The 144,179-nt window shown below is 44.2% G+C and overlaps 1 protein-coding gene across 1 annotated transcript; it reads right to left on the reverse strand.

The window, feature by feature from the left end:
* Positions 1-8,367: 8,367 nt before the first annotated feature.
* Positions 8,368-90,632, reverse strand: LOC309400852 (DDB1- and CUL4-associated factor 7-like). Its single transcript, XM_081969561.1, has 7 exons — positions 90,340-90,632; positions 51,429-51,587; positions 34,594-34,705; positions 32,084-32,202; positions 31,484-31,693; positions 24,639-24,756; positions 8,368-8,968 (listed from the first exon to the last, which is right to left on the reverse strand). Exons 1-7 carry the CDS (start codon positions 90,475-90,477, stop codon positions 8,796-8,798), a joined length of 1,029 nt encoding a protein of 342 aa, XP_081825687.1. The 5' UTR covers positions 90,478-90,632; the 3' UTR covers positions 8,368-8,795.
* Positions 90,633-144,179: the final 53,547 nt, after the last annotated feature.

Genomic DNA, 144,179 nt, shown 5'->3' on the forward strand with positions numbered 1-144,179 from the left:
CTATGCCGCAGTGTAACTCTAAGGCACCAGCGGGGTGGGACGGGGAGGAGAGGGGAGAGGAGGTGAGGGGCATGGGTAGCCAGAATTTCTACTACCTGTTCGCCTGAACTGGCCAGGACCGGCAGACTCCCACCACTGGATGTACCCCATTTCATTGCCCTTCATTGCACCATCCACCAAGTTTCAACCAAACTTAGCACACAGACAACCTACAAAGCTAGCTATGACCTCTGACAGCAACCAATCAGGATACTCTTCCTGTGCCCCAGGAAGTTCAAAGCCCAGAGAGGGCATAAAACTCAGGGACTCACAGCATCTCTTCCCTTTTCTGCTCAGGAACTCAAGCCATGTGATCCTGTTCAGGAACTCAAGCCATGTGATCCTGTCCACCATTAAACCATATTTTCAAACAGCCTCCATGTTTCCAGTGTCTTTTTCCCCACTTGGAACTGAACCCAGATGGACATTTCTTCCAACAATTTGGCACCCCAGAGATGGGACTCCAAGCTATCCTAACCAATGGACCTGGCCCAAGTAAGCTTCCCTTGCCGGCAGCAAACCCATTGAGTCTGTGGGTAAGTTTTCTTGGACCTTGGCCATTTGGAACTAGGTTTAAAAGAGGTTTTGAGTTTTGAGCTCAAAGGCTGCTTGGAAAGGTGAGTACCTCTAAATTTTAATTTTAAGGCATGGGAAAGTGTGGGAAATGTGTATGCTTGTGTGTATGTGTGTGTTTTCACCGTTGGACAGCAGCTGGATTTCATTTCTCTGTTTGGCCTCTAGCCACACCCCGGTCTGTTGCTAGCTCCTCTGAGCCTTGGCTGACAGAACAGGGAAAACTGGGGAGGGTGGCATCAGAGTGTGAGACCTTCTGCACATAAGAGGAAAAGCCAAGTGGGATGTGATTGTGATTGAAGGGTGGGAAGAACATTTTGCCGTTGTTCTTTATGCCCTGTGAAAGGGAAACCGAGAAGCAAAGCTTAGTTCTTGAGGTGCCAAAGGGGTAGTGGAGGTGCCATACTACTGCATAAGGCAGAGGTCCTCCCAGATCCAGAAGGGGCTGAAAACCATGGGCAGGAGGTGCCAGTACTACCCCCAGGCGGAGGTCCTCCTGGATCAAAGAGGATCTGAAAATCGTGGGCTGAAGTTCCCAAGAGAAGGGGTGCCAGTACTCTGTAGGGAACCGGAGTCAGACGCTTTTTTGTCTGAAAACCGTGGGCTGAAGGTTTTTTTTTTCCTTTTTGTTTGGGACTGACTGAGCCAAAGTGAGCCCCACATCTCAGAGGGAACATGGGAAGCTGCAGTTCAAAGGCAACAAGTAGGACCCCCTTAGGCGACTTGCTCGAGGCATTGGACGAGCCTGTCCTAGCCAGAATGGGGGGGGAAGCAAAGAGCAAGAAAGATATGCAAGAAATGGGCTTTGCTGAAGGATGACACAGGAAGACAGATTTGGCCAGAATGCGATACTTTTGACTTCCACTCTGAAAGCAAATTTGGCTAAATAAAGGTACTTAGAAGGGAAAATGTTGGGGGGTTTCTTTGTTTCTTTGTCTCTTTCTCTGTCTTCTATGGAACCACATGGTATGTTTGTTAAGATTTGTGCCTTCCCTAATTTAACTGAGATTTATGGTGGGAATGATCACTGTGTGTGTAAACCTCAAGAGTTGTTTTCCTCTCTTTGTCCTCCTTGTTTTTGTGTGTGTGTATGTCTAAGTCTTTGTGCGCCCTTGAGGTAATTGTAACTGTAAAATGTCTCCAATCCAAAAAAAGGCAAGAATGTTAAATTGTTCAAAGAAAGAAAAGAGTAAACTGGCAGAAATTGCCTTTGCTTCGTTTTGTTGGCCCCACAAAACTGAGTGAAGAAGAAAAAAAGGAGCCTTTGCCCTGTGTTTGTTTGGCCAACAAAAACAGAGTAAAGAGAAGTATTATTTTTTCCTTCCCAATTTGTACCTTAAAGTAACAACCCAAGGTTATGAGGGAATGTTTTAAGTTCATTTACAGAAAAAAATAACTCTTGCGCTTAGTGTATGTGTTTAAATGGTTTTACCTGTTCCTCTTTCCTGAAGCATGTGAATCCAGCTCCCTTTTCTCATCTGTGATATCCCCATATTGTTACCAGTTTATCTGTTTAGTAACTGCAATACTGATGTGTTGTTGTTTCTTTTCAAACTCTGTCTGCAAGTCATTTACCCACCCCCACTCTCTCTCTCCATTTTTTATTCCCCTACAATGCCTTTCCTCACCCAGAAAGGGTGTGTGTGACCTTGTTCTCATGTCTTTCAGCCCTGCACAGATGAGCAGAGCACATGGATCCAGATGCCTCCAGAGGAGACCTTCCATTCACTGAGCAAGGAATTGGGTTTGAATCCAGCCCTCCACTAGAAAGTCATCACAGCAGCCAGAGTGGAGCAGACCTTCCCAAGCCTGACTGACCAGCCTTACCACCCAGCAGACATGAAAGAAAGGACCCTGAGATGGACAAGTAAAGACTAAAAGACTCTTTTCAATCCTCAGAAGACAGCTGGAAAGACTGTGGGGGGAGAGTGGAAATTCATTGTAAGGCTTTCTTTCTTGCCTCATTTATATTGTAATCAGTTTAATGTACTCATGTAAGAATTGTATTTGGGAGTGATTGCCACAGCAAGTTCTGAACACCTTGGACTTTTATCTGGTGGTAGGGAAATTTGTCCAGCATGTTTGCATTGCCTCTATTTTAGAAGTAGCTATATACACATGTGCACGGAGACACCATTCAGAATTAGACTGAGGTTATCCCCTTCACTTACCTCCTCACAAAGCTGCTCCTTTTTGCTCTGTGGCACTAAACTCCAAGCAGTCACTCCCTGCTAATTCCATGGGGGAGGGCAATCCCCCTCAGGCAATTCCCTCACTTGAAGAGATAGCAGAAAAGAGATATCCAAAACCCAAGCCCTGACTGTGACTCACAAATGATGCTGCCCAGTAGCCCAGTAAAGCAGGATACGTTGCACTGGTGGTCTCATGAGAAGGAGTCCCAGGGCTCATTGTGTATAATTGTAAAAATACTAAGTAGTCTGGATTGCACATTGGCTAACCTCAATTTGACTCACAAATCCTGGACGCACTAAAGTAAGAGCTAAGTCAGGTTCAAGGACCATCCCTTGGAAATAGGCAGCCTGTAGTTATTTAAAGGCAAAAGCATGGCTGTGAAAAATTTTGGGACTTCTGCTTGCTTACAACCTGTCCAGTAGCTCACAGAAAGTGATATCTAACATTTAAAAATAATTGGCATGGGAAAATTGGATACTGTAAAATTCTTTCAAGAACCTTTGCACTGGCTGCTAGACCTTCATGGTTGAAAGCTTTTGGGAGCGACTGAAGGAATCATTTTCTATTGCCTCTATCAATGCCTTCCCCTTTCCATCAGAAAAATTAAAAGCACCTATCAATTTTCCCTGATCTGCTCAATTTTTAATATTTTGCCAATAGCAAGGGTGTTTCACCCACATATTCTGGCAAAAAGGGGGGATTGTTGGAAGTTAAAACCCACCCCTCTCCTAGAAAAATGAAATATTTTAGGATATACTAAAAAGACAGAATATTTCCTCTAAAAGAAAGGTAGAAACTCATAGAAGCAGAAACTCAGCCCCCACCTTTGCTAATGGGCCATTAAGCCCTGGGTCAGTCTATTCTACATAACAAAGATCTACCCCATTTCATTGCCCTTCATTGCATCATCCACCAAGTTTCAACCAAACTTAGCACACAACCTACAAAGCAGTGGTGGGTTACAGGTGGTTTGGCCCGGAACGGTGGTGGCTCATTTGGCCCACCCACTTGCCTGCGTTCCATGGCTGTTTAATAACGTGACTGGCCCATTTTTGGAGTATACGACACACCTTAGTTTGGGGGGAGGAAAATAAGGGAAAAAAATTCCGCCTCTGCCTACTGGCATACATGGTATTCATCTGACTAGCATCCTGTCAGTGTGTGAGAGAATTGAGGGCTGTTTGGAAACAAACAATATTTGCTGTGTGAGCAACAAGGAAGGAGACAGCAAGGAGCCAGGGTAAGCCACACTCTGTACTAAGCCAGGGTAAGCCACACTCTGTACAGTTCTGTACTAAAGCTGCATGCTGTGTTGATATCTGAAACTAAAACTGAAAGTGAAACTTCTCCTCTGCTGAACTACCACGTTGGAAAACCTGCTTTTGGTATTGTATATTTACTTAATGAGTTATATTATATATAAAGATAAGTTATTGAATCCTGCTGAATCAGTTACTTGTGTGTGCTTTCTGAATGTGATTGCTGCTGCAAACTCTGACATGTTCTTGCAGCAAATAGCGAACAGCCAGGTCAGCTTCAGCACATTATTGCAGCCTGATTCAGCGTGAGCAGCTGATTGGCAGGTGGATCAGCCTCCTGGAATACGCCCAATCAGCTGTTCCAGGCTGCAGGGATTGCCACAGACCATCGCCTCCTCCGTGCCTCGCATTTTTGGCTACATTCGGTGTATAAGACACACCCAAATTTTCACCCTCTTTTGAGGGGTGTGTGCGTCTTATATTCCGAAAAATACAGTAAATCTTCTGCCCATGGTCTATGTGCCATAGACAAGTACAGATACTGTATGTATACTGTATCCCTCAACTGTGTTATACTAACATATTAGACAAATAATAGCTTTGTCATAGTTGATCTTACAACAGTATATACATAATTGGTGGTTACAAGTGAAAAGATATTCTGATCATACTTCACTCAAGCTACTGTGGAAAAGGAGGAACCCAAGAAGCGTCGTGGTGGAATGGCAGGGGAAATAGCGAGCTCCGAGGAGTCTTGCGAAAACCCCAACTGGCGAACTGCCGGCAGGAGGCCCTTTGGGCCAGAACCATTGTGAAGACATGGAGAAGAGAGCGAGTTGTTTTTGTGACCGCGAGGAGCAAGGAAAGCTCCTCGGCAGGTGCGAAACAAAGCTCTCTAGACCAGCGGCAGGGGTGGCGGCCATCTTCAATGACCGCTCTGAAGTCGGGGCATCCAGATCAAGTTTAGAGCAGGCACAGTGATTGGACACAGTGTGGAGACCGGGAAGAAGGCTGGCTGACCCAAGGGTAAAGAAAATCTTTAATTTGGAACTACTTTTTTTTTTGACAATTTAAAGCAGCAGCTAAGTGGCGCTTGGAAAATGAAGAGAGGGGAAAGGAAGGGGGGGAAAAGGTGACTGCCCAAGAAGATTGTGGCTAAAATATTTGGATTAAACATTTTTTTTAAAAAGGAAAGGAAAGACACAAAGAAAATAGAAAGACCTATATTGAATGGATTTGGAATTTTTGACTCTTGAAAATAATGACAGTTTACCGATTTGACTGATTGGGAGATTGTAAATGCAATCTACTGGAGGGAAGAGAGTACAACATCTGGCAATAAATAACAGTGGAAAGTTTTAACCTTGAATACAGAGTACAGAAAAGATAAGTGGAAAAGCTCTAAGGAGTGTACAGCTTGTCTTGGTTGTTTTGACTTTGTTTTGGAATGACGGAGAAAGAAAATTAAATGCTTTGAAATAGACTGATTTACCCTGGGACTGGATACTATAGCTGGAAAATTTGGAAACAAGAAAGAGACTCAATTAAATGTGGTGAAACACAAAATATTAAAAAACTTGTTAAACTTGAACATGGAATGTGGGATGTTTGAAGAGAGACTGGAAATGTTGAAAAATGAACGTTCACCTCTAAAAGGTACTAAAGAAACAGAAAAAGCATTGAAATATATAGAATAGGAGGTTGGAGAAGAACTGATAAAGGGAAATACAAAAGAGAGACAAAAGACTAATAGGATGGAGAAAAAATCTGAAAATAAAAGTCAGGTAGGCAATCTTACTGAGATTTATAGAGATACAGAAGGAGCAGAGAGAGAAAAAGGAAAATACTATCTAAGGGAAGAACAACCTAAAAGTAAAGAGAGAAATACTAGGAAGCAAAAAAGAGGAATCCAAGGAAGGGTTACTCAAATAAATCAAAGAAGAATGATAGGGGAAAGCCAGAAGATATACAAAAGGAAAAAAAGAAGAAAAAAGGGAATCTAAGAGTAGGAGATAGAAGGAGAAAAAGAAAGCTGAAGAAAAATAGAACATCAAAGAGAGCAAGAGATGAGTTGAGAGAAAATGGTTAGGAGGAAAATAAAAAAGACAGATATTGGTAGAAAAGGAAATATGTGGATATTGTTGATGATATATAGCTAAATAAGATATTATTGTTAAGTGTGGATAACCAATTAAGTGAAATGCTTATTATATTAAAATGCATACAGAAACTAGAAATAACAAATGGAAAATGAAACAATAAAGTTGATATACTATTTATGAAAGGGCGAAAAAACCTTTGTTTATTTGTTAAGAAAAATTTAAATTTAAGATGGTAATTAGGAAAGAAAATGTGAGGCTGAAATTAGAAATGATGTAATGTAAAATTAATTAAGTATAAGAGAAAATGTAAAAAGGGGGGGAAACCCAGTCAACACTCTGTCTATAAAGAGGTTTTAAAGTTTGTAACCCCCCCAAAAAAAATTTAAAAAAAAAGCTACTGTGGAAAAATGCTCTCTGATATGAAACTGTGTCCTCTTATCTGAAATCTGAATAAGCTATTCTGTGAAGGAGGAATCAATCAAAAATACACTCATTTTAGTGTATCAGAGAAAAACTAACATACACATGATGCTTTTGAAGTGGGAATAAGAAGCAGCATATTAATATACAGTGTATATAAAAAGTCTGCACACCTGTTAAACTGCTAGATTTTTGAGATGTAAAAAAATCAGACCAAGATAAATCATTTCAGTTTTTCCCCACATTTAATACAACATACAAGCTGCACAATTTTAAAAAAAATCTGCAAAAGCATGTGGGAAAATGTGTTATGGTCCAATGAAACCAAGGTTGAACCTTTTGGCCATAATTCCCCAAAGTATGTTTGATGCAAAAACAACACTGTGCATCACCAAAAGTACACCATACCCACAGTGAAGAACGGTGGTGGCAGCATTATGCTTTGGGGCTTCAGCTGGAACTGGGGCTTTAGTTAAGGTGAAGGGAATTATGAACAGTCCCAAATATCAGTCAATTTTGGCACAAAACCTTCAGGCCTCTGTTAAAATGTTGAAGGTGAAAAGGAATTTCACCTTCCAACATGACAATGACCCAAAGCATACCTCCAAATCAACAAAAGAATGACTTCACCAGGCAAAGATCAAAATTTTGGAATGGCCCAGCCAGAGCGGGGACCTGAATCCAAGCGAAAAATCTGTGCAAAGGAGATGCACTCTCAATCTGACAGATTTTGAGTGATTTTGTAAGGAAGAGTGCACAATGATTCCCAAGGCAAGATGTGCCATGCTGATAGGCTCCTACCCCAAAAGACTGAAAGTTGTTATAAAGTCAAAAGGTGTAGTATTAGCAAATACTAACAAATGCTAAGATGTACTATTAACAAATACTAATACTAAGCTAATACTAACAAAGTATTAGCTTAAGGGTGTACACACTTATGCAACCACATTATTGTATGTTTTTTTAATCCCCATCCCCACCCCAAGGTTTTCTGATTGTTTTTCAATTGAATTGTACGGCTTATATATTGAAAGTGGAAAAAATTCTGAAGTAATATATCTTGGTCTGACTTTTTTTATATCTCAAACATCTGGCATTTTAACAGGGATGTTTAGACTTTTTGTATCCACTGTACCTACAGTAGAGATGCTTGAACATTTTAGAGTTCTGTACATTGAATGTATCTGATCATTTTCATGTTTTCAGAAAAAAAAGATCCCAAAATGTGTAATTCTCAATCTTTGTAGTATGTGTATCTCCTATGCTGCCTTATGGAAAGATTTTTGCCTTATGGAAAGATACATAATTGTATCACTCACTGCTGAGAAAAGTGATATAAAACTGCTATTGAAAGCTTAAAGCAAAATTTCTCAGAAAAATGATAATCTATTAGAAGAGTTTAAAAACCACAAGTTGCTGAAGTGTTTCCTCCATTTTAGTAAAGAACATAATGTTGTAAGGGAGGGCAATGCACACACATACAATTTAAAACTACATGTACCTTTGTAATCAGATTCTAGGTATGTACCCAAATTTCCACATTTTTATATATTTCTATTACTTTTGAAGTATCTTTAGTTGTAGAGGAGGGACAGCAACATAAATGATTATCTAATGTAGCACACCAAATTAAAGCTTCAATCGAAGGTATTGGTACAACTCCTGCAAAAGACAAGTCCTTGCTTATAAGCAAAGAACAATTTTAACAACATAACTTAGTTGCACAGAAACTCTTACAAACTCATAATTGGTGTCAAAGAAATTGCCTGGGAGCAGGGAGAGAGAGGAAAAGAAAATATTTAATAGAAGTTACTTTAATAGCTCTATAACTTTGAATAGATTTTAGGCCACTATAACAAATTGTTTCAGGTAGAACATTAACCGGCAGTCAGTGCCATTGTAATAAAAATGCTCAACACAAATGGCCATAATATATATACATAACATTAATTGAACAAGTTGATAAAATCTGAGAGGATCTGAAACATCAAGGATATCCCTGCATTTTTAAGTCATTGACATGGAGTGGGGGAGGGGAGGAGATAGAAAAGATGGGTAGAAGTTCATCATGTATACTCATTAACTCCAGCTGTCAGTCTTCCTAGAAGCTAATAAGAGCTAGTGAGACGGTTTCAATGCAGCTTTCTTTAACTTTAGAACATTGAAAGAGGAGCATCCTGCTTCATTATTTTTCATAATCTAGTTATTTTTAAACTCTCAGGATTTCCAGACAGTTGTTGTAACAGATGGCGATCCAGTCTGGCTGAGTTGATGCCCACTGTACATTGTTAATTTCTCCTTCTGCTGTGTAAGCCAAGATTGGATCCTCAATGGCACGAGGCATTTGCTGAATATCCCAAATGAGAGCTTGATGGTCATCCGCTGTCAAAGGTGAAATACAGATTTAGTTAAGTTTTCTTTGCAGATAATTTATTCACCCAGGTATCTCAAAATAGGTAAGAAAAGCCTTGAGAAATCTTTGGGGTTGTTACTATCAAATACCGTCAATCCTCTTTGAGTTCTATGGTTTTATGTATCAGGACCAGTGGTGAGTTCTGGATCCCATTGCAACCGTACTGCGTCCTTACCTTTTGCAACGCTTCCGCGAGCCTCCACGACGCTCCAGCTGCTTGGCAGAGCGTCACGCAGGCACCGTGTGCATGCGCAGAAGCGCCAAATAGCTCAAATACAGGTAAGGAGCTCGGGTGGGTGGGTGGGCTCCAGGCAGGCACCGGTACGCCCATACCGGGGCATACCACTTGCAATCCACCACTGATCAGGACATAGTAAAAATCATCTGGTCCTTAGCAGTTCTTAAAAGTAGGCAAATGCAACCTCAGATGAACAATAATACATGACATTTTACACCACGTCATCATTTATTTTACAAAAAGAAAGCCAAAATGGAGAAGCCTTAGAGAGGGTTGTAAAGCACTATGAAGCGGTATATATGTCTAAGTGTTAGTGCTAAGTGCTAATACTCTTGGGAGGGGGGGAGGTTGTCTGAAAGAACCCCAGGGCAATGTGCAAGTTGTACAACCAAAGAATGGTTAAAGCCAAAGAAAATGTTTTGGAATGGCCAAGTCAAAGTCCTGACCATGAGGAAGGACCTGAAGTGGGAAATTCATATGAGCAACTCCATCAACATCGCTGAGTTGAAGCTGTTCTGTAAGGAGAAAAGAGCTAAAATTCCTCAAAGCAGCTGTGCAGGACTGAACAACTGCTGACTAGCTCAGAACCCAAATTATTTGTAGGAAATGTAGGTTAGATAGTAAGATGCAAAGAGGATTATGGAACTGAAAACCAATGAATCAAAGTCTATGCTATGTTTGACAAGATTAAATAAAATAGATAATTACAAGTTATGTTTAAATGATGAAAAATGAGAGCAAATATATAAATGTAGATATCTTAGTATGCTATAGTAGTATGCTAGTATACAAAAGAAAGGAAAATAGAGAAATGTTAAGATATGCAAATGCTAATAGAAAAGTAATAAATAGTATGTGGTCTCTTGACTTTACTGACCGAATAAAACTGCTTGTATATAAAAGCATGTTTTAACCCCCACTGTTATATAGAAGTAAACCATGGCTATATCAGAAGAAACATAAGTGTAAGTGGCTGACGTCGCGGCAAGATCGGATGTGAGGAGCGGGTCTCTGCGCTCTTGCACCAAGTTCTCCTCATTGGAGGGCTCTGAAAGCAGCTAAAGCCACCCTGTAGGGGTGGTGAAGAAAAGAGTGTCGCCCTACAGGTTGTGGAGAGCAGGAACTCTTCCGTTCAACTCATGGCTTCTTCCCTCTCGTCCACAATGAGGAAGTGGGACAGCCGAGACAACAAAGAAATGTGCAGGAGCGGTGTAGTTGAACAGTGACTGGAGCTGGGTGAGAAGATTCCTTTTTTATTTAGACCCTAACTTTAAAAGAAAAAAAATCCAGGAAAAGAGACTCTTAGAAGTATTTCTTAAAGTGGCAAACAACCATAGAGAGAAAAATCCTAGACCTGAAAGAAAGGAACTAAGGAGAGAAAAGCTAAAGACCTTTTAAAACATAGAAAATTGTACTTTTAAACTGGGTAGGCATTGTTTTGGAAAGACATTATAAAATGCTGGAACTATCTACTTGAACAGCCGACTTTGTTTCCATAAATTGAACTAAAATTGGATTAATCAATTTATCAGACTTGAAACAATACTGAAACCTAAGCTGAGGGTGCCATCTATACTGGTGGATGGAAAATATACCATACCCCTACAAGCCTGGGAAAATTCCTGATAAGAAAAATAAACAACATTCATCTGGAGGACTGGTGATACTTACTGTTCTATAACTATCTATTTTATGATTACTGGAGGCTCTATTGTGAGAATAAGGAAGACACTTAAGTAAAGTAAAGTGACTTTTGATTTGTGGAAAGCTGCCTGGACTACTTAAATGGAACTGATTAATAATCCTGAGATGTAAAACACTATGATTATTGAACTTTCAGAGGAGCAACATTGGACTTGAATATATTGTTTTTGGACTATTGAGTAAGAGAGGGACTTACTAAAATAAGACAAGATGCTCCACCAGGGGGAAATCAGTGAGATTTCAAAAGAAATGGTTACCTTAAGAGATTTAAAAATGGAATCGAATAACCTGGAAGTTTCTTTTGAAAGGGAGATAGGGGTGTGGGTGGACACAGCTTAGGAGGATAGAGATGGGAGATGGGGAGAAATATTCAGAATGAATACCTCAAGGATGCCCAATTTAGGATAGTCCAACGGCTCGTGGACATTGATTTACAATATCTACGAGCCAGAGCCAATAAAACTTGCTCCCCCCTGACTCTCAACCAAGTTAATAACTATGGATTGAGGATGGCTTCCTATTTTTATACCCTAACCATTCCCAAGTATAGAAGAGCTTTTTCCCTAGCTCGCTTCAATGTCTTGCCCTCAGCACTTCTGGATGGTCGTTACAAGAGGCTCCCGATTAATAAGCGGCTGTGCCCTTGTGACAGAGCCGAGGTTGAGACAGCGGAGCATGTCCTTCTATTTTGCCCTATGTATAGCGCGGACAGATCTAGGTTACTGTCTCTTCCTGAAATCGTCCCTTCTGGTCCTGATGGCCGTGATTTGTTTGTGCATTGCCTTGGGGATTTCTCCTCGTACATCACCTCTCAGGTTTCCAGGTTTTTCTTGAGAGCTGTGACCATTAGAGGAGAGAGCTGTAACCTCCCTTAGTTGGGCTTTTGGTGACTGGCTGCTGTGTCTCTTTTGTACTGTTCGTGTTTTGGTCTGTGACTGTAAATAAAGTATTATTATACTTCATTCAGAATGAATGGTGAAGACACAGATGCTGATAAAGACAAAGATCCAAGAGAGGAGTATGGGAGGCAAGCTAAAAAACGAATAGGAATTGAAGTATTAAAATGGGCAAGAGATGATAGATAGAAAGGAATTATTATTTTTTCTTCTTTTCTAATATAAAGATGATCTGATTAAAAACTAGAATAGAGGTAGAAATAAGAATACACACCTTTATATAAAGCAATAGTTAGATGGAAAGATTGGAGACTGAAAGATGGTACTATTAGGTACGTTTAAATAATAGGATGATTGGTACCAGAATGGCATACTGAGACTTTGAATAACTAAATAACGAAGGACAATGTCTTAATATAAACATGTGTATTAACACTAGGATTAGTAATGGTGGCCTGACTAGAAGCTAGAATAGAGGTAGAAATAGGAAATAGGGGGAATATTAGCAGATATAATGTTTATATAATAGAATATAAGTAATAACTAGATGGAAAGATTAGAGGTTGAAAGATGGTATTACTATATGTGCTTAATAATATAATTGGCATTAAAAACGAACATTGAAATATTGAATAACTACTCTAAAACAAACATGTATATTAATACTAGGACTATTATTCCTATTTTTATCAGAATGAATTATACCCAGAGGCCACACTGTTCATGTATTGATATTGTTGTATATTTAAAAATAAAAATCCAGAAATCACACAGAAAAAAAAGAAGAAACATAAGTGTAAGTGGAATGTAGTAGAAGAGCTGTGGACTTCCGGTGGTGACGTTGAGGCAAGTGCGGGGAAGAAAGCAGGGCTCTGCTTTTCGAACCCCGATATACACGTTTGGAGGATCCCCCAGGGGGATACGCTGAGCTTGAAGGGTGAAGCGGAGAAGTAGGGATACCCCAGAACGAACGAGGCGAAAGGCGATCGCCCGTTACGACCGGGGATACCCTTTTTAACCCATTGTGTAAGCGTTCGCTGCTTGCTTCCCTTAATGGTGGACCTGAAGCCTCGGCAAACCACCAAATAGAAGAAGGGAGGAGATTTAAATCAACTTTTGCTACATTGTTGCAATGCCTGATACCAGTGAAAACAGCAGAGAGCTACAGGCTGGGAAAGACGTACCGCAGATTATAGAGGAGAACGGGCAAACAGGGAGACTCCAGAGATCCGGCGAGAGAATCCCACAACTAAAAAGGCCACTGGAAGAGGTGAGAGCGACAACTTTAAAATCCAAAACTAGCCCGAAGAAACGAGGGGAAAAAAATACGATCTGGCTGGGGTTCCTGTGGACTCGGGCAGCAGGAGAAAGGAGACAGAAGGAGACATTGAAAGATCGCGCTATACCGGGGAACAGCAGCGGACGGCCATTAATTATAGAGCAACAAAGTATCAAGGCGACATTGTAACAATCTAGAAGAGCCCGGATAATTGTGTAAAATTGAAAGAAAGGAACTGAAAAGAATTTAAAGAAGCTCTGAACTTAAAGAAACACAGAGGAAAAGTGTTGAATGAACTGTCTATATTAACAATACATAACTATATACAATTGTTATAATCTTTATAATCAAATATTTAAATTAATTAATATTTAAGACAAATAGCTCTATTTATATTTATATTTATTGCTACATTGTTATATCTATAAATAAGTAAGTGTGAAACCCTGTGGCAATTACTAGTTATATATACTTATATATTATGCCTATGCTACAAACGTTTAATCAAGTTAAAATTTAGTATTATTAAGGACAGAGTGAACAACCTAAGCACTTAAGTACTTAAGATATAGTATTGTGGATGTTAGTATGAACAAATATTGAGATCCCCCCTCCCTGTCCTCCCTCCTTGCCTATATAACCCCTTCTGCCAACACCTCTAGATATTATTGTATAATCTATATATATCATTATCATTATATGTATTATTTAAAACTTATATAGTATATTAAGATTACTGTGGATATATTAATACAAGAAAAAAAAGGGGGGGGAAGATTGAATGCCAATTTGGGACAATATATACAAGATACTTTTAGAACAAGATAAAACTATAAGAGAAATGGCAAATATAACATCAACAGCACTAAGAATCGGAAAAAAGACGAACATTAACCCTGCGATAAATCCAACAACAAGGGGATCGACTGCCTCCCCAACACCCAAAGGATCAACAGAAGAAATAAATGCAACAGAAAAAACAAACGCAGGGTCAAATACTGAAAATGTACAGACAGTGCTGCAAACCATCCAAGAAACCATGTTAAAACTCCAAGAAACAGTAACAAAAAACCACAATGAAATGAAAATAGATATGAATGAAATAAAAGCAGAGATGTGTGAAATGAAAAGCGAAGTCAAGAATGACATACAGAAATTAGATGATAAAATGGAAACCATACAACATTCTCTGGGAAAAAATGAACAATTAATAAAAGAAGTAGAAAAAAGAACAGAACAGACAGAAATGAAAATAAACCAGGTTGAACAACAAATGAAAGCATCAAATAAAAATCTAGAGGAATCGCTTATTCATATGGAGATGGACCGCGCAGCTTTCTACCTCCGCTTTCAAAATGTGACAGAGGCAAAAGATGAAGACCTAACTATGATAATGTCCGGCTTAATTGCAGAAACTCTAAATAGAGATAAGCAAGAGATCATAAATGAATTGGACGACATCTATAGAGTCACCACCAATTATGCTAGAAAACATCGACTACCCAGAGAAGTGCACATCAGGTTCGCAAGGAAAAAAGTAAGAGACATATTATATAAAATAACAAGAGACGAACCGATGATGTACAAGGGGAAGGAGATACTAATACTAAAACAAATTCCACGAAGAGTGAGGGAACAGAGAAGAGACTACCAATTCTTGGCGACGCAATAAATTAAGCGGGAGATACTATTCAGATGGTTAATACCAGAAGGGATGTTAGTAACATGGCAGGAGAAGAGAATCAAAATTGACAACCTTGAAAAAGCACAGGAATTATACGAGCAATTAATGTATCCGGAAGAGAAACAAAATACTGAAGAGGAGATAGAATATAGAAGAAAGGAAGAAAGACAACAAAAGGCAAGGGAGGGAAGACAGGGAGGACGTAGCAGGGAAGAGGAAGAACAACAGAAAGAAGAGGAAGTAAGACCAAAAACAAGAAGTCAAAAAAGAAACTAGAGGCAATAAAGATAAGGACAAGTAGAGAATTAGGAGAATGGAAGAAGAAATCCAACTACTATCTGTAAATATCAATGGTTTAAATTCGCCAACAAAAAGAAAACATATCTGGACAAAATTAACAAAACAAAAAGCAGACATAATATGTCTACAGGAAACACATATCAAACAACAAGATATAAAATACTTAGAATGTCTGAAATTGGGAAAATTATATACAGCATCGGCAGAAGAAAAAAGAAAAGGATTAGCAATCTATGTTAAAGAGAGGATAAAGAGAAGCTTAATTTATGCAGAGCCAAGGGGAAGAATATTAATATTAGAGATATGGATAAACCAAAAACCAATACTGCTGGTAGCAATTTATGCCCCAAACGAAGACCAGAAAAATTTCTATAAAAAATTACATGAAAAAATTAGAGAAGTAGGAGGGAAAAACATTTGTATAATAGGAGACTATAATGCCATAGTAGATAGCAAAAAAGACTATGTAAGTGACAAAAAAACTAAAAACAAAAAAAAGTATTACCAACAACGTGTTTGGAGATGATGGAAGAGTTAAATCTGATAGACATCTGGAGAAAAATGGAACCAAAAAAAAAAAAAACAATTTACCTTTTACTCCAACCCACACCAATCTTGGTCACGGATCGACATGGCATGGATGAATGGGGAAATTGGGGCAGAAGTACATAAAATTGAAATACTACCAAACACTTGGGCAGACCATAATCCCATTAAAATAATCTGGAAAGGGGGGAAAAAAACTAGACGAAGATGGACATTAAATCTGCAAATATTAAAAGAAAAAGAATTTATCCAAAAATGTAAGAATGAGTTGGAACTATTTCTTAAAGAAAATACAAAAGAACAGACATCAATACAAAACTTATGGGATACTATGAAAGCCTATACACGGGGAATCATTATAGCTTATTCAGCAAAAAGAAATAAAGAAAAATGGGCACAACAGAAAGTATTAGAGAAGGAAATTGAGAACCTAGAAAAAGAACTCCAAAACAAACCACAAAGTGACAAAATTAGAAAAGATTGGATGCTAGCGAAACACAAATTAAACATACTAGTTCAGGAAGAAATAGTAAAAGACTTTAACTTTAACTTTTATTTGATTTCTAAACCGCGCCCTCTCCCAGAAGGGACTCGGGGCGGTGTACAGTCATATTAAAAACACAATAAATATACATAAATATAAATATAGCAATAGATATAGGTGTGGCTGGAGGAGGTAACATATAATTTACTGTACAATAATAGTTAAAGTTCAAATTTAAAATTTAAAAAATTTAAAAATTTAAAAATGCATTAAAAAACTACCCCTAAAAAACTATCCTGGGATAAGATGTTTGCCAGGAGGTATACAATGGGACTATAAATGGGCCAGGCCAGCTAATTGGAACAGGTGGGTCTTGAGTTTCTGTCGGAAGGAGCGGAGGTCGGTAGTAGTTCTGATATCGGGGGGGAGGTCATTCCAGAGGGTTGGGCCCATCACAGCGAAGGCTCTACTCCTGGGCGCCACCCGTTGGCATTGCTTAGTGGACAGCACCCGGAGGAGTCCCTCCCTGTGGGAGCGAATTGGTCGCAGGGATGTATGAGGTAGGATGCGATCCCGCAGGTAACTAGGTCCTGTGCCATGGAGCGCTTTGAAGATGGTAATCAACACCTTGAAACGCACCCGAAAAACCACAGGCAGCCAGTGCAGCTCGCGCAGGAGAGGTGTTATGTGGGAGTACCTGGTACTCCCCATAATAGCCCGCGCGGCCGCATTCTGAACTAGCTGCAGTCTTCGGGTGCATCTCAAGGGGAGCCCCATGTAGAGAGCGTTGCAGTAGTCCAGACGAGACGTCACCAGCGCATGAGTGACTGTGCGTAGGGCGTCCCGGTCCAATAGGGGACGCAATTGGCGCACCAGGCGAACCTGGTGGAACGCCCCCCTCGCCACGGCTGCCACATGGTCATCCATCGACAGCCGGGCATCTAGGAGGGCGCGCAAATTGTGCGCCCCTTCCACAGGGGGCAGTTGCTCGCCCCCTATGGCCAGTGATGGAGTCCACTGGTTGAACCGAGGCGCCGGTAGGCACAGCCACTCTGTCTTGGAGGGGTTGAGCCTGAGTCTATTGTCCCCCATCCAGACCCGAACGGCTTCCAAACACCGAGACATCATTTCGACGGCCTCGTTGGGGTGGTTTGGGGTGGAAATGTACAGCTGTGTATCATCAGCGTACAGGTGGTATCCGACCCCAAAACCACGGATGATCTCACCCAGCGGCTTCACATATGTGTTGAACAGAAGGGGCGAGAGGACCGACCCCTGCGGCACCCCACAAGTGAGCGACCTCAGGGTCGACCTCTGCTCCCCTGCCAACACACATTGCGTCCGGTCGGAGAGGTAGGAGCCGAACCACCGTAAAACGGTGCCCCTTACTCCCATCCCCTCCAGCCGGCGCAATAGGATACCACGGTCGATGATATCAAAAGCCGCTGATAGGTCTAATAGGACCAGGATAGAGGAACAACCCCTATCTCTGGCCCTCCAGAGATCATCAACCAACGCGACCAAGGCCGTCTCCGTGCTGTGACCGGGTCTGAAACCGGACTGGCGCAGGTCTAGATAATCGGTTTCCTCCAGATGCCGTGGGAATTGCTGTGCCACCACACTCTCTACAACCTTCGCTAAGAAGGGAAGGTTGGAGACGGGACGATAATTAGCTAGCTCCGTCGGGTCCAGGGAAGGCTTCTTGAGTGAGGGCCTCACCACCGCCTCTTTCAAGGCGGCCGGTAAGGACCCCTCGCCCAGTGAAGCGTTCACTAGACCCAGGAGCCAGCCTCGTGTAACCTCCCAGGATGCCAGTACAAGCCAGGAGGGACACGGGTCCAATAAACATGTAGTGGCTCGCAGCCTCCCACGTAACCTGTCTAAATCCTCGGGGGCAACAGAGTCAAACTCCTCCCAGTGTGGTCCCTCAAGACTCGCTTCTGACGTCTCCCCTGGTCCACTGAAGGGGGCCCATCCACTCCGGATCTGAGCGATTTTGTCCTGCAGATATTCCCCAAACTCCTCTGCTCTGCCCTGCAAAGGGGCTTCCCGCGGCCTCTGTGATAAGAGGGAGCGGGTCACCCGAAACAGGGCAGCAGGGCGGTTATCAGCGGACGCAATAAGAGCGGCACAATGTCTACGTTTGGCAGCTCTTAGTGCCACAAGGTAGGTCCGTAAGTAGGCTCTTACCTGTGTTCAGTCAGATTTGGAGCGTGAGGACCTCCATCTGCTCTCTAGGCGTCTCTTGTGGCGTTTCATCACCCTTAGGTCCTCGGTAAACCAAGGAGCCAGGGTGGTTCGTTGCCGCAGGAGAGGCCGCAAAGGCGCAATGCGGTCCAAGGCCCCAGCAGCCGCCCTATTCCAGGCGGCCACTAGGTCCTCCGTCCGGGAGCGGGTCAGGGCTACAGGAAGTGGCCCAAGCTCCGTCTGGAACCTATCCGGTTCCATCAGGCGCCTGGGGCGGAACCATCTTGGACAATCTGATTCCGCCTCCCCGCGGCGGGGGGTAGCGCCAGGGAAGTCGAGCCGAAGAGATGAGTGATCTGACCATGACAGGGGAGTAACAACCAAATCCCCTATTCCCAGATCACTCGTCCACTGCCCAGATACAAAAACAAGGTCCAGCGTGTGCCCGCCCTCGTGTGTGGGGCCCTGAATTAATTGGGTCAGGTCCATGGCTGTCATGGAAGCCATGAACTCCCGAGCCACCTCGGACGCTTCCCCCGTCGACGGCAGGTTAAAGTCCCCCATAACCAAAAGTTTGGGGGTCTCAACCGCCGTCTCTGAGATCAGCTCGAGGAGCTCGGGCAGGGCTGCTGATGCATAGCGAGGAGCCAAGTATACAATCAGCAAGCCCCACTGCCTCCCTGGGCCCCATTTCACGCCAAGGGACTCACACCCGGATATCTGTGGCACAGTGAACTCCCTCGGTTCCAGACTCTCCCGTATAACTACCGCCACCCCACCACCCTTACCCAGGGCCCGCGGCTGATGAAATGCACGGAAGCCCGGTGGGCACATTTCCATGAGGGGTAAACCGCCCTCGTGGCCCAGCCAGTTCTCCGTTATCCCTGCAAGGTCCAGCTCCCCCTCCGAGATCAACTCATTGATGAGGGGGGCCTTGTTGACAACGGACCTTGCATTGCAAAGCATCAGCCTCAGGCCCTGGCTCTGTAGGTCCTGGCCACCTAGACTGCGGGGGTTGGTACAAGCGACCGGGCGTGTCCAACAGCCACGGTCTCCCAACCGACTACGAGATCTTCTTCCATCCTCGCACCCACCCCTCCCCGTTAACTTAAAATTAACGAAGCAAAATTTTTTTGAGCAAGCAAATAAACCAGGGAGGTGGCTATCTTATAGACTGAGAAAAGAAAGAGAAAAAAGATTAATATATCAACTCCAAGAGGAAACGGGTGAATTACAACACACAATGGAAGGAAAGAAAAAGATCGTACACAAATATTTTGAGAAGTTATATAAGGGGGAACAAATAGATGACAAACAAATACAAGAATATTTAAACAGAGAGGAATCCCCAGTAATACCGGAAGAGATGAAAGAAATGATAACAAAACAAATAACAAAAATTGAACTGAAACAGGCAATACAGAAACAGAAAAATAATAAAACAACAGGCCCAGATGGATTCCCAGCAGAATGGTACAAAATAATAGACGACCTGAATGAATCAATAGAACCCCTGATGCTGGAGATGTATAATGAGACATTGATGAAAGCAAAAATACCGAACTCATGGAGGGAAGCATACATCACGTTAATATCTAAAGAAGGTACAGATCAAAACCAAATTCAAAACTACAGGCCAATCTCGTTGTTGAATGCTGACTATAAAATATTTGCAACAATAATAGCGGAGAGACTAAAAAGATTACTAAATGACTACATACATCCAGATCAAAATGGGTTTCTCCCAACAAGACAAATTACAAATAATACCAGAATAATAGCTAATATCTTGGAGTATTATGAGGTGCATCCAGAGAAACAAGTGGCACTTGTATTCCTGGATGCACAGAAGGCATTCGATAATCTAAATTGGCAATATATGAAACAACAAATTAAGAATATGAATTTAGGAAACAAATTTGAAAGATTAATAGAAACAATATACTCCACCCAAAAGGCAAACATACTATTGAATGGGGAAAATACAGAGTTCTTTGAAATAACGAAAGGAGTGAGACAGGGCTGCCCACTATCACCTCTGCTTTTTATTTTGACGCTAGAAAGCCTTCTGATACGAATTAGAAAAAAACAGGAAATAAGAGGAACCAAAATTAAAAACGAAGAATACAAAATACAGGCCTTTGCAGATGACTTGGTATTTATTATAGAAGATCCATTAGAAAGAGGGAACAGGTTAATGCAAGAACTAGGAAAATATGGAGATATGGCAGGATTAAAAATTAATAGAGAAAAGACCAAAATAATAACCAAAAATCTGAAGGAAGAACAGAATAAAGAATTAGAAAATACAATAGGACTCCAGGTAGTAAAGAAAGTCAAATATCTAGGAATATGGCTAACTGCAAAGTGCTCAACCATAAAAGAAAATAATTACACAAAATTAGTGCAACAAATAAAAAAAGATTTAGAACTATGGGGGAAATTACAACTATCTTTATTAGGGAAAATAGCAACTATAAAAATGAATATACTACCAAGAGTCCTATATCTATTCCAAACTATCCCCACAAAATTAGAGAAAAAATTCTTTACCGAACTGAATAAAATCATACTAAAATTTATCTGGCAAGGGAAAAAAGCTAGGATAAAACTGAAAGCATTACAGGACGATAGAAGCAGAGGCGGTATGGGGCTACCTGACTGGGAACTCTATTATAATGCAGCAGCACTAAATTGGATCAAAGACTGGATAAATTTAAAAAACAGAAGAATATTAGCAATAGAAGGCCATGACCTGCAAACAGGATGGCACTTTTTTTTATGGGAAGAGAGTAAAAAGAAACAAAAATACTTCCATACACATTATATCAGAGAAGCATTAATACAGGTCTGGAACAAAATTAAAGCAAAACACTACATGAAAATACCGATATGGCTCTCCACCATGGAAGCTATGACACATCCCAATACGCTAGATCTATCAAAAATGGTTAGGTACAGTGAAATTTTAGATAACCAGGGGAATCTGAAAACAAATCAAGAACTAAAAGAGAATAATATAAATATAGATTGGTGGCCATATCTCCAATTACAATCAAGATACAAAAAAGATGTAAAAGAATATGGAATACATACAGAACTGCAACAAATAGATAAAATCCTAATAGGCCCAGAAAACAAATTTATAACGAAAATGTATAAATATTTGCTAGAAATAAATTTAGAAGAAGAAATAGTTAAAGGTTGTATGATAGCATGGGCCAAAAATTTTGGTTATAATATAGATCTAGCGGATTGGGAAAGAATTTGGAATATAAATTATAAATTAACGAGATCAGCAACATTGAAAGAAAATATATACAAAATGTTTTATCGTTGGCACCTACCACCAACAAGATTGGCAAAAATGTATCCAACCCTGAAACCAACCTGTTGAAAATGTAAAAAAGAACAAGGGACCTTCTATCATATGTGGTGGACCTGCCCGGAATCACAAAAATACTGGAAAAAAATTTGGAAGTGGGCGCAAGAAATCACGGGGGAACAAATAAAATATAAACCCGAAACCTTCCTACTGGGAATAATCAAAGGGAATTACACAAAAAAAATTAAATATCTACTAACACATATATTAACCACAGCTAGAATAGCTTTTGCCCAATGCTGGAAGCAAGATAATACACCGCCGGACGAATTAGTGATAAAAAAAACCTTGGATTGTGCAGAGATGGACAAATTAACTCTAAAATTAAAGGACAAAGAAGAATCGGAATACTACGAAATTTGGAATAATTGGTATGAATGGTTGGAAAATAAGAAAAATAATTAAGCCGAAAACAATATACATAAACATAGAACTGTATATAAAAGTAGATAAATATTTAAAATATCATAAAAATGTATAGATAAGATGACATAATGACTGTAATATATGGTAAAGAGAGAAAAACATGTATAGATAAGACGATGTAACAATGTACAAACTGTTGATATAACGATTGTAATATATGGTGAAAAGAGAAAAACAATAAAAATTATTTTTTAAAAAAAGAAGAGCTGTGGTAGCGCAGTGGTTAAAATGCAGTATTGCAGGCAGACTGCCAGCAGTTCAATCCTGACTGGCTCAAGGTTGACTCAGCCTTCCAAGGTCAGTAAAATGAGGAGTCAGATTCTTGGGGGCAATATGCTGACTCTGTAAACCACTTAGAGCAGAGATGTCAAACTCAAGGCCCATGGGCCAGATCTGGCCCAGGATGTGGTAAGATCTGGCCTGTGGGGCTGTCCTGGAAACAGCGAAGGACTGGCCCCAGCTTGGGGCTGATCTAAAACTTGGTGGTGGCCATCCAGGCCAGAACGTAGTCAGCCTTAGATCCGCGGGGCAGCCCTAGAGCCAGCAAGGGGCTACCCCCGCCCCACCCCCTGGGCACACGCACAGGACTCAGCAAGTGTGCGGCAACTGGCTTCCCTGGTGACCATCTTGCCTCGCATCCTGACTGCATTCTGAGCTTTCACTCAGGACGCCAGCCCCACGGACTTGCTGCCTCCTGTGCATGCGCTCAAGGGGCGGAGCTGAGGTGACAGGGGCAGCCTCTTGCTGGCTCCAGGGCAGCCACATGGGTCAGATCTAAGGCTAACCATGTTCAGGTCTAGATGGCCGCCACCAAGTTGTAGATTAGTGCCGCACCTGCACCAGCACCTCCATGCCCCACTCTCCGGCCTGGCCTTGCAGCCTGCGAAGCTTCCCTTTCACCAGGACCTTCGCCCCACGTGGGAAAGCCATGGCCACCAGGAGTATGCGAAAGGAAGGAAGATAGATTATGAGAGGGAGGGAGGGTCTGAGGGAAGTCCTGCCTTAGCACTTGACCGCCAACAGCCCTGCTGCCCTTTTGCCATCCCCTTGCTCCCCTCCTCTCCTGATGGTCTCCTATCCTATCGCTGAGTATGCTTTGGTTACAAAGTCGATGTCAACTCATAAAGCATTTCCATGTCTGTTATCGAGTTGCCATGGTGAGGAAAGGGGGGAGTGCATTCCATGCATACCTTCGGCTAGAGTCAGATCTCAGATTACCACAGCAGGCTTGTGAGGCTGCTATAGTACCTGTTGTATAATATGATTTATGACACAGACTGAGTGGAAGGGGGAAACAGGAGCAAAGTTCAGCTGTAACTTACGTGAGGTCAGTTCTGACTGCAATGGGGTATTGCCGAAATGGTTTTCCTAATAAATGAAACTTTTGAAACTTGGCTCGAGGCTCATGAATTAATTAGGGCATCTTTCAAAAACCTGACAGCCAGGTGTCCTCACAAGGAGAATGAGTGGACCTCCCTCTGACCCACACACTTTGCCCACATCATGAGCAACCTGGCCAAGGAGAGTGAGCACAGCAGCAGCAGCAGCCTCAAGGAGGAGGTAAGCACAGCCGGGCACCCCCTCGGGGAAGCAGGGCTGTGCTGCGCTGTGGGGGAGCTCGAAGGTTGGGCTGGGCGCTTGCCCTCCGCTGCCCAGGGCTCCAGGCAGCCCATGCTGCCATCCGAGGGTCCTCTGTGTGGCCTGAGAGGGACGATATGGCTCCTCTGGTGGACAAGGGTTTGGCACTCACCCTGGTCTCACCTTCCTCTGCTGGAGACAATGGATCCCCCAGCCCTGCCCAGGCCACCACAGGAACCCCCCAATATGAGTGACATTGAGCTGGCCACCCCCACCCCCACCCTGAGGTCAACCACAACCCTGATGCTGCTCTCAGTGAAACCGAGTTTGACACCCCTGACTTAGAGAGAGGGCTGTAAAGAACTGTGAAGCAGTATATAAGTCTAAGTGCTATTGCTATAAATAGGGTACTTAAAAAGTGTGTGTGTAAAACAAGGAGAGAGAAGATTAAGAATTAATGATTGCTGAATGAATGTGGGTTGACTACAAAAGAAGTAAATTAAGGTGATTTGGTGATATAGAGAGAATGAACAAGTGCCAAATTACAAAAAACAGTATCTAAAGGAAGAGTGAATAGGTCAAAATGAAGGTGAGAACTACAGAAAGCTGTAGTTGAATGGAGTTAATGATTCTCAAAAACAGAGTTGAGAGATTTAAGAAATGTACAACGGGGTATGTATGTGGAAGAAGCAACGATTTTTGCAAAAATAGAGAGGTATAATGTAATGAAATGGTGTTGGTGAAATTATGTTTAGATATCTTTCCTTTTTTTTCTTATCTCGTGTCTGATTTTGTTGGTGTATTTGTTAGCCTTCAAATTATATACAGAGCACTTAAGACTGCAAACTTACGTTCACATTTGGAAATGATAGTAAATCCCAATCAACTCTTAGATGCCCAAATAAGAGAGGGGGAATACAAATTATCTTTACCTGCTGTGCAGATATGGCAAGAAGAATGTGGTGCCCAAGCAATACCATTCACACATGCTCGGTGGTTATTCAGTCTGGCAACTGGTGTACAAGGAACTCTGACATCTAGAATCACCACCTTAGAGGGAAAAATAATTCTAAACGTTATTTCTAAATGTTAATTCTAAAGAAATTATCTTAGACTTTATTTTTATCCTTTCATTACCTAAGTCTCTTAAGTGCTCAGAGCATTCAACATGGCAATTCAGCTATCAAGTCAGCATATTTATTCCAAGTGACTGAAAAATACATTTGTCCCAATAATGAATATAAAAATATGACAATATCTCCTGACTACAGACACTTTTTGCAAAGAAGCCTACAGGTGAAACTCGAAAAATTAGAATATCGTGCAAAAGTTCATTTATTTCAGTAATGCAACTTAAAAGGTGAAACTAATATATGAGATAGACTCATTACATGCAAAGCAAGATAGTTCAAGCCGTGATTTGTCATAATTGTGATGATTATGGCTTACAGCTCATGAAAACCCCAAATATACAATCTCAGAAAATTAGACTATTGTGAAAAGGTGCAATATTCGAGGCTCAAAGTGTCCCACTCTAAGCAGCTAATTAAGCCATAACACCTGCAAAGGGTTCATGAGCCTTTAAATGGTCTCTCAGTCTGGTTCAGTAGGAATCACAATCATGGGAAAGACTGCTGACCTGACAGTTGTGCAGAAAACCATCATTGACACCCTCCATGAGGAGGGAAAGCCTCAAAAGGTAATTGCCAAAGAAGTTGGATGTTCCCAAAGTGCTATATCAAAGCACATTAATAGAAAGTTATGTGGAAGGGAAAAGTGTGGAAGAAAAAGGTGCACAAGCAGCAGGGATGACCGCAGCCTGGAGAGGATTGTCAGGAAAAGGCCATTCAAAAGTGTTGGGGACTTGCACAAGGAGTGGACTGAGGCTGGAGTCAGTGCATCAAGAGCCACCACACACAGACGGATCCTGGACATGGGCTTCAAATGTCGTATTCCTCGTCAAGCCGCTCCTGAACAACAAACAACGTCAGAAGCATCTTACCTGGGCTAAAGAAAAACAGACCTGGTCTGTTGCTCAGTGGTCCAAAGTCCACTTTTCTGATGAGAGCAACTTTTGCATCTCATTTGGAAACCAAGGACCCAGAGTATGGAGGAAGAATGGAGAGGCACACACTGCAAGATGCTTGAAGTCCAGTGTGAAGTTTCCACAGTCTCTGTTGATTTGGGGAGCCATGTCTTCTGCAGGTGTTTGTCCACTGTGCTTCATTAAGTCTAGGGTCAAGGCAGCAGTCTACCAGGAGATTTTGGAGCACTTCATGCTTCCTTCCGCAGATGAGCTTTATGGGGATGCTGACTTCATTTTGCAGCAGGACGTGGCACCAGCCCACACTGCCAAAAGCACCAAAACCTGGTTCAATGACTGTTGGGATTACTGTGCTTGATTGGCCAGCAAACTCACCTGACCTGAACCCCATAGAGAATCTATGGGGCATTGCCAAGAGAAAGATGAGAGACATGAGGCCGAACAATGCAGAAGAGATGAAGGCCACTATTGAAGCATCCTGGTCTTCCATAACACCTCAGCAGTGCCACAGGCTGATAGCTTCCATGCCACGCTGCATTGAGGCAGTAATTGCTACAAAAGGGGCCCAAACCAAGTGCTGAGTAAATATGCATGCTTATACTTTTCAGAGGTCCGATATTGTTCTATGTACAATCCTTGTTTTATTGATTGCATGTAATATTCGAATTTTCTGAGATTGTGGATTTGGGGTTTTCATGAGCTGTAAGCCATAATCATCACAATTATGACAAATCACGGCTTGAACTATCTTGCTTTGCATGTAATGAGTCTACCTCATATATTAGTTTCACCTTTTAAGTTGCATTACTGAAATAAATGAACTTTTGCACGATATTCTAATTTTTCGAGTTTCACCTGTAGATGACAAATCACAATATAAAATGCTATGGCTGCTTATTAGTACAATTTACATATTAGGCTAGCAGTATAATTTGTTTCTTTAAATTGAGAAATTAACATGAGTGATTTATTATTTATAAAAATTAATTCTGCTTGTAGAGATACTACAGCAAACAAAGGGAGGCTAGCTCTTCTCACCAGACGCATGCCCAAGATGGTGTCCTGTCGCGTTTGAGGAGAGCTTCGGGGAGATGATTGTCCTTCTTGGGGCTTGCAGGGGTACCCTAGTCCATCGTTGGTTCCAGGTCCAGCTATGAGAACTTCCTGGGACCTCGGGGGATACCCTTGAGCTTCGATGTCCTGCCTTATAGCCGGAACATCGTGAGTGAAATGGGGCGGTGAAAGGAGAATGGAGAGCGTCGGTCAGCTGCCGGCGTGGGTGTGGTCAGCAGCTGTGGCGGGACACCCGGCGGGATGCCCGGCCTGGGGTCTCTACAGCCGGCGTGGGTATGGTCAGCGGTGGCGGCGGGACGCCCGGTTTGGGGTCTCTACAGCTGCCGCTCCCCACACTGTGGTGTTATCCCAGTTGCTCCACCCCCTCCTCCTTGCTTGTGAACATGATAAATTAGATCAGCGGGGAGTGGCTGAGGCAGCTGGCATGGATACTAACGCCAGCGGAAGATGGCTTCGGGAGCTGGTGCGGGCTTGGCTGGAGTGGGGGGGTCCTTCATTGTGCCCCCCCTGGTATTACTGCCGTTGCCTGGGCCACCGTTCTGTGCCATTTAGCCATTTGGCCCCACCTCCTGTGATATTATGGACTGGGTCAACGGAGTGCGGCCCTGGCGATGGATGTGAGTGCAGCTGGCGTGGGAGGAGCTTAGCTGTTGGAGTCGGAGTTGGAGCAGCCGCCGCTGCCGCCGCTGTCCTCATTGCCGCCATCACTGGCCGCTTTACCACCTCGCAAGCTAGCATCTGCTGCGATTTTGGACAGCTGGCCGTTACCCTTACATATTGTCCCCAACACCGACAATTTTTATGATGGACATAAGCTTCCTGCTACCTCCTTGAACACTGCCGGCTGCCCCCCCGTGGACATGTCATCTCCTCATTCCATCTCCCCATGATGTCATCCCGTTTGGTTGATGCCACACTCTCCTCTATGCTATACTGCGACAGAACTTTATTCCCTCCGGGAACTCCCCCTTTCCCAGGGATGGCCTTCTGACCTATCAAGACCTTAATGACGGATCTTGGGATCCCGAGAGGTGGCATGCGAAGAAGAGACTTCTTAAGGGTTTTTTACAGGGGCTTTTAAACCAAATTGTAAGGGGGGGGAGGGGGGGTTGATTCGGATGGCTCAGACAGGCTTGGGGGGGGGGGGAGTCTGCCAGGGCACAAGCCAGCGCTAACTAATGGGCGTGGGTTGGGAGGGCTAGGAAGGGTTGGGATTCCGGGGGAGACATTAAGCCATTCCATTGGGGGGTTCACCATCTCTACTGTTTGTGGGAGAGGCAGATATGGTGGGATCCGAGGGCCAAATGATGTTCAGAGGATGCGGGTTTGCTGTTTAAGAGCGATCGCGCGTTCCGACCCTCATCGCCCTTCTTGCACCCCCGGGTGCCCGGGATTACAGGACCCTGGTCTCCGGCTGGTGTCGCTTAACGCCAGGTCTGTGGTACATAAGGCTCCCCTCATTTACGACCTCATACAAGAGGGTAGAGCGGACCTGGCGTGCATTACGGAGACCTGGTTGGGCCATGAGGGGGGGGTGCCCCTTAGCTAATTATGCCCACCAGGCTTCCGGGCGTTTCACCAGCCGAGAGCTCAGGGCAGGGGCGGGGGGGGGGGTAGCGGTGGTTATTAGGGAAAGTCTCAGACCTCATGAGGTCACTGTGCCTCAGATAGGCGGGTGTGAGTCCCTCTTTGTGAAGTGGGGCTTGGAGCTCAGGTGGGCCGTTTTGTTACATACCTGTCTCCCTGCTATGTTTCATCGGCCCTGCCGGAGCTGCTAGATATATTAGCTGGATTGGCGGTTGATTTCCTCAGGCTCATGGTCCTGGGGGATTTCAATCTGCCTTCCATTGGCGAGACATCCGAGTCAGCTCGGGAGTTCATGGCTTCCATGACAGCTATGCACCTAATTCAGTTAATTCAAGACCCCACCCATAATGGGGGACACACGCTCGACCTGATTTTTGTCTCTGGGCAGTGGATGAATGATCTAGATTTAGGGGATATTTCTATTCAACCCTTGTCATGGTCTGATCGTTTCCTCATCAGGCTTGACTTCCATACCGCTACCCCTCGCCACAGGGAGGCGGAACGGACTAGATGGTTCCGCCCCAGGCACCTGATGGACCCCGAAAGGTTCCTGATGGAGCTTGGGACTTTTCCTGAATCCCTTGCTCACAGCTCGACCGAAGCCCTAGTGGAAGCCTGGGATAGGGCTGCCGCTGGGGCTTTGGATCGTGTTGTGCCTTTGCGGCCTCTGACCCGGTGTCGATCCTGGATGGCTCCCTGGTTTACCGAGGAGATCCGGTGGATGAAACGCCGGAAAAGACGCCTAGAGAGTGGCTCGAGGGCCAGCCGGTCCGAATCTGATCGAACACTAGTAAGAATTCATATTAAATCCTACTTAGTGGCGATAGAAGCGGCAAAACGGCAATATTTTTCCGCTCCTATCGCATCCGCAGATAACCGCCCAGCCGCCCTGTTTACGGTGACCCGCTCCTTACTTAACCAAGGAACTGGGAAAGACCCCTTGCAGGGTAGGGCTGAAGAATTTGACCAGTATCTGCAGGATAAAATCGCTCAGATCCGGACAGGCTTGGACTCTGACTGGGTAGATTCGGGCGAGCCGACGGGGATGAATCTTGAGGAGACAATCTGGGATGGGTTTGACCCTGTGACCCCCGAAGGCATGGACAGGATTATGGGGAGACTCAGTGCTGTCACTTGTGTGCTGGACCCGTGTCCCTCTTGGTTAGTTTCGGCTTCCCGGGAGGTGACACGAGGCTGGCTCCAGGCGATTACCAACGCTTCATTGAGAGAGGGGTTCTTTCCCACCGCCTTGAAGGAGGCGGTGGTGAGGCCCCTCCTTAAGAAGCCTTCCCTGGATCCAGCCTCTTTAGCCAACTACCGTCCGGTCTACAACCTTCGCTTTGTAGCGAAGGCTGTCGAGAGTGTGGTAGCACGTCAGCTTCCCCAGTACCTGGATGAAGCTGTCTACCTGGATCCGTTTCAGTCGGGTTTCAGGCCCGGGTACAGCACGGAGACGGCATTGGTCGCGTTGGTCAATGATCTCTGGCGGGCCCGGGACAGGGGCTGCTCCTCTGTCCTGGTCCTATTAGACCTCTCGGCGGCTTTCGATACCATCGACCATGGTATCCTACTGCGACAACTCGGGGGGTTGGGAGTGGGGGGCACCGTTTTACGGTGGTTCTCCTCCTACCTATCGGATCGGTCGCAGTTTGTGTTGACTGGAGGGCAGAGATCGACCCCCAGGCGTGTCACTTGTGGGGTGCCCCAGGGGTCGGTTCTCTCACCCCTACTGTTCAACATATATATGAAACCGCTGGGCGAGATCATCCGTGGTTTTGGGGTACGGTATCATCAATATGCTGATGATACCCAACTTTTCATCTCTACCCCAAACCACCCAAACGATGCCCTCGACGTGATGTCCCGATGCCTGGAGGCTGTGCGGATCTGGATGGGGAGGAACAGGCTCAAGCTCAATCCCTCCAAGACTGAGTGGCTGTGGTTTCCGTCATCCCGATTTGTGCATCTTGTTCCATCTTTGAGGATAGGGGGAGAAATTTAAGCCCCCTTAGAGAAGGCTCGCAATTTGGTAGTCCTCCTGGATACGCGGCTTAGTTTAGAAGAACATCTGACGGCCGTCACCAGGGGGGCCTTTTACCAGGTTCGCCTGGTACGTCAGTTGCGCCCCTTCCTGGATCGGGATGCTCTGTGCACAGTCACTCATGCCCTCGTCCTTTCTCGCCTGGACTACTGCAACGCTCTCTACATGGGGCTGCCCTTGAAGAGCACCCGGAGGCTTCAGCTGGTCCAGAATGTGGCCGCGCGGGTTATCATGGGGGTACCTAGGTGCTCCCATGTTACACCCCTTTTAGGCGACCTGCACTGGTTACCGGTTGTCTTCCGGGTGTGATTCAAGGTACTAATTATGACCTTTAAAGCGCTCCATGGCTTAGGCCCAGGGTACCTGCGAGACCACCTACTGCCACCAATAGCCTCCCAACGTCCAGTACGATCCCAGAGTTGGCCTCCTTAGGGTGCCGTCGGCCAGACAGTGTCTGCTGGTGACCCCCAGGGGGAAAGCCTTCTCTGTGGGAGCGCCTTCCCTCTGGAATGAGCTGCCCCCGGAGCTTCGCATAATCCCTGACCTCCGGTCCTTCCGACGCGCCCTAAAAAGTTGGCTTTTCCAGCAAGCTGGCCTGGCCTGTTAATTTTATTTAATTTTTAAAATGTGAGTGTTATATAAATTGGATTTGTTTTTTGGACTGTTTCTAATTTCCTTTTAACTTTCGTACTATGTGTTTTTTAATGCTGTACGCCGCCCTGAGTCCTTGGGAGAAGGGCGGCATATAAATCTAATAAATCCAATCCAAATCCAATCCAAACCACCATAACGATTACTAACTGTCCATTTCATCATAGTATACTAGTATCTTTTAATTAGCGTGTACATCTACCTGATTATTTTACTTCATAGAACTGTGCAAGTAAAATAATTTTGATAATTTTAAGTAATCCATGTAGCAAAAACTGTAGTCCCACTGCTTTCAGTACATAGTTGGAAAGCAGATTATCAAGGTCACTATATACTCAGAAAAAAAGTGTACCAGGTATTCTCACAGAACAGTGTCTCACCTCCATACCATCCATTGCCATTGTTGCAAGGTAATTAGGATCTTGTTTATTCCAGCAAAGGCGGAGCAAAGGATGGTGCTGAGGGTCCTCATAGATAATAGTGCTATGTTCCAAGTGCCTTAAGTCAAACATCCTCACTGAGCCATCAGCACCAACAGAAGCAAACATGTCTCTCCCACCTCCGGCACGGCTGAATGCAATATCATAAACCTGTTCAGATACCAATAGCAAAAAAGTGGTAAAATATGATGCTTCCCATAGTGTCCTCACTGTAAATTTTTCATGCAAAGGCAGGAGTGAAGAAGGTATATCCAACAAATTACTTGCTTTAGCTTAAAAAAGGACAATGCTTACCACAAAATAGGGCTTTAGGCATAACACTCTCTCCTTGTGAGCAGAATGTTTCTTTTGCAAAATATTTTACTTTGTTCTATTGATTCCCCATTTTGAATGAATTACTAAAAGGAAAATAAATGCATTACTAATAGCAGCAATGCAACCCACCTTAGCTGCTACTTCACTATCGCCAATGTATAATTGGATTTAAAGAAAAACTTAACTGCACATAATTGCAGAAAAAGAAAAAAAGTAGACCATCACCTCTTTGTCATGGGCAATCAACTGAGTCTTGACATGGCCAGACACTAAATTCACTCTTCCCAACACCTGGCCAGTTTCCAAACCCCAGATAGTACAAGTTGTGTCAATGCTAGAAGTACCTGGCATAGTTTGAGAGGGAAGAAAAACATATTAAGATTGTTTTTTCTTAAAAGCAATACATATATGGATCATTACATAAAATTTCTTATTCTAGACCTCAAAGTAAACCTCCACCCCTTCTTGATTTATAGAAAGCAACCTAAATGTGTCTGTTAACTTTTTTTAACAGTATAGCAATCCTCAGATCCCTTATAGCAGTCAAAACATTTAAATCAAACTACCAGCTTTAAAACAAAAATTAAAACATGTTTTTCTACATTGTGATTAATTCTACTTAATGTCATGGGACTATGAATTTCCATATGATCAAAATACGTATATTTCACTTGACTATTTCATTAATAAAATAAAGAGTATTTGTTACAGAACTAATGTGTATTAATAAAATTAAATTTTAAACAACTATGCTCTATAACAGAATGAAAATAAGTATATACATTTAAGCATAGATATAATTTGCTATTACAAACTTTAATTTTAAAGCCTTAGTGAGAATTCAAATAAACATTAAAATGGGAGAAAAGGGTACAAGACCAAGAGGTTCCTACTTCCTTAGCTATTAAAATGAAGCCATGATGCGATTATAAAAACAGACCACCGAAATCACAAATTCTGCTGAATATTTGACAATTCAAAAAATAGTACTTAACCATTTTGATTGCCTAGCCAATTATTGTACCAACAAAGAATTGCCCCACAAAAAGAGTGGTCAGACTAGATTTTTTCAGTAGTTTCAGGTCTTTTTGTTGGACAACGAAGGGACATACCACCCATGGTCATATGACAAAAATTTAGGTGCTTCGCAGTGTGCCCACTCTTACAACTGCAGGAGCACAAGTCCCCTTCCCCCACATGCTGGGAGGCCTTGGCCAGCTATGCCCACTGACATGCGAAAACTGCTGTGGGCCAGGAGGCCTCAACTGGGTAGGACCACTGATGCAGAGGCCTTCCCTCCCCCCCCACCACTCCTGGAAATCTTGAGCCTTCTACTCACCCCACTGCACAGGTCCACTTACCTTCCCTTTCCATGCAGCTGCTGCTAAGCACCAGCCCTCACAATGTTCTGAGGCTTTTTCTACCTTTGGAGACATTGCAAGACGAGCACTAGGTTGTGAGGGAGTCTTTTAATGTTTCTGAGGCTCTTTCTAGCCTTCAGAATTTTCGCAATGGCTGGTGTTTGTCTCATGAGGTTTCTGAAGGTAGAAAGAGCCTCAGAACATTGTGAGATGAGTGCCAGAGCTCATGATGCGTGAGGTTCTTTCTACCTTCAGAAACATTGTGTTGGCGAGCTTTCTACAGTAGCTGTGCCTCACAACAGCTGGACATGCTTCTCAATAGCTATGCAGAAAGGGAAGGTAAATGAACTTGCCCAGTTGGGTGGGAGGAAGGCCCATGCATTGGTGGGCCCAGTGGCCTGAGGCCTCCCAGCCCATGGCAGGTTTCTTCAGGCCAATGTACACTGAGCCTCCCCCATCCTCTGATGTTCCTGTGTGCAGTCACATAATGACCCATGTAGTCATTTAACAACTGCAATGGTGGTGGTGGTGGGTTGCTGGTATTGCAGTCCTTGAGTGAGGCAGTCACATGGGTGCCTTGCTTAATGACCACAATGACTTACAAACCAAATTGAAGGCTCAATTGTGATTGTAATTCCATTTAGTCTCCTCTGGCCATGATTCCAGAAAATTATTGGTAGTATACAGGTAGTCCTCGACCTATGACCACAATTGAGCTCGAAATTTCTGTTGCTAACCAAGACAGTTAAGTGAGTTTTGCCCCATTTCACAACCATTCCTGCCATAGTTGTTAAGTGAATAACTGCAGTCATTAAGTTAGTAACATGGTTGTTAAGTGAATCTGGCTTCCACATTGACTTTGCTTGTCAGAAGGTCGTAAAAGGTGGATCACATGACCCTGGGACACTGCAACCATCATAAACACATGCCAGTTACCAAGCGTCTGAATTTTGATTATGTGACCATGAGGATGTTGCAATGGTTGTAAGTGTGATAAATTGTTATAAATCACTTTTTCCAATGTTGTTGTAACTTCAAATGTCACTAAATGAATGGTTGTATGCCTGTAATTTTTTGGAATTTTGAGAATAAATGAAAATAAGCCCAATCAGAAGAAAAACAAACTTCTCTAAATTCCCCCCTCACTTAAATCCATGATGTAGCTCCATCCATTTGCAGCTATCCACCTCCCCCCAATATGTTAACGCCACTGGCCACCAAAATATTGTCTACATCTTGAAGATAATACGAAGTCTGCCTTTGGCTAGTTTCTGAAGCTGATATCTGCCAACAAGCTACATTTATAAATAGAAGTCTTAGTTATTTTAATCATGTTATCATCATCATTCTGCTACATTAGTATTTGTCCCTTACCTAATAGATAAGGATCCACTTCATTCCAATCAAAGGAGGTCAGTGGAGCACAAAAATCTGAATTCTTATTGTTGTTCAGCAGACATTCTAGCCTGGTCTCTGTTTCACCCACCTGAACAAAAAATATCAATATATGCTTGTGATCAGATTGAGTCAGTTTACTTATTTAAAAGAGTATGGATTCCATAAAACATAGGGAAAAGGCAATTCTGTGTATTGTCCTGCAAGGTCTCATGCTTTTCTGTAATATTTCATTGCATCCAAATAACAAAATCAGAGACAATATATAGTTTCCCCATTATAATTATTCTTCATTATATTAGAAACATAATTCAAGATGGTTTTTTTTTAGTTAAGTTAGAGAGAATTCCTTCAAGCAGCAGGATTGTACTTCTACCTTGAACCCTTAACATTTGCTCTCATAGATTTTAAGAGGGCACTGAATAAAACCCAACTGCATGAATACATTTCTTCAGGTCATATAATTTTGGATTTAACTAGAGGTATCAGCAGGAGGTGATGAATGGGGGCAAATGACAAGAACAGTGTTTCTGCCAAACAAATTTCTGCCAAGTTCTGGTTCTGTACTACATATGACAAAAATCTTCTTTATTCATCATATGTCTGGGCTGTGGGCTAGGGTGGCAAGATAGAAGCTGTTCCTCGTCAGAGGTTGTCTGGAGCCTGTCATCTCCGCTGGCCCTCTGCAGCTGATCCACTCCTGCAGCTGGCTCTCAATCTGGTTGGCTCCCCCCCCCCCCCCCCCCAGGTGCCCCTGGAACTGCCTTGTCTTCAGCCCCTGGACTCTACACTCGTTTGGACCACTCGTTCTGGGTGTAATTCCAGAATTTTGTCATTTATAAAAGCCCTTCATAGCATATAATTGGGTCATTTGTAGGACCATTTCGCCCTGATTTTTCTATCTATGCCATGAGATCCAACCGGAGGCATGCAGTGTGTCCCATCAATTAAATAATGTCTTCTTGCAGGATCCAGAAAGCAGGTATTTACTGTGCAGCACCTCCTGTTTGGAACACCATACCCATTGGGATTAAATTGGTTCTAACCTTGCTGGCCCCTTCATGGATTACTGCCTTGTCATTGTTGTGGCCCGCCAGCCACCAGCAGAGCTGGCGGCAGACTCAGATGATGATGTGCTTGGGGAAGAACTTGGACCAGTTCTGGATCCTGGGGAAGCCTCTGATGGATGCTCAGCATCAGACACAGAGATAGAGCCAGGGCCATCCGGCATTTCCCAGCCACCAGAGAAGCAGCTGCCTTTGGAGTCAGAGATGAGTGAGAAGGAAGAACAGCTGGAGCCTGTTCCAGATGCACGCATGCGCAGAGCAGATAGGAGGTGAACAACGGAGGACAAAGAGTCAACTCGGGAAGCAAAACAAACGTGGATGCTAAATGGCCCCAACCTGGCTGGGGAATAAATAGGAGGAAAAGGGAGTGGTGGTCATAGCAGACAACAGTTCGCATTTCTGGAGATTTTGCTCATTGTGTTTTGTGCGACAAAGATTGCCTTGACAGAACTGAGGTTTGCTTATTTGAACTGACTTAATTTGCAGCCTTTCGGCTGGGAGCTCACAGCCTTGCAATTATTGTAACAGGCTGATAAGGCCTACTGCTTCAGTTAACTCCTTGCAGGACTCTTGCCTGAACTTTGTGGGTGAATGCAGTTAATTCACAAGGTGTAAATAAAGAGGGTTTTTTCTTTGCGAGGAGTCTGTTTCTTGCTTCTGTGAAGGGTGGGTCAGAACAGTCATGGCGAAGGGGCTTGTGTAGCTCAATGAAGCTATGAACTATGCCGTGTAGGGCCACCCAAGACGGACAGGTCATAGCAGAGAGCTCTGACAAAACGTGATCCACTGGAGAAGGAAATGGCAACCCACTCCAGTATCTTTGCCATGAAAACCCCATGGACAGTACCAAAAGGGAAAAAGATATGAAGCTGGAAGATGAGCCCCCTCAGGTCGGAAGGTGTCCAATATGCTACTGGGGAAGAGCAGAGGGCTGGTACTAGTAGCGCAAGAAAGAGTGAAGTGGCTGGGCCAAAGCCAAAAGGACACTCAGCTGTGGATGTATCTGGTGGTGAAAGGAAAGTCCGATGCTGTAAAGACCTATACTCCTTAGGAACCTGGAATGTAAGATCCATGAATCAAGGCAAGCTGGACATGGTCAAACAAGAGATGACAAGACTGAACATCGACATCTTAGGAATCAGCAAACTAAAATGGACAGGAATGGGTGAATTTAATTCAGGTGACCATCAGGTATACTTCTGTGGGCAAGAATCCCTCAGAAGAAATGGAGTAGCCTTCATAGTCAATAAAAGAATAGGAAAAGCAATACTGGGATACAATCCCCAAAATGACAGAATGATCTCAGTTCGAATCCAAGGCAAACCATTCAACATCACAGCAATCCAAGTCTACGCCCCAACCACTGGTGCTGAAGAGGATGAAATTGACCGGTTCTATAAAGCCCTACAGCACTTTATAGAATTAACACCAAAAAATGATGTCCTTATCATCATGGGGGATTAGAATGCTAAAGTAGGAAGCCAAAAGATAACCGGAATAACAGGCAAGTTTGGCCTTGGAGTACAAAATGAAGCATGGCACAGGCTGATAAAATTTTGTCAAGAAAATACGATGGTCATAGCAAACACTCTTTTCCAACAACCCAAGAGACAACTCTACACATGGATATCACCAGACGATCAACACAGAAATCAGATTGACTGTGCTCTTCAGCCAAAGATGGAGAAGCTCTATACAGTCAGTAAAAACAAGACCAGGAGCTGACTGTGGCTCAGATCATGAGCTTCTCATTGCAAAATTTAGGCTTAAATTGAAGAAAGTAGGGAAAAGCACTAGGCCACTCAGGTATGAACTAAACCATATCCCTGGTGAATATACAGTAGAGGTCACAAATAGATTTAAGGAATTAGATTTGATAGACAGAGTGCCTGAAGATCTATGGACGGAGGTTCGCAACATTGTACAAGAGCAACTAAAACCATCCCAAAGAAAAAGAAATGCAAGAAAGCAAAATGGCTGTCTGAGGAAGCTTTGCAAATAGCTGAGGAAAGAAGAGAAGCAAAAGGCAAGGGAGAAAGAGAAAATGCACCCAATTGAATGCAGAATTCCAGAGAATAGCTAGAAGAGATAAGAATGCTTTCTTAAATGAACAGTGCAAAGAAATAGAAGAAAACAATAGAATAGGGAGGACCAGAGATCTCTTCAAGAAAATTGGAGATATGAAGGGAACGTTTCATGCAAAGGTGGGTATGATAAAGGGCCAAAATGGCGGGGACCTAACAGAGGCATAAGAGATTAAGAAGAGGTGGCAAAATTACACAGAAGAACTATACAAGAATGAGCTTAACGTCCCTGATAACCAAGATGGGGTGGTCACTGACCTCGAGCCAGACATCCTAGAATGTGAAGTCCAATGGGCCTTAGAAAATCTGAGCAACAACAAAGCTAGTGGAGGTGACAGTATTCCAGCTGAGCTATTCAAAATCTTAAAAGACGATGCAGTAAAAGTGCTACACTCAATTTGCCAGAAAAATTGGAAAACTCAACAGTGGCCACAGGATTGGAAAAGGTCAGTTTACATTCCAATTCCAATTCCAAAGAAGGGCAATGCCAAAGAATGTTCAAACTACCGCACCATTGCAAACATTTCACATGCTAGTAAAGTTATGCTCAAAATCCTACAAGCTAGGCTCCAGCAGTATGTGGATCGAGAACTACCAGAAGTACAATGTCATGCCTTGGAGCAGCGGGGAGGAGACAAGGGAGTGGTTTCTGGATGCCAGGCAAGGATGGAGACGCTCTCAAATCTGTGTCGTACCTCGGCAGGCTGGATTGCTGCCAAGGTGGTATCTGGACCTCGGCAGGCTGGATTGCCGCCAATGTGTTATCTGGACCTCAGCAGGCTGGATTGCTGCCAAAGTGTTATCTGTACCTGGATTGCTGCCAAGGTTTAAACTGTATGTAAATAAAACATCTTGCAGAGACCTTGTTTCAGAGTGATTTGGTATACGAGAAGGGGGGAGTCAGAACAGATTGATTCCTGCCCCAAACGAAGCTCCATTAAGCTGCAATGGAGCAACTCCATGCTGAGAACGCTCAGTTGGCTCAACAACTGGCTTTGCTGGCTGGTCAAGTCTCTCAGCTTCAGCGACCTGCTAACCACCACCCCCAGCAACGGAGGAAATGCCCAGTGGCTACACCAGACAAGTTTGATGGCAATCAAAACAGGTTTGCAGCATTCTTGGGACAATGCCAGCTGTTTATCAGCTTGAGAGCGGAGGACTTTCCCAGCGACCGGACAAAGGTGGGATTTATTATCAGCTTGCTCTCAGGCACAGCAGCTTGTTGGGCTACTCCGTTGCTATCTCAGCCTAGGCCTTTGCTGGATGATTTCCAGGGCTTTTGTAACCATCTCAGGCTGATGTTTGAGGATCCCATTAAGGGGGAAACAGCCACCAGACTACTCAAGTCGCTGCAGCAGGGTCGTGGCTCCTTGCAGGATTATGTCAGCGAATTCCAGCTGCTTAGTCAGGACTCAGCTTGGAATGAGCCAGCCCTCATGGACACTTTTCAGGATGGGCTGTCTGATGCCTTGCAGGATGAGCTGGTGAGGGTGGCCTGTCCACCGACGTTTGACGCGTTGGTCCACTTGTGCCTCTGGATAGAGGCCTCGCCGCGCGTCCCAGGAGACCACTAGGGTGCCGGGCCCTCAGGAGACTGCAGTTACATGGGAGGAGCCCATGGAGTTGGGTGCCGCCAGACCCCGAGTGTCACGCACGGAAATGGACAGACGGCGTGCAGGGGGGTTGTGTTTCTACTGTGGGGATCCTGGACACCTGGCTGAGGTTTGCCCCCAAAAGAGTAGGGGGTCTGCACGGTCTGCGGCCTCCCCTCAGCGACGGACCACCGTGTCGGGAAACAGGCGGGGCCCGATCTGAGGGAAACTTTAGGTCAGACGCAGGCCGAAACAGAGGTGGACGGGCTGCCACGGCACATGATCTTAGCAGCACACATCCTCTTGTCGGGTAGTCCACAGGGAATTCCCGCCCATGTCTTGCTCGATTCCGGGGCTACCACGAACTTTATGGATACGGCATTTGCTACAGCGTGCAACGTCCCTCTGTGTCCGGTGGACCCACCGATGCGGGTCGAGACTATTGACGGCTGGTTGCTGCTGTCTGGGCCTATCAAGGCCGCCACGCAGCCGTTGCGCCTGATCCTCGGGGAGCACAAGGAGGCCATCCAATTTTACGTGGCTTCAGGCCTGCATTTCCCCGTGGTCATGGGCTTGGCTTGGCTGCGGGCGCACGACCCTCAGATCTACTGGTCGCAGAACCGGATCAGGTTCCCGTCCCTGCAATGCGTCGACCACACCTGGCAGGTCTGTGCGGCCCAGGTACCCAGCTCGCCAAAGGTGGCCGGGTTTAGCGGAGTTCGCGGATGTCTTCAGCGAACAGGAGGCGGATCAACTGCCGCTGCACCGGCCTTATGACTGTCCCATCGACCTGGTACCTGATGCGAAGCTCCCTACGGGTCATCTGTACTCCATGTCCGAGCCGGAGTTGGCCGCATTGCGGGACTTTCTTGACAAGAACCTCGCCCGGGGGTTTATCCGGCCTTTGTCCTCACCCTTGTCTGCCCCGCTTTTGTTTGTGAAAAAGAAGACCGGGGATCTGAGACTCTGTTGCGATTACCGGCGCCTGAATGCCATCACAGTACGTAACCGTTACCCGCTGCCCCTGATTCCTGAGTTGTTGGAGCGGCTCCGGGAGGCAACGGTGTTCACGAAATTGGACTTACGTGGCGCTTACAACCTGGTCTGCGTCAGGACGGGAGACAAATGGAAGACGGCCTTTGGCACCCGGTATGGACATTTCGAGTTCACGGTCATGCCGTTCGGGTTGACCAATGCGCCGGCAGTCTTCCAACATTTTGTGAATGATATCTTCTGGGACCTTTTGGATCAGTTTGTCGTCATTTACCTGGACGACATCTTGATCTACTCAACGTCCCGGAAGGATCATCAACATCACTTGCGTCTGGTCTTGCAGCGACTCCAAGAACATCGTTTGTTCGTAAAGCTGGAAAAGTGCCAGTTTTGGCAGACTACCATCGAGTTCCTGGGGCACCGTATCTCCCCTGAAGGAATTGCGATGGAGCCGGGCAAGGTGGAGGCATTGCATAGTTGGCAACCTCCTCGACGTATGAAGGATGTGCAGAGACTCCTCGGGTTTGCCAACTACTACCGGACCTTCATCCCCAGCTTTGCTTTCTTGACTGCGCCCCTCACTCGGCTCCTACAAAAGAAAGTGCCGTTTCACTGGGGGCCCACGAAACAGGCATTCATGGCCCTGAAGCGTGCTTTTACGAGGGAGCCGATCCTGAAGCACCCTGATCCCCATCGTCCCTTTGTAGTGGAGGCGGACGCGTCTGACATCGCGGTGGGGGCGGTGTTACTGCAGGCTCACGGCCCTGATGGTACCCTTTTTCCTTGCGCTTACTACTCTCGGAAACTCAATCCTTCCGAGCGCAATTACACCATCTGAGAGAAGGAGTTGTTGGCTATGAAGGTGGCGTTCGAGGCCTGGAGGCATCACCTGGAGGGGGCCAGGCATCAGGTCAAGGTCCCGACGGATCATCGGAATTTAGAATTTTTGACCACGGCAGGTAAGCTGAACCAACGCCAGATCCGGTGGTCTCTGTTCGTTGCCCGGTTCAATTTTAAAGTGACGTACATCCCTAGTGCGCTGAATCAAAGGGCGGATGCACTGTCTAGGAAACCGGAGTACTCTGACCCTGCAGACTCACTTCCACACCGGACTGTTCTACCCATCGAATCCTTCGCTGCAGTTCATGAACCCATGGACTTACGGTCTCTGATACGGGATGCGCAGTGGGATGGCAAGTGGGTGGAAAAACGGAGGGCAGAGGTAGGGCCGGCTTCCCCGTAGACCTTTGACGATGACCTTTTGAGGTATCGGGACTGGCTCTATGTGCCCGCAGGGCCCCTCCGTGGACTGGTTCTCTCCCAGTGTCATGACACTCCAACAGCGGGACATTTTGACCTTTCAAGACATTGCACCTTGTCTCCCGTACTTTCTGGTGGCCCCGTTTACGAGACGACGTGCAGAAGTACGTCACGTCATGCGTACAATGTCGACAGGCCAAGTCAGCGACGGGAGCTCCTCCAGGTTTATTGCAGCCCTTGCCGACCCCGGACAGACCCTGGGGAGCCGTGTCCATGGACTTCTTGACGGAACTGCCTCCGTCGTCAGGGTTTACCACGGTCCTCATGGTGGTGCACATGCTCACCAAGATGGCGCATTTCATCCCGTCAGAGATTGCCGACAGCCCGCGCCACCGCCCGCATGTTCATCCACCACGTGTTCCGGCTGCACGGCCAACCTGACCGGGTCATATCAGACCGTCGGGACACAATTCACGGCCCAGTTCTGGAAAGGGCTGATGGCCGCTCTAGATGTCCAGGTTTGTTTATCCTCGGCGCACCATCCCGAAACCGATGGGGGGAACGGAGGTGATTGGGATTCTGGAACAATACCTGCGCTGCTTCATGAACCAGCAGCAGAACAATTGGGCGGAGTACCTAGCCGTGGCGGAGTTCGCATTTAACAACTCACAGCATACCTCCACACGGACGCCCTTCATGGCGAACGTCGGGTACCACCCTCGCTTTTTCCTTCTCACCTCAATGGACTCTCCGGTCCCCGCAGCGCAGGACTTCCTCTCTGAGCTCCAGGCCATCCACCAAGTGGTGTGCTGCTATCTGAATCAGGCAAAGGAGGACTACAAAAGGGTAGCCGAGAAGTCTCAACGTGCAGTGCCGGAGTTGGCTGTGGGAAATCGCGTGTGGCTGTCCACGCGGCATCTTCCGTCCCACCAGCCGACTAAGAAGTTGGACCACCGGTATCTTGGGCCGTTCCCCGTGGAGGCCGTCATCAACCCGGTGGCCTATCGCCTAACCCTCCCACGCTCGATGCGAGTGCACCCGGTGTTCCATCGCTCGCTTCTGATCCCGGAGCTGTCGGCATGTCCTCTCCGCCAACCCTCTTCCCCCCAGCCGTCATCGCGTGATGTGGACACGCGGCCACCGCACGAAGTGACCCGGATCCATGACTCGAGATGGCTCAAGGGACGGTTCCAGTATTTGGTAGACTGGACAGACGAGCGGTCGGACGGGGGGACCTGGACCGATGCGACGGCTGTGCATGCCCCTGCTCTGGTGTGAGCCTATCATGCGCAATATCCCTCGAGGCCACATCCTGAGCGTCAGACCCGGGGGAAGGGCCCTGCGGTGAGGGATAGTGTTGTGGCCCAGCAGGAGCCGTTGGAGCTGCCACCAGACTCCGACAGCGAGGGTCCCTATGAGTCGGCTCTGGAGGATGTGGAGGACCCTGGACAGGGTTCTGACTCCGAGCAGGGATCAGAGAGGCTGGTTGGCCACCAGGAGGCGCCTGAGGCATGGAGCAGTGGTGAAAGCCAAAGGGAGTGTGCTCCTGATGTCATGCCTTGGAGCAGCGGGGAGGAGACAAGGGAGTGGTTTCTGGATGACAGGCAACAGAGAGCTGATAGACGGAGAGAACAGCTACGCATTTACAAGAGATGATTGGATTCAGGTGATCGTAATCAGGCTCCTCTCAAGGCTATTTAAGGAGGGACTTTCCGACAGTTGTTTTGCAGGAATCAACTGATCATTAGAGTTGGAGACGCTCTCAAATCTGTGTCGTACCTCGGCAGGCTGGATTGCTGCCAAGGTGGTATCTGGACGTCGGCATGCTGCATTGCTGCCAAGGTGTTATCTGTACCTCGGCAGGCTGGATTGCTGCCAAAGTGTTATCTGTACCTGGATTGCTGCCAAGGTTTAAACTGTATGTAAATAAAACATCTTGCAGAGACCTTGTTTCGGAGTGATTTGGTATACGAGAAGGGGGGAGTCAGAACAGTAAGCCATATATAAAAATATTTAATGTAGGACTATAGCTATAGTGAAACACACTGCTAGACTCTTGCCTTGGAAAACATTCTTTTATTTTATCTTCATGTAATTGCAAAACAGCAGTGAAACCAAACCCTAGCTAGGAAAGTTCAATTTCAGACAATGAAATACAAGTAATTTCAATTACACTATTACTGGTAAGTGGTTTTATTTGCATCAAAAAACTGAACTTCAACATATTTCTCTTATCCCTGTCAAATACTTGGCAGCTGATGCAACTGATAGTAATTTTTCCAAGTAAGATTCTTATAGAAACTTCCTGAACACAATTTATTGAGATGAAAGGGACAGGGTTACAAGTATTTCATTTATTTATTCTCTTTATGCTAACCATTCTCAAATACTCTGGGTGGTTAACAAAATTAGCATAAAATAAAAACCAATAAACAAACAAACCCACCTATATTACAAACAAATTTGTCAATGCCAAAATAATAAACCAAAGATATATAAAGTCATGGGCCCGCCAGATTCCAACTTTCACGCACAATGTGCCCTCTTCCTGTGTCAGATGGAACCACCAGGTCTTGAATGCTCTTCTGAAACCCAGGAGCGAAGGTGCAGGGAGGGAATTACAAAGTATGGAATAGCAATAAAAATGCCTGTTTCCAAGGTTTTGACAGATGATAATCTCACACAGACAAGACTTGGAGGAGGTTTGACCCTATTCAACCTGATTGCATGGACAGATGAATATGGAAAAAGGCGGTCCCTCAGATAACCTTATCAGAAGCCGCCATAGGACTTTAAAGATCCTTAAATCTCTTCTGGAAACCAACTGGCAATGTAGCTCCTGAAAAAGTAGAGTCACACAAGTATATTGGGATATATCCAACACTGCCCAGGCTGCCATATTTTCTACTGGATGTAGCTTCCAGATGTTTTCCAAGAGCCATATTATGATAACCAAGCATGAGGTGACTAAGGTATGAGAGACTATGAGGAAGGCCACCTGATCCAGGAATTGGTACAATTAGTGCCCAAAATATAACTGTACAAAAGCTCTGTCCATAGTGCTACCTGATTGAGTAGAAGCTGTGAATCCAGGATCCTCAAATGCAAACCATCTCTAAACAGGGAAGTACAATTTCATTCACAACCAAAGATGGTTATTTCGCTGGAATTGTTTGGTCCACAAAAATCAAAGCCACTCTGAGTCTGTTCCTCCCTATCCAAAGCTTGACAGTTTCAATGAACTAGACAGAGCAGCAGTTCCACTGCATCACCGGTTTAGCCCAAAGCCAAAATGTGTAGGTGAACATCATTAGCATACCCATGATACCAGACCCTGTGCAGACAGATCATCCACTGCAACTGGTTTCAGCAATGTCAAAAAGAAGTGGAGAGAATACAGGTAGTCGTCAACTTAGAACAATTGAGCTCAAAATTTCTGTTGCTAAGGCAGTTGTAGTGACTTTTGCCCCATTTTACAACCTTTTTTTGTCAGTTAAGCAAATCACTGCAGTTGGTAAATTAATCATGCAGTCATTCAGTGAATTTGACTCCCCCATTAACTTATTGGAAGCTGGCTGGGAAGATTACAAATGGTGATCACATGACCCTAGGACAGTGCAACTGTCATAAATATATGCCAGTTGCCAAGAGTCCGAAATTGTAATCATGTGACCATAGGGATGCTTCAATGGTTGTATGTGAGAAAAATAGTCATAAATCACTTTTTTTAGTGCTGTTGTAAGTTTGAGATAACAGCCATGGTAGCACAGTGGTTAGAATGCAGTACTGCAGGCTAACTCACTGCTCACTCCCGGAGTTCAATTCTGAACAGTTCAAGGTTGACTCAGCCTTCCATCCTTCCAAGGTTGATAAAATGAGGACCCAGATTGTTAGGGGCAATATGCTGACTCTGTAAACTGCTTAGAGAGGGCTGGAAAGCACTGTGAAGCGGTATATAAGTCTTATTGCTATTTGAACAGTCACTAAACTAATGGTTGTAAGTCAAGGTCTACCTGTAGAAAGACCTGAGGCACTCCACAAAGTCTAAATTATCCACAATAATTGGGTTGAGCAAATGCTTCTTGAATAGAAGGGGCTCCATATCCTTACAGAGATAATAGAATGTCAACCCCCAAAACAGCTAGCATCTGGCATGCCGTCTCAGGGTTGCCATGAGCTTCTAGTCTGCATTAAAGAGGTTCATGCCAAGAACTGTGTGACATGCTGCTTCTGGGGCTGAGAGCTCGGAAAATGACAGTAAGTCAGCGCTCATATACCTCATCTCCAGCTGCTGGCCTAAGGTGTTCCCTGCAACCCATGGGAGGCCAGGGGAACGCCGTCGTGATGGCTGAGGTGACAGTGAAGGAGGCCAATGCTGGAGTGGCAGTGGAACAGTCCCTGGTGACAGTTATTCCGGAGCAGCTGGATGTGCGCCCCAAGGAGCGTGACGCCCTTGCCAGCATACAGCTGACCCAGGAGCTGCCAGTTCCAGACACAGGGCAGGAGCTGGGTCCAGCAGGGGACTAGTGGCGGAGTTCATTGGCAGGTACTGGCTCTGGAGCCCTGCTACCGACTCAGAGGTTTTCAGGCAGCCATTTGATGCGGTGGCGAGAGAAGCACCTGTCGGACGGTAACAACGATGGGGAGTGGAGCTATTCCATCGCCCCCAGCAGCCACACAGTGGAGCAGTTTGGAGACACCAATTTTTGGGAAGTTGGGTCCTGGCAGCGTTGGGAGTCGGGGGGGGGGGGGAGGCGGTGGCAGCCAACCACCTGTGGGTCCACCCACTCGATTCCGCCTGGCCAGACCTAAGCTCCGGCTGGATGTTGGTTGTGGACAACCCCAGGAGCCCCAACTGGTGAGGGGAATGGCACCGGGGTCCTCCATGGCGAAGCACGTTGGACGACCGGGACAGAGCCAAGGGGAGGTGACGAGACTGGCGGACAGTGGACCCAAGTGGATGCACCCACAGTTGGCCAGCCAGCCCACCTCTGACCCCTAGGGGACCTGACCAGTGACCGACCAATCAGACCCTGCTTGGTCCAGCGTGGCCCATGGGCTTCTGGCAGCCCCATGCTCCGCTGTGGAAGCTACTGCTTTTGAGGACCACATTTGATGGGAACCCTGATCGAATGGCCCTCTTCCTATGCCCACTTTACCCATCTCAATGGGCCATGGTCATGGTGGTGACAGCAGCGTTGGAGGGGGGGGGCTGTTGAGTGGGTGGCGGATCTCCACAGCGAGCACTCCCGGGAGTTGGGAAATGGCGTCTTGTTCCTGGAGGCGCTGCAGGGCCGCTTCAAGGATGTGACCTGGGCTCAGCAGGTAGAAGGGGAGATCCTGGATTTGAAACAGAGAGGTAGGCTGGTTGTGGAATATATATGCGAGTTCCGCCAGATTTCTAGTAAGCTGTGGGTGTGGCCTAAATGGCTGCTGGTCTACCACTTCAAGGCAGGCCTGGACAGCATGTGGCGCCGGGCTTGCGCATACCGAGGCCTGCCTCCTAAAATCAGTGCTTGGTACCAGGCGGTTACCAAATTGGATGCTGAACTGCGGGCCTCCCCAAGAGGGAGGCGGCTCCTAAAGCAAGGAGGTTCCCTGACAGACCATTGAACATCACCCAAGTGCCCCCCCCCCCTTCGGTGAGGATCTCACCAGAGAGACCTGCTAGGCTGCCTAACCACTGTTTCTGTTGCGGTCAACCAGGCCACCATGCAGCCGAGTGCCCAGCTCCTACTCCTCAACTGAAGACTGGAGTCTCAGGGACTGAGAAGCCAAGGAGGTCACCCTGGAAGACCCCTGAGAAGTCCAGTGGGTGCTGCAGGAGGCAACGGTCCCGGCATCACCGACAGACGAAGGTGGAGTGACGGTGGAAGGGGAGCTACACCTGACCAGCTATGACAGCGAAGACAAAGGGGAAGGAGTCCCAATGGTGAGTCCACCTGCCCCTTCGTCATTCCGGTGATATGACCCAGGAGTTGGGTGGTCATGGTACATACAAAGCGCTGATATATTCCAGGTATACCCGATGCCTCATCAGCCTAGCTACCGCTACCGAGTTGGGGGTGAGGGCGAAGAGAATGTCCAGGCCCATGAGGTTTGAGCAGGTGGATGGCTCTTTGCTGGGAGGGGTACTGGCCACCTATGTAACAGAGCCGGTGAAGTTGGAAATGGCCCAACATTGGAAACTAATCCGATTCATTGTTGTCCTCGCATTAAGGAGGGGGATGAGTGGAAAACATTTTCAACTGTCCCCTGGGGAGTTATCAGTTTAGGGTGATGCCATTTGGCTTGCAAGGGGCTCCTGCGGTGTTTATGCAGCTTATGAATGAGGTCTTGCACAAGCACTTATACAAAGGGGTGCTCGTGTATTTAGACGACATCCTTGTCTACACAACGACCATGGACTAGCACATCTGGTTGGTGCAGCAGGTCTTGTGAAAACTGTTGGCGGCGAACTTGTACGTAAAGCTGTCCAAATGCGAGTTCCACCAGACCCATTTGGACTACTTGGGATATCGCGTGTCCAGTACTGGGGTAAAGATGGATCCGGCGAAGGTGCAGGCGGTTCTCGAATGGCAGGCGCCAAAGACTTGCAAACAGTTGCAAAGCTTCCTGGGGTTGGCGAACTTTTACCGTCAGTTCACCCCTTTTTTGCCTTGCAAACAGTTGAAAAGCTTCCTGGGGTTCGCGAACGTTTACCGGCAGTTCACCCCTTGTTCACCAGGGTAGCTCTACTGCTAACCGACCTTCTCAAGACCAAACACACAGTGAAGAAACCTCAACCCAACCAGCCACTCCAGTGGACAATAGAATGCCAGCGGGCCTTCGAGACATTAAAGGCCTTGTTTGCCAAGGAGCCGGTCCTTAAGCACCCAGATCCTGAGCGGGCCTTTGTGGTCCAGATCAATGCCAGCGACATGGCCGTGTGGGCTGTCCTTCCCCAAGAGAACGAGTGGGGCAACTTGCAACCTGGCGCCTGCACCTTGCAAAAGCGGCCCAGTCTGCACAACTATGAAGCAGCCAGGGAAAAAACCCTGGTCTCCTACAGGGTGTGGTTAATCCCCAAAATGACCTAAGCCTGGCCCCATTGACGTGGCGGAGGGGGGAAGTCCATTATGAGGTTGATCAAATTCTGGATTCCCGCATACATAGGGTTGTCCTGCAATACCTGGTCCAATGGAAGGGATATCCATTGTCAGAGGCATCATGGGTGATGAGTTGTGATGTATGGGTGGCACAGCTGGTTAGGTGGTTTCACCACGAGCAACCCTAGAAACCAGGAAGGGGTTCAAGCGCAGACCTGAGTTCAGACGCCAACTAATCTCTTTGCTTGCTTTCCAGATACAATCCCCATGGTAGAGGGGAGCTGCCTGTCAACCCGAAACGGCGAGTATCCAACGTGCTGTCTCGTGGTTGCCATACGTGGGGGGGGGGGGAACCCCGAGGAAGGGGATGTCCTGCCAATCGGGAGGGTGTGCTTACAGAAGGACTGAACTCATGTGAGGGTGTGTGAGCGGCACGGATCACAAATCCTAGCTGGAGAGGCGGAGCCAAGAGCAGGCATGCAGAAGGAGAAGCTGCGGTTGACATTTCCCTGCATCCGGAAGCAGGTGAGGAGGGGCGGGGTGTTCCAACACTTTAAAATCAGCTGTGCAGCGGTAGTGAGTAGTGTTGATTAACACCTTAGTTCACTTTGTGCTGAGCTTCTAGCCTGCATTAAAGAGGTTCATGCCAAGAACTGTGTGACGTGCTGCTTCTGGGGCTGAGAGCTTGGAACGTGACAGAGAATATCCCTTCACCCAAAGCACTGCTTAATGCTTAAATTTTAGTCTTCTGCCACTTTACAAGAGGCATCAGTCAAGCATGGGGAGCAGGGATCCAACTGAGAAGTGACAGAGCTTGACACTAGTGAGCCCTTAGCACTATCCAACTAGAATCTAATTCTAAATCTGAGTGGTTTTATCTGCCACTTTTGCCCCCTTAGCTATTATAGGGCACCATCTTTCCTTAAAGGGGAACAAGTCAATTTTAAAAAGAGCTGCTGTGGGCATTCAGCAGATGTAATAGAGTGGTAATATAGTTCCTTTTTACTGCTTGAATTGCTACTGTGTAGGTTTGTACAGGAGCTCTTACCAATGTCCAACCAGATTCAAAATGGGTCTTCTTCCAGTGACATTCTAGGCATCTCTACTGCAGTTCCATAACCCTGAGCTACTAATAAACCAAGGAGCTGCAGTGGATTGGGGAAATATATCTCCAGTGCAATCTGGTCAAGCACCCTAGTTATCCCTTTATTCCACTAGGCAACCAGATCATTGGGAACCTTGCCCAATGTCAGCCAGCCTGCTGCTTGCTGCCATAAAAAAGGGATAAGGGCTAAGTGGAGAATCCGAAGCATGAAGAAGTTGCAGCTTTGCAACTACGGCCTGGATTTCGCTTCTCTCTCCAAGGCCATTACTGTTAGCTCTGGTATGCAGTAGTCACTGGTTGCCTAGCTATAAGGGGGTTGGGCTGTACAGTTTGTTTCAAGTTGCTGTTTTTGCATGCTTTGCTTCAGAGCTTGCCTGGAATTTATTGCTCTCGATTCGTTCCTAATAAAAGTACTTTAGATCCATTCAGTATCTGGAGTAGACCAATCTAATAGGTCCTTCCTCACTAGAGGTGGGGGTGGTTGCAGCATGAAAGTCTATAGCTATCACAGTGAACTATCCACAAGAAGGATATAAGCTTGATGCCCTCCTCCCTTTTCACATCATGTTGTGTCTTCCCCAAGACAAAAACTAGATCTAGCATGTGATATTTTATGGCTGTTGAGTCTTTAGTAAGTTTGGCCACATGCATGAATGCCATGGTAGCCAAGAACTCATGAGCTGCTCCAAACCCTTCACCCAGGGCAGGCACGTTAAAGTTCCCCAACACTACCAGTTTGTCAGCCATGGTAGGGATCCTGCTATGCAGCAGGGGGAATGATATACCAACAGCAAACTCAACTGCCCCTTCAAGTCTAATGACACTAACAAGTTCTCACATCTGTTCATCTAGAGTAGGGGTGTCAAACTGGATGCATCACATGCAGGCCACGCCCACCCCAGCTCTGCAAAGGGGAAAAACATCACAAAACGTCACGTGACGCCGAGAGTTTGACACCCGTGATCTAGAGTAGTATCTCTTGATGCTGGGAGTTTCAGGGGTGACAATAAGTACCCACCCCCAATCCTGGGACAAACTGGAAACCTGGGGAGGGTAGATCTTCGAAAGATGAACTCTCCCTTTTCCTACCCAGATTTTGGTAATGCAAGTCAGGTCTGCCCTCTCACCCACAACTGTGGATGAGGATGGTTAAGTTAAGGGGAGGTCTGGCATTCAATACTGTAGCAGGAGCTGAACCCCCAGGGTTCCAGGCATTTCTGCACTGAATTATTTCCAACTAAGAACCAATGTATTTCCCATTACAGCAGGGCAGACAGTTTCTCAAGTTCTCTAATATATTTCTTGTGAAGTGGTGAAGAGTTCATTTTTTTTCACTTTTCACTGAAAACGTACAGTTGAAATAACTGTTTACGAAACTCTCTCCAGAATAATTATCAGTCTGAGGAATACATTACTATATTTGAGATACTGCTGTGGTCTCGCTAATATTCCAATGCATTATGGGACTATTCTGAGAAACATATGAAAAAGGGCAAGTTACATGTTTCAAAAGCCAGTCCTTGGGTAGGCTGAATGTAATGCTTCTCTGTCATTTATAATAGCTGGTCTACTGGGGTTTTTTTTCAAATCAAAACATAGAATTACATTCTAAATGGTCTACTTACTCTCCACACACGCAGGTAGTCACCACTGGTTGCCAAAAGGTCTGGATAAACCCCTTTAGTATCTGGTATCCACATGAGCTTGGTAGTAGGATAAGGGTGGTCAAAAGTATTTCTGCAAATGAATTCAGAGCTTTCTTCATCCAACCCAACAAGCTGAACCTATGAGAAAAAAATGTCTGTGTGCATGTGTGTGTATATATATATATATACATACACAAACATTCATTCATATTCCAGTCCATCGTTCACCTACATGTTCTGAAGTCCCAAGGTGTAATAGGCTTTCAGGACAAAGACTAGACAAACTGAGACAGAGGTAAGGAAAAATGGTTGCAAGCCAAACTGATCAAGTAAAACTAAATAAACCCCAATGTCCAGATGGTACCTACCCAAGAAATCTTGAAGCAGTTAAATATAAAATTGCCATTTTAAAAAAATATTTTAAGTACTTCCACTTGTTCTAAAGGACTGGAAAATAATGTGACCCCAGTTTTTCTAAGGAGATAGAGGGGCAATAAAGGAAGTTATAGGCCTGTTAGTTAATTTGTTCTAGGAGAAAAATTGAAAAAAAAATGTCAAACAGAAAATACCAATAAAGGAGAATAGTTGTTGTTCAGGGTTGAAAGGAGGGGTCCTTGGTGCTCTCTGAGCTTGCTTGTTTTCTTGCAGACGTTTCATTACCCAAACTAGGTATCATCATCAATGCTCTGACTAGAAAAAAGCTGACTAGAGAGAAAGGGGTGGATTTAAGTTGGCCAAATGAAGTTTTTCTTTTTTCCCTTTTTACTTTTGGAAGCCAGGCTGGACTTTCAATCGCAATTCAATGTGGATTGGCTTATTGCGCTTTTTTATACTTTTACTTTTGGACTTTGTGGGGACACTGAATATATTTAAATCTTAATTGCTTTGAAGATTCTTTTTTCTCTTTTTTTTCCTGTTGGCTTTTCTTTTTGTATTTTTCAATCTCAATTATGGGTGCCGTTTTTTGAAGTTAAAAATAGAGCCAGGAAAAAATAAGCATTGAGAGTTGATACAATTAACACTGCCACCTAGTGGACTTGAAACATTGTTACTAAGTTTTATTATCTGAACTGTTTAGAGAGAAGCTGTTCCCTTGACGGCTATTTGATTAAGAACTGATAGGGGCAGGAATACAGTTGTTTACACAGCTGTTTCCTGTGGAACTTTCAGTATCTGGAAACCTACTTTGGACTAAACAGAAGCTCTAAGGGAAAGCTCAGAGTGACCTTGGAAAGACTTTCATCTTAAAAAAATAAGACTTTGAATCTTTTTCTTCTAGCTTTGTAGCAGTGCTTATATTATCTTGCTAGGGAGGCGGTGATTTTTTTTCTTCCTTGGCTCCTTGATTCTTTTTTTTAAAGCTTTGAAGTATTTATTCCTGATTTTTCTTTCCTCTCTTTTCCTTTTGAAGATATTGGAGACAAATGGATGGCTTGCTCTAAAATTTGAGTAAATTGGACTGAAGAATTTTTTTTCTCTCTTTCTTCTCTCTTTTACTTTTTTTTAAAGTAAAAGATCTTCACATTTTCCTCTTTCTTCTCTCTTTTTTTCTCCTTTCATTTTATCTATAATTTTGTATTTTTATAAGCTGATGCTTAAATCTTTGTGATACTAATTGGACTAGAATACAAAAGAAAAAATTTAGAAGATGAGTAGAAAGACAACATCTGTTGGTTCTACAACAACAACCCCTGCCTCCTCACCTGCAGGAGGACAAAGATCAATACAGTCGATGCTTCAACAAGAAAAAGAGAAGGGAGTAACCTTAGAGGCAATTATGCAAGCGATACAGAAATTACAAGCAGTAGCTGATAGCAAGGATGAAAAGTTAGATACCATTGTAAAGAAGACTGAGAGTATGGAAAAAAGAATTGAGACAATAGAGCAACGAACTGAAAGCATAGAACAAAAAACAGCTAAAACGGAAAGAAAAATAGAAGATTTGCAACATTGGATGATGAAATACGAGGACAGAATCCCAAAAATTGAAGAAAAGGTTCAACAAGAAGAGAAGGTTGAGGAGTTTGACAGCAGATTAAGGACGTGGAAAGGGAGAGCAGTGGAATATTAGGATGGGAGATGGATAGTTCTGAATTTTTCTTAAGATTTCAAAACATAGAAGAAGAAAGAGGAGAGAACCTAGTACAAATAATATCTGAAATTTTGACAAACATATTAGAGATATCCCAAGAGAAGATGATGGATGGCATAGATGAAGCGTTCCGAGTACATACAAGATATGCAATGAGAAATGCCCTTCCAAGGGAAGTCAACGTAAGATTTACTAAGAAAGCAACTAAACTACAAATATTACGGAAAACGAGAGATAGAAAATTAGAATATAAAGGCAAGGAGATTGTAGTTCTGAAACAAATTCCGAGAAGAGTGCGAGAGAAGAGAATATCAATTTTTGACTAAAGTTCTGATTAAAAAAGGTGTTAATTATAGATGGCTCATACCCGAAGGTCTATTATTTGCATAAGGCAGAAGCTTTCTATGCAGAACACTTTAGAGAAATGGCTGAGAAAACTGGAAAAGAAGAACTATTGGCACAACTACTAGAGGCAACCATAATTGAGATTGAAAAAGTAGAAGGTGCTGTAGGCGGACTTGATAAAGAAGATGGCGCGGTGGGTGGTGTAAATCCCAGAGAACAACGAGAACCCAGATCAACTAGAGCTATAAATCCTGTATATAAAGTATAAACATGGAGGGGGAAAAATGGTCACAATCAATATAAATGGACTTAACTCAGCAATTAAAAGAAGGAAAATATTTCACAAATTAGAAAAGATAAAACTTGACATAATCTGCCTACAAGAAGTGCATATTCAAAAGAGACATGAATACCTACTAGCACAACCAAAGCTTGGAAAAATGTTTGCTACACTGGTGAACTGTAAGAAAAGAGGAGTGATCTTCTCTATATTAAAGATAATATTCCAGCGAAACTAATCTATGCAGATGAAGAGGGAAGAATCTTGATGGTGGAAATTATGGATAATATTAAAAAAATACTCTTAATCGCAATTTATGCTCCTAATGAAAAACAAGATGAATTTTACAAAAAACTCCACAAAAAAATTTCTGATTTGGACTATGTTGATATTCAAAGAAAAGACAAACACATAAAGCCCTAGAGAACGATTATAAAATACTTGAAAAAGAGCTACAGAGGTCTCCACGAAAAAAAGATGTTGAAATAAAAATGGATACAATTAAACATAAAATGGATCTACTGGAAAAGGAAGAACTGGCACAAAAAATTAGAGGCACCAAACAGAACTACTTTGAAAATGCAAATAAGCCAGGCAGATGGTTGGCATATAAACTGAAAAAAGAGAGAGAAGCAAAGAAAATATTGCAGCTAAGAGATGAGCAAGGACAAATTCAGTATGGAAATGCTGAGAAGAAGAAAATTATACAAGACTACTATGCTAAGCTGTATGAACAAGAGAAAATAGAAGAGGGAGGAGTCAAAAAATATTTACAGGATGCTAATCTTCCCCAGATATCAGAGGAAACTAGAACAATGTTGGAAGGTAAAATAACGATGATGGAGCTAACGGAAGCACTTAAAAGACAAAATAATGGAAAGGCCCCGGGACCGGATGGATTACCAGTAGCATTCTACAAAACATTTGAAGAATCTTTGTCTCTCCCACTCTTAGAAGTCATGAATGAAGTGATGTCTGAGAGTAGAATACCTAAATCATGGTCAGAAGCAGACATTGCATTGCTACCTAAAGAGGAGACTGATTTAACACAAACCAAGAACTATAGACCAATCTCTTTATTAAATTCAGATTATAAGTTATTTGCATCTATATTAGCAGAGGGACTTAAAAAGTACCTAAATAGTTTTATGCACTCTGATCAAAATGGTTTTTTACCAAAGAGACAAATTAAAGACAATATGAGAATAATTTTGAATACTTTGGAATATTATGAGGCCCATCCCGAAAAACAAATGGCTTTGATGTTTCTTGATGCACAGAAAGCTTTTGATAACGTGAATTGGCAATTTATGTTTTTACAACTGGAACAGATGAATTTTGGTAAGAAATTTATTCAAACTATACAAATGGTATATCATAAACAAACAGCAAAGATAATGGTAAATGGAGAACTGACAGACTCTATTGAAATAAAGAGAGGTACGAGACAAGGCTGCCCACTATCACCGTTACTTTTTGTCTTAACATTAGAAGTTTTAAACAGAAAGATTAGAGAAGAAGAAGAAATAAAAGGAATGAAAATTAAAAAAGAAGAATACAAGCTACAAGCGTTTGCAGATGATTTGGTTTTTATCCTTGAAGACCCACTAGAGACAGCACTCAAATTGTTAAAAAGAATAGAGGAGTACGGAAAAGTAGCAGGCTTGAAAATAAACAAAGACAAAACAAAGATTTTGACAAAGAACATATCATTAAGACAAAAGGAAGAGTTGGCGGAAGCTTTGCAGATTCAAGTCACAAACAAGGTTAACTACTTGGTGATGATCAGCTAGATGCAGCACTCTTAAGGAGGACAATTATACTAGACTAAAACAACAAATTGCGACTGACTTGATGAAATGGGAAAATCTACAACTATCAATGATAGGAAGAATCTCTACAATTAAAATGAACATTTTACCCAGAATCTTATACCTGTTCCAGACAATCCCAATCAGATTGGGCAAGGACTTTTTTGAAGATCTAAACAAAATAGTTTTGAAGTTTATCTGGCAAGGGAAAAAAGCAAGAATAAAACTTAAATTGCTATAAGATGCTAGAACAAGAGGAGGATTGGGCTTACCTGACTGGGAGTTATATTATCAAGCAACAAACCTGATGTGGATTAAGGAGTGGATAACACTAAAAAAAACCTAGATTATTGAATGTAAGAGGGTCATGATTTACTGTTGGGATGGCATGCTTTTTTATGGTATAAGGGAACTAAAGCACATGGTTATTTTAGAAGACATTATATAAGGGAGGCTTTGCTATTAAATTGGGAAAAGGTTAAAAGATTACACTACTTAAAAACTCCAGTCTGGATATCAACCACTGAAGCATTTTCATATCCAATAATATATAAAAAGGAACAAACAGTTAGATATGTTGAAATACGGAATGCAGAAGGTGAACTCAAATCTATCCAAGAGTTGAAACAAGAAGGAATAGAAATGAATTGGTATTCATATGTGCAGATACACTCTAGATATAATGAAGATAGAAAATCAAAAGGTTTTTAGAACAAAATGACTGAGCTAGACAAAATTTTAACAGGTACTGATGAAAAAGTAATTAAAAAACTATATGGATATTTATAAGAGGTCAAACTACAAGAGGAACAAGTTAAAGAAACTATGATAGCTTGGGGAAAAATTTTTGGACATGGGATTGATTTAGAGAAATGGCAGAAACTGTGGTCTCAAAATTATAAAATGACAGTGTCAACTGCATATAGAGAAAATTTGTATAAGATGTTTTACAGGTTGCATCTACCCCCTACGAGAATTGCAAGAATGTCCAAGAATAAATCTGAAAAGTGTTGGAAATGTCATCAGACACCGGGCTCATATTACCACATGTGGTGGACTTGTATTGAAGCTAAAAGATACTGGACTAAAATTCACATGTGGTTGGAGAAAATGATACACAAACACATAGACCTTAAACCAGAGATTTTTTTTTATTGGGAATCATACCAGAAATTTACAATAAAGACTTGAAATATTTGATTGTAAACCTTTTAACAGCAGCTAGAATCATATTTGCAAAAAATTGGAAAAATGAAACAATACCAAAACAGGAGGAAGTTATTCGAAAGATAATGGAGTGTGCTGAAATGAGTAAATTGACATTTGAAATTAGAGAACAAGAAGATGAGCAATTTTATCAGATATGGGATTTGTTTTATCAGTGGCTGGACAAAAAAACCTGGAAATGAAAAATGTTTTATTTATGTTTTAATTGAAGGAGATAAGTGATAATACAATTATGTTGTTAAATAGATTAATAATAATACAATGAAAGACTGACATATATATGAATTGAATAATTTAGAATATTTTCTTTTAAAGTAAAGGATAAGGATAATAACGAATCTATGTACATTTGATAGATGATTTGGTGATATTATGCATAACTCTAAGTAGTGATGAATATTATAAAGATATCTTGTTGTTGATAAATAGTTTAATAAGGAAGTAATGAAAGATTGGTATATATATGAAGTGAGTATTTAGAATACTTTGTTTAAAAATGAAGGAATAACATTTCAAAAAGCCTTTGACAAACTCCTTCACCAAAGGTTCCTGAGCAAACTCAGCTGCCTTGGATTAACAGATGCTTTTATGGATAGAGAACTTTTAAAAAAATCAAGAGACTGAGAATCAGAATAAATGAACAATTCTCATACTTTAAGTCATGAAAAATGAGGTCTCTTGGGGATTGGTGTAAGGAATGGTGCTTTTACCAGTAATTTGTAGAAAATTTATCTGGAATTCGGGCTGATCAGACCATGTCTGCTGAATACATCAAACTATCACACACCAAAGTAACAGAATAGCAGTGTTCGAAGGGACCTTGGACCTTGGAGGTATTCTAGTCCAACCCCCTGCTCAGGCAGGAAACCCTATACCAGGGGTGTCAAACTCGATTTCATTGAGGGCCGCATCAGGGTTGTGTTTGACCTCATGGGGCCGGGGTGGGCGTGGCCATCTCAACATCACTTGTGTCGGGGGCACCTGTGGTGGCCCGAGCGCTCTGCCAGAGAAAACCCTCTGCCACCAAAAACAGACCTCCGTTTTCACTGGAAGAGGCACCGTGGGCCAGTCTTTCAGTTTCCAGGGTGGCCCTGTTGGCCAGATCTAAGCACCCTGCGGGCAGGATCCAGCCTCCAGGCCTTGAATTTGACACCCTCACCCTATACCATTTCAGACAATCTCTTCTTAAAAACTTCCAGAGTTGGAGCATTCACAACTTCTGGTGGAAAGTTGTTCCACTGATTAATTATTCTGTCAGGAAATTTCTCCTTAGTTCTAGGTTGCTTCTCTCAATTAGTTTCCACCCATTGCTTCTTGTTCTGCCCTCGGGTGCTTTGGAGAATATGTTGTCTCTCTTCTTTGTGGCAATCCCTTAGATCAGGTTTGTCAAACTCGTGTTGTCACGACGTCGTCACATGACATATCATGACTTTTTCCCCCTTCGCTAAACTGGGCGTGGCCAGTGTGTGACACATCTGGCCTGCGGGCCACAAATTTGACATCCCTGCCTTAGATATTAGAACACTGCGGGAGAAGCAGCTGATGTCACACCGAGATCGGACATGAGGGGTGGGTCTCCGCGCTCCCATGTCAAATTCTCCCCGTTGGTGGGCTCTGAAAGCAGCCAAAGCATCCCTGTAGGGGAGGCGAAGCAAAGAGGGGTGCCCTGTGAGGTCCCGGAGAGTCACAACTCTCCTGCCTAACCCAGGACTTTTCTTTCCCTCTCTGCCACAAAGCTGGGACAGCTGATGAACATCTAAGACTGGTGCTGGAGCGGAGTTAGTGAACAGTGATTGGAGCTGGGTGAGAAGATTCTTTTTTGGGGGTATTTAGTCCCTAAACTTAAAAGAAAAAAGAAGAAAGTCTAGGAAAAGAGATTAGAATTACCCTTTTTAAAGCAACAAACAACCATAGAGAGAAAAATCCTAGACCCGATTGAAAGGTACTGAGGAGAGAAAAGCTAAAGATCTTTGAATCGCAGAAAATTGGATTTTAAATTGGATAGGCGTTGTTATGGAAAGGCATTATAAAATGCTGGAACTATTTATCTGAACTTACTTGAGTACTTAATTGTGTCTATACAAATTGAAATATATTTGGATTAATTAATCATGTCAGAAACAATGCTGAAACCCCTGTTGATGCTGCCATCTGCTGGTGAATGGAATATACTATACTTACTACAAATCTAGGAAACTGACAGAAGAAACAAGCAACACTTTTTGAAGGATTGTGGTGAGACTAACTGTTCTATAATTAACTACTTTATTATTGTGAGAATAAGAAAGACTCAAGTAAAGTGACTTGTTGTGTGGAAATCACCTGGACTATCTAAAGGGAATTGATCAATAATCTTGGGATGTAAAGAGCTATGACTATTGAACTTTTTGATGAGCAAAACTGGAACTGAATATATTGTTCGTGGCCCTGACTAAAAGCGGATTTATTAAATGAAGATAAGATGTTTTTTCAGGAGGAATTTAATGAAAGGCTTCAAAGCTCTAGGGATATCATGATAAAGAACCACAGAAAGATAAAAGATTTACTCCAAGGCATAAGTAGCAAATTAGAAAAAATGACACAGCTGGCAACGACTGAAGATCAAAGAGTCCAGGAAAGAGATGAAGCAATGGAAAGAATGGAGGAAAAGATAGAACATACATTTCGGGGGAGGGCTTATTTTAGCACATGCGCTCAAAAGCCCGATTGGGCTTATTATCCAGGGAGGTCTTATTTTCAGGGAAAGAGGGTATTAATATTAGGATTAGTAAGAGTGACCTGATTAGAAGTCAGAATAGAGGTAGAAGAATTAGAGGGAATTTAAGCAGTTATATCATCTATATAAATTGAATATAAGTAATAACTAGATGGAAAGATGAGAGATTGAAAGATGGTATTACTATGTTTAAGATTATTGATATTAGAATGGAACATGGAAACACTGAATAACTAAAACAATCAAGTATGTTAATATTAGGATTATACAAGTTTGATTAATGTAACAATTGACTGTTATTTGTATTAACATGAGTTATACCCAGAGGCCACACTGTTCATGTATTGATGTTGTTTTAAGTTTAAAAATAAAAATCCAACAAAGCATAGATATTGGAACACTGCTATCGTGTCACCCCTAGTCCTTCTTTTCATTAAATGGACATACCCAATTCCAGCAACCATTATTTATATATTTTAGCCTCCAGGCCTCTAATCATATTTGTTGCTGTTCTCTGCACTTTTTCTAGAGTCTCAACATCTTTTTTACATTGTGGTGACCAAAACTGGATGCAGTATTCCAAGTGTGGTCTTACCAAGGCATTATAGAGTGGTATTAACACTTCCCAGGATCTTATACTGATGGTGGATATAACGATGAATTTGAGAAAGATATTATTAATGGCACTATACACCCCAAACGATAAACAAGATTTTTTTGAGAAATTACAAAATAAAATATGGGCTGACCATAATCCAATAATAATGACTTGAAAGGGACAGGAGAAAAAGGGGAGAAGGACTTTAAACCCAAGAATATTGAATGAAAATTTCCAGCAATATATGGAAAAAGAATGAGCGATGGTCCTTACCTGAACGCTGATATTCAGTGACGAAGGTGGGAGGGGCTACAGCAGGGTTTGTTACAGCCTGATTGGTCCAAAGTCTGAGGGATTTTTCTTTAAAATCCATCTACTACGAATGCCCAAGATGGTGTCCTGTCGCGTTTGAGGAGAGCTTCGGGGAGATGATTGTCCTTCTTGGGGGTTGCAGGGGTACCCTATTTCATTGATGGTTCCAGGTCCAGCTATGAGAACTTCCTGGGACCTCGGGGGATACCCTTGAGCTGAGATGTTCTGCCTTATAGCCGGAACATCGTGAGTGAAATGGGGCGGTGAAAGGAGAATGGAGAGCATCGGTCGGCTGCCGGCGTGGGTGTGGTCAGCAGCTGCGGCGGGACGCCCGGCAGGACGCCCGGCCTGGGGTCTCTGCAGCCGGTGTGGGTAAGGCCAGCGGTGGCGGTGGGACGCCCGGTTTGGGGTCTCTATAGCTGCCTCTCGCCACGCCGTGGTGTTATCCCGGTTGCTCCCCCCCCCTCTCCTCCTTGCTTGTGAACATGATAAATTAGATCAGTGGGGAGTGGCTGAGACACCTGGCATGGATACTAACGCCAGTGGAAGATGGCTTTGGGAGCTGGCGTGGGCGTGGCTGGAGGGGGGGGGAGTGCTTCATTGTGCCCCGCCTGGTATTACTGCCGTTGCCTGGGCCACTGTTCTGTGCCATTTGGCCCCCCTCCTGTGATATTATGGACTGGGTCAACGGAGTGCGGCCCTGGCGATGGATGTGAGTGCGGCTGGCGTGGGCGGAGCTTAGCTGTTGGAGTCGGAGTTAGAGCAGCCGCCGATGCCGCCGCTGTCCTCATTGCTGCCATCACTGGCTGCTTTACCACCTCGCAAGCTAGCATCTGCTGCGATTTTGGACAGCTGGCCGTTACCCTTACATATTGTCCCCAACATCGACAATTTTTATGATGGACATAAGCTTCCTGCTACCCCCTTGAACACTGCCGGCTGCCCCCCCGTGGACATGTCATCTCCTCATTCCATCTCCCCATGATGTCATCCCGTTTGGTTGATGCCACACTCTCCTCTATGCTATACTGCGACAGAACTTTATTCCCTCCGGGAACTCCCCCTTTCCCAGGGATGGCCTTCTGACCTATCAAGACGCTTCCTTAATAATAATAATAATAATAACAATAATAATAATAATAATAATAATAATAATAATAATAATAATAATAAAAATAATAATAATAATAATAAAAATAATAATAATAATAATAATAATAATAATAATAATAAAATATTTATTTCTTAGCCGCACCCTCTCCCGAAGGACTCGGAGCGGCGTACAATAAAACATAGGAAATAAATATATAAACAAACATACATATAACAAAAACGTATACCAAGACATATACATATACATTGATGACGGATCTTGGGATCCTGAGAGGTGGCATGCGAAGAAGAGACTTCTTAAGGTTTTTTTACAGGGGCTTTTAAACCAAATTGTAAGGGGGGGAGGGGGGGGTTGATTCGGATGGCTCAGACAGGCTTGGGGGGGAGTCTGCCAGGGCACAGGCCAGCGCTATCTAATGGGCGCGGGTTGGGAAGGCTAGGAAGGGTTGAGACATTAAGCCATTCCATTGGGGAGTTCACCATCTCTACTGTTTGTGGGAGAGGCAGATATGGTGGGATCCGAAGGCCAAATGATGTTCGGAGGACGCGGGTTTGCTGTTTGAGAGCAATCGCGCGTTCCGATCCTCATCGCCTTTCTTGCACCCCCGGGTGCTCGGGATAACAGGACCCTGGTCTCCGGCTGGTGTCGCTTAACACCAGGTCTGTGGTACATAAGGCTCCCCTCATTTACGACCTCATACAGGAGGGTAGAGCGGACCTGGCGTGCATTACGGAGACCTGGTTGGGGCATGAGGGGGGTGTGCCCCTTAGCGAACTATGCCCACCAGGCTTCCGGGCGTTTCACCAGCCGAGAGCCCAGGGCATGGGCGGGGGGGTAGCGGTGGTTATTAGGGAAAGTCTCAGACCTCATGAGGTCACTGTGCCTCAGATAGGCGGGTGTGAGTCCCTCTTTGTGAAGTGGGGCCTTGGAGCTCAGGTGGGCCTTTTTGTTACATACCTGTCTCCCTGCTATGTTTCATCGGCCCTGCCGGAGCTACTGTATGTATTAGCTGGATTGGCGGTTGATTTCCCCAGGCTCATGGTCCTGGGGGATTTCAATCTGCCCTCCATTGGCGAGACATCCGAGTCAGCTCGGGAGTTCATGGCTTCCATGACAGCTATGGACCTAACTCAGTTAATTCAAGACCCCACCCATAATGGGGGACACACGCTCGACCTGATTTTTGTCTCTGGGCAGTGGATGAATGATCTAGATTCAGGGGATATTTCTATTCAACCCTTGTCATGGTCTGATCATTTCCTCATCAGGCTTGACTTCCATACCGCTACCCATCGCCGCAGGGAGGCGGAACCGACTAGATGGTTCTGCCCCAGGCACCTGATGGACCCCGAAAGGTTCCTGATGGAGCTTGGGACTTTTCCTGAATCCCTTGCTCACAACTCGACCGAAGCCCTAGTGGGAGCCTGGGATAGGGCTGCCGCTGGGCCTTTGGATCGTGTTGTGCCTTTGCGGCCTCTGACCCGGTGTCGATCCTGGATGGCTCCCTGGTTTACCGGGGAGCTCCGGGAGATGAAACGCCGGAAAAGACACCTAGAGAGTGGCTGGAGGGCCAGCCGGTCCGAATCTGATCGAACACTAGTAAGAATTTATATTAAATCCTACTTAGTGGCGATAGAAGCGGCAAAACGGCAATATTTTTCCGCTCTTATCGCGTCCGCAGATAACCGCCCAGCCGCCCTGTTTAGGGTGACCCGCTCCTTACTTAACCAAGGAACTGGGGAAGACCCCTGGCAGGGTAGGGCTGAAGAATTTGTTCAGTATCTGCAGGATAAAATCGCTCAGATCCGGACAGGCTTGGACTCTGACTGGGTAGATTCGGGCGAGCAGACGGGGATGAATCTTGAGGAGACTATCTGGGATGGGTTTGACCCTGTGACCCCCGAAGGCATGGACAGGATTATGGGGAGACTCAGTGCTGCCACTTGTGTGCTGGACCCGTGTCCCTCTTGGTTAGTTTCGGCTTCCCGGGAGGTGACACGAGGCTGGCTCCAGGCGATTACCAACGCTTCATTGAGAGAGGGGTTCTTTCCCACCGCCTTGAAGGAGGCAGTGGTGAGGCCCCTCCTCAAGAAGCCTTCCCTGGACCCAGCTTCTTTAGCCAACTATCGTCCGGTCTCCAACCTTCGCTTTGTAGCGAAGGTTGTCGAGAGTGTGGTAGCACGTCAGCTTCCCCAGTACCTGGATGAAGCTGTCTACCTGGATCCGTTTCAGTCGTGTTTCAGGCCCGGGTACAGCACGGAGACGGCATTGGTCGCGTTGGTCGATGATCTCTGGCAGGCCCGGGACAGGGGCTGCTCCTCTGTCCTGGTCCTATTAGACCTCTCGGCGGCTTTCGATACCATCAACCATGGTATCCTACTGCGACAACTCGGGGGGTTGGGAGTGGGGGGCACCGTTTTACGGTGGTTCTCCTCCTGCCTGTCGGATCGGTCGCAGTTTGTGTTGACAGGAGGGCAGAGATCGACCCCCAGGCGCGTCACTTGTGGGGTGCCCCAGGGGTCGGTTCTCTCACCCTTACTGTTCAACATATAGATGAAACCGCTGGGCGAGATCATCCGTGGTTTTGGGGTACGGTATCATCAATATGCTGATGATACCCAACTTTTCATCTCTACCCCAAACCACCCGAACGACGCCCTCGACGTGATGTCCCGATGCCTGGAGGCTGTGCGGATCTGGATGGGGAGGAACAGACTCAAGCTCAATCCCTCCAAGACTGAGTGGCTGTGGTTCCCGTCATCCCGATTTGTACATCTTGTTCCATCTTTGACGATAGGGGGAGAAATTTTAGCCCCCTCAGAGAAGGCTCGCAACCTGGGAGTCCTCCTGGATACGCGGCTTAGTTTAGAAGAACACCTGACGGCCGTGACCAGGGGGGCCTTTTACCAGGTTCGCCTGGTACGTCAGTTGCGCCCCTTCCTGGATCGGGATGCTCTGTGCACAGTCACTCATGCCCTCGTCCTTTCTCGCCTGGACTACTGCAATGCTCTCTACATGGGGCTGCCCTTGAAGAGCACCCGGAGGCTTCAGCTGGTCCAGAATGCGGCCGCGCGGGTTGTCATGGGGGTACCTAGGTGCTCCCATGTCACACCCCTTTTAGATGGCCTGCACTGGTTGCCGGTTGTTTTCCAGGTGTGATTCAAGGTATTAATTATGACCTTTAAAGCGCTCCATGGCTTAGGCCCAGGGTACCTGCGAGACCACCTACTGCCACCAGTAGCCTCCCACCGTCCAGTACTATCCCACAGAGTTGGCCTCCTCAGGGTGCCGTCGGCCAAGCAGTGTCGGCTGGTGACCCCCAGGGTGAGAGCCTTCTCTGTGGGAGCACCTTCCCTCTGGAATGAGCTGCCCCCGGAGCTCCGCATAATCTCTTACCTCCGGTCCTTCCGACGCGCCCTAAAAAGTTGGCTTTTCCAGCAAGCCGGCCTGGCCTGTTAATGTTAATGTTAATTTTAATTTATTTTAAATGTATTGTTTCTTTAAAAAAAAATCGGTTTGGTCTTTTTGGAAATGGGTTTAATCTTTTTTTTAACTTTTGTGATGTGTGTTTTTAATGTTGTACGCCGCCCTGAGTCCTTTTGGAGAAGGGCGGCATATAAATCCAAATAAACCTAAACCTAAACCTTAAGTATCCTCCTTTCCCTCGTGGCTCCCAGTTCCCGAGGTCGAATGGAAAAGCTGATAACAGTATGTAAGGAACAACCAAACACGGAACAGCAAACAGACACAAAAACAACACCGACCACCCCGACCCGACCCTCAAACTAGGGCGGGAAAGTAGCCCCTCCCACCTTCGTCACTGAAAATCAGCGCTCAGGTAAGGACCAACACTCATTTTCCAGTGACTCTGGTGGGAGGGGCTACAGCAGGGACATACCCAAGCTAAGTCCCAGGGTGGGTCGAACGCTTCGGGGGAGGGGGGGGTCGCTATCTGTTGGAGCACCCTACAGCCGAAGGCCGCATCCCCGGAGGCGAATCGGTCTATGCAGTAGTGTCGGACGAATGGAGAAGCGGCTGCCCTACAGATATCGTCTAAAGGAGCCCTGGTTGCCCAGGCGGCGGTGGTAGCCGCACTCCTAGTAGAGTGGGCAGTGATACTTTGAGGTGGAACCTGGTGCACAGCCTGGTAGGCCTCTGAAATGGCCTGACAGACCCATCTAACAATAGTGGTGGAAGACACTCTAGCCCCCAGGGATCTGGGAAGGAAAGACAAAAATAAAACCTCAGAACGCCTGAAAGAGGAGGTGCGCCTGAGGTAAATACGAAGCGCCCTGCGGACATCTAACCGGTGCCAAAGGACCTCCCTCTTGTGAGCAGGGGAGGGGCAAAAATTGGCCAAGATGACTTCCTGCGACCTATGGAATAAGGAATTGACTTTAGACAGGAAGGTCGGGTCCAGACGCAGGACCACCCTGTCCTGATGGAACTGACACAAATCTTCCTTGACCGACAAAGCGCCCAGCTCAGAGATGCGTCTGGCCGACGTAATGGCCACCAAAAACACCACCTTCAGAGTAAGGAATCTAAGGTGAACCGTTCTCAGGGATTCAAAGGGAACCCCCGTTAGAGCCCTAAGGACCAGGGCCAAGTCCCATGTGGGGAACCTATGTACCGGGGGTGGACACAGATTGGCCGTGCCCTTGAGAAAGCGTTTCACCAGGGGAGATTGGGTTAATGACCATTTACCCTCCCCCACTAGGATCGAGGACAGGGCTGCCGTCTTTCTCTTTAACGTGTTATGGGACAATCCGCGGTCTAACCCGTGTTGTAGGAACTCGAGGACCTGAGCGACCGAAGCCGAGGTCGGATTTATCTGAAACCTCCCACACCAAGCCGTGAAGGCTGACCACGTAGAGTTGTAAATGCGCGTGGTCGAGGGGCATCTGGAAGCCTCGATGGTGGAAATGACTTTGGCGGAAAGGTTTGCGCCCCTCAGGAGGCTCTGCTCAAGAGCCAGGTGGTCAGCTGGAGCCACTGGGGCTCTGGGTGCCTCAGGACCCCCTGGCGCAAGGCGACCTCCTCCTGGGGGATCCGCCAATGCGGTGCCACTGACAGCTGGACGAGGTCCGCAAACCATGGACGTCTCGGCCAAAAGGGGCCACCAGAATGACCAGAGCCCCTTCCAGGACTATCTTCCTCAAGGTGCCCTGAATTAGGGGTAGGGGAGGAAAGGCATAAAGTAGGCCGGGAGGCCACGGTCTCCTGAGGGCGTCCGAGCCCTCCGCATTGAAGGCGGGAAATCGGGAGAAGAAGCGGGAAAGCTGTGTGTTGCTCGGGCTGGCAAACATGTCCACCAGTGGATCGCCGAACCTGAGGCAAATCCTGTGAAATATCTGTGGGTCGAGTTGCCACTCGCCGTGATCCACCGTCATACGGCTCAGCCAGTCTGCCTGGTGATTCGCCACACCCGAGATGTGGTCTGACAGGATGGAGGCCAGATTCTTCTCCGCCCAGCCGCCCAGCCTCCGAGCCTCCAACCACAAGCTTCTGGAATGGGTCCCTCCTTGATGGTTTATATGGGCTTTCGCTGCAACATTGTCCGTCAGGAGAAGTACATGACGATTGGAGATCGATTTCCGGAAGTGAAGGAGGGTGAGGCGGGCCGCCTTCAGCTCCAGCCAATTGATGCTGTGGCGCAGGTCGGACTTGGACCATCTTCCCTGCGCCAGGCTGGAGTCCATCACCACCCCCCAGCCAAAGAGACTCGCGTCCGTCGTGATGGTAATGCGGTCCAGCTCCCAGAACTCGGCCCCTTGGTTTAGGGACGGGGACAACCACCACCTCAGGGACCAGCAGAGGTCTGGCGGAATCCGAATGGGACACGGAGAGTTGCTCAGTTTCCGCCTCTGGAACGGGATGAGAGACCACTGGAGTGTTCTGGAGTGTAGTCTCGCCCACGGCACGATTCCAATGCACGAGACCATCTTGCCTAATAATCGTGCTAAAGTGAGGATGGAAGCAGACCGACTTGTGTAGACGCTTTTTGCGAGTTTCTGGAGGCTTGTCAGACATTCCAGGGAGAGGCGAACCAGTCCTGCCCTCGAGTCTATTACTGTGCCTAGATGAAGTATCGTTGTTGAAGGCGAGAGATGACTTTTGAGGAAGTTGACTGAGAATCCCAGGGATTGCAGCATCTGAATGGTGGTCTGCAAATCCTGTACTGCTTGTGATCGTGATTGGGCAGGGACGAGGACGTCGTCGAGGTAACAATGGAGCCTCACCGGCCTCGATCGTAGGTGAGCCACCATTGCCGCCAGGACCTTCGTGAAGGTGCGAGGGGCCGAGGCCAGGCCGAATGGAAGGGCCCTGTATTGATAATGTTGACCCTCGTGGGAGAAACGGAGAAATTTGCGATGGGAAGGCCGAATCGGTATGTGCAAGTATGCCTCTGTCAGATCTATGGAGGACATGAAGTCGCCCTGCCTGATACCTAGAAGAATTGACTTCAGAGAGGACATCTTGAAGCGTCGGTAGACTAGGTAGGAGTTGAGATGCTTCAAGTCCAGGATCGCTCTCCATCCCCCGGAGCTCTTCGGGACGACAAATAGGTTGGAGTACACGCCTTGACCCCACTCCTCCAGGGGAACCGGTTCGACCGCCCGAATCTCCAGAAGGTGCTGGACAGCGAGGAGCATCAGGCGGCGTCTCTCCGGATCCCTGGAGGGGGGAAAGGTCCGGAAGATCGTCGGGGGATGGGCAAGGAACTCCAGCCGGAGTCCTTCTCTGACCGTCGCTCTGACCCAGGCATCTGATGTTATTCGATCCCACTGGTCCGCGAAGGACGCCAGGCGACCACCAATGGGGAGACTCGGGTTCGAGTCATTTTCCCCTGCAGAAGGGATGGCCGCCCCCCCCTCGAAAGGGCCATTTAGACTGACTTTGATACCTGTTTCTATCTTGGTAGTAAGGGCACTGACTCTGTCTGTCATACCTATAGGGAGTGTATCTCTGCTGTCGGGAATACTGATCTGACGCCCTAAAGGAAGACCTACGGTGGGAAGAGGGACGGCTGTCAGACTTCTTTGTGTTAGTCGGAAGAACCTTCTTCTTATCCTTGTTTTCGACAAGGATGGGGTCCAGAGAGGCCCCAAATAGGTTAGGACCTGAAAAGGGAGCCGCCGCCAGGCTCCACTTGGACTTATTGTCCATTTGCCAATTCCGGAGCCACAGGAGCCTCCGGGCCGACACAGAGGTGGAGAGGGCTCTGGACGCGAACTTGATGGAGTCTAGGGTGGCGTCAGCCGAAAACTGGGTAGCCGAGATTATTTTGGTGAGGTCTTGGTGTAGACGCTCATCCTGAATTGGGATGCGGTCCTGCAACTGCCGGAGCCACATGACCGTTGTGCGGTTAAAGTAGGAAGCCGCCGTGGCCGCCTTAATGGCCCAGGCAGAAGCGGTAAAATTTTTGTGCAGAGTTAGTTCTGCCCACTTATCCTCCGGCTTCAGTTTGTCAGCCACGTCACCCGAGACTCCAGAGGAGGCGATGGCCAGGAGGGCGACCGGAGCGTCCACCGTGGGAAGCTGCAGTGCCTGGGCAAAGGCTTGTTCCATGTTATAGTAACGTTTGTTGTTGGCGCCCGGGTTGGGCAGGGAGGAAGGCCTAGACCACTGATTCTGGACTACTTCTAGGAAGAGGGGAGGCGCTGGAACCTCCACCTTATCCGTGCTGGGATTTATAAACATGGCCAGATTAGGATCCCTGTGTTGGGACACGGGGGGGGGGTGCCAATTTGGGTGGTCTTTTTGGCCTTGCGTAACATAGGCTTGAAGGCCGGAGGTGGGAAGAGGCCCGGAAAAACTGGGGCCTCGGGAGATGCCGAATCCTCATCCTCCGAAAAACCAAGGTATAAATGGGCGGGTTCCCCCAAGACTGAACCCTCGCTGACCACTGAAGGAGAAGGAGGCCTAACACTGTCATGACGCCTGGAAGCGGGAAGGGGACTCCCCCTGGGAGCTGGCACGGGACTGGGCCTACCCTGGGAAACATCTCTATGAGCTAGGCCCAAAGATATACCCTTGTAAATTGCAGTGGATATCAGTCTCCTGATACTGGCAGGCAAATTTTCTAAATCCTCAAGATCTTCCTCAGAGGGTACCACTGGAGGCCCATGAGGAGCTAATTGGGGCGGTGGTAGATAATCTCTGGATCCCCCTTCCCCTGGATCCTCCACCCCTGCCCTGCAATGCCTGGGTGAAATGGAGGGGGAGGGGGAGGCCACCTCCCTTCTGGGTCTGGTCGGAGAGACAGAAGGTGAGGAAGGACTGAAGCCCCTAGCAGGGGATTCAGAGGCCTGAGACCTGGCATCAAGGGGAGATCTGGACCTAGAGGGAGAGTCAGGTCTTGAAGCTTGAGCACGCTTCTCTGCCCTGGCCACCTGCTTTTCCAGGGCCTTCTGTCTTCTGGACTCATCCTTGGCCGCCACCCGGGAAGGGCGATGTTCTGCCATAGGCTTGGAGGCCGCTGTTCTGGGCATTAGCCTGCCTTGGTTCTCCTCCACCCCCTCTGTGTGGGCCTGAGCATCCGAGGTTGTGGAGGTCATGATACACTCACGTGTCTTCTGGTGTCTGCCTCTGAATCTAGGCCTCGTTGTTCCGTAGGCCTGGAATGCTCCTCGAGGTTCAGAGACCTCATCTCGGTCTTCGTTGTGCGTTGGAAAGGCCACCGCCGCCCACGAGATTGCACCAAAATGGCCGCCGCGCCTCGTGGGTGAAGCTCCGAACGATTCTGCGCCTCGCTCTCTCTGGCTCTGAGGGGTTAGCCTCGCAACGAGCCGAAACGAGCTTCCAAGGAACACTGCCGATTTTACTGTTCCTCTTCTGCCATTGCCTCGTCGATCGCGCGCAGCGCTCTAGTGGAGGCTCTCGGCTGCGGAAGCCCTTTTGAAGTAGCGACCAGCGATCCGAAAGATAAGCGCTGCCGCGGGGCTTGTAAGTGCCAGCAGGATCAAGTTGAAATTTGCTGCCCGGCTCTTCAGCACAGATTTAATTTCAATGAAGCCGCGCTCAGTAGAGCCAAGGCCCTTGGGCGCTCTCGGGAGCGTGGGGAATCCTCGCTACTCCCTCAATAGGACTCTGTCCTTTCATAATTTTAACAATTTAGAGAATCCAATTATCCAGATTAAGACTAAACTCACTAATTACCTCACAGGAGCCAAAGCTGTTGCTTGGACCAAAGACTGAGGGAACTGGGAGCCACGAGGGAAAGGAGGATACTTAAAGAAAAATCCCTCAGTCTTTGAACCAATCAGGCTGTAACAAACCCTGCTGTAGCCCCTCCCACCAGAGTCACTGGAAAATTGACATTTTTTCCAGGAAAATAGAAAGAAAGACACATCATTAGGGTATACTTGTAAAGCATACCTCAGAGGCCTTGCAATGACATACTTAGGGGAAAAGAATAGACAGAATAGACAGTGTGCAGCAGCTGCCAAAAAAGCCAACACAGTTCTAGGCTGCATAAACAGAGGGATAGAATCAAGATCACGTGAAGTGTTAATACCACTTTATAATGACTTGGTAAGGCCACACTTGGAATACTGCATTCAGTTCTGCTCGCCACAATGTAAAAAAGATGTGGAGACTCTAGAAAGAGTGCAGAGAAGAGCAACAAAGATGATTAGGGGACTGGAGGCTAAAACATATGAGGAACGGTTGCAGGAACTGGATATGTCTAGTTTAATGAAAAGAAGGACTAGGGGAGACATGATAGCAGTGTTCCAATATCTCAGGGGTTGCCACAAAGAAGAGGGAGTCAAACTATTCTCCAAGGCACCTGAGGGTAGAACAAGAAGCAATGGGTGGAAACTAATCAAGGAGAGAAGCAACTTAGAACTGAGGAGAAACTTCCTGACAGTTAGAACAATTAATCAGTGGAACAGCTTGCCTCCAGAAGTTGTGAATGCCCCAACACTGGAAGTCTTTAAGAAGATGTTGGATAGCCATTTGTCTGAAACGGTATAGGGCCGTGATGGCGAACCTATGGCACGCGTGCCACAAGTGGCACGGGGAGCCATTTGTCAGGGCACGCGAGGCGCTGCCCTGTCAGCTGGCCAGTGCACATGGGCGCGCTGGCCAGCTGAGTTCACCTTTTTAGAAGCTATTTTTCACCTTCCACAGGCTCCAGAGGCTTTATAGGAGCCTGGGGAGGGCGAAAAGAGCCTCCTCCGCCCCCCGGAGGCTTCATGGACCGTCCCTGAAGCCTTCGGAACGCTTAAAACCACCCTCCGAGCAAACCGGAAGTCACTTCCGGTTTGCTCGGAGGGTGGTTTTAAGCACTCCAAAGGCTTCAGGGAAGCCTCTGGACAGTCCCTGAAGCCTCCGGAGGGCCTCCGGGGGGTCGGGGGAGGCTCTTTTCGCCCTCCCCAGGCTCCTATAAAGCCCCTGGAGCATGGGGAGGGCAAAAAAACATGTAAAAATGGGGGGGTCGCGTGTTTTGCGTGCATGCGCACTGGGGGGGTCGCGCGTTGCATTATGGGTGCGGCACGCCCGCACTCGACCCCCCTGCGCTCCCCCCACTTGTGGCACGCGAGCCAAAAAAAGGTTCGCCATCACTGGTATAGGGTTTCCTGCCTAGGCAGGGGGTTGGACTAGAAGACCTCCAAGGTCCCTTCCAACTCTGCTATTGTATTGTAGAACAGACAAACTCAAAAGAAGTTGGAATCAGAGTATAAAAGTCTGGAGACGGAGTTGCAGAAAAATCAACAAAACAAAAAAGTAAAAAATATGATGGAACTGCAAAAACATAAATTGAACCTGATAGAAAATGAAGACTTGGCAAATAAAATAAAATCAACAAAACAAAACTTTTTTGAAAGTGCAAATAAACCAGGACGTTGGCTGGCTTATAAGATGAAAAAGGAAAGAGAAAAAAGGCTGATAAGCCAATTTGTGGATGAAGAAGGGAATCTACAACATTCAAATGAAAAAAAGAAAAAAATAATTGAGAACTACTACAATAAGTTCCATCAACGTGAGAGGGTTCCAGAAGGGAAAATAAGACAATTCTTAAGAGAAAACTAAAACAACTAAAATCCCAGGAAAATTTAAGAAGGCACTAGAAGAAAGAATAACAATGATGGAGGTAACAGAAGGCATCAAAAGCAAAAGAAGGGGAAAACACCAGGACCAGATGGATTACCGGCAGAACTGTACCAAACATTACAAAAAGTATTAAGTAATGTAATGTTGGAACTATTTAATGAGTTACTAAGGGAGGCAAAGATGCCAGAAACATGGATGGAGGCATATATAACTCTTATACCAAAAGAAGAGTCAGATCCACAACAAGTAAAGAACTATAGACCTATTTCACTATTAAATGTCTATTATAAAATTTTTGCATCAATAATGGCAGAAAGAATGAAGAAATTTTTAAATGAATTTATACACGTAGACCAAAACGGATTTGTCCCTAAGAGACAGATCAGAGACAATATGCGAATTGTATTGAATACGCTAGAGTACTATGAAGCCCACCCACAGAGGCAAATGGCGTTGTTATTTCTGGACACGCAAAAGGCCTTTGACAACGTGAACTTATGATAATGCAATTACAAATGATGGAATTTGGTGAGGGATTTATAAAAATGATCAAAATGATATATAATAATCAATCGGCAAAGGTAATGGTAAACGGTGACATGACAGGAAAGGTAGCGATTATGAAGGGAACTAGACAAGGATGTCCACTATCACCATTAATATTTATATTGACACTAGAGATTTTGAATAGAGAAATACGACAAAACAAAGAGGTAAAAGGTATGAGGGTCAAGAAAGACGAATATAAATTACAAGCATTCGCGGATGATTTGGTGTTTATTATGGAGGATCCAATAGAAACAGGGCCAAAACTAGTTGAAATAATAGAAGAATATGGAGAAGTAGCGGGTTTGAAGATTAATAAAGACAAAACAAAAATTTTGGTGAAAAATACGACAGAAAAACAGAAAAGATAGTTGATGGGGAAACTGCAAATACAGGTGTTGAAAAAAGTGAAATATTTGGGTATCCAATTGACATCAAGGTGTGTAACATTAAAGGAGGATAACTATTATAAGGTGAGAAAACAAATAGAAATAGATCTGGAAAGATGGAAAAACCTACAATTATCATTAATGGGAAGAATAGCCGTAGTAAAGATGAATATATTACCAAGATTGCTATACCTATTCCAAACAATGCCAATAAAATTAGAGAAAAAATACTTTGAAAGTATGACTAAAATAGTGGGGAAATACATATGGTAAAGGAAAAAAGCAAGAATTAATATAAAAATGTTGCAATATGCAAGAGCTCAAGATGGATTTGGATTACCAAACTGGAAATTGTATTATCAAGCAGTGGGACTAACTTGGATGAAAGAATGGATCTTATTGAGAAATACAAGATTATTAACATTATAGGGCCATGATTTGCAACTGGGTTGACATGCTTTTCTGTGGTATGGTAAAAGTAAGGCACATGGCTATTTTCAAAGACATTATGTAAGGAATGGATTATTAACAATATGGGAAAGAGTAAAAGGGAAACATTATTTAGAAATACCAAAATGGCTTTCAACAATGGAAGCATTGACACATCCAAATATTAGTAGTATGAATAATATTATTAGATATAAAGATACCTTAACAGAAAGAGGGGAACTAAAACAAAAACAAAAATTAGAAGAACAAGGGATTGATATAGGATGGTTTTCACAATTGCAAATACAATCAAGATATGAAAAAGATAAAAGGGAGTACGGTTTTAACTTGGGAAGTTCAGAGTTGGATAAGATACTTATGGGAACAAAAGAAAGAATAATAAAGAAACTATATAGTCATCTATTAAGAACTAGGCTAGAAGATGAAGTGGTTAAAGATACAATGTTAACTTGGGCAAAGAACTTTGGCTACACCATTGAGCTAGAAAAGTGGCAACAACTATGGGAAAAGAACTATAAATTAACCATGTCAACAGCTTACAAAGAAAATTTATACAAAATGTTTTATAGATGGCACATGTCACAGGAAAAATTAGCAAACATGTTTAAAGACAAGTCAGTGAAATGTTGGAAATGTCAACAAACAGGTTATTATCATCGTATGTGGTGGACATTTGCAGAAGCAAGGAAATATTGGACTAAAATAAGAGTATGGCTGGAGAAAATGTTACAAGAAGAAATAGAATTTAGACCAGAGATATTTTTACTAGGTATTATCCCAGAGAAACTCAAGAAAGAGGATAGCTATTTGATTATACATGTAACTACAGCAGCGAGAATTGCATTTCCCCAAAATTGGAAATTAAATAAGTTACCAACAGATGAAGAGCTAATAAAAAAGATACTAGATTGTGCAGAGATGAATAGGTTGACACTGAAAATAAAGGATAAAGAGGAACCGGTGTACTTCCAAGACATGGGGAAGTTTTTATGATTGGCTACAGAAAGGAAGCTAGAAAAAAAAGTAAGAAGATACAGAACCCAGACCATGCACTATTAAATGAAAAAAAAAGGGGGGGAGGGGGAAAACAGAAAAGAAAGTATTAAATATATAAGTATATATTCAAGAGCGAGATATAAGAGGGGGGAAAACATAGTTAGGATAGATTAGCGAAGGTAAGGGAATAAGAAATGATACTAAAGTTAGCGGAAATACCATCCCAAGGAAACATAAAGTGAGATTTGAGACACCTATAAAAACAGAAAAAGAAAGGGAGAGAGGAAGAGAGAATGAGAGGAAGAGGGGGGAAAGAAGAAAGAGGTAAGGAGAGGAGGGTAGAAGGGAGAGAAATAGAAGGAGAGAGGGTAAAAAGGGTAAGAGGATGAGTAGGAGTAGGGGAGAGTTAAGGGAAGAAGGAAGGGGAAGGAGAGGAGGAAGGAAGGAAGTAGAGAAGCGAGGAAGGGAGAAAAGAAAGGGAAAATAAGGTGATGTTACAATAGGCGGGATGGTAAATAAAGCAACCCAAACTGTATATTATTAAAGTAGAATAAAATATGGATTAAAATATAAGAATGAAGACATGGCATAAAAGGGACAGTTAGAAGCTTGCTTAAAGGGACAGGGAAATGTCATCAGCCTTCAACCACAACATGTTCCAGCAAATGTCCCTATGTCAAAAGTCCAAAACCACAAGTATGCAATCAAGTAGATGAAATTGAAATAGAACCAAATGAGTGGGCAGATCATAATCCAATAAAATTAAGATGGAAAGGTCAAAGAAGAAGAAAAAGATGAATGATGAATTCAAGCGTCATAAACGAAACAGAATACACTCAAATGCTGGAGAAAGAACTAAAACAATTTTTTAGAATAAATAAAAGAGAGGATACCTCAATTCAAAATCTCTGGGACACTATGAAAGCATACATAAGAGGCCTTACGATTGCCTATATGGCAAGGAAAACTAGAAATCAAAAAAAGCAACAAGAAAGTATGCAAAAGGAACTTATGGAAGCCGAAGATGAACTCCAGAAAGACCCAAAGAATAAAAAGAAAAAAGAAAAAAGAGAGATAATCAAACATAAGATCAACCTAATAAATCAAAAGGAATTAGCGCAGAAAATTAAAGCAGCCAGACAAAGCTATTTTGAACAAGCCAACAAACCCGGACGATGGCTGGCATACAAACTGAAGAATGAAAGAGAAAAAAGGATGATATACCAATTGAAAGACGAGAAGGGAAGGATTCAATACAAAGCAGAAGAAAAGAAGAAAATTATACATAAATACTTCACAAAATTATACACACAAGACAGTATGGAGGAAAATAAAATAAAGCATTACTTAAACAAAGCAAAGATAAACCCAATCTCAAAAGAGCAAAGGGAGGCGATAAACAGGCCAATAACGTTAGCCGAAGTGGAATCAGCTCTGAAAAACCAGAAAAGTAATAAAACACCAGGACCAGATGGAATACCGGTGGAGCTATACAAAAATAATAAAATAATACTGGAAGAATTAGGGGTAGACATGTTTAATGAAATCTTAGGAAAAGCCAAGATAGCGGAAACATGGACAGAAGCAATAATATCGCTAATCCCAAAAGAAGAATCCAGCCAACAAGAAATTCAAAATTACAGACCAATTTCATTATTAAATTCTGACTATAAAATATTTGCAGCAATTATGGCAGGAAGAATCAAACAGGTTTTAAATGAACGAATACACACAGACCAAAATGGATTCCTACCTCACAGACACATTAGAAATAATACGAGAATCATCCTAGACATAATAGAGTACTATGAGGCGCACCCAGAAAAACAAATGGTACTGGTTAAAAAGCATTTGACAATGTAGTTTGGAAATTTATAATAACAGTATTGGATGAGATGAAATTCAGTGAAAAATTTATAAAAATGATAGAAGGATTTTATAATAACCAGACAGCCAAAGTTCTGATGAATGGAGAACTAACAGAGAAGATCGAAATAAAAAAGGGAGTCAGACAGGGATGCCCCCTCTCTCCTTTGCTGTTCATACTGACTTTGGAAATCTTACTAAATGAAATTCGGAAAGACCAGGGAATAAAAGGTTTAAGACTCAAAAATGAAGAATATAAGGCACAAGCCTATGCCGATGACTTAGTATTTGTACTAGAGGACCCATTAGATTCCAGTCGGAAATTAATTCAAAAATTAGAAGAATATGGCGAAGTGGCAGGATTAAAGATCAATAAAAACAAATCAAAAATGATAACCAAAAACATGACAAAAAAACAAAAAGAGGAACTCGAAATAATAACCAATATGCAAATAGCTAAGAAAGTGAAATACCTGGGGATCTGGGTGTCGGCAAAATGTTCCACAATTAAAGATGATAACTATAACAAATTAGTGATACAAATAAAGAAAGACTTAGAAAATTGGAAAAATATTCAACTATCACTCATGGGATGCATAGCGACAATCAAAATGAATATTTTACCAAGAATCTTATTCCTGTTGCAAGCCGCACCTATTAACCCAGGTAAAAAATTCTTTCAAGAATTAAATAACATAACCACTAGGTTTATTTGGCAGGGACGAAAAGCGAGGATCAAACTAAAGTCATTGCAAGACAGCAAAGAGAGGGGAGGTTTAGCATTACCAAATTGGGATTTATACGCATTGGCAGTATCAATAACATGGGTGAAGGATTGGATAGAGCTAAAGAATAAAAGAATTTTGACCCTGGAAGGCCATGATTTGCAAGCAGGCTGGCACACTTTCTTATGGGATGATAAAAATAAAACACACAAATACTTTCAAAATCATTTAATTAGAAGAGCGTTATTGCAAAATTGGCTCAAAATAAAAAAAATCCATTACGTGAAAATCCCGAATTGGCTATCACTAACAGAAATGACAACTCACCCAAATTTTATAGATTGGAACAAAATACTAAGATATAGAGACTTAATTGATAGACAGGGAAACTTAAAAACAATTGAAGAATTGGCAGAACAGAACATGAAAGTGGACTGGTTAACCTACCTGCAAATCAAAACTAAATACAATAATGATACCAAATTATATGACATTGAAACAGAAACACACGAATTGGATAAAATCATCCAAAGCCCAGATAGAAAAATGATAGGGAGAATATATAAATTTCTCCTGAAATACAAAATGGAAGAGGAAATTGTGAAAGAACAAATGATAAAATGGGCACAGAACTTTGGACACAATATTGAATTAGACAAATGGGAAAAATTTTGGGGAACAAACTTAAAAATGACACTCTGTCGCATATAAGGAAAACCAGTATAAAATGTTTTATAGATGGCACCTGGCACCAACAAGGTTAGCTAAAATATCGTCAAATACATCCCCAAAATGTTGGAAATGCGAATCGATACACGGAACGTACTACCACTTATGGTGGACCTGTGAGGAGGCTAAAAAGTTTTGGAAAAAGATCAAAAACTGGCTGGAGGCAATAACGGGAGATAAAATAGAATGGAAACCGGAAATCTTCTTATTAGGATTACTGCCTACAAAATACAAAAAAGAAACCCTGTACTTAATATTGCATATAATAACGGCGGCAAGGATTGCCTATGCCCAGAAATGGAAAAACAAGCTAACTCCAAGTGAAGATGAAATAATAAGAAAGGTGATGGACTGTGCTGAAATGGACAAGCTAACTAAAGAAATCCAGGGAAAAGAAGAATCAGAATTCTATCAGATATGGGATAAATGGTATAGGTGGATGGAGGAAAGAAATAGGAATCCTAGGCGATAAATAAGCAGAATGTGGTAGCTCTTATAGATTGTTGTCGGTGTTAAAATGTTTATTCATTGAATAATATAAATACGAATGATTTTGGATAAAAGTACTTTCAAACAAATGTAGTTAAAGGAGAATGTTGGTATATTCTTTGATTTAAAATGCACAACTTAATTTGAATGAAGTATAAAGAATGATTGTAGTAATGCACGGAATTCAAATGTAACCAATCGACATGCTAGCTGGAAGACGCATTGAAGAGTGTTGTGTGTGTGTTATCTGTCTAATTAAAACAATAAAATTAAAAAAAAAAGCTTGCTTAAAGGGACAGGGAAATGTCATCAGCCTTCAACCACAACATGTTCCAGCAAATGTCCCTATGTCAAAAGTCCAAAACCACAAGGTTCAATTAAAGTTCGTTAATGGCACGTAGTCCATACCTGTAACAAAAGGAGAAGACCCCCATCTCCTTTTAAGGCTTTTTCCTCAAGGTAACCAATAAGAAATGAGTTAAGTGTTTCCGTGTTACACTGTCTTTGAGAATGTATAAGAATGCGTGCTTCGATAATGAACGGGGTTCAGAAAATCACAACGTTAGCCATGGGCTAACTTTTCTGAACCTGGCTGCCAAATAAACTTTTCCTGTATCCTGAGAAGTCTAATGCCTGTCATTTTCTGCAACAATTCTGGTGAGCGTGGCGGCAGGACTTAGAGCGATATTTCGCTGAGGACGGAACGGACCGACCGGTGCCCCATCGAGGCCATCTCGGCCTTCTTCAGGCGCCACGGAGATCCAAGAATGTGACCAGGATCAGGACAAGTTAATAAAAATTACGCCGGCTGAGAAAGAAGACGCCTGCAGGCAAGTATCAAAAGAATTGTAGACCCACTCGGTTAGGAGTGGAAGAGGGAGCCCGATCACCCCCCTGACCCCGGGATAGCGTCCCTTCCAAATGGAACCAGCGTATCCTAATGAGGCTCTAGGTTTGTGTGGGTGGTTAAGTCATCGCAGTTCCTGAAGGCGACCGTGGTATTCGGGCACCCCAGGTCGGTGACAGTGTCTTAGAAATAGAACATGGGAAGGTGGGGAGCGTTCCTCGAACACCTCTCCAATGCATATTGAGGAGAAAAAAAGCTTTGAGAGAGTTTTAGTAAAAAGTCTCTGGCAGAGAAATTATCCTCACCCCTATTATAAAAGCCTCAAGGAGGAAAGAAAAAGCTTTGAGAGAGTCTCAACGAAACATTTAGTTCCTGTCTGTTTTAACTTGCATGGTTGTCCTTGATGATGTGTTTAAGTGTTTTTTTGTTTTGTTAAAAAGAAAGAACAAACGGTCCCATTAGGTAGGGCCAGGAGAAAGAAAACCAAAAGGTTATCGAAGGGATAGATCAAGTGGACCACAAACCTGGTCCAAGGGAGCAGTTGAGATAAAAACTCAAATTGCCCTAAGGGGATTTTATTGCCAGAAGCTGAAGGGGAGCTACGTAAAGTGTGGATATATGCTCCATTCTCAATGGCTGATTTATGTAATTGGAAAAATCAAATTCCTGCTTATAGAGAAAATCCAGATGAGATGCATGTCCTTTTTGCATCCATTTTTCTGAACTCACCAGTCTGCTTGGGCTGACATAAAAAGTCTGATGGAAATTTTATTAACCACAGAGAAAAGAAGGCTAGTGAAGGTAACCATGAATAAGCCTTTGCAGACGGATCATGTAAAAAAAAAAAAACCTGGACATGGTTACTGAAGGAACCAGATTAGGAACCTAGCACATTCAGCTGCAAAACTATTGGACCTTAGTTTTGTTAGGATTCAAACAAAAGTTAAGAATTTAGGGAAGGTCTATTAAATTCAATAGAAACAGGATGAAAATCCAGGGAAATTCCTAGAATGCATTTATCAAACCTTTAGGCAATATACCACATTAGATCCTGAGGTTGAAGAAAATAAGAGAATGGTCAATATGATCTCCAGAAGATAGGCTAAAGATACAGAAGGATCTTGACAAACTTGAACATTGGGCACTATCTAATAAAATGAAATTCAATGGTGAAAAGAGTAAGGTCCTACATTTAGGCAACAAAAACGAAATGCACAGGTACAGTATAGGTGGTACCTTGCTCAACAGTAGTAACTGTGAAAGGGATCTTGGAGTCCTAGTGGACAACCATTTAAATATGAGCCAGCATGTGCAGCAGCTGCCAAAAAAGCCAGCACAGTTCTAGGCTGCATCAACAGAGGGATAGAATCAAGATCACGTGAAGGGTTAATACCACTTTATAATGCCTTGGTAAGGCCACACTTGGAATACTGCATTCAGTTTTGGTCCCCACGATGTAGAAAAGATGTGGAGACTCTAGAAAGAGTGCAGAGAAGAGCAACAAAGAAGAGGGAGTCAAAAACTAATTTTCAAGGCACCTGAGGGTAGAACAAGAAGCAATGGGTGGAAACTAATCAAGGAGAGAAGCAACTTAGAACTGAGGAGAAACTTCCTGACAGTTAGAACAATTAATCAGTGGAACAGCTTGCCTCCAGAAGTTGTGAATGCCCCAACACTGGAAGTCTTTAAGAAGATGTTGGATAGCCATTTGTCTGAAACAGTATAGGGTTTCCTGCCTGGGCAGGGGGTTGGACTAGAAGACCTCCAAGGTCCCTTCCAACTCTGCTATTGTATTGTGTTGTATCTTCATTGGTCAATCTGCAGATGACATTAGGGAAAAAAGGGGGGCCAGGAAAGGCATCTTTGAACTTGTAGAATGAGCATACAAAGCGTAGATTAATTAGGGCTCAAAACCTCAGAGAAGAAGGAACTTCAAAAGGCAAGAGGAAACACATTTTTTTCTTGCCAAGGCTCTTAGATAGAGTGGGAGGCAAGGGGACCTGCCGGAAGAATTGTCGAGGAGGTTGTTTGCGGGGATCGGTAGTTAGAGGCACACATGCTGTTGTTAATCAGGTTGCTGCAGCCTGTCTCTGTTGTGACAAAACAACCCAAAGACAGGATGGAAACTTCCTTTGGAAGTCCTTCTACAAGGCTCCCAGGTGCTGTGTGGCAAATAGACGTCCCCACAATTTTCCCAGAAAGTGAGATTTAGAGATCTCTTGGTTTTGTGTGTATTAAAAGACATTGTGCCAAGGTTTGGAGTTCCTTTGAATAGGGCCTCAGATTCTGGCCAACATCAGATGAATCAAGAGCCCCACCCAGATGCAAACGATGTGTTAATGAAAGTCTCCATACATCTGGATCTTTAAAAATTAGAGATCCAAATTAGAAACGGAACACCCAGGGCAGAGACAGGTATTAACAATCTAGTGCTTAAGGAGATAGAACAACGGGCATAACTTCGAGCAAAAGTAAGAAATTCAGCAGGTCATAAAAAGGTAAAGCCTATTGAAAAATAATCAAGCAACGAATTTGCGAACACCTAGAAGCAAACAAAGTAATAGCCAAAAGCCAACATGGATTTGTCTAAAACAGATCATGCCAGACTAATCTTATTGCATTCTTTGATAATGTGACAAAATTAGTGGACCAGAGGAATGCCGTTGATACAGTTTACTTGGACTTCAGTAAGGCTTTTGATAAGGTAGACCATAACCTACTACTAGATAAAGTAGAAGAATGTGGGTTAGACAGCATCACCACCAGATGGATTCGTAACTGGCTGACCAACCGCACTCAACGTGTAGTCCTCAATGGAACTGCATCTACATGGAGGGAAGTATGCAGTGGAGCACCCCAAGGCTCTGTTTTAGGCCCAGAACTCTTCAACATCTTCATCAATGATTTGGATGAGGGAATAAATGGGGAACTCATCAAATTTGCAGATGACACCAAGCTGGCAGGAATAGCCAACACTCCAGAAGATAGGCTAAAGATACAGAAGGATCTTGACAAACTTGAACATTGGGCACTATCTAATAAAATGAAATTCAATGGTGAAAAGAGTAAGGTTCTACATTTAGGCAACAAAAATGGAATGCACAGGTACAGTATAGATACCTTGCTCAGTAGTAGTAACTGTGAAAGGGATCTTGGAGTCCTAGTGGACAACCATTTAAATATGAGCCAGCAGTGTGCAGCAGCTGCCAAAAAAGCCAACAGTTCTAGGCTGCATCAACAGAGGGACAGAATCAAGATCACGTGAAGTGTTAATACCACTTTATAATGCCTTGATAAGGCCACACTTGGAATACTGCATTCAGTTCTGCTCGCCACAATGTAAAAAAGATGTGGAGACTCTAGAAAGAGTGCAGAGAAGAGCAACAAAGATGATTAGGGGACTGGAGACTAAAACATATGAAGAACGGTTGCAAGAACTGGGTATGTTTAGCTTAAGAGAAAGAAGGACTAGGGGAGACATGATAGCATTTTTCCAATATCTCAGGGGTTGCCACAAAGAAGAGGGAGTCAAACTATTCTCCAGGGCACCTGAGGGTAGAACAAGAAGCAATGGGTGGAAACTAATCAAGGAGAGAAGCAACTTAGAACTGAGGAGAAACTTTCTGACAGTTAGAACAATTAATCAGTGGAACAGCTTGCCTCCAGAAGTTGTGAATGCCCCAACACTGGAAGTCTTTAAGAAGATGTTGGATAGCCATCTGTCTGAAAAGGTATAGGGTTTCCTGCCTAGGCAGGGGGTTGGACTAGAAGACCTCCAAGGTCCCTTCCAACTCTGCTATTGTATTGTATTGCATTGTATTGTATTGTATTGTATTGAATAGGAAGATCTAGGTAATTGGACTTGATTAATTTGATGTAATTCTTAGGTGTGTATCTATACTAATAACATGTAGAATTGAATGGTGTTCAATTGATTTTGATATGTTTAACCAGCTGGCAAAATAAGCAAGCTTTTCAGCTGGGGCTTGAAGCTGTGGGGAACAATAGGATATAAACTGCTCTCTGAGTTTTCCCACTGCTTGGAGAATGAGCCACATGTTTCCCAATGAAAGAAAATTGAAGATTTAAAGGGACAAACTCTTCCCCAGGCCTGAAAGTGTTGTTTCAGGATATTTGTGCATGTAGGTCTGGGTGGATTGAATAAAACTGAAATTGCATGAAAGGTCCTTGTGAAAAGTAGACGAAAGAAAGAGAGATGACAGGATGCAACGTAAAGCTGAATTGCTGACAGTTGCATTGTCAAATAATTCCAAAGCCCAAAGCAGAGGTCAATGTAATTGGTGTAAGAAGAAAAAAGGCCACTGGCTACAAGAATGTCCCAAGACATGCTTGAATGCCCAGTTCCTCTTTTGGGTCATGATATCCTATGCAAAATGGGAGCTACACTGTCCTTTGAGGAAGATAAAATGGCTCTAATGATGAGGCACTCCCTCAGATGAGATATGGCAATGGTGGTTCAAGAATCCACCAGGCCATGCGTATCATCATGCACCAATAATTATACAAGTAAAGCCTCTAGCCATGCCTGTTTGCCTATGCCTTCTTCACCATCTCAAATACATAGAAACAACTAAAAACTGTTTGCTTTTGTGTAGGAAAAGTAACAGGTCAAAAGAGGCTGTTTGCTCTTGGAGACTAGGTTTCTCCAAGGATTAAAAAAAATTCACCTACCTTTTTGGTGAAGACTTTGGCTCAGGCCTAGAAAATGTCCAGCCTTGCAAAGATGGAAATGTGCTACTCCAATATGTAGATAATATCCCAGTAACCGAACAGACGAAGGAGATTTGTTGAAAAAAATACCAATCTATCAATTGCTTCATCTGTTAATGGACAAGGGACACCGTGCCCCAAGGCAAAAAAAAAAAAAAAAGCTGGAAGGCAGGGACAAAAAGCCCCAAGTTAAATACTTAAGAATAATAGGATGTGAGTGAAAAGAAGCTGTATGCCAAATTGCGAGAATTCTTAGGTGCAGCAGGATATTGCAGAATGAGGATTTCAAATTTTGCGCTTCTAGCCAAACCTCCTTACGCATCTACGAAGGAGGGTGGGGAAAAAAAAAAGAAGAAGAACCCTTGCTTGAGGTTTAAAGCAGAAACAGGCGTACAAAGCCCTAAAGTCAGAATTATCTTAGGCTCTGATAAGAAAAAGGAAGTTGGCAACAACCTGTGGCTTATCTATCTAAACAACTGGACTGTTGCAAAAGGCTGGCCACATTGCCTAAAATTCTAGCCGCCACAGCTCTCCTAATGGAGGAAGCTAATAAATTAACTTTCAGACAGCCTACCAATATCTACACTAGCCACGCAATTCAAGGAATTTTAGAAATGAAGGGACATTTACAAATATCAGGCACTCCTGACTCAAAATCCACAAGTGACCTTGAAGCAAACAAATGCCCTAAACCCTGCCACCCTTTTGCCAATACCAGGACCCGAAATTGAGTATAATTGTATGAGAATCATTGAGAGTCAGTTTTCATGCAGACCAGACTTAACGGACATGCCGTTGAAATCTGCAGACTATAACTTGTTCACTGATGGATCAAGCTTCATTACTATGGGAGAACATTATGCAGGCTATGCAGTAGTCTCCCTTGCCCGAGTCTTTGAGAGTGGACCTCTCCCAAAAGGCACTTGTGCCCAAGTAGCAGAATTATGGGCTTTAATCCGTGCATTAGAGAGGACATCGAATGAAAGGGTGAACATCTGAATTGACTCTGTATGCCTTCCTTACTTTGCATATCAATACTGCTGATTATAGGGAAAGAGGTCTTTTAACTGCCTCAGGAAAGAAATTAAGCAAATGTGTGAATTGCACTGTTAAGGAAAAGATAAGGTGTGTTTTGAAACCCACTTTAAATGGATAGATGCCTTACCCTTAACTCTCTGTTAAGAGATTCTCTGGAAGGAGAATCCAGGAAGATGGAAGAGGCAGAGAGGCTGGAAGTGTGTGCGTGTGACAGGCTGTGATTTTTAAAAATGTCTGAGTGAATCCAGGAAGGGGGAAGAGGCAGAGGGGCTGAAAGTGTGTCCGTTTGATATTGAGTTTTAAAAAGGTCTGAGTGAATCCAGGAAGGGGGAAGAGGCAGAGGGGCTGAAAGTGTGTCCGTTTGATATTGTGAGTTTTAAAAATGACTGAGTGAATCCAGGAAGAGGGAAGAGGCAGAGAGGCTGGAAGTATGTGCGTGTAACAGTCTGTGAGTTTTAAAAAGGTCTGAGTGAATCCAGGAAGAGTGAAGAGGCAGAGGGGCTGGAAGTGTGTGCGTGTGACAGGATGTGAGTTTGAAAAATGTCTGAATGAATCCAGGAAGAGGGAAGAGGCAGAGCGGCTGGAAGTATGTGCGTGTGAGCGTCTGTGAGTTTTAAAAATGTCTGAGTGAATCCAGGAAGAGGGAAGAGGCAGAGAGGCTGGAAGTTTATGTGTGTGACAGGCTGTGAGTTTTAAAAATGTCTGAGTGAATCCAGGAAGAGGGAAGAGGCAGAGGGGCTGGAAGTATGTGCATGTGACAGTCTGTGAGTTTTAAAAAGGACAGGAAGTGTGAGATGTACTCCATGTAAAGAACTTAATTTATCTCCTTTTGAAATGATGTTTGGACGGCCACCGGTTTATAAGCCATAATTTGAAAAATCATATAAGGGACCTAGGACAGCTGGGGTCCTCATGGGTGAATCAAATGGTGGGATAATTGAATAAATAAATACAAGAAATCCAACAGTATTGTGTCTCCCTTACCCCCATCATTTTTAACAACTTCCAGTCATAATATTCAGATAGGGGACAGAGTGTGGTAAAACACTGGAAAGGGAAGAATTTGAAACCTAGATGGAAGGGCCCATATACTGTGGTCATGTGTTCTCCACTTGCAGTAAAAGTGTTGGAATCCAAGTTTTGGATTCACTGGACTCGAGTTAAGCCAGCTGCTGATGAGTATTGGGAGGCAGACCAGGAAGAAGCCCGTCCTCTAGTGATATGCTTAAAGAAATGCCCCCTAAAAACTGCCCTACCGGCAATGGGCAGAATTACGGGGCAGAAGAAGCCCTACTGAAGTCACACTTGGAAGCTGACTTCTCGACGTATGGCTGAAGATTTGGAGGAGGAAGACAACGTTCCATTTATTAGATATAAGATGTATTAGAAAGGTTGAGCACCTGTCAGGAAATAGCAAGCCAAGTATTCATAGTCATAACTGTACTATCTCTCGCTTTAGTGAATGTACTTATTTGTTGTATTGCATATTCATCCCTCAGGAATTCTCCCCTCCAGAGGAAGACAGGTGCTGAGGCTAAGATCATTAAGTGTAATCAAGAGGAAAACGAATCATCTGATGACACTTATGTTTGAGGAACCGTGGGAATGGGTTCTTTGCAGTGTAATAGGAGTTTTCGGATTGTGGGTGATATGATTAGCAAATAAGATTTGGTTTTGTGGATTGCCCAAAGCTGATATTGCCATTCCTTAAACTATATATAACCCCTCCCTGATGCGGTAATTCAGTAGGATAAAAGAATTGTGTTAGGAGAGGTTTTGCGTGAGAGATGATTATGAGCTTTTTGTGGCTCTGGCTGTTATTGGCAAAGGACTTGCTAAGTGATAACGTCTTGAATCGTAGTTCCCAATGTTGCGAAAATACCCAAGCAACCCCCCTTGCTCTTGAAGAAAGATCCGTGGATGCTAAAAATCCCGAAGAACAGGGTGGAATCAAGTTATATGCTTGGGGACAGAACCGTAAGCCAATTCCAACACCTAAAGTCAATTATCTGACAAACCCTGTAAGAAAAGGGGCAAAGCATAGGGAAAACAGACCCCCTGCAACAATTGAGAAAAGGAGACTATAAAGAGTGCTGGAGTTAGGTCAAAGCTTAATCAATCAGTCTGATCCTGCCCTGGGTCAACAATACTGGTTGTGTCTGTCTGCTGGATCTTTACCTTATCATGCTGTTTCAGTTGAGCAAGATCTTTGAAAACAACAACAACAACAAAGCTAAGATAGTCCTTGTGCATCAAACGATATCAGGAACCTGGCATTCCTGTGGGGTCACTATCAGAAGAACAATGCCCATCTGAAATGTACCATGCCCCCAGGAAAACCCTTGTAGATGTGAAATTAACTCACAGCATGTCTCCCTCTGCTCACAAGCTCTTCCAACAGAGGGTCACTTTCTCGCTCCCAACCCCTACTCGTTTTTAACCATTGGGAGGGGAATCTGACTACTGGAAGGTGCCCAAGGCCATTCCAGCCACCCCGACTTCCCGTTTGGCTTTCAATACAATCCACCATGGGATTTTGTGTTCATTTTCCCTCTGGAAACACCAGTTCCCACTATCTCTTTGAAGGACCAGTTCTCAGGGATAGGCAAATGGACCCTAACCAAGAGGTTCCATTACAGCCCCTAACTGGTATGTACTTGGCAGGAACCTTACAGGTCTGGACTAATGAAAAGAACCTCTGAGCCCATGCCTTTTCTATGAACATAGGAGTGTGTGTATGGAAAAATGGAGTTGTCTTCTTATGTGAGAAAAGCTTGCTGTTTCCATATGAATAGATCAGGGAAAGTCTGGGGGGTGGTCCAAGAACTACGAGTTTGAGCTTCCTCTATTGGTCAAAAAGTACAAGGAACAGATGTGTGGTTCTCTTGGCTACCGGGAGCAGGTTGGATCAAGGAAATGCTAGTTCTTTTATTATGTGGAATCGCAAGTTTAGCCTTCCTCCCTTGCATAATACCCTTGCTTAAACAACTCGTTATGAGGTCTGTAAAGGGAACACAGGGTGAAAAGGAGTCAATGTTACATAAAAAGCCTAATCCCACATACCCTTAAAGATGATGATATTCAAATTGCACTCTTAGAAGTAGAGAAAGTGATTTTGAAAGATAAGGCCTAAGATGTGTATTGCTTGTATCCTTGCTTTTTCTGTTATTCTGTATCCTGCATGCTTATATTGTTAACCTAACAGGCTATACTCAATTGTGGGCCTTAATAGAGTCTAGAAGGGGGGAAATAAAGTAGAATAAAATATGGATTAAAATATAAGAATGAAGATGTGGCATAAAAGGGACAGTTAGAAGCTTGCTTAAAGGGACAGGGAAATGTCATCAGCCTTCAACCACAACATGTTCCAGCAAATGTCCCTATGTCAAAGTCCAAAACCACAAGGTTCAATTAAAGTTTGTTAATGGCACGTAGTCCATACCTGTAACAAAAGGAGAAGTAAGACCCCCATCTCCTTATAAGCCTTTTTCCTCAAAGTAACCAATAAGAAATGAGTTAAGTGTTTCCGTGTTACACTGTCTTTGAGAATGTATAAGAATGCGTGCATCAATAATAAAGATAGTTCAGAAATTCACAACGTGAGCCATGGGCTAACATTTCTGAACCTGGCTGCCAAATAAACTTTTCCTGTATCCTGAGAAGTCTAATGCCTGTCATTTTCTGCAACATTATAACCTATTAAATGGAATAACAAATGTGTAAGAATGACAAATGTAAAGAAGAATAACAATTATGTGAATGTATACTTAAAATGGTAAGAGAATAAAAAAATAAAAAAAATAAAAAAAACCACTACACCTGATTTTGACCTCTGTTAATGCAGCCCAGGACTGTGTTGGCTTTTTTTGGCAGCTGCAGCACTTTTAAATCAAAAAACTAATTGTTATGAGCTCCACAGCAACCTTCCAATCTTGATGAATGGGCTTCAGAATGATAACTTTAGTTCACTGTAAATAAATATATGGTGTATGTTGACACAAAAATTCCAAATGAATTCCAAAAATTCATGTATACATACAGAGCCTGCAGTCACTATTAAGAAAAGGTATCTTGGAAGTCAGAGCAGATGGCTTAATGAAGATATCAATGCAGTTTAGGGCTGCTATAAAATATGTTAACGCAATAACACAACTGCTCAGGCTATTAAGGTTGAAAGCGACTTTATTCCCTTTTCTACTTCCTAGAGAAGCATGTGCAATTTTCCCTCCTCTTTCCATCACGAAAAAAAAATATCCCAATGGTCCCTGCCTATCACACCGCAGTCTGACCAACCTCTGGAAGCAGACACTCCGAGGGTCAAACCTGACCAAACTTCTCCAGGCAGCTCGGCCTCTCGAGCGCTCCGATCCCCACCCTCCCTTTTCGAAGCTCGCTGCTCTTAACTGGGCCGTCGGCGGCGGAGACGACCGATTGGGCTGCACTGAACAGAGCCCAAAGCTGCAGTGTAAAGCTTGACACCTTTCAGGCCTTACAAGTGACTTCATCTCTGACCTGCCAGGTGGCTCACCTTATTATTGTACTCTTCTACAAAGCTGCCCAGGGCAAGTCGAAAACGCTTGTCGGGCCTGACACTCCAATTCATGGCGTAGACGATCCATGGCGCCTCGTACTTGTAGATCTCCTTGCGCTTCCCGTGCAACGACATGGCGGACGGGAAAGCTTACTCCGTCAGCCTCTCACGACCTCCTCCCGATATCACTCAATTTCTTCACCTCACACAACGGCGATGGCTAACCCCACTACTCCATTCTCCCTGTTCAAACTCTGGTTTCTAATTGGCCCTCGACCACGCCTTTCCGCAACTCCTGGATCTCCCATTGGTTTTCCTGTACGTCCATCTCGCTGAACCTCCGAAAGAGATTTACATATTGGCCCTCATGAAAATATGTATTAGCAGGGAAAGTTGTCTTTCTTAGATAAAGACCGCCTCTCTCATTACATTTGAGCGTATGAAGTATGAGTTAGTCGCTCTCTTAAAAAAAAAAGACAGAGATAGAGATAGAAATGTGTAGAGCCACATTTGAAAAGTTTGGAATATGAATTCCTGGTTCCACTGAGCTATATTTTAGTTTGTTCCGAGTGCTCGAGGCTATCTAGAAAGTTTCACTCAGCCAGAAAGGGGTGCATGGGGTGACAGCCACGGTATCTGGGTAGCAACGTATTCTTTACAAAGAAAAAAAACTAATAATAATAGTTACGTAAGTGGTGTTTTTAATTCAAGTGTAACTTCTTGTGCTTAATGCTGTCATCCTGTAGGAAGTTATCACCTAGCCCTCTCCCAGAAAAATGAAATATCCTAGGAAATATTGATAAGGCAGAATATTATATTTTCCTGGATGTGAAAAAGGGAGAAACACATTTTAAACACTAAATTCCTGCAGCTTCCTGCCCATCCCCACTTTGTCAATGGGCCATTAAGAAGGCCAAGCCAGTCCACTTTATATAATAAAGAGTTCTCCTCTTCAGCTGTGATGGGTGTAGAGTTCTGGCAGTGACAATGAAGGCATGATAATAAGCCTTTACTCAACTGACCACATGGCATCTGAACTCAATCAAACCTGAATTCAAAACAGCCTAGAGGGTTGCCCCTGCATGGGCCCATGTGAGTCTGGCAACCAATCAGAATACATTTCTTACACAGGAACAGGAAACAGATAGGTGGGGCAGAAGAGATTATAAAAATCCCTGCAAGCCCTTCTCTTCCCCTTCTCTTCCCTTCCCTTCCCTTCTCTTCTCCACCAACATTGAAGCATGTGATCACTTTTCTGTTCAGGGCTCAAGCCATGTGGTCCTGTCCACCATTAAAACCATCTTTCCAAGCAGCCTCCATGTCTCCAGTGTCTTTTTCCCCACTTGGAGCCGAACCCAGAAGGACATTTCTTCCAACAATTGGCACCCCAGATGGGACTCCAAGCTAGCCTAACAAATGGATATGGCCCAGGTAAGCCTCCCATGCCGGCACAGACCCCATTGAGTCTGTGGGTGGACTTTATCTTGGCCTTAGCCATTTGGATCTAGGCTTTAAAGGGGTTTTGAGTTTGAGCTCAAAGGCTGCCTGGAAAGAAGGTGAGTACCTCTAAATTTTAATTCTCTAAAATTTAATTTTAAAGCATGGGAAATGTGTGTATGCCTGCCTGTGTGTGACTAGTGTGTGTGAAAATGGATGGAAAAGTGAATTTTTGTTGTTGTTGTTGCTGCTGTTTTTGTCCTGTGAGAGAAAAAAGCTAAAGCCCATAAGAAAGTTAGTGAGAAAAAGGGAGGTACGCATACCCGCTCCGACAGCACCCCTCCTGGGTCACTGTGCGGCTGGTCCTCTGGGTCTCTTTCCCCAAGACTTGAAACTGTAAGAAAAGTCCCTGCGTGAAAGGGCGCGAATCGAGAGAAGGTTCCCGCGGTGAGGAACGCGTCAAAAGTCCCTCCGAAGGGCACCCCCAGAAAAGTCCCTCCGAAGGGCACCAATAAGACCCTCCGAAGGGCAAACAGAGAAAGTCCCTTCAAAAGGGCGCGAAAGGTCCTCTAAGGACATGAAAGTAAAGTGGGGAAATACGAAGTGGCAAACCCGGCTAGGACGAAGTGAACCCACATCTAAACGGGATCATGGGAAGCGGTAGCTCGAGGGTAGCCATGGAAACCCCCCTAGGGGAGTTGTTGGGGGCCTGAGACGAAAAGCAAATGCCCGTCCTGGCCGGAATGAAGAAAAAAAGAGCAGATTGTAGAAAATGGGCTTTGCTGAAAGATGATACAGGAAAAACTAATTTGGCTGAAAAGGTACTTAAAAGGAAATGGTGGGATTTCTTTTTTTCTCTTGTCTGTCTCTTTCTCTGTCTTCTATATAACCACGTGGTTTTTGTTTCTTAAGATTTGTGCCTTCCCCAATTTAACTGAAATTCATGGTGGGAATGATTTTGTTTTTCCCTCTTTGTCTCTGTGTGTGTATGTCTAAGTCTTTGTGCACCCTCAAGGTAATTGTAACTAAGATGTCTCCAATCCAAAAGACAAGAATTTTAAAGTGTTCAAAGAAAGAAAGGAGTAAACTGGCAGAAATTGCCTTCGCTCAGTTTGTTGGGCCTAGAAAACTAACTGAAACTGGGAAGGGTCTTTACTTTGTGTCTGTTTTGGCCAGCAGAAACAGAGTAAAGATATTTTTTTTTCCTTCCTTCCTTGCCTATACCTTAAAGTAACAACCCAGGAAATGTTTGCAAGAAAAGTTTCATCCTTGCATTTATTGTGTGTTTAAATGATTTTACCTGTCCATTTCTTTCCTGAAGCATGTGAATCCAGACTCCATTTCTCATCTGTGATATCCCCATAATGTTTATCTGTTTATCTGCTTAGTAACTAATGGTTTTATTTTTTCAAACTCTGCCTGCAAGCTATCTACCCCCCCCACGCCCCTCCCTTACCTCTAATCCTCCAACAATGCCTTTTCTGTGGGGGAGGGAACCTTGTTCTCATGTCTTTCAGCCCTAGAAGATTGTACTCTTCAGGTGAGTATGGATTTTTTTCCCTTTTGGAGGGAGGAGGAGAGTGTTGCCTTGTGTGTGCATGTATGAAATGAAGGAAATTCCTACTAAAGGTTTGCCTTCAACCTGAGTAAAAACCCTCTGCACATTTTTCGGACCAACCTACTCTATTAGTCCTAAAGTAAAAACCTGGCCTCCAGAAGGCAGTTTTGATTTAGATTTTGTCAACAAATTTGCTGATTTTCTGGCCACCATCCGATGAATCAAGGGCCCCACCCAGATGCAAACGATGAGTTAATGAAAGTCTCCATACATCTTGGTCTTTAAAACTATGCCAGAAATTGCTGGGAGATCAAGATGGGGTTTGGATCTTTAAAAATATGCCAGCGTGTGCTGGGAGAGCCAACCTAGAACCCTGGCTGAATGCAAACAATGTGTGGACAAACATCTCTGTACATTGTTTCTATACATCTTGATATTTAAAAATGCCAGCGCGTGCTGGGATATCAAGATAGAATTTGGATCTTTAAAAATTAGCCAGCACAGCTGGCAGGTCCAAATTAGAAACGAACACCCCAGGGCAGAGACAGGCATTAACAATCTAGTGCTTAAGGAGATAGAACAATGGGGTAACTTCAAGCAAAAGTAAGAAATTTAGCAGGTAATAAGGTAAAGCCTGTCTGAATGGAAGACCTAGGTAATTGGACTTGATTAATTTGATGTAATGTCTGTTAAGAAATTCTTAGGTGTGCATCTCCCCCAGGCCTGAAAGTGTTGTTCCATGGTATTTGTGCATGTATGGGTGTGTGTGTGTGTGATCATTTCCAGACCTGGAGGGAAGTTGAGATCCTTTAATAATAGAAAATGGAGCTCATTGGCTTATGTACAGCTCCCTGAAGTAATAGTAATAACTGCCTTGCATGAAGAAAGAATGACATGGGATTTTTGTATGTGAAATTAATGATTGCAGTGCAAATATGAGTATGTTGATGGTAAAAGTTGGTATGAATGTAGTTTGATTCCCTTTCATATAAAGAAGCAGTAAGTTACAAGGTTGTTTAATGGTATGTGTGTGTATGCATGTGTGTTATCATTTCCAAACCTGAAGGGAGGGTGAGATCTTCTAATAAAAGAAAATGAAGCTTGGTGGCTTGTGAAAAAAAAAAGCTTCCTGAAATACCTATGATTGTTGGGCATGAGCAAGCATGAAGGTCTGATTGCAGTATGAATGTGAGTATGTGTCCCCCATGCCCCAGGGAGTGATAAGTGAATGGATCCAGAGATCCACGTGATTGCCTGTGTGAATTTCCCCCTCCCCCCACTCTTCCTTCTGGGTCATTCTTTGGAGGGAAGCAGGAAAAGCGGGGAGAATGAGTGTCTGCTCATTTTACCATGAGTGTGTGTATGAAACACCCCAGTGATACCTGTGAATGCCTCTGGGCATTCCCCCCCCCCTCCTTCTTTCCCTCCTTCCTTTTGGGTCATTAAAGGAGGCTAAAAAAAATTCTCCTCACTTTAACCACTTTTTTTCCCCTCTCTCTTCTGAGAAATTTGGAGTAAATGGGTGATCTGCTCCCGCTTACCTTTCACTATTGTGATCTTTTATCTGCATATAAAAATTATGCAGTTACATTTCTTTGCTCTGAATACAATTTTGATTTTTTTTTCTTCTGGAAATTTTTGAGGTTTAAAATGTTTAATTAAACCTATAAAAAGAAATAATTTTGAGATATTTTGCTTACATTTGTAAATGTTTTAACATACTTAATGAGAATTTGCTTCCATCTGAATGGAATTTGATATTTTGGAGTGTTGACTCAAAGTACCCTTTTTTTTTATTGCAATTTTTTTTTAAAGCTGTTCTTCTTACCTCCCTCTTTTACACCTGAGTGCATTTTTAAATGCTTATGAGTCAAGGTGCTCTACCCTATGATATTTTATTTGTTGGTTTGTTTGCAACACAAGTTGTTGTCCCTCTTGGAAATTTACTCATCTTACTGCAAAAGTGTTTCAATCATACAGGCAGTGGGAATGTCATGTTCCATGAAATTTACATCGTCTACCTCCTGAAATAATGTTTGGATTTCCACACTTGGACAGAATGGGTGAGATTCCACAACATAAGACTAAAGATATGTGTCAGGCCTGTAATTATATTCTTTTTTGGATCTTTGGCCTGCCACACTTTCTTAAAATTTTCTATGCTGTTTCAATAGTGTAGTAGTTGGGAGGGGGGAATAGAAAGGAGTAGGATTGTAGAATGGATTGTTGACATTCTTTTGTAGAAGCCAAGGTCATCTTTTGTCTTCGCATCTCGACACCTGGCCGGAAGAAGATGGGTGTACATGCCAGCGTGGAAGAATATGATTGGAACATGTGATGGATTTGTGGGTGTGGGGAGAGATCATGAACTTTAACTGGGTGAACCCAGAGCATGTACTTCCAGAGTTGAAATTTCCATAGCAGTACTAACATGCCTGCGGAATAAATTGCACCTTAAAGGATGTTTTGCCTTGGACAATGATTTATTTCTGCATGGTATTTAGAACCCTAACATTATTTCAACTCTCTACTTTAAAAATATTTCACTAGCTCCCTCCCCCTACCAAGGGGGAAGGGCTGGTGATGGAAGATCTGGTGATGTGGGTCTCGGCATTCCCAATGCTGACCGGGACAGCGTAAATATCAGTGAAGAATAAATGAGAAGCTTTTGGTGATAAGAAGAGGAGTACGGAACTTCAAAGGCAATGGAATGCTGTTTCCAGTTTAATTGCATCTGGAGGAATGCAGGAGGAGACGCGACAAGACGAAGGAAATCTCAGAAAACTTCTTCAGCAAACTGTGAGTGCATGCTCCCCCTCCTTCCCCCCCAGCTTAGAAGCAAGATTGGAAAAAAAAAATACCCTTAGAACGGAGGTTTGGGCTCCTTCCAGACAGCAATAAATAAAATGGCTTATCACCATGCAACTAGCTGGAAGAAAGATTCCCTTTCAAAATGGGAATTTCAAAGGAGGCAGGAAGAAGGAATTTTTCCAGCATCTGTCACTTGCAAGCCACCACAAATGGGGCTGCAACCAGTAAATGAAGCAAATTGGGCAGTAAATTGGGCTTTCCTCCCAGGACTTGGATGGAAGAGATGCTACTTACAAACTCCTTTGCCATCAGCATGGGGAAATGCTCCAAGCCAGCAGAGGGCACCTACTTGGCCCATAACTCCTCCAAGCCAGCAGGAGGGTACTTGTCACGTAAAACCCCTTAGCCAGCCATCATTGGTTGAGCTGCAACCTGTGAAGCAGGCAACCCCGGGATGGGTCTTAACCCCAGGTCATGGATGGGAGGGATGCCAGTGGGCACCTGCCCTCCCTCAGCAGATGGCACCATGGCAGAAAGCTGGGCAGTGGCCAACCGAGGGATTGACCTCCCCACCGGTTCCAGTCTCCCCTGCAAGGCCCCAAAAGGTTCTTACCAGACCTTCCTACAGAGAAGAAATCTCCATGGAAGAAGGTATTATCAAAGGGAGGCCTGCGGGATGGATGGCGGGAAAATGTGCACCTGCAAGGCCCCAAGTGGTTCTTACCCCACCTTCCTACAGAGTAGCAATCACCAACATGGAAGAAGGGATTACCAAAACCAGGCCTGCAAGATGGGAAGCGGGACAAGGTGCATCTGCAATGCCCCAAAAGGTTCTTACTCCACCTTCCTACAGAGAAGCAATCTCCACCATGGAAGAAGGGTTTACCAAGGGGGCAGCTGCAAGTTGGAGAGCAAGGCAGTGTGATGAAACGGTTCCTGAGTTTAGAGATGTAACTAGGTTCCATTCCTCATAGGGCCCAATTAAATGCCACCATTGTTGTCAACTTGGCCACAGACCGTCAGAGTGCTTGGCTCCAGCCCCAATGCCACAAACGTGCACACCAACCACCACGGCGGTAAAGAGAGGGTCCCAGATGCCACCACAGAAGAGTCATCTGGGCCAACAACCTCTGGAAGAGGATCCCCAACTTAAGGTGAGGAAGTGTCCTACCAAGGGGGAGGCCTCGGAAGAGGAAAAGGGCAGACATTCTCCGGAGGAGGATCCCCAACTTAAGGTGACAAAGAGTCCAACTAAGGGGGAGGCCTCAGAGGGGGAAAAGCTTAAACGACCTCTGGAAGAGGATCCCCAACTTATGGTGACGAAGAGTCCTACCAAGGGGGAGGCCTCGGAGGAGGGAATTGCCGAAGAACAAATGTGTGTACCAGTCGCCATGGTGGTAAAGAGAGGGCCCCAGATGCCAGCACAGAAAAGTCATATGGGCAAACGACCTCTGGAAGAGGATTCCCAGCTTAAGGTGACAAAGAGTCCTACCAAGGGGGAGGCCTTGGAGGAGGGAATTGCCGAAGAACAAACGTGTGTACCAATTGCCACGGTGGTTAAGAGAGGGCCCCAGATGCCTGCACAGAAAAGTCATCTGGGCCAACAGCCTCTGGAAGAGGATCCCCAACTTAAAGTGACGAAGTGTCCTACCAAGGGGGAGGTCTCAGAAGAGGAAAAGGGCAAACAATCTCCGGAGGAGGATCCCCAACTTAAGGTGACAAAGAGTCCAACTAAGGGGGAGGCCTCGGAGGGGGAAATGCCCAATCGACCTCGGGAAGAGGATCCTCAACTTCAGGTGACGAAGAGTCCTACCAAGGGGGAGGCCTCGGAGGAGGAACAAGGCCAACCGTGGATGATTGGATCCAAGAGCCCAGAACCTACAGCACCTGCAGCAGAGAGCCCGAAACAGCCTTGGGAAGAGGTCGCAATGGACTTCATCATGGAACTCCCAGACAGCAGTGGGCATAAAGTAATTTGGACGGTTATTGATTTGGTTTCTAAGCAGGCACACTTCATTGCTTGCTCAGGATTGCCATCCGCAAACGAATTAGCGAAAATGTTTGTGAAACACATTTATCGCCTGCATGGAGTACCCAAGAGGATCATTTCAGACCGCGGAGTCCAGTTCACAACCAAGTTCTGGAGAGAGGTCCTGAGATCCATTGGGTCCACACAAGAACTGAGCTCAGAGGTTCATCCCAGCATGAACGGCGCAGCAGAGGGAGCCAATGCGGTGGTGGAACAATACATCCGGTGTTTTGTGGACTATCAGCGAGACAACTGGTCGGACTTGCTACCCTTCGCCGAAGTGGCGTACAACGATGCGGTCCACAGCAGCAGAGGATTAGCGGGTTTCCAGATTACCAGTGGCATGGGAGTTGTTGCCATGCCTGAGTTGCCTAGAGAACCTCCTTCTTTCATGTCTTTGAGTGAATGGAGGGACATGCTAAAGAAAGGATGGGAGAATACGAAGAAGGCTCTAGCAGTTGCAGCAGAAGCCTACCAGAAGCAAGATGATCAACGTCGCTCACTCCTAAACCCCTACTGTGTGGGGGACAATGTTTTTGTATCTACCAAATACATAAGATTAGAAATGCTTAGCAAGGAATTGGGTCCAAAATTTCTAGGTCCATTCCCAATAGTGAAGATAGTTAACTCAGTTACAGTTCAACTCAGTCTACCCAGAAGTCTAGGGGAAATTGACCCAGAATTTCATTGTAGTTTGTTGAAACCAGTAATTGGGTCTAACAGAAGAGCATCCACCCAAGCTCAATCTCCTCCTTTAGTGATGGAAGGGGAAACACAATCTGAGGTGGAAAAAATTGTAGATTTCAGGCTGAATAGGGGTTGCTTACAGTACTTAGTGCATTGGAAGGGTTACCCTTGGTCTGAAGTTAATTGGGTAAACAGTGGGAACCTAAAAGTGGAGAAGTTAGTAAAGCAATTCAATGGGAAGTTTCCCGAAAAGTCAAGGGGTTCCCCTGGGTGGAGAAGAGGTGGTTAATTTTGTTATGTTAACTTTTATGTTATTCTCTTTGCAGGAAACGTTTTTCTTTTGAGGAGAGGCCGCCTGTCAGGCCTGTAATTATATTCTTTTTTGGATCTTTGGCCTGCCACACTTTCTTAGAATTTTCTATGCTGTTTCAATAGTGTAGTAGTTGGGAGGGGGGAATAGAAAGGAGTAGGATTGTAGAATGGATTGTTGACATTCTTTTGTAGAAGCCAAGGTCATATTTTGTCTTCGCATCTCGACACCTGGCCGGAAGAAGATGGGTGTACATGCCAGCGTGGAAGAATATGATTGGAACATGTGATGGATTTGTGGGTGTGGGGAGAGATCATGAACTTTAACTGGGTGAACCCAGAGCATGTACTTCCAGAGTTGAAATTTCCATAGCAGTACTAACATGCCTGCAGAATAAATTGCACCTTAAAGGATGTTTTGCCTTGGACAATGATTTATTTCTGCATGGTATTTAGAACCCTAACAATATGTCTGTAAAGAACTGTATTCTTGGCCTTTTTTTTTTTACCTCAGAAACAAAGGACTGCTAGCTCAAACCATAACTCTCCAATTTGCTGCTGGTGATTGCCTCCTGATAAAACCTGACATGAGGAAAAAAACTTAGCCAAGCCTGGGACAGACTGCCAAGACTGACTGACCACTCTTACCAGCAAGCCAAGCCTAGTACCATCCAGCAGACATGAAAAAGGACTCTGAGATGAAGTAAAGACCAAAAGACTGTTCAATTCCCAGAAGATAGCTGTAAAACTAGGGGGGAGGGTGAAAATTGTTTGAAAAGGTTTTTCTTTCTTTGCCTCATTGTAAGCTTTCCTTTCTTATCTCATTTATATTGTAATCAGTTTAATGTATTCATGTAAGAATTGTATTTGAGAATGGCTAGCACAGCAAGTTCTGAACACCTTAGATTTCTGGCTGGTGGGAGGGAAATTTTGTCCAAAATGTCTGTATTTTATGTATTATAGAAGTAGCTACACACACACACACACACACACACACACACACACACACACAAAGAGAGAGAGAGAGAGGCTCAATTCAGAACTAGATTGAAACTATCTCCTTGACTTAACTCCACAAAGCTTTTCCTAGGTTGATTTTGCCCTTGCACAAAAGCCTAAACAGTGATATCTCCCTTTTAATCCCATTGGGGAGGGTCAATTCCCCTCAGGCAATTCCCCCACTTGAAGAGTAGCAGAAAGGATCTTCAAAACTCAAACCCCGACTGACTCAAAAAAAAAATGATGCTGCCCAGTTGCCCAGTAAAGCAGGACATGTTGCACTGGTGGTCTCTGATAGGAGTCCCTGGGCGCATTGTGTGTAATTAAAAAAATACTAAATAGCTTGTATTGCACACTAGCTAAACTCAATTTGGCCTCACTAAAATAAGAGCTAGGGCACGTTCAAGATCCATCCCTTTGAAATGGGCAGCCTGTAACTTAAAGGAAAAGCATGGCTGTGAAGAATTTGGGGATTTCTGTTTGCTTGTAACCTGTCTGGAAGCTCACATAAAGTGATATCAAACATCTGAAAATAATTGGCATGGTAAATTGGATATTGTAAATTTCTTTCCAGCAATTGTGCCCTGGTTGCTAGACCTTCATGGTTGAAAGCTCTCTGGGAGCCACTGAAGGGATCCTTCTGCTGTCTCTTTCAATGCCTTTCCATCAGAAAAATTAAGATTCCCTGATCTGACCAATTTTATCTTTTGTCAAAAACGCACATGTTTTGAAAAAAAAAGGAGGGATTGTAGGAAGTTATCACCTAGCCCTCTCCCAGAAAAATGAAATATCCTAGGAAATATTGAAAAGGCAGAATATTATATTTCCTGGACGTGAAAAAGGGAGAAACACATTTTAAACACAAAGTAAATTCCTACAGCTTCCAGCCCATCCCCACTTTGTCAATGGGCCATTAAGAAGACCAAGCTAGTCCACTTTACATAATAAAGAGTTCTCCTCTTCAACTCTAGAGTGATGGGATAAGGCAGGATAATATAAGCCTTTATTCAACTGACCACATGGCATCTGAACTCAATCAAACCTGGATTCAAAACAGCCTAGAGGGTTGCCCCTGCATGGGCCCATGTGAGTCTGACAACCAATCAGAATACATTTCTTACACAGGAACAGGAATCAGAGAGGTGGGACTGAACAGGTTATAAAAAGCCTAGCAAGCCCCTCCATCTGCCCTTTTCTTCCCTTCTCTTCTTCTCCACCAACATTGAAGCATGTGATCACCTTTTCTGTTCAGGACTCAAGCCATGCGGTCCTGTCCACCATTAAAACCATCTTTCCAAGCAGCCTCCATGTCTCCAGTGTCTTTTTCCCCACTTGGAGCCAAACCCAGAAGGACATTTCTTCCAACATCACATCCAGAGAAATATTTGCCTTTTCAATATTTCCTAGGATATTTCATTTTTCTGGGAGAGGGCTGGGTGATAACTTCCTACAAAAGGATAAATGATAATGAAGATGAGGTAATGAAGGATCAGATCAGAGGTGGTATTCAGCAGGTTCTGACCAGCTCTCGAAAACCAGAAGTGGAAATTTTGAGTAGTTCGGAGAACCGGTAAATACCACCTTGTTGCAGAAAATGACAGGCTTAGACTTCTCAGGATACAGGAAAAGTTTATTTGGCAGCCAGGTTCAGAAATGTTAGCCCATGGCTCACGTTGTGAATTTCTGAACTATCTTTATTATTGATGCACGCATTCTTATACATTCTCAAAGACAGTGTAACACGGAAACACTTAACTCATTTCTTATTGGTTACCTTGAGGAAAAAGCCTTATAAGGAGATGGGGGTCTTACTTCTCCTTTTGTTACAGGTAGGGACTACGTGCCATTAACAAACTTTAATTGAACCTTGTGGTTTTGGACTTTGACATAGGGACATTTGCTGGAACATGTTGTGGTTGAAGGCTGATGACATTTCCCTGTCCCTTTAAGCAAGCTTCTAACTGTCCCTTTTATGCCACATCTTCATTCTTATATTTTAATCCATTTTTTTTTACTTTATTTCCCCCCTTCTAGACTCTATTAAGGCCCACAATTGAGTATAGCCTGTTAGGTTAACAATATAAGCATGCAGGATACAGAATAACAGAAAAAGCAAGGATACAAGCAATACACATCTTAGGCCTTATCTTTCAAAATCACTTTCTCTACTTCTAAGAGTGCAATTTGAATATCATCATCTTTAAGGGTATGTGGGATTAGGCTTTTTATGTAACATTGACTCCTTTTCACCCTGTGTTCCCTTTACAGACCTCATAACGAGTTGTTTAAGCAAGGGTATTATGCAAGGGAGGAAGGCTAAACTTGCGATTCCACATAATAAAAGAACTAGCATTTCCTTGATCCAACCTGCTCCCGGTAGCCAAGAGAACCACACATCTGTTCCTTGTACTTTTTGACCAATAGAGGAAGCTCAAACTCGTAGTTCTTGGACCACCCCCCAGACTTTCCCTGATCTATTCATATGGAAACAGCAAGCTTTTCTCACATAAGAAGACAACTCCATTTTTCCATACACACACTCCTATGTTCATAGAAAAGGCATGGGCTCAGAGGTTCTTTTCATTAGTCCAGACCTGTAAGGTTCCTGCCAAGTACATACCAGTTAGGGGCTGTAATGGAACCTCTTGGTTAGGGTCCATTTGCCTATCCCTGAGAACTGGTCCTTCAAAGAGATAGTGGGAACTGGTGTTTCCAGAGGGAAAATGAACACAAAATCCCATGGTGGATTGTATTGAAAGCCAAACGGGAAGTCGGGGTGGCTGGAATGGCCTTGGGCACCTTCCAGTAGTCAGATTCCCCTCCCAATGGTTAAAAACGAGTAGGGGTTGGGAGCGAGAAAGTGACCCTCTGTTGGAAGAGCTTGTGAGCAGAGGGAGACATGCTGTGAGTTAATTTCACATCTACAAGGGTTTTCCTGGGGGCATGGTACATTTCAGATGGGCATTGTTCTTCTGATAGTGACCCCACAGGAATGCCAGGTTCCTGATATCGTTTGATGCACAAGGACTATCTTAGCTTTGTTGTTGTTGTTGTTTTCAAAGATCTTGCTCAACTGAAACAGCATGATAAGGTAAAGATCCAGCAGACAGACACAACCAGTATTGTTGACCCAGGGCAGGATCAGACTGATTGATTAAGCTTTGACCTAACTCCAGCACTCTTTATAGTCTCCTTTTCTCAATTGTTGCAGGGGGTCTGTTTTCCCTATGCTTTGCCCCTTTTCTTACAGGGTTTGTCAGATAATTGACTTTAGGTGTTGGAATTGGCTTACGGTTCTGTCCCCAAGCATATAACTTGATTCCACCCTGTTCTTCGGGATTTTTAGCATCCACGGATCTTTCTTCAAGAGCAAGGGGGGTTGCTTGGGTATTTTCGCAACATTGGGAACTACGATTCAAGACGTTATCACTTAGCAAGTCCTTTGCCAATAACAGCCAGAGCCACAAAAAGCTCATAATCATCTCTCACGCAAAACCTCTCCTAACACAATTCTTTTATCCTACTGAATTACCGCATCAGGGAGGGGTTATATATAGTTTAAGGAATGGCAATATCAGCTTTGGGCAATCCACAAAACCAAATCTTATTTGCTAATCATATCACCCACAATCCGAAAACTCCTATTACACTGCAAAGAACCCATTCCCACGGTTCCTCAAACATAAGTGTCATCAGATGATTCGTTTTCCTCTTGATTACACTTAATGATCTTAGCCTCAGCACCTGTCTTCCTCTGGAGGGGAGAATTCCTGAGGGATGAATATGCAATACAACAAATAAGTACATTCACTAAAGCGAGAGATAGTACAGTTATGACTATGAATACTTGGCTTGCTATTTCCTGACAGGTGCTCAACCTTTCTAATACATCTTATATCTAATAAATGGAACGTTGTCTTCCTCCTCCAAATCTTCAGCCATACGTCGAGAAGTCAGCTTCCAAGTGTGACTTCAGTAGGGCTTCTTCTGCCCCGTAATTCTGCCCATTGCCGGTAGGGCAGTTTTTAGGGGGCATTTCTTTAAGCATATCACTAGAGGACGGGCTTCTTCCTGGTCTGCCTCCCAATACTCATCAGCAGCTGGCTTAACTCGAGTCCAGTGAATCCAAAACTTGGATTCCAACACTTTTACTGCAAGTGGAGAACACATGACCACAGTATATGGGCCCTTCCATCTAGGTTTCAAATTCTTCCCTTTCCAGTGTTTTACCACACTCTGTCCCCTATCTGAATATTATGACTGGAAGTTGTTAAAAATGATGGGGGTAAGGGAGACACAATACTGTTGGATTTCTTGTATTTATTTATTCAATTATCCCACCATTTGATTCACCCATGAGGACCCCAGCTGTCCTAGGTCCCTTATATGATTTTTCAAATTATGGCTTATAAACCGGTGGCCGTCCAAACATCATTTCAAAAGGAGATAAATTAAGTTCTTTACATGGAGTACATCTCACACTTCCTGTCCTTTTTAAAACTCACAGACTGTCACATGCACATACTTCCAGCCCCTCTGCCTCTTCCCTCTTCCTGGATTCACTCAGACATTTTTAAAACTCACAGCCTGTCACACACATAAACTTCCAGCCTCTCTGCCTCTTCCCTCTTCCTGGATTCACTCAGACATTTTTAAAACTCACAGACGCTCACACGCACATACTTCCAGCCGCTCTGCCTCTTCCCTCTTCCTGGATTCATTCAGACATTTTTCAAACTCACATCCTGTCACACGCACACACTTCCAGCCCCTCTGCCTCTTCACTCTTCCTGGATTCACTCAGACCTTTTTAAAACTCACAGACTGTTACACGCACATACTTCCAGCCTCTCTGCCTCTTCCCTCTTCCTGGATTCACTCAGTCATTTTTAAAACTCACAATATCAAACGGACACACTTTCAGCCCCTCTGCCTCTTCCCCCTTCCTGGATTCACTCAGACCTTTTTAAAACTCAATATCAAACGGACACACTTTCAGCCCCTCTGCCTCTTCCCCCTTCCTGGATTCACTCAGACATTTTTAAAAATCACAGCCTGTCACACGCACACACTTCCAGCCTCTCTGCCTCTTCCATCTTCCTGGATTCTCCTTCCAGAGAATCTCTTAACAGAGAGTTAAGGGTAAGGCATCTATCCATTTAAAGTGGGTTTCAAAACACACCTTATCTTTTCCTTAACAGTGCAATTCACACATTTGCTTAATTTCTTTCCTGAGGCAGTTAAAAGACCTCTTTCCCTATAATCAGCAGTATTGATATGCAAAGTAAGGAAGGCATACAGAGTCAGTTCAGATGTTCACCCTTTCATTCGATGTCCTCTCTAATGCACGGATTAAAGCCCATAATTCTGCTACTTGGGCACAAGTGCCTTTTGGGAGAGGTCCACTCTCAAAGACTCGGGCAAGGGAGACTACTGCATAGCCTGCATAATGTTCTCCCATAGTAATGAAGCTTGATCCATCAGTGAACAAGTTATAGTCTGCAGATTTCAACGGCATGTCCGTTAAGTCTGGTCTGCATGAAAACTGACTCTCAATGATTCTCATACAATTATACTCAATTTCGGGTCCTGGTATTGGCAAAAGGGTGGCAGGGTTTAGGGCATTTGTTTGCTTCAAGGTCACTTGTGGATTTTGAGTCAGGAGTGCCTGATATTTGTAAATGTCCCTTCATTTCTAAAATTCCTTGAATTGCGTGGCTAGTGTAGATATTGGTAGGCTGTCTGAAAGTTAATTTATTAGCTTCCTCCATTAGGAGAGCTGTGGCGGCTAGAATTTTAGGCAATGTGGCCAGCCTTTTGCAACAGTCCAGTTGTTTAGATAGATAAGCCACAGGTTGTTGCCAACTTCCTTTTTCTTATCAGAGCCTAAGATAATTCTGACTTTAGGGCTTTGTACGCCTGTTTCTGCTTTAAACCTCAAGCAAGGGTTCTTCTTCTTTTTTTTTTCCCCACCCTCCTTCGTAGATGCGTAAGGAGGTTTGGCTAGAAGCGCAAAATTTGAAATCCTCATTCTGCAATATCCTGCTGCACCTAAGAATTCTCGCAATTTGGCATACAGCTTCTTTTCACTCACATCCTATTATTCTTAAGTATTTAACTTGGGGCTTTTTGTCCCTGCCTTCCAGCTTTTTTTTTTTTTTTTGCCTTGGGGCACGGTGTCCCTTGTCCATTAACAGATGAAGCAATTGATAGATTGGTATTTTTTTCAACAAATCTCCTTCGTCTGTTCGGTTACTGGGATATTATCTACATATTGGAGTAGCACATTTCCATCTTTGCAAGGCTGGACATTTTCTAGGCCTGAGCCAAAGTCTTCACCAAAAAGGTAGGTGAATTTTTTTTAATCCTTGGAGAAACCTAGTCTCCAAGAGCAAACAGCCTCTTTTGACCTGTTACTTTTCCTACACAAAAGCAAACAGTTTTTAGTTGTTTCTATGTATTTGAGATGGTGAAGAAGGCATAGGCAAACAGGCATGGCTAGAGGCTTTACTTGTATAATTATTGGTGCATGATGATACGCATGGCCTGGTGGATTCTTGAACCACCATTGCCATATCTCATCTGAGGGAGTGCCTCATCATTAGAGCCATTTTATCTTCCTCAAAGGACAGTGTAGCTCCCATTTTGCATAGGATATCATGACCCAAAAGAGGAACTGGGCATTCAAGCATGTCTTGGGACATTCTTGTAGCCAGTGGCCTTTTTTTTTCTTACACCAATTACATTGACCTCTGCTTTGGGCTTTGGAATTATTTGACAATGCAACTGTCAGCAATTCAGCTTTACGTTGCATCCTGTCATCTCTCTTTCTTTCGTCTACTTTTCACAAGGACCTTTCATGCAATTTCCATTTTATTCAATCCACCCAGACCTACATGCACAAATATCCTGAAACAACACTTTCAGGCCTGGGGAAGAGTTTGTCCCTTTAAATCTTCAATTTTCTTTCATTGGGAAACATGTGGCTCATTCTCCAAGCAGTGGGAAAACTCAGAGAGCAGTTTATATCCTATTGTTCCCCACAGCTTCAAGCCCCAGCTGAAAAGCTTGCTTATTTTGCCAGCTGGTTAAACATATCAAAATCAATTGAACACCATTCAATTCTCCATGTTATTAGTATAGATACACACCTAAGAATTACATCAAATTAATCAAGTCCAATTACCTAGATCTTCCTATTCAATAGGCTTTACCTTTTTATGACCTGCTAATTTTCTTACTTTTGCTTGAAGTTATGCCCATTGTTCTATCTCCTTAAGCACTAGATTGTTAATACCTGTCTCTGCCCTGGGTGTTCCGTTTCTATTTTGGATCTCTAATTTTTAAAGATCCAGATGTATGGAGACTTTCATTTACACATCGTTTGCATCTGGGTGGGGCTCTTGATTCATCTGATGGTGGCCAGAATCTGAGGCCCTATTCAAAGGCACTCCAAACCTTGGCACAATGTCTTTTAGTACACACAAAACCAAGAGATCTCTAAATCTCACTTTCTGGGAAAATTGTGGGGACATTTATTTGCCACACAGCACCTGGGAGCCCTGTAGAAGGACTTCCAAAGGAAGTTTCCATCCTGTCTTTGGGTTGTTTTGTCACAACAGAGACAGGCTGCAGCAACCTGATTAACAACAGCATGTGTGCCTCTAACTACCGATCCCCGCAAACAACCTCCTCGACAATTCTTCCGGCAGGTCCCCTTGCCTCCCACTCTATCTAAGAGCCTTGGCAAGAAAAAATGTGTTTCCTCTTGCCTTTTGAAGTTCCTTCTCCTCTGAGGTTTTGAGCCCTCGTATGCTCATTCCACAAGTTCAGAGATGCCTTTCCTGGCCCCCCTTTTTTTCCCTAATGTTGTCTGCAGAGTGACCAATGAAAATACAATACAATACAATAGCAGAGTTGGAAGGGACCTTGGAGGTCTTCTAGTCCAACCCCCTGCCTATACCGTTTCAGACAAATGGCTATCCAACATCTTCTTAAAGACTTCCAGTGTTGGGGCATTCACAACTTCTGGAGGCAAGCTGTTCCACTGATTAATTGTTCTAACTGTCAGGAAGTTTCTCCTCAGTTCTAAGTTGCTTCTCTCCTTGATTAGTTTCCACCCATTGCTTCTTGTTCTACCCTCAGGTGCCTTGGAGAATAGTTTTTGACTCCCTCTTCTTTGTTGCTCTTCTCTGCACTCTTTCTAGAGTCTCCACATCCTTTCTACATCGTGGTGACCAAAACTGAATGCAAATATTCCAAGTGTGGCCTTTCCAAGGCCTTATAAAGTGATATTAACACTTCACGTGATATTATTCTATCCCTCTGTTTATGCAGCCTAGAACTGTGTTGGCTTTGTTTGGCAGCTGCTGCACACTGCTGGCTCATATTTAAATGGTTGTCCACTAGGACTCCAAGATTCCTTTCACAGTTACTACTGTTGAGCAAGGTACCACCTATACTGTACCTGTGCATTTCATTTTTGTTGCCTAAATGTAGAATCTTACTCTTTTCACCATTGAATTTCATTTTATTAGATAGTGCCCAATGTTCAAGTTTGTCAAGATCCTTCTGTATCTTTAGCCTATCTTCTGGAGATCATATTGATCATTCTCTTATTTTCTTCAACCTCAGGATCTAATGTGGTATATTGCCTGAAGGTTTGATAAATGCATTCTAGGAATTCCCCTGGATTTTCATCCTGTTTCTGTTGAATTTAATAGACCTTCCCTAAATTCTTAACTTTTGTTTGAATCCTAACAAAACTAAGGTCCAATAGTTTTGCAGCTGAATGTACTAGGTTCCTAATCTGGTTCCTTCAGTAACCATGTCGAGTCTGGATTTTTTTTATATGATCCTTCTGCAAAGGCTTATTCATGGTTACCTTCACTAGCCTTCTTTTCTCTGTGGTTAATAAAATTTCCATCAGACTTTTTATGTCAGCCCAAGCAGACTGGTGAGTTCAGAAAAATGGATGCAAAAAGGACATGCATCTCATCTGGATTTTCTCTATAAGCAGGAATTTGATTTTTCCAATTACATAAATCAGCCATTGAGAATGGAGCATATATCCACACTTTACGTAGCTCCCCTTCAGCTTCTGGCAATAAAATCCCCTTAGGGCAATTTGAGTTTTTATCTCAACTGCTCCCTTGGACCAGGTTTGTGGTCCACTTGATCTATCCCTTCGATAACCTTTTGGTTTTCTTTCTCCTGGCCCTACCTAATGGGACCGTTTGTTCTTTCTTTTTAACAAAACAAAAAAACACTTAAACACATCATCAAGGACAACCATGCAAGTTAAAACAGACAGGAACTAAATGTTTCGTTGAGACTCTCTCAAAGCTTTTTCTTTCCTCCTTGAGGCTTTTATAATAGGGGTGAGGATAATTTCTCTGCCAGAGACTTTTTACTAAAACTCTCTCAAAGCTTTTTTTCTCCTCAATATGCATTGGAGAGGTGTTCGAGGAACGCTCCCCACCTTCCCATGTTCTATTTCTAAGACACTGTCACTGACCTGGGGTGCCGGAATACCACGGTCGCCTTCAGGAACTGCGATGACTTAACCACCCACACAAACCTAGAGCCTCGTTAGGATACGCTGCTTCCATTTGGAAGGGACTCTATCCCGGGCTCAGGGGGGTGATCGGGCCCCTTCTTCCACTCCTAACCGAGTGGGTCTACAATTCTTTTGATACTTGCCTGCAGGCGTCTTCTTTCTCAGCCGGCGTAATTTTTATTAACTTGTCCTGATCCTGGTCAGATTCTTGGATCGGTGGTGTCCTCTGGATGCCCAAGAGAGGTCGTCGGCCCTCTTCCAGAGAAAGATCTCCATGGCGCCTGAAGATGGGCGAGATGGCCTCGATGGGGCACCGGTCGGTCCGTTCCGTCCTCAGCGAAATATCGCTCTAAGTCCTGCCGCCACGCTCACCAGAATTGTTGCAGAAAATGACAGGCATTAGACTTCTCAGGATACAGGAAAAGTTTATTTGGCAGCCAGGTTCAGAAAAGTTAGCCCATGGCTAACGTTGTGATTTTCTGAACCCCGTTCATTATCGAAGCACGCATTCTTATACATTCTCAAAGACAGTGTAACACGGAAACACTTAACTCATTTCTTATTGGTTACCTTGAGGAAAAAGCCTTATAAGGAGATGGGGGTCTTACTTCTCCTTTTGTTACAGGTATGGACTACGTGCCATTAACGAACTTTAATTGAACCTTGTGGTTTTGGACTTTTGACATAGGGACATTTGCTGGAACATGTTGTGGTTGAAGGCTGATGACATTTCCCTGTCAAGCTTCTAACCCTTCCTTTCAGCAAGCTTCTAACTGTCCCTTTTATGCCACGTCTTCATTCTTATATTTTAATCCATATTTTATTTTACTTTAACCTCTGCCTGGTCCCGCCCCCATCTATTCTGTGTCTTCCGAGTCCCAGCTGATCTGGAGGAAATGGGGATTTTGCAGTAACCTTTCCCTGGAGTGGGGTGGGAATGGAGATTTTACAGTATCCTTCCCCTGCCACACCCACCAAGCCACACCATGCCCACCAAGCCATGCCCACAGAATCAGTAGTAAAAAATTTTGAATCCCACCACTGCATCAGACGACGGAATGTATGTACAGATGAGGCCCTGGGGGTCAGAGGAAGGGTTGTATGTGGAGCTAGGACCCAGGTGTGGATGTAATGGACATGATAGTGAGGAATATGAATTCTGAAAAAACATTTTATCTTGTCTTCATTTCTTTGCCTTAGATTGGAACAAACAATTAAGCAGCTTTGCTCCTTTCTCTCTCTCTCTCTCTCTCTCTCTCTCTCTCTCTCTCCCTCCCTCCCTCCCTCCCTCCCTCCCTCCCTCCCTCTCGCTCTGCAATAGTAGGAGGGGGAGTTGCAGGGTGTGGGGGGGACAGCACAGTTTGCTTCAGCTTTGTTCCTTTCTGCTTCTCTACAACAGTAAGGAGCTGGGGAGAGAAAGGGGGAGGGGTGTTGCCTTGAGACAAAGAAACTGCTTTTATTCTCTCCTTCTCTGCTTCTCTGCAATAGTAGTGGGGGGGGGAGGAATGGGGGGGGGCTGCACAGTCATAGCGAGGCAAGAAACAAGCAACTTACCTGTCAAACCACTAAGCCAAACAATAATAGCTCGCTTATAAGAAAAAACCCAAAACCACATTAAAGTAGAATAAAATATGGATTAAAATATAAAAACGAAGACATGGCATAAAAGGGACAGTTAGTAGCTTGCTTAAAGGGACAGGGAAATGTCATCAGCCTCTAACCACAAAATGTCCCAGCAAATGTCCCTATGTCATAAGTCCAAACCACAAGGTTCAAAATTCGCATAAAGACACGTAGTCTGTACCTGTGTCCCAAGACAAAAGGAGAAGTAAGACCCCCATCTACTTATAAGACTTTTTTCCCAAAATGACCAATAAGAAATGAGTTAAGTGTTTTCGTGTTGCGCAGCTTTTGAGAATGTATAAGAATGTGTGCTTCGATAATGAAGGCTGTTCAGAATTTCCAATGCTAGCCACGTGTTAGCTTTCTGAACCTGGCTGCCAAATAAAGTACTCCTGTATCCTGAGAAGTCTAAGCCTCTCATTTTCTGCAACAATTCTGGCGACCCCAGCAGGACTTAGAGCAACATTTCACTGAGGACGGAATGGACCGACTGGTGCCCCATCGAGCCCGTCTTGCGCGTCTTCAGGCGCTGACAGAGACCTTTCTCTGGAAGAGGGCTGATGACCTCTCTCAGGCATCCGGAGGACACCGCCGATCCAAGAATCTGACCAGGATCAGGACGAGTTAATAAAATTACGCCGGCTGAGAAAGAAGATTCCTGCAGGCAAGTATTGTGGGAATTGTAGACCCACTCGGTTAGGAGTGGAAGAGGGGGCCCAATCACCCCCCTGAGCCCAGGATAGCGTCCCTTCCAAATGGAACCGCCGTATCCTAATGAGGCTCTAGGTTGTGTTGGAGGTTAATCCGCTGCAGTTCCTGTTGGTGACTGTGAGCCTCCGGGGTCGCAGGTCAGCGGAAAGTGTGTTAGAAATAGAACATGGGAGGGGGTGAACATTCCTCGAACACCCCTCCAATGCATGTTGAAGAACTTCAAAAGAGTTTTTAGTGGAGATTATGGAGATCCCAAATCTAACCCTGGGGATCTGAAAAGATTCTGTGAAAACGAATGGCCAACCTTTAATGTAGGATGGAAACCCGAGGGCACTTTTAATCCAGACATCATTTCAAAAGTACATCGGATCATAACAGATGCTAAAACCGGTCACCCAGATCAATATCAGTATATTGAACAGTGGCAGATAGCAGTGCAACGAAATTCTGACTGGCTTTGAAAATGTAGAAAGGAAGCCATGAAGGTTTTTGTGGCTCGAATAAAAGGAAATGGCAAAAGCAAGGTCAAAAAGATTCACCCTGAGAAAAAGCCTCTCCTCCAAACAGCACCCTATGAAGAAGAAGGTCCCCCTCCATATGCCCCTCTCTATCACCCAAGGCAGCCTTCAAATGCCAGCGGTGCAATTAACCAAGGGGCAGTAGGACAAAGTGACCAGAGAGAAGAGCAAAAATTGGAAAGTCCGTCTAGCGGACCCCCCTCTCCTATAACCCAGTGAAGTTCTCCCGTTGCTGCCCGAAACCGGAAGTCAGCTCCTAGCCCCACTGCACCAAATGGATCAAAGAGTTATAGATGGACAGGGACAAGTAGAGATTCAGCCTTTGTTTCAATACGTCCCGTTTACCACCACAGATCTATTGAATTGGAAACAACATTACGGACCGTTGTCCGCTAAGCCTCAGGAAGTTATTGACTTGTTTAGGGTTATTATTAAAACCCATAATCCAACCTGGCAGGTTTGGAACAATTAATGACTACTCTCCTTAATAGAGAAGAAAGAGAAAGGTTGAGTAGTACCATTGGAAAAATCTTAAAACCCGCAGATGGAAGAATCCTTCAAGCTGCGCTAAATTTACTGTTTCCACGACAAGATCCTCAATGGGATCCCTATGGAGACATGGCCTCCCTCCGGGACTATCAGGCACTAATTCTTCAAGGCTTAGAACAGGCTGCAAAACCTCCAGTAAATATGTCCAAACCCTCTCTCGTAATCCAAAAATCAGACGAAAGTACAAAGCGTATAAAACGTACACCCCAATCAATCCCATGGATCCCGAAAATGCCCGCATGCTAGCAATGGCTTTCATATCTCAGAGTGCCCCGGACATTAAACGGAAGCTCCAGAGGCAAGAAGGGGCCTTAGGGATGAATATAAGCCAATTAATTGAAATCGCTCGCAAAGTCTTTGTGAACAGAGAAAAAGTAGAAGAGAAAAAGAAAGACAACAGGATGCAACGCAAAACCGAATTGATGGCAGTTGCATTTTCAAATAATTCCAAAGCCCAGAGCAGAGGTCGATGTAATTGGTGTAAGGAAGAAGGCCACTGGATGTTAGAGTGTCCCAAAAGGCTTGAAGCTAGAATAAGGGGGCAGGGAAGAGGACAGAATAGAAGAATGGAGCCTGGTTGATTGAAGGTCTGAAGACTGAAGGGGACCAGGGTTTAGTCCAGCCCCCCCTGAACCCTTGGTCCGAATGAAGATAGGGGGTAATAATGTAACCTTTTTGGTAGACACAGGGGCGTCTAGATCAGTAATTACAAAACCCTTGGCTCCCATTTCCAATAATGTACTAAACATCCAAGGGGTTGATGGTCTGAAAAACAGCCGCCCTGTGTTGAAACCTTTAAAATGTTCCCTGAATGGAAGAGACATAGAACACCAGTTCCTGTACATGCTTGAATGCCCAGTTCCACTTTTGGGTCGTGATATCCTATGCAAAATGGGAGCTATACTGTCCTTTGAGGAAGATAAAATGGTCCTAACAATGAGGCACCCCCCAGATGAGATATGGCGAGTAATGGTAGTTCAAGAAAGCCAGATCCCCGATACCTGGCAGGAATTTAAAGTACCTCAGCTGTGGGCAAAAGATAATCCACCAGGTCATGCATCTCATCATGCACCTATAATTATACAAGTAAAGCCTCTAGCTGTGCCTGTCCTCCTCAGACAGAAAAGTTACCCACGCTCCATTGCATAGGCAATTCAGGATCACATTGTCAAATATTTGAAAGCTGGCATTCTGAGAATAATACAATCTCCCTGGAATACCCGAATTCTACCCATACCAAAACCTGATGGCTCTTACAGGCCTGTGCAGGATTTGAGAATTGTGAACCTCGCCACGATCACAGTCCACACCATTGTCCCCAACCCATATACTCTTTTGAGTCTGATTCCGGCCTCAGCCAATTGGTTTTCAGTGGTAGATTTAAAGGACGCCTTCTTCACCATTTCGATACACAGGGACAGCCAAAAGCTGTTTGCCTTTGAATGGGAAGACCCCATAACAGGTCATAAGAGGCAGTATGTTTGGACTAGGCTTCCCCAAGGATTTAAATATTCACCTACCCTTTTTGGTGAAGCCTTGGCCTTGGACCTAGAAAATTTCCAGCCTTGCAAAGATGGAGATGTGCTACTCCAATACGTAGATGATATCTTAGTAACAGGACAGACAAAGGAGACTTGTTGGAAAAATACCAATCAATTGCTCCATCTGTTAATGGACAAGGGATATCGTGCCTCAAGAAAAAAAGCACAGTTAGTAAAACCCCAAGTCAAATACTTGGGATATACCATAAGTCAAGGACAAAGAGCAATAGGACATGAGCGAAAGGAGTCTGTGTGCTGAATTGTGGAACCAACAACCAGGAAAGAGTTGCAGGGATTTTTGGGCGCAGCAGGATATTGCAGAATTTGGATTCCAAATTTCACGCTTTTAGCCAAACCTTTATATACCTCCACGAAGGGGGGGTGAATCAAATGGTGGGAAAATTAAATAAGCAAATACAAGAAATCCAACAATATTGTGTCTCCCTTACCCCACCATTTTTAACAAATTCCAGTCATAATATTCAGGTGGGGGACAGAGTGTGGGTGAAACACTGGAAAGGGGAGAGCTTGAAATCTAGATGGAAGGGCCCTTATACTGTAGTTATGTGTTCTCTGCTTGCAGTAAAAGTTTTAGAATCCAAGTCTTGGATTCATTGGACCCGTATTAAACCAGCCTCTGAAGAATACTGGGAGGCTGACTCGGATGAAGCCCGTCCCTTAGTAATACACATAACGAAACACCCTCTATAAACTGCCCTACCGGCAACGGGCATGCTACGTACGGGGCAGAAGAAGCCCTACTGAAGCCACACCGGAAGCTGGTTTCTCGACGTACGGCTGAAGATTTGAAGAAAGGAAAAACAACATTCTGATTTATCAGTTACAAGATGAATTAGAAAATTTGAGCACCTGTCAGGATATGGCAGTGCAAGCTTTTATATCTGTAGCCACTATATCCTTTACTTTCATAAGTCTGATTATCCTTATTATAATTTGTTGTGTGTTTCTAGCAAATAAGATTTGGTCTTGTGGAGCGCCAGAAGCCGATACTGTAACCCCCCAAAATATATGTAATCCTTGCCTTCTCCCTGACGTGGTGAATCTGTAGGCTAAACGGAGCTGTGTAAAAGGAAGTCTTGTGTGAGGGATAATTATGAGTTGTTTGTGGCTTTGGCTGTTATTGGCAAGAGGCATGCTAAGTGATAACATCCTGAATAGTAGTTCCCAATGTTGCGAAAATACCCAAGCAACCCCCCTTGCTCTTGAAGAAGGATCCGAGGATGTTAAAAATCCCAGAGAACAGGGTGGAATCAAGTTACAGGATGTGGAACAGGTCCGCTCCTGCCAACGGCGCATCATTTATGCTTGGGGACAGAACTGCAAGCCAATTCCAACGCTTCCAGCCAACTATCTGACAAACGCTGTAAGAACAAGGGCAAAGCATAGGGAAAACGGACCCCTGCAACAATTGAGAAAAGTGGACTATATGTTAAGAGTGTTGGAATTAGGTCAAAGCTTAATCAATCAATCTGACCCTGCCCTGGGTCAAAAATGCTGGTTTTGTTTGTCTGCTGGACCTTCATCTTATCATGCGGTCCCAGTCAAGCCAAATCTTTGGGAAAAGACCAGAGCTACGATAGTCTTTGACAAGGGAGGCAGATGGGGAACCAAAACGGCAGAAGCCCAGCTGCATGGTGATCTGTATGATGCACTCAAAAGACTGGGGATGAGTCGTCTCCCCATCATTGGCCCCATAGCCATTGGTGTAGACATTATAGGGTCACCCTCCTTGTGCATCAAACAATATCAGGAACCTGGCATTCCTGTGGGTTCACTGTCAGAGGAACAATGCCCATCTGAAATATATCTGGCCCCTAGGAAAACCCTCGTGGACGTGAAATTAACACGCAGCATGTCTCCCTCTGCTCACAAGCTCTTCCAACAGAAAGTTACCTTCTCTCTTTTCAGCGAACCTAATTCCCTTGCATTCTTGATTGTTTATTTAATAACAATATACTTTATGTAACCACTTTTCTCATTCTGAATATTTTTACAGTGTTAAAGAATTTACCAACTGTTTATGTTTATACATCACTACTTTCAATTATGCATAATCCCGCCAATCATCCATCAAGTATGCTTGCTCTTTTTGTTTTCTAGTTTTCCTCGCCATATAGGCAATCGTAAGGCCTCTTGTGTATGCTTTCATAGTGTCCCAGAGATTTTGAATTGAGGTATCTTCTTTTTTATTTATTCTAAAAAATTGTTTTAGTTCTTTCTCCAGCATTTGAGTGTATTCTGTTTCGTTTATAATATTTGAATTCATCATCCATCTTTTTCTTCTTTGACCTTTCCATCTTAATTTTATTGGATTGTGATCTGCCCACTCATTTGCTTCTAATTCAATTTCATCTACTTGATTGCATAGACCAGATGAAATCCAAGCCATGTCAATTCTTGATAGTGACTGATGGGGGTTCGAATAAAAGGTATATTGCTTTCTTGTTTTGTGCCTTTCTCTCCAAATATCGTGTAATTTATATTCCATTGCCATCTCAAAAAAGGATTTGGGTAGCGTTTTTTTTTTCCATTTTATTTCTCTTTTTGCTTTCATAGTCCATTTTTTTATCCACTATTGCATTATAATCCCCAATTAAGCAAATATTTTCATATTCTAATTCGTTTATTTTGTTGTGTAGTTTCCTATAGAATTCCTCTTGTTTCTGATTTGGTGCATATATGACTATTAATAATATCGGTTTTTCTGTTGTCTCTAATTCAATCATTAGTATCCTGCCTTCTTCATCAGAGTAGACTTCTTTGGAATTTATTTTTTCCTTTATATAGGTTGCTATCCCTCTTTTTTTTCTGCTAGTGCTGTGTATAATTTCCCTAGTTTTTTGTTTTCCAATAAGTTCTTATGCTCCCTTTTAATATGCACTTCCTGTATGCAGATTATATCTACCTTCAGTTTCTTAAGTTTGTTAAACATCTGCGCTCTTTTTTTTGGTGCGTTCAGTCCATTCAAGTTTGTTGAGATAATTGTTATTTCCTGGTCCATCTTTAGATGGGTTTTTTTTTTTTGTTGCTTCTAGTTTGTATCTGACTTTTCCCTCTCGCGCCCTCCTTTTCTGCTCTCTCTCTTTCTTGCCTCTGTTCTTCTTTCCTGTTTCTTTCTTTGTCTTCTGATGTTTCTTCCTCTTGGCCTTGACTTCCCCTTTCTAGGTCCTTGTTACTTCCTTGTTCTTCTTCCCCTGTGCAGTATTTCTCATAGAATTCCTGCGCTTCTTCTATATTCTCTATCTTATACCTTTTTCCTTGCCAAGACACCAGTACCCCTTCTGGTATCAACCATCTGGACATTATTCTGTTTTTATTTAACTGGTTTGTTAAAAATTGGTATTGTCTACGTCATTCACGAATTCTCCGTGGAATCTGTTTAAGCGTGATCAACTCTTTTCCCTGATATGTAATCGTCCCTTCTCTGGTTTTTTTGTATACTTCATCTCTGGTTGTTTTTTTGGCAAATCTTACATGCACTTCTCTCGGGAGCCTGTGTCTTCTGGCATAATTAGTATGCACTCGGTAAGCTTCATCAATATCCCCTCTCAACTCTTGTTCTTTTCTCTGTATGTGAAAGGAACTTATGGAAGCCGAAGATGAACTCCAGAAAGACCCAAAGAATAAAAAGAAAAAAGAAAAAAGAGAGATAATCGAACATAAGCTCAACTTAATAAATCAAAAGGAATTAATGCAGAAAATTAAAGCAGCCAGACAAAATTACTTTGAACAAGCCAACAAACCTGGACGATGGCTGGCATACAGACTGAAGAATGAAAGAGAAAAAAGGATGATATATCAATTAAAAGATGATGAGGGAAGAATTCAATACAAAGCAGAAGAAAAGAAGAAAATTATTCATAAATACTTCACAAAACTATACGCACAAGATAGTATGGAGAAAAATAAAATAAAGCATTATTTAAACACAGCAAAGATAACACCAATCTCAAAAGAGCAAAGGGAGGCGATAAACAGGCCAATAACGTTAGCCGAAGTGGAACTTGTCTTGAAAAACCAGAAAAATAATAAAACACCAGGACCAGATGGAATACCGGTGGAGCTATACAAATATAATAAAATAATATTGGAAGAGTTAGGGGTGGAAATGTTTAATGAAGTTTTAGGAAAAGCCAAGATACCGGAATCATGGACAGAAGCAATAATATCGCTAATCCCAAAAGAAGAAACCAGCCTACAAGAAATTCAAAACTACAGGCCAATTTCATTACTAAACTTCGATTATAAAATATTTGCAGCAATTATGGCAGGAAGAATCAAACAGGTTTTAAATGAACGAATACACCCAGACCAAAACGGATTTTTACCCCACAGACACATTAGAAATAATACGAGAATCATCCTAGATATAATAGAGTACTACGAGGCGCATCCAGGAAAACAAATGGTACTGAGTTTGAGTTTGAGTTTTATTAAATTTATATACCGCCCCCCTCTCCCCGCAGGGACTCAGGGCGGTGTACAGACAATACAAATAAAACAACAAAGCAAGAACAACAATACATTAGACAACCGACATAAACATACGATCTGTGACATACCCAAACTCATTTCAAGTTAAAAACAGTCTAAAACCAAATTAAAACCCCAAAATTTACAATATTAAAAGCCATCCAGGAAGGGCAGTAATAGATTGTACTTAAGATTCCGATTAGGCTAGGCCTGCTAGCCGGAACAGGTGGGTCTTGAGTTTCTTACGGAAGGAGCGGAGATCAACAGTAGTTCTAATGTCAGGGGGGAGTTCGTTCCAGAGGGTTGGGCCCATCACAGAGAAGGCCCTACTCCTGGGCACCGCCCGCCCGCATTGTCTAGCGGAGGGTACCCGGAGGAGACCCTCCCTGTGTGAGAGGATTGGTCGTAGGGATGTATGGGGTAGAATGCGATCTCGCAAATAACTAGGTCCCGAGCCATGAAGCGCTTTGAAGATGACAATCAGCACCTTGAAACGCACTCGAAAAGCCACAGGTAGCCAGTGCAGCTCGCGCAGAAGTGGTGTTACATGGGAGTACCTGGTACTCCCCAAGATTGTCCGCGCGGCTGCATTCTGAACCAACTGGAGCCTTCGGGTGCATCTCAAGGGGAGCCCCATGTAGAGAGCATTACAGTAATCAAGACGGGAAGTCACCAGGGCCTGAGTGACTGTGCGAAGGGCGTCCCGCTCAAGTAGGGGGCGCAATTGGCGCACCAGGCGCACCTGGTGGAACGCCCTCCCAGCCACGGCCGTCACATGATCATCCAGCAATAGCCGGGAGTCTAGGAGGATGCCCAAATTGAGTGCCCTATCCACCGGGACATCACCTCAACGGCTTCGTTGGGGTGGTTCGGGGTAGAGATGTATAACTGAGTGTCATCTGCATACAGATGGCATTCAACCCCGAATCCTCGAATGATCTCGCCCAGCGGTTTCATGTATGTGTTGAACAGGAGAGGTGAGAGGACACGTGAGCGGCCTCAGGGTCGACCTCCGCTCCCCCGTCAACACACATTACGTCCGACCGGAGAGGAAGGAGGAGAACCACCGCAACACGGTGCCCCCCACCCCCATCCCCTCCAGCCGGCGCAATAAGATACCATGGTCGATGGTATCGAAAGCCGCTGAGAGATCTAATAGGACTAGGATGGAGGAGCAACCCCCATCTTTCGCCCTCCAGAGATCATCTACCAACGCGACCAAAGCCGTCTCAGTGCTGTGCCCGGGCTGGAAACTGGACTGGCGCGGGTCTAGATAGACAGTTTCCTCCAGGTGCCGAGGGAACTGTTGCGCCACCACACTCTCAACAACCTTCGCTAAAAAGGGAAGGTTGGAGACTGGACGATAATTGGCTAACTCTACTGGGTCCAGGGAAGGCCTCTTAAGTAGGGGCCTCACCACCGCCTCTTTCAAGACGGCTGGTAGGAACCCCTCCCTCAGCGAGGCGTTCACTAGTCCCAGGAGCCAGTCTCGTGTAACCTCCCAGGCTGCCAGTACAAGCCAGGAGGGACACGGGTCCAATAAACATGTGGTGGCCCGCAGTCGCCTGCGTAACCTGTCCATATCCTCGGCGGCAACAGAGTCAAACTCCTCCCAGCATGGTACCTCAAGACTCTCCACCGGTGTCTCCCCGAGATCACTCAAGGAGACCCACTCGCTCCGGATCCAATCGATTTTATCCTGCAGATATTCCCCAAATTCCTCTGCCCTACCCTGCAAAGGGGCTTCCCGCGGCCTCTGTGAAAGGAGGGAGCGGGTCACCCGAAACAGGGCGGCAGGGCGGTTTTCTGCGGACGCAATAAGAGTGGCATAGTATCGACTTTTAGCCACCCTTAGTGCCACAAGGTAGGTCCGTAAATGGGCTCTTACCTGTGTTCGGTCGGATTCGGCGCGAGAGGATCTCCATCTGCTCTCTAGGCATCTCTTGTGGCGCTTCATCACCCTCAGCTCCTCGGTGAACCAAGGGGCCAGGGTGGTTCGCTGCCACCGGAGAGGCCGCAAGGGCGCAACCCGGTCCAAGGCCCCGGCCGCCGCACTATTCCATGCGACCACCAGGTCCTCCATCCGGGCGCGGGTGAGGGTTACAGGCAGTGGCCCAAGCTCCGTCTGGAACCTATCAGGTTCCATCAGTCGCCTGGGGCGGAACCATCTAAGATCTTCTGGTTCCGCCTCCCCGCAATGGGGGGTAGCGGAAGGGAAGTCGAGACGGAGAAGCGAGTGATCTGACCATGACAGGGGAGTAATAACGAATTCCCCTATTCCCAGATCACTCTTCCACTGGCCAGAGATAAAAACAAGGTCCAGCGTGTGGCCTCCCTCGTGTGTGGGGCCCTGAATTATTTGGGTCAGGTCCAGGGCTGTCATGGAAGCCATGAACTCCCGAGCTACCTCGGATGATTCACCCGTCGATGGCAGGTTGAAGTCCCCCATAACTAATAGTCTGGGGGTCTCAACCGCCATCTCCGCAATCACCTCGAGGAGCTCTGGCAGGGCCGCTGATGCATAGCGAGGAGCCAAGTATGCAATCAGCAGGCCCGACTGACTCCCTGGGCCCCATCTCACACCTAGAGTCTCACACCCGGATATCTGAGGTACGGTGAATTCTCTCGGTGCCAGGCCTTCCCGTATAATTACCGCTACCCCGCCACCCTTACCCCAGGCACGAGGCTGATGGAATACACGGTATCCTGGTGGGCACATTTCCACGAGGGGTAAGCCCCCCTCGTGGCCCAACCAGGTTTACGTGATCCCTGCAAGGTCCGGCTCCCCCTCAGAAACCAGATCGTAAATGAGGGGGGCCTTATTAACCACGGACCTGGTTTTCCTTGATGCACAAAAGCATTTGACAACGTAATCTGGAAATTTATAATTACAATATTGGATGAGATGAAATTCGGTGAAAAATTTATACAAATGATAGAAGGATTTTATAACAATCAGACAGCCAAAGTTCTGATGAATGGAGAATTAACAGAGAAGATCGAAATATAAACGGAGTCAGACAGGGATGCCCCCTCTCTCCTTTGCTGTTTATATTGACTTTGGAAATTTTATTAAATGAAATTCGGAAGGACCAGGGAATAAAAGGTTTAAGACTCAAAAATGAAGAATATAAGGCCCAAGCCTATGCCGATGACCTAGTATTTGTACTAGAGGACCCATTAGAATCCAGTCAGAAATTAATTCAAAAATTAGAATAATATGGCGAAGTGGCAGGATTAAAGATCAATAAAAACAAAACAAAAATGATAACCAAGAACATGACAAAAAAACAAGAAGAGGAACTGGAAGTAACAACCAGAATGCAAATAACTAAGAAAGTGAAATACTTGGGGATCTGGGTGTCGGCAAAATGTTACACAATTAAAGATGATAACTATAATAAATTAGTGATACAAATGAAGAAAGAGTTAGAAAATTGGAAAAATATTCAACTATCACTCATGGGATGTATAGCGACAATTAAAATGAATATTCTACCAAGAATCTTATTCCTGTTGCAAGCCGCACCTATTAATCTGGGTAAAAAATTCTTTAAAGAATTAAACAAAATAACCACTAGGTTTATTTGGCAGGGACGAAAAGCGAGGATTAAACTAAAGTCAATGCAAGACAGCAAGGAGAAGGGAGGTTTAGCATTACCAAATTGGGATTTATACGCATCGGCAGTATCAATAACATGGGTGAAGGATTGGATAGAGCTAAAGAATAAAAGAATTTTGACTTTGGAAGGCCATGATTTGCAAGCAGGCTGGCACACATTCCTATGGGATGATAAAAATAAAACGCACAAATACTTTCAAAATCATTTAAGAGCGCTATTGCAAAAATGGCTCAAAATAAAAAAAACCCACTATGTGAAAATGCTGAATTGGCTATCACCGACAGAAAGGACGACTCATCCAAATTTTATAGATTGGAACAAAATGCTAAGATATAGAGACTTAATTGATAGACAGGGAAACTTAAAAACAATTGAAGAATTGGCAGAACAGAACATGAAAGTTGACTGGTTAACTTACCTTCAAATCAAAACTAAATACAATAAAGATACCAAATTATATGACATTGAAACAGAACCACACGAATTGGATAAAATCATTCAAAGCCCAGATAGAAAAATGATAGGGAGAATATATAAATTTCTCCTGAAGTATAAAATGGAAGAGGAAATTGTGAAAGAACAAATGATAAAATGGGCACAGAACTTTGGATATAATATTGAATTAGACAAATGGGAAAAATTTTGGGGAACAAACTTTAAAATGACACTCTCAGTTGCATACAAGGAAAACCAGTACAAAATGTTTTATAGATGGCACCTGGCACCAACAAGGTTAGCTAAAATATCATCAAATACCTCCCCAAAATGTTGGAAATGTGAATCGATACACGGAACGTATTACCATTTATGGTGGACCTGTGAGGAGGCTAAAAGGTTTTGGAAAAAGATCAAAAATTGGCTGGAGGCAATAACGGGAGTTAAAATAGAATGGAAACCGGAAATCTTCTTATTAGGAATAATGTCTGCGAAATACAAAAAAGAAATCCAGTATTTAATATTACATATAATAACGGCGGCAAGGATTGCCTATGCCCAGAAATGGAAAAACAAACTAACTCCAAGTGAAGATGAAATAATAAGAAAGGTTATGGACTGTGCTGAAATGGACAAACTAACTAAAGAAATTCAGGGAAAAGAAGAATCAGAATTCTACCAGATATGGGGTAAATGGTGTAGGTGGATGGAGGAAAGAAACAAGAATCAATGAAGGAATGTAACAAAACTTAAAAATAATAGTTATGGGTAAAATAAGAAAGTTTAGAATGGTGAAACCCAAATAAAACATAATTGAATGGGAAAAAAAAATAAAATGAAAATAAAAACTTGGTTAATTCTTGGTGATTAATAAGTAGAACGTTGTAGCTGCTTATAGAAAGTTTTTGTTTTTAAAATGTTTATTCGTTAACAGATAACCCATCATGACAATAATAATGAAATAATAACTCTAACTGGTAAAAACAATTTGGATATAAACTATAATATGGGACCTGGGGAAAAGATTTACTAATGTTATTAATATTTTTTTTGTTTAGATTTTGTTATAAAGATGTAATCTCTCCTGGGTACTTATAAATTCTAGCAATAAATTGTTGTCTAGATTTATTATGATATAAATAGAAATGATTCTAGACAAAAGCATGTTTAAACAAATATAGTTAAATGAGAATTATGGTATATTGATGGTATAAAGATTTTTTATTTAAAATGTACAATTCAATATGGATGAAATATAAAGAATGATTGTAGTAACGCACGAAATTTATTTGTAACCAATCGACATGCTTTCTGGAAGATGTAAAGAATGTTTTTGTGTGTGTTTTTTGTTTAATTAAAACAATAAAAAATATGTCTGAGTGAATCGAGGAAGGGGGAAGAGGCAGAGGGGCTGGAAGTGTGTGCTGTGCACAGGCTGTGAGTCTTAAAAACGTCTAAGTGAATCCAGGAAGAGGGAAGAGACAGAGGGGCTGGAAGTGTGTGGAAGAGGCAGAGGGGCTGGAAGTGTGTGGAAGAGGCAGAGGGGCTGGAAGTGTGTGCTGTACACAGGCTGTGAGTCTTAAAAACGTCTGAGTGAATCCAGGAAGTCGGAAGAAACAGAGTGGTTGGATGTGTGTGCTGTGCACATGCTGTGAGCCTTAAAAAATGTCTGAGTGAATCCAGGAAGAGGGAAGAGGCAGAGGGGCTGGATGTGTGTTCTGTGCACATGCTGTGAGTCTTAAAAACGTCTGAGTGAATCCAGGAAGAGGGAAGAGGCAGAGGGGCTGGAAGTGTGTGGAAGAGGCAGAGGGGCTGGAAACGTGTGTGCTGTGCACAGGCTGTGAGTCTTAAAAACGTCTGAGTGAATCCAGGAAGAGGGAAGAGGCAGAGGGGCTGGAAGTGTGTGCTGTGCACAGGCTGTGAGTCTTAAAAATGTCTGAGTGAATCCAGGAAGAGGGACCCTGGCTGACCAAAGCAAAAAGGGAATAGCATTATATATTAGAAAGACAATACAATCAAATAATTTTTTTGAAGATGGGGAGGGGAGAATACTGATGGTGGAAATAACGATGAACATGAGAAAGATATTATTAGTGGCAATATATGCTCCAAATGACAAACAAGAAGAATTTTTTGGGAAATTACACACACAAAAATAGCAGAATATGACTATGAAGATATATGTATACTAGGAAACTTTAATGCAATCATAAATAATGAAATAGACTATAAATCTACAAAGATGAACAAGAAGCCGAGAAAAATTCTATCCCAAACATTTTTCACGATGGTGGAAGAATTAAACTTGCAAGATGTTTGGAGAATAAGACACCCAAAAGAAAGACAATATACATTCTACTCAAATAGACATTTATCGTGGTCAAGAATTGATATGATGTGGTTGTCAACAGAGCTAACGCTCAAAACAACTAAGATAGGCATAGATGTAAGCACATGGGTAGATCATAATCCAACAACAATGACTTGGAAGGGACAGAAGGAAAAAGGGAGATGGACTTTAAATTCAAGAATATTGAAAGAAAAAAGTTTCCAGCAATATATGGAAAAAGAATTGACATATTTCTTCCAGGAAAATAGAAAGGAAGACACATCATTACAGAACGTATGGGACACTTGCCAAGCATATATCAGAGGCCTTGCAATGACATACTTAGGGAAAAAGAATAGACAGAACAGACAAATTCAAAAGAAGTTGGAATCAGAGTACAAAAGTCTGGAGACGGAGCTGCAGAAAAACCCACAAAACAAAAAAGTAAAAAATATGACAGAACTACAAAAACATAAATTGAACCTGATAGAAAATGAGGACTTGGCAAATAAAATAAAATTGGCAAAACAAAACTTATTTGAAAACGCAAATAAACCAGGACATTGGCTGGCGTACAAGATGAAAAAGGAAAGAGAAAAAGGGCTGATAAGTCAACTGGTGGATGAAGAAGGGAATATACAACATTTAAATGAAAAAAAGAGAAAAATAATTGAGAACTTCTACAATAAGTTGTATCAGCATGAGAGAGTTCCAGAAGGGAAAATGAAACAATATTTAGAGAAAACTAGAATAACCAAAATCCCAGAAAAATTTAAGAAGGCACTAGAAGAAAGAATTACAATGATAGAGGTAACAGAAGGCATCAAAAGGCAAAAGAAGGGGAAAACACCAGGACCAGATGGATTACCGGCAGAACTGTACCACACACTACAAGAAGTATTAAGCAATGTAATGTTGGAACTATTCAATGACTTATTAAGAGAGGCAAAAATGCCAGAAACATGGATGGAGGCATATATAACGCTTATACTAAAAGAAGAGTCAGATCCACAAGTAAAGAACTACAGACCTATTTCACTATTAAATGTGGATTATAAAATTTTTGCATCAATAATGGCAGAAAGAATGAAGAGACTTTTAAATGAATTTATACACATAGACCAAAATGGATTTCTTCCCAAGAGACAGATCAGAGACAATATGTGGATTGTATTGATTGTATCGGCAAAGGTAATGGTAAATGGTGATATGACAGGAAAGATAGTGATTACAAAGGGAACTAGAGAAGGATGTCCACTATCACCATTAATATTTATACTGACACTAGAGATTTTGAATAGAGAAATATGACAAAATAAAGAGGTAAAAGGTATGAGGGTCAAGAAAGAAGAGTATAAATTACAAGCGTTCACGGATGATTTGGTGCTTATTATGGAGGATCCAATAGAAACAGGGCCAAAACTAGTTGAAATAATAGAAGAATATGGAGAAGTAGCGGGTTTGAAGATTAATAAAGATAAAACAAAAATTCTGGTGAAAAATATGACAGAAAAACAGAAAAGAGCGTTGATGGGGAAACTGGACATACAAGTGGTGAAAAAAGTGAAATATTTGGGTATTTAATTGACATCAGGATGTGGAACACTAAAGGAGGATAACTATTATTCCAATATCTCAGAGGTTGCCACAAAGAAGAGGGAGTCAAACTATTCTCCAAAGCACCTGAGGGTAGAACAAGAAGCAATGGGTGGAAACTAATCAAGGAGAGAAGCAACTTAGAACTGAGGAGAAATTTCCTGACAGTGAGAACAATTAATCAGTGGAACAGCTTGCCTCCAGAAGTTGTGAATGCCCCAACACTGGAAGTCTTTAAGAAGATGTTGGATAGCTATTTGTCTGAAACGGTATAGGGTTTCCTGCCTAGGCAGGGGGTTGGACTAGAAGACCTCCAAGGTCCCTTCCAACTCTACTATTGTATTGTATTGTATTATAAGGCGAGAAAACAAATAGAAATAGACTTGGAAAGATGAAAAAACCTACAATTATCACTGATGGGAAGAATAGCAGTAGTAAAGATGAATATATTACCAAGATTTTTATACCTGTTCCAAACAATACTGATAAAACTAGAGAAAAAAATATTTGAAAGTATGAATGAAATAGTGGGGAAATATATATGGCAAGGGAAAAAAGCAAGAATTAATATAAAAATGTTACAAGATGCAAGGATTCGAGGTGGATTTGGATTACCAAACTGGAAATTGTACTATCAAGCAGCGGGTCTAGCTTGGATGAAAGAATGGATTTTACTGATTAGTGAAATACAAGATTAGTGACACTGGAGGGGCATGATTTACAACTGGGTTGGCATGGTTTTTTGTGGTATGATAAAAGTAAGGCACATGGCTATTTTCAAAGACATTATGTAATGAATGGATTATTAACAATATGGGAAAGAGTGAAAGGGAAACATTATTCAGAAATACCAATGTGGCTTTCAACAATGGAAGCATTGACACATCCAAATATTAGTAGTATGAAAAATATTATTAGATACAAAGATATCTTAACAGAAAGGGGAGAACTAAAAAAACCAAGAATTAGAAAAACAAGGGATTGATATAGGTTGTTTTTCACAATTGCAAATACAATCAAGATATGAAAAAGATAAAAGGGAGTACGGTTTTAACTTAGGAAGTTCGGAGTTGGATAAGATACTTATGGGAACGGGAGAAAGAATAATCAAGGAATTATATAGCTACCTATTAAGAACTATGCTTGAAGAAGAAGTGGTAAAAGATACAATGTTAACTTGGGCAAAGAATTTTGGCCATACGGTTGAACTAGAAAAGTGGCAACAACTATGGGAAAGGAATTATAAAATAACCATGTCAACAGCTTACAAAGAAAACTTATACAAAATGTTTTACAGATGGCACATGTCACTGGGAAAACAAGCAAAGATGTTTAAAGACAAATCAGGGAAATGTTGGAAATGTCAACATGCAATAGGTTCATACTACCACATGTGGTGGACATGTGCAGAAGCAAGGAAATATTGGACTACAATAAGAGTATGGTTAAAGAAAATGTTACAACAAGAAATAGAATTTAGACCAGAGATATTTTTACTAGGTATTATCCCAGAGAAATTCAAGAACGAGGATAGCTATTTGATTATACATGTAACTACAGCAGCGAGAATTGTATTTGCCCAAAATTGGAAATTAAATAAGTTACCAACAGATGAAGAGCTAATAAAAAGAGCAATTGTTATTGTATTGCACATGCGTGCAAGTGCACTTGGAGTGGCCATGAGTGAACCATCAGTGATGACTGCCAGAACATACCCCTGCAGCAGTGGCATGTGTGCCATAGGTTCGCCATCACAGGGCTAGGTTCACATAACACAGTAAACCAAAACCGAGGAAACCACATCATGGCTTAGGCCTTAGGATGGTGTTTGAAACAGATGTTTGAGTAAAGGAAGGATGATATTTTAATAAAGCATGATGTCTATGAATTGCTAAGTGAGTGGATACATGCTGGATAAAATGTGTGTTTTGACTTGAATTTATCAGCTAATAATGATGTTTTTTATTCTTTTTTTAAAATATGCATTGCAATGCAGACATATGTATTCCAAATTTCAGGCATCATTTCCAGCAACTACACATCTAATATGGAATGCTCAGCTATTACAGTATTTCATCTTGCTTCATTCCAGCTAATAGCTTTTATTGATCCTGGAGACTACTCTATCTTGGGAATGAGAATAGACCCCATCCTCAGTGAGAAAAAGTAATTATAATGCTTCTTGAACTTTGCTATCAATCTCTTTTTTCCAAGTATCTAATTAAAACAGTCTAAAGTTTATTTAAGGACTGCCCTATTTAGTTTTTGCCTAGCAGTCAACTGTGAGAAGAAAAAGATAAATCAATATGTTTTTGGATCCTGTTACAATCAGGAAAAAAGGCGTCTATCTTAGAATCATACAGTAACTGTCATGATTGAATGGGTTAATTTACAGTTCATGTGTACCCATGAGGTGGTGAGGAAAATGGAGGATTAGTTTGCTGCTACTCTAAGGTGAACATGTACATTCTAATTTGATAGAGGTTTCTCCCTCATGGCTATCACACCATTCTACAGTCCAGCTTCACTGTGGTTGTAAATTGAAGTAATTTCTTTCAATATCATCTACTGTATGTAATGGTGCCAAATCAGATAAAGCAGCGGTCCCCAATCCTTCCAGCTTGGCGGCCCAGGGGTGGGGTGGGGAGTAGGGATGGCTCTGTGTGAATGGCAGGCACGCGTGTGAGAGTGTGCAGCTCCATTTGTGCAAAGGGCAGGTGCACACACCTGGCACTCAAACAAATGGAGCTGCACACACAGGCGCAAGCTCCTGCTGCTCGCATAAGTGGAGCTGTGCACAGTCGCACAAGTGCCTGCCACTCGTACAAGTGGAGCTTCTCACACTGTCCAGATCCAAATGGACTGAAGCCTGGTAGTGGGCTGCAGCCCAGGGTTTGGGAACCCGTAAGATAAAGAGATTTTATTTATAAATTTGTTTAAGTGCAATATTTATATGGATGCCCATCTCACGAAATGTGATTCTGGAGGGCTGACAAACCATAAATACAATTTTTAAAACATTAAATATTAAATTAGGAAACAGTGTCAGATATTATGAAGAATGGAGCCACCTCATCAGATCACAACAACTCCCAGTGTTGTTGACACAACCAGGTTTTGAGGGACTTCTGGAAGGTTGGTGGAGATGGGACCAGTCTTACTTTGGATGGGGGGATAGTGTACTACAGGGTTGGTGTCATGGCAGAAAAGACTCATCTCCTGGGTCCTTGCCAAATGTAACTCTTTGGCAGATGGCACCCGCTGTCAGCCCCATGGCGTTCCAGCGATTCGGGTCTGCCATTGCGGAGGGGAATGCAATAGAAAGTGACAGGGATCCACTGAACCGTTTGGGAGTCTCTTCCGCTGCCGGCTGCTGCTCTGACCTGTCCTCTGAGAGGCTGATTGATTGCATAGCCCAGGACTTCCAAAGGACTATGCCTTCCCTTGCATAACGCAGCATGCAGGAAGTGATGCATGCATCGGATTACTGAGGAGAGGAGATAATGGGCTTCCAGGGGATGGGGTGTTGCGGTTAGGAAAATGTGAGTCACAAGGGTGCAATTAGGGAAAAGCTTTATATGGTGGTGGGGAGCACAGAGCAGTAGCTCTAACAATAATACTATGTTTGTAATGCAATTTGGTGGTCAGTTTGTGCCAGCTTGGATAAACAAGGTTCTATCTCACATTACTGGAGTCTTTACTATCCGTCCGGAACCTGACACCCACATTATACCTCTTCTGATGGACCTGTTTCAAGGGGCAGCTGTAATTGGGAAGAATTGGTCCCTCAAATAACCTGGCCCCATGCCGTGGAGGGCTTTAAATGTCAAAGCCAGCACCTTGAATTGGACCTGGAAGCAAACTAGCAGTCAATACAGCTTGTGGAGAACAGTTGTAACATGTGTTGCTTTAGAGGCACACATAACTGATGACACTGCCACATTCTGTTCCAGCTGAACCTTCTGTATGCTCTTCAAGGGCAGCCTCATGTAGAGTGCATTACAGTAGTCCACTTAAAAATTTCCTTTTAAAATCTGAATTTTCTCTGAGTGCAATTAGTTTTCATTGATAAGACAGACATGCTCTCAATTATAATAATATAATATTAATGAGTTGATTATTATCACCTCATTAATGAGTTGATCTCAGAGGGGGAGCCGGACCTTGCAGGGATAACAGAGACCTGGTTGGGCCACGAGGGTGGTTTGCCCCTCGTGGAGATCTGCCCGCCAGGTTACCATGCATTTCATCAGCCGCGGGCCCTGGGTAAGGGTGGCGGGGTGGCGGTAATCATACGGGAGAGTCTGGAACCGAAGGAGTTTACTGTGCCACAGATCTCCGGGTGTGAGTCCCTTGGTGTGAAATGGGGCCCAGGGAGGCAGTTGGGCTTGCTGATTGTATACTTGGCTCCTCGCTATGCATCAGCGGCCCTGCCTGAGCTCCTCGAGCTGATCGCGGAGACGGCTGTTGATACCCCCAAACTTGTGGTTATGGGGGATTTCAACCTGCCGTCGACGGGCGAAGCATCCGAGGTGGCTCGGGAGTTCATGGCTTCCATGACAGCCATGGACCTGACCCAATTAATTCAGGGCCCCACACACGAAGGTGGGCACACACTGGACCTTGTTTTTGTCTCTGGACAGTGGACGAGCGATCTGGGAATAGGGGATCTAGTTATTACACCCCTGTCATGGTCAGATCACTCATCTCTCCGGCTCGACTTCCCCGGCGCTACCCCCCACCGCGGGGAGGTGGAACCTGATTGTCCCATATGGTTCCGCCCCAGGCGACTGATAGAACCGGATAGGTTCCAGACGGAGCTTGGGCCACTTCCTGTAGCCCTGACCCGCTCCCGGACGGAGGACCTAGTGGCTGCTTGGAATAGGGCGGCTGCTGGGGCCTTGGACCGGGTAGCGCCTTTGCGGCCTCTCCTGCGGCAACGAACCACCCTGGCTCCTTGGTTCACCGAGGAGCTGAGGGTGATGAAACGCCACAAGAGATGCCTAGAAAGCAGGTGGAGGTCCTCACGCTCCGAATCTGACCGAACACAGGTAAGAGCCTATTTACGGACCTACCTTGTGGCACTGAGAGCGGCCAAACGTAGATACTGTGCCGCTCTCGTTGCGTCCGCAGATAACCGCCCTGCCGCCCTGTTTCGGGTGACTCGCTCCCTCTTATTTCAGAGGCCGCGGGAAGCCCCTTTGCAGGGTAGAGCAGAGGAGTTTGGGGAATATCTGCAGGACAAAATCGCTCAGATCCGGAGTGGGTGGGCCCCCTTCAGCAGACCAGGGGAGACGTCGGAAGCAAGTCCTGAGACACCACGCTGGGAGGAGTTTGACTCTGTTGCCCCCGAGGATTTGGACAGGTTGCGTGGGCGACTGCGAGCCACCACATGTTTATTGGACCCGTGTCCCTCCTGGCTTGTACTGGCATCCTGGGAGGTTACACGAGGCTGGCTCCTGGGTCTGGTGAATGCTTCACTTGAGGAGGGGTCATTGCCGGCCGCCTTGAAAGAGGCGGTGGTGAGGCCCCTGCTCAAGAGGCCTTCCCTGGATCCGGTGGAGCTAGCCAATTATCGTCCCGTCTCCAAGCTTCCCTTTTTAGCGAAGGTTGTAGAGAGTGTGGTGGCACAACAGTTCCCACGTCACCTGGAGGAAACTGACTATCTAGACCCGCGCCAGTCTGGCTTCCGACCCGGTCACAGCACGGAGACGGCCTTGGTCGCGTTGGTAGATGATCTCTGGAGGGCCAGAGATAGGGGTTGCTCCTCTATCCTGGTCCTATTAGATCTATCAGCGGCTTTCGATACCATCGACCATGGTATCTTATTGCACCGGATGGAGGAGGTGGGAGTGGGGGGCACCGTTTTGCGGTGGTTCTGCTCCTACCTCTCCGACCGGATGCAGTGTGTGTTGGCAGAGGAGCAGAGGTCGACCCTGAGGCCACTCACTTGTGGGGTGCCACAGGGGTCGGTCCTCTCGGCCCTCCTGTTCAACACATACATGAAACCGCTGGGTGAGATCATCCGTGGTTTGGGGGTTGGATAACATCTGTACGCTGATGACACCCAGCTGTACATTTCCACCCCAAACCACCCCAACGAGGCCGTCGAAATGATGTCCCGGTGTTTGGAAGCCGTCCGGGTCTGGATGGGGGACAACAGACTCAGACTCAACCCCTCCAAGACTGAGTGGCTGTGGCTACCGGCGCCCCGGTTCAACCAGTGGATGCCATCGCTGGCCATAGGGGGCGAACAACTGCCCCCTGTGGAACGGGCGCGCAATTTGGGCGTCCTCCTTGATGCCCGGCTGTCGATGGATGACCATGTGGCAGCCGTGGCGAGGGGGGCGTTCCACCAGGTTTGCCTGGTGCGCCAATTGCGCCCCCTATTGGATCGGGACGCCTTACGCACAGTCACTCATGCGCTGGTGACGTCTCGCCTGGACTACTGCAATGCTCTCTACATGGGGCTCCCCTTGAGATGCACCCGAAGACTACAGCTAGTTCAGAATGCGGCCGCGCGGGCCATCATGGGAGGGACAAGATGCTCCCATATAACACCACTCCTGCGCGAGCTGCACTGGCTGCCTGTGGTTTTTCGGGTGCGTTTCAAGGTGTTGGTTACTATCTTCAAAGCGCTCCATGGCATGGGACCTAGTTACCTGCGGGATCGCATCTTACCTCACACATCCTCACGACCAATCCGCTCTCACAGGGAGGGACTCCTCCAGGTGCCATCCGCCAAGCAGTGCCAGCGGGCGGCGCCTAGGAGTAGAGCCTTCTCTGTGATGGGCCCAACCCTCTGGAATGACCTCCCCCCCCGATATTAGAACTACTAACGACCTCCGCTCCTTCCGACAGAAGCTTAAGACCCACCTGTTCCAATTAGCTGGCTTGACTGATGTATAGTCCCATCTTTAACCTCCTGGCAAACATCTTACTGTGTAATTTTTAAGGGAAATTTTAATTATATTTGTATTTTAATTTAAATTTGGTACAGCACATTCTACCTCCTCCGTTTATATGTTTATATGTTTATATGTTTATATATTTATGCACATTTATATTTTGTATCTATATGGTTTTTAATATGTCTGTACACCGCCCCGAGACCTGTTTAGGAAAGGGCGCGGTTTATAAATAAAAGTTTACTTACTTACTTACTTACTTAATAATGGTTGTATCTTGTGATATGGTTTACAAAGCATTTACTGTATGTCTAGCCTGGTCCCAACAGTATACTGATACTTAATAGTTTTCTCAAATGCTAGTATTCTTCAATTGGAATAGATAACTGTAGGAACTTGTGAATACACACTTAAGCCCCAACTCAAGGTTGCTTTCAGAATTAAATTTTGCTAGCATACATGTACGCCAAGGATCGAAAGATCATGTTTTCTGACTCACCACATTCAAATCAATACCATTGGTGTAGGGTCAGATATGCTGAAAATATTCTTCAAGATGTTGGAGTAGAGGATTACGGATATTGTGGAAATGGATGAACTCCTTGACTCTCAGCATCTGGGTGTGGTAGTAAGATGTGCCAGAGTACAAATGCTGGATAACAGCAGAAACATTGCTGAAGGATCAGATGGTGGAATGTATGTACAGATGAGGCCCTGGGGATCAGAGGAAGGGTCATATGTGGAGATAGGACCCAGGTATGGATGGAATGGACATGAGAGTGAGGAATATGAATTCTGATAAAACATTTTCTCTTGTCTTCATTTCTTTGCCTTTGCCTGGTCTCCGGCTGGTGTCACTTAACGCCAGGTCCTTGGTGCATAAGGCTCCCTTCATTTACGACCTTATACAAGAGGGTAGAGCAGACCTGGCGTGCATTACAGAGACCTGGTTGGGCCATGAGGGGGGTGTTCCCCTTAGTGAACTATGCCCATCAGGCTTCCGGGCGTTTCACCAGCCGAGAGCCCGGGGCAGGGGCGGTGGAGGTGGAGGTGGTTATTAGGGAAAGTCTCAGACCTCAGGAGGTCACTGTGCCTCAGATAGGCGGGTGTGAGTCCCTTTTTGTGAAATGGGGCCTTGGAGTTCAGGTGGGCCTTTTTGTTACGTACCTGTCTCCCTGCTACGTTTCATCGGCCCTGCCGGAGCTGCTAGATGCATTAGCTGGATTGACGGTCGATTTCTCCAGGCTTATGATCCTGGGGGATTTCAATCTGCCTTCCATTGGCGAGACATCCGAGTCAGCTCGGGAGTTCATGGCTTCCATGACAGCTATGGACCTAACTCAGTTAATTCAAGACCCCACCCGTAATAGGGGACACACGCTCGACCTGATTTTCGTCTCTGGGCAGTGGATGAATGATCTAGATTTAGGGGATATTTCTATTCAACCCTTGTCATGGTCTGATCATTTCCTCATCAGGCTTGACTTCCATACTGCTACCCCTCGCCACAGGGAGGCGGAACTAACTAGATGGTTCTGCCCCAGGCGCCTGATGGACCCTGAAAGGTTCCTGATGGAACTTGGGACTTTTCCTGAATCCCTTGCTCACAACTCGACCTAAGCCCTAGTGGAAGCCTGGGATAGGGCGGCCACTGGGGCCTTGCATCGCGTTGTGCCTTTGCGGCCTCTGACCCGGTGTCGATCCCGGGTGGCTCCCTGGTTTACCGAGGAGCTCCGGGAGATGAAATGCTGGAAAAGAAGCCTAGAGAGTGGTTGGAGGGCCAGGCGGTCCGAATCTGATCGAACACTAGTAAGAATTCATATTAAATCCTACTTAGTGGCGATAAAAGCGGCAAAACGGCAACATTTTTCTGCTCTTATCGCATCCGCAGATAACTGCCCAGCCGCCCTGTTTAGGGTGACCCATTCCTTACTTAACCAAGGAACTGGGAAAGACCCCTTGAAGGGTAGGGCTGAAGAATTTGTTCAGTATCTGCAGATTAAAATCGCTCAGATCCGGACAGGCTTGGACTGGGTAGATTCGGGTGAGTCGACGGGGATGAATCTTGTGGAGACAATCTGGGATGAGTTTGACCCTGTGACCCCCAAGGGCATGGACAGGATTATGGGGAGACTCAGTGCTGCCACTTGTGTGCTGGACCTGTGTCCCTCTTGGTTAGTTTCGGCTTCCCGGGAGGTGACACGAGGCTGGCTCCAGGCGATTACCAACGCTTCATTGAGAGAGGGGTTCTTTCCCACCACCTTGAAGGAGGCGGTGGTGAGGCCCCTCCTTAAGAAGCCTTCCCTGGACCCAGATTCTTTAGCCAACCATCGTCCGGTCTCCAACCTTCGCTTTGTAGCAAAGGTTGTCGAGAGTGTGGTAGCACGTCAGCTTCCCCAGTACCTGGATGAAGCTGTCTACCTGGATCCATTTCAGTCGGGTTTCAGGCCCGGGTACAGCACAGAGACGGCATTGGTCGCATTGGTCGATGATCTCTGACGGGCCCAGGACAGGGGATGCTCCTCTGTCCTGGTCCTATTAGACCTCTCGGCGGCTTTCGATACCATCGACCATGGTATCCTACTGCGACGACTCGGGGGGTTGGGAGTGGGGGGCACCGTTTTACGGTGGTTCTCCTCCTACCTGTCGGATCAGTCGCAGTTCATGTTGACTGGAGGGCAGGGATCGACCCCGAGGCGCATCACTTGTGGGGTGCCCCAGGGGTCAGTTCTCTCACCCCTCCTGTTCAACATATATATGAAACCTCTGGGCGAGATCATCCGTGGTTTTGGGGTACGATATCATCAATATGCTGATGATACCCAACTTTTCATCTCTACCCCAAACCACCCAAACGATGCCCTCGACGTGATGTCCCGATGCCTGGAGACTGTGCGGATCTGGATGGGGAGGAACAGGCTCAAGCTCAATCCCTCCAAGACTGAGTGGCTGTGCATCTTGTTCCATCTTTGATGATAGGGGGAGAAAATTTAGCCCCCTCAGAGAGGGCCCGCAATCTGGGAGTCCTCCTGGACACACGGCTTAGTTTAGAAGAACACCTGATGGCCGTGACCAGGGGGGCCTTTTACCAGGATCGCCTGGTACGTCAGTTGCGCCCCTTCCTGGATCGTGATGCTCTATGCACAGTCACTCATACCCTCGTCCTTTCTCACCTGGACTACTGCAACGCTCTCTATATGGGGCTGCCCTTGAAGAGCACCCAGAGGCTTCAGCTGGTCCAGAATGCGGCCGTGCGGGTTATCATGGGGGTACCTAGGTGCTCCCATGTTACACCCCTTTTAGGCGGCCTGCACTGGTTGCCGGTTGTTTTCCGGGTGTGATTCAAGGTACTAATTATGACCTTTAAAGCGCTCCATGGCTTAGGCCCAGGGTACCTGCGAGATCACCTACTGCCACCAGTAGCCTCCCACCGTCCAGTGCGATCTCACAGAGTTGGCCTCCTCAGGGTGCCATTGGACAAACAGTGTTGGCTAGCGACCCCCAGGGGGAGAGCCTTCTCTGTGGGAGCGCCTTCCCTCTGGAATGAGCTGCCCCCGGAGCTTTGCCTAATCCCCGACCTCCCGTCCTTCAGACGCGCCCTAAAAAGTTGGCTTTTCCAGCAAGCCAGCCTGGCCTGTTAATTTTATCTAATTTTTAAAATGTTTGTGTTATATTAATTTGGTTTGTTTCTTGGATTGTTTCTAATTTTCTTTTAAGTTTTGTAATATGTGTTTTTTAATGCTGTACGCCGCCCTGAGTCCTTTGGGAGAAGGGCAGCATATAAATCCAATAAAACAAACAAAACAAACAAACAGCAAGGCTGGGCCAGGAGAGATCAAGAGTAGCATAGCAGGGTCGGCAACGCGAGGAGATGTGAAGGAGGCTGAGGCGCCAGCAGCAACAAAATATCCGGAGGTGCTCTATGATAGCGGAGATGACGTGCCTGAGGAACCGATGGTAAGCAACCCCATCCATCCTTCATCATTCCCGTGGCTGTGATCAGTCCCCAGTCAGGTCAGCACAAACAGTATGGGGCCCTGGTAGATTTGGAGTGCACAAGGTGCATAGTCAGCCAGGCAGTGACTGAAAAGCTCACACTACCAGTAAGGCGGTTGACCCATACCATTAGGTTTGAGCAGATTGATGGCTCCCTGTTGGGGGGGGGGGTTCTGCCACTCATGTGACCAAGCCCATGAGGCTGTAGATGGGGGAGCACTGGGAAATGATCCACTTGATAGTGGTGCCAATGATGACCGAGTCCCTCATTCTGGGCCTGGCCTGGTTGGACAAGTGGACCCCGAGGATCTGGTGGGAGGACGGGTATAGAAAGATGCGCATTTCCCTTTGGTTCTTTATTATGGTTTCATGAATACTTTGAAACATCAATAATATTTCCTTTTGTAATGTACTTATTTTTCCCTGTTGAAGCATTTTGCCTTATTTTGACAAGTCAAAAATAGAATCTATAATCTATCAAAGTCCCCAAATCTCAGTTATCTATAACACCAAAAAGCGTAAACTGAGTAAACAGTTTACTCAGTCCCAAAATTATTCATCAGAATGCACAATATTTATAATTCCTTATAGTCCTCAAGAGGTCAGCTTACTCCTTCCAAGTTCTCCCAAATGTCTCCCCCCCTCTTCTGCCTCTTAAGCAGTTATCAGACATTTATTGATTTTTTTAAATTTTTTATAAATTTTATTCATAAACACTTTTTTTGAAAAACAGTGCATTGTCAGGGTATACAACTAAAAAAGCCCCGAAAACAGAGGTGGGTTGCTCCCGGTTCAGACCGGTTCGGAAGAACTGTTAGTGGTAATTGGGCATGGGTCACTGAACCGGCTTGCCTTGCCTCGCCTTCGCCACATGCATCCACAGATGTGCCTCCTCCTGCCTACACACAGGTAAGCATTCGTGCTAGCCTACCCCCCCCCTCTCCACTGAGTTTCTCTCGATGTGATTGTGAAGGTGCCCCCAGGGGAGGGGGGTTGGGGCTGGCATTGGGCTGGGCAGTGACCGGCTCGGACTGAACCCAGATTCCCAACTGGCAGAGGGAATGAGGCCAGGAGGAGGTGGTCAGGTCAACAGCTCAGTCTCCCACTGTGTTCAAGCAGAGCTCCAGCAGGGCTTGAACCTGCATGGCAGGAAGACTCCGCTCTTGGGGTACGCACACTCCAGGCTTCCTCTGGAGACACTCCCCCCCACCTTCCTACAATTGGACATCTTTATTGGTCTGCCGGTGCCCCTTCACCTCTTCCCATGCCCTGGTGGGGAAAAACCACCTCAGGGCGCCTGGATCTGTCTTCCCCAACTGGGAGGCTCCGCTGCTCCCCAAACGACAGCACTCTCAGAGGATGATGTTTTGCAAAGCCTGGAAGTTGCTTGCGAAGCACGGAGAGGTTTCGTTTTTTCTCCTTCCCAGTGAGCAAAAGGCTGGCGGGCCGGCGGGGTCCAGCCCACAAGCCCCCTCTGGCCCCAGTGCAGGAGCAGTTCAAGCCAAAGAAGAGCCAAGCCAACCGTAGCTAGGCTGCCCGACCCCAGGAACAGGCAAATCGAATGGCAGGCAAGGCCACAGGAGGCATAGCCGGAGCCACGGGCAACTGGAGCCACGGGTAGCAGATCAGCTCACTGTGGGCCTGGGATTCAGAGGGTGGATGTTTTGCTCCTGGAGGTTACTCGCCTCTTTCTGATTTGCTCGGGCAGTGCCTTCCGACCGAGTTTTCATGCCACCACTGTCCCTTCTTCTGGTTTTACTCGCTTTCCCATCTGGCCCCGTGGACTCCAGAGAAGGTCCTGCCCAGAGTCAGTTGGGGGGGCCTTGAGCCTGAAACACACCTGTGTCAACCTCAGACCCTGCAGGACAGCGGAAGCCGGAACACCGCCACAATCTGAGCTCCCTTTGGCCCGCGATGACAGGCTGGCGCCCTAGGGTGGCTGTCCATCCCCCTCACAACTGGGCCGTCACCCCCAGGCTCCTATTAGCAAAAGGCTGTCATCCTTCGGGTGCTTAAATTGTACCACGGGTAAGGAGGGCCTGCGAGTCAGCGAGGCTTGGGTATCTGTGGGAATCTCTGAGCTGTCACCCCAAAGAGGAAAGGTGTTGTCTTTGCAGGGGGGCAGCAGCCATCGTGTTTCTTAAGCCACAGACTGTGTGAATCAAGCCACCTTTTTTGTGCTGTTTTATGCCTCTTTAATTGATTCTTTTCTTGATTAAGCCGCTTGGACAGTAAAAGGTCTATGGGACTCAGGAAGGGAGAAATGTTTTTGACTGGCTAAGAATCTGATGGCAGCCAAAGATCAACAGATTAATTGTGGCTGGATCTTAAATGGATGCTGGTCAGTTGATAGAGGCCGCCACTGACACAGATGAGGACCCGAGGGAGGGAGGGATTAAGCCAAACCCCTGTGGAAGGGGGTCTGTATCAGACCTACTTGCCTTAGGAATGAAATGTTCCCCAACAAGCAAAGATGTTTCCACAGTGGGTTTCAAACAAGGTGCAAAGCGGCTCTCAAAGAGAACGAAGTGGGCGTGGCACACTTTGGCTGTCGCCGTGCCCACTTCATTCTCCAGTCCTTCTCCTTCCCTTGCTCGCCTGCTACTGCAGGGGTGCTGCCAGGTCAAACACAGACTGTGTGTGTGTAGGGAGGAGGTATGGACTGTTTGGCGCTGAGGTAGAAGCAGCCGTGGTGGCGGGGAAAGCGAGACTTCTTTGCCAGCCTTCCAGCTGGCAAAACAGAAATTTTTGCTGGTTCTGTGGGTGTGGCTAGGGGGGGCATGTGACTGAGTGGGTGTGGGCGTGAATGATGTCAAGTTGGCCATGCCCAGTCAGTCACATGCCCCCACCTAGCCACGCCCACAGAACCGGTAGTAAAAAAATTTGAAACCCACCCCTGCCCAAAAAGAAGAATGGTGTTAAACATTGAGGTACAAGCTAGTAACAATAATAATGGTATAGTAGCGATAGCACTAATATAACCAAACAACTTTTAGGTAAGTTTTTTCTTACATTAAAATATTTACATTTTGGTTGATTATTGTAATTCTGATTATATACCTTCTTATTTTCAGTGCTAACATTTCTGATCTTACTTTTCTCTAATTCCTACCTCTTGCTTCTATCCATTCATAGAATTTATTCCAAATCAAATAATATTCTGTATCTTCCTGATCTTTAATTTTAAAGGTTAATCTAACCATTTTGGCACAGTCAATTTTTTTTCGAATTACAGCCTCTTCTGGTGGGGTGTTCACATTTTTCCAATATTTAGCATGTATGATCCTTGCTGCTGTCAGTATGTGTAAAACTAAATATGTGTTCCCTTTATCATAGCCTTCTGGTAATATACCTAGGAGACATGTTTCTGGTTTCAGCTTAATATTCTGTTTAATTATCATTTCCAGCCAGTTTTGTATTTTCTCCCAGTATTCTCTTGCTTTACTACATGTCCACCACATGTGGTAATAGGTACCTGGGGTCTGACTGCATTTCCAGCACTTAGCGGACAGGTTACTAAACATTTTTGCCAGTCTTGCAGGTGGCAAATGCCACCTGTAAAACATTTTATAAAGATTTTCCTTGTATGCTGAAGCCATAGTCAATTTGTAGTTTCTGTCGCAAAGTTTTTGCCATTTCTCTAATTCTATATTATAATCATCGTTTCTTTAACAATTTCTTCTTCTATTTTATAATTCAATAAGTAATTATATACTTTTTAATCAGTTTTTCATCCGTCCCCATTAAAATTTTGTCAATTGCTTTATTCTTTCTTCAAACCCCATGTTTTAACATGGGGTTCTTTATTCAAACCCCATGTTTTAACGTCGTCACCATTTTCGTTTAGAATATCTTTGTAAAATACATTTTTGTCCAAATTAATAAGGTTTGGGTATATTAGTGCCTCCATTGTGGAGAGCCAGACTGGTATTTTCCTGTAATGTATTTTAATTTTTTCCCATATGTTAAGCAACAGATTTCTAACGTAAAGACTCTTATGTACCGTACTTCTATCATACCAAAGGAAGGCATGCCAACCTAATTGCAAATCATGTCCCTCTAGTAATAGTAGCCTTCTATTTTTCAAATTTACCCATTCTTTTTAACAATGTATTTTGCTTCTCCATTAATACTTCTTATCCCTTATGTGTTATTTCACCTCTTATTTCCTGTTCCTCTTCTGTGTTGAAAAAATTATCATAAAAATCCATTGCTTTATCAAGTGAGTCCAATCTTTTCTCCTGCCAGGTAACTAAAATCCCTTCAGGTATCAGCCACCTGAAATTAACATTATGTCTAGTCAGCACCATAGTCAGAAAGTGGTATTGTTTTCTAAGTTCCCTTATTCTCCTAGGGACTTGTTTCAGGACTACCAGTTGTTTCCCTTTGTATTCTAGTGATTCATCTCCCACCTGATTAAGTATCTCATCTCATATCGATTTTTTCATGAATCTTACATGTACTTCTCTGGGATTGTTATACCTTCTCACGTAGTTTGCGTACATCTGAAATGTTTCATCAATTTCTGTTTTCATTTCCTGCTTGTCTATTCCTAGTGCCTTTGCTAATAGTTCTTTAATGATCTCTGGTAAATCTCCCTTCTCTTCAATATTTTGGAACCCTAAATAGTGGGCAGCTTTTTCTGTTTCCAACATTATCATGGTATTTTCTAACTCTTTGATTGCTTGTATCAGTTTGTAATTTATATCATCCACATTTTCTCTACTTGTTCTGTTTTTTCTTCCATTTTCTGGATTCTTTGCTCATTTTTTATTATCATTTGTTGAAAATTGTCAAGTTTTTCATCCATATTTTGCATTTCCCCCTTCATGTCTTGTGTCATTTCTCACCTCCCCTATATCTTTCCTTATTTCATTATGACTTTTAGTCATGGATTCCTGTGGCGCCTGTAGTAATGTTAATATCTCCTTTTGGGATGTATTCATTTTTTCCAACTGTAACATGCTTTCAATCAACCTCTGGTTAGAAGGGCTTGAGGATGCTGAAGACAGTGTGGAGGATGCCTTCTTCCCTATTTTATTTATGTTTGAGGTTGACATCTCAGTGACTTGAGTTGATTTCTTCTTCTTACTTTTCTCTATTTATACCTAACAGTAGGTCTTCCCACCAGTCTTGTTATCCTCCAAGAAACTAAGCCAACCCACAATAGCCACCTGAAGTATTCCTGCACAATCAGTACCACTCCCCCCAATTCAATACACTTCAATACAGATAACCCATGTATCAAAATTAAAAAGTAATATAGCAACTTCAACTTTTCTTCAATTTAAGTTCAGTCAATCGTCCGTCTCACAGTGTCTTGGTACCTCAAGAACTCCAAAGTCAAACCTGGTGCGGTTAGTTTTTATAATTCAAAATGCCCACACTAACTCCAGTGTTAGTTTTCCTCTCTACTCAATATGTATCTGGTTTTCATACTCTTTGCATTCTCTTCATTAGTATTTATAATCCATATGGCCTGCTGTCTCCCCGAGCATCAACAAAATAAGACTTTGTCTTTTCACCTTTTTATCAATTGACTCAAGCTATTTATAATCCACCAAAGTTCAAAGTTCAGGGGGAAAAATCCTCTATTGCAGTTCCAGTTCTACTTTTCCCACAGTAGTTTCCAAAGCAGTAGACAATCTTTAATTAATTCACTAACACCAAATGTTATAGTTTCCAAAACAATATATTTTCCACCTTTGTTAAGTCTAGTCAGTTCAAAGTCAGCTCAAAGTATTCTTTCTGGTACATTCCACCTTTGGTCAGTAGATGGCAGCCTTGCTTCTTTTTCCTTTTCACTCTCCAATAGAAGTCTGGGAAAAAATAGTAAAAGAGAAAGGCAGAGAAAACAAATAAAAAATAAAAAGCGTCTTCACTAACTATAGGCCAAAAAAAATTTAAACAAAGAAAAGGGAAACCCTCAGCAATAATCTGTCAAATCCATGTCTTCAAAAATATACTCAGTCCAATCTTTCTCTTCAGTTCAAAGATAATTAGTTCCTTGCTTCACTTTCGCTTCCAATGGATGTGTAATCCGCTCCAAACTTTCACTTGCTGCTTCTGAAGGGAGAAGGAGTAATCCCCTCCCTCCTACTTTTTGGAGTGTCCCTTCTTGGCAA

Source organism: Natrix helvetica (genome assembly GCF_964273705.1).
Source record: "Natrix helvetica genome assembly, chromosome: W".
Taxonomy (NCBI): Eukaryota; Metazoa; Chordata; class Lepidosauria; order Squamata; family Natricidae; genus Natrix; species Natrix helvetica.

Bases quoted from the DNA above. Each gene is read 5' to 3' on its own strand.
- LOC309400852 (XM_081969561.1), bottom strand. From the start codon at position 90,477: ATGTCGTTGCACGGGAAGCGCAAGGAGATCTACAAGTACGAGGCGCCA. The intron at 24,757-31,483 runs GTGAGACACTGT...TTTCCCTCTAAG, and splicing joins TGGCAATGGATGGTATGGAG to GTGGTGATTCTAGATGTCAG. The intron at 8,969-24,638 runs GTAAAGATAATT...CACCTTTGACAG, and splicing joins TTGCCATATCTGCACAGCAG to CGGATGACCATCAAGCTCTC.